The 111,192-nt window shown below is 52.2% G+C and overlaps 4 protein-coding genes and 1 long non-coding RNA gene across 13 annotated transcripts; 4 read left to right on the forward strand and 1 right to left on the reverse strand.

Moving 5' to 3' along the window:
* The first annotated feature begins 11,160 nt into the window (after positions 1-11,160).
* Positions 11,161-40,718, forward strand: MMD2 (monocyte to macrophage differentiation associated 2). 8 transcript variants are annotated; one of them, XM_033096007.1, is made up of 8 exons: positions 11,172-12,027; positions 23,587-23,659; positions 27,666-27,747; positions 28,439-28,599; positions 29,283-29,357; positions 32,684-32,785; positions 33,518-33,587; positions 35,756-36,117. In XM_033096007.1, exons 1-8 carry the CDS (start codon positions 11,574-11,576, stop codon positions 35,801-35,803), a joined length of 1,065 nt encoding a protein of 354 aa, XP_032951898.1. In that variant the 5' UTR covers positions 11,172-11,573; the 3' UTR covers positions 35,804-36,117. The 8 variants fall into 8 exon arrangements, with proteins under 8 accessions (XP_032951903.1, XP_032951901.1, XP_032951900.1 ...); XM_033096008.1 differs by lacking the exon at positions 35,756-36,117 and adding an exon at positions 36,575-40,718 and having other exon boundaries at positions 11,173-12,027; XM_033096004.1 differs by lacking the exon at positions 35,756-36,117 and adding an exon at positions 36,129-40,718 and having other exon boundaries at positions 11,177-12,027.
* A 5,740-nt stretch (positions 40,719-46,458) lies between these two features.
* On the forward strand, positions 46,459-97,424 carry RADIL (Rap associating with DIL domain). Its single transcript, XM_033096014.1, has 15 exons — positions 46,459-46,580; positions 50,618-51,215; positions 75,684-75,916; positions 76,547-77,182; positions 78,203-78,240; positions 80,522-80,682; positions 84,154-84,266; positions 85,306-85,543; positions 86,298-86,470; positions 92,152-92,302; positions 93,340-93,530; positions 93,692-94,049; positions 95,113-95,252; positions 95,653-95,792; positions 96,237-97,424. Exons 2-15 carry the CDS (start codon positions 50,681-50,683, stop codon positions 96,340-96,342), a joined length of 3,213 nt encoding a protein of 1,070 aa, XP_032951905.1. The 5' UTR covers positions 46,459-46,580; positions 50,618-50,680; the 3' UTR covers positions 96,343-97,424.
* PAPOLB (poly(A) polymerase beta) lies at positions 58,578-60,673 on the forward strand. Its single transcript, XM_033096013.1, has one exon. The coding sequence runs from the start codon at positions 58,760-58,762 to the stop codon at positions 60,671-60,673; it is 1,914 nt and encodes a 637-aa protein (XP_032951904.1). The 5' UTR covers positions 58,578-58,759.
* Positions 86,504-87,733, forward strand: LOC117016592 (uncharacterized). Its single transcript, XR_004421933.1, has 3 exons — positions 86,504-87,082; positions 87,179-87,255; positions 87,348-87,733. It is a non-coding gene; the product is annotated as an uncharacterized LOC117016592 (long non-coding RNA).
* Positions 97,425-97,586: 162 nt separating the features above from the next.
* Positions 97,587-109,571, reverse strand: AP5Z1 (adaptor related protein complex 5 subunit zeta 1). 2 transcript variants are annotated; one of them, XM_033096839.1, is made up of 17 exons: positions 108,362-108,696; positions 106,414-106,551; positions 105,981-106,167; positions 105,373-105,517; positions 105,031-105,143; positions 104,467-104,635; positions 103,950-104,090; positions 103,608-103,645; positions 103,369-103,531; positions 102,651-102,829; positions 101,776-101,918; positions 101,173-101,313; positions 100,428-100,539; positions 100,059-100,156; positions 99,431-99,563; positions 99,141-99,355; positions 97,587-98,878 (listed from the first exon to the last, which is right to left on the reverse strand). In XM_033096839.1, exons 1-17 carry the CDS (start codon positions 108,484-108,486, stop codon positions 98,608-98,610), a joined length of 2,511 nt encoding a protein of 836 aa, XP_032952730.1. In that variant the 5' UTR covers positions 108,487-108,696; the 3' UTR covers positions 97,587-98,607. The 2 variants fall into 2 exon arrangements, with proteins under 2 accessions (XP_032952730.1, XP_032952731.1); XM_033096840.1 differs by lacking the exon at positions 108,362-108,696 and adding an exon at positions 109,465-109,571 and having other exon boundaries at positions 97,588-98,878.
* Between the last annotated feature and the right edge of the window lie 1,621 nt (positions 109,572-111,192).

Here is a 111,192-nt window from a genome sequence, read left to right on the forward strand (position 1 = left end):
TACCAGACCATGACTCTTCTCTGGAGTAACGGGACCCTTTGGGTACTAGAATCTCAAAATCCCGTGAACCTAAGGTTGTGTGGATAGAAACAAAAATTTCTTAAGTGGATTATTAGATGTAATATGAAAGGAAAACACTACCACTTCCACTCCTAGTTTGTAGGCATGTACTGTCTATCGTATAATAACACCCCAACCTCACAGGGTGTCATCTCTTAGCTGGTACCACAACTGAGTCTTCAGTAGGCCATTCTACCATCTATCTGGGTAATAGAGCATATGATAAGGATGGTGAATTCCAAGGGCATGAGCCCATTGGCAAACTTCCTTCACCTTAATGTAAATGTTTTGGTCAGAAGAGAATTGGTATGGACACCTGGATAACCCTATTAAAAATAGTAACCTCCACACTTCCTCTGTCCCTTTCCTTGCTTTATATTTCTATCTATCACCTTCCAATAGACCATATAATGTCCCCTCCCAACTAGAACACAAGCTCCATGAAGGGAGGATTTTTGTCTGTTTTCCCATTAACTTGAACGATGGGAACTTGGTGCCTGAAGAACAGAACTCTGGGCCTCCATTCTTGGTGGCCAAATGGGCTGGGGCTGAGGCCTGCTGCTGCCCACTCATCCAGTTTTTGTTTCACTGCTTTATTATTTGGGTTTTATTAGAAACCATAGACAAGTGTTGTTGGAGAGTAGGCTGGATTTGTGCCAGAGAACGTGATCTGTGTGTGACTCAGTAATGCATCCTTGTGTCGCAGGCCACCTTGAGGACAATATGAGCTCATACTCCTGACGGTGTGCGGTGCAGGAAGAATGCATTCTTTTATCATCACTTCAGAATTCCTCCACGTGACCGGCCTGATGCTAATCCCAGAGAGAAGAGCTTCCCTTCCTCCTTATAACGTTTGAGCAGAGCCATCATTTGCAAGTACTTAGAACATTCCTCAAGCATTCTTCTTATGTACAACATTCAGAGATGAGCAATCCTCCCACGGGCAAATTCCTAAATAAACTCGTGGGATAAATGGCATGGAGGAAGGAACTCAGGACTGGAGCGAAAGGGTGGTGGAGTGTACTTTGCCTGAGGTGAGGCAGTAGGAGAGAGGTCAGAATACAGGGAACACTGAAATCAGATGGGCTTATTAAGGTTCAAATCCTGGCTCAAATTCTCACAAGGTATGTGTTCTTAGATAAATCACCTAACCTCTCTGAGCATCAGTTTCCTCAATAATAACAAGGGCTAAAATAATTCACCTCCTGAGAATGCTATGAAGATTGAATGGATGGGAGGAAGTTCTTCTAGGATAGTGGAGCAAGAAGTTCTGAAAACCATTTTTCCATGAAAGCAGAGAACAAGGACAAGAATTATCAAAATCAACTGTTTCAGAACTACGGAAATTAACTAAAGGCTTGCAGCAATCTGAGAAGCATTTTCCAAGTAAAACAGCTAAATCTCAATAAAAACTGAGCTCTGTGGCATTTTCATTTGCCCTACTCGCATCACTCTCTTCGAGATCTGTGGTAACCTTGAAAACCAGCAGCCTTGCATCTGAGATAGATGTGAAAACAAGCAGCCTAGCAGCCACTGGAAGGGGCATAATGCCCTTGGAGTTTCCCAAAAGCCCCATCCCCAGAGAATGGTCACTATTTGACCTGTCTGGCAGTTTGCTGAAAAACTCCAGTCAGAAAAGGTGTCTTTATTTGATCTAAGAGTTTGCCAATATCTTTGTGGGTAACCCTATCCCCAAGACATTTGTCCAAAACAATCAGTAGCAATTGTTTAATATTGCAACTGCCTGAGGCAGGCTTACCAAGTGGGGCTAACAAGAAACTGATCAAAACAAAACAAAACAAAACAAAATCTTAAAAGGACTAACTAGAGAATGAGATAAAAGGACTAGCTATGGAATGAGATAGCCATAAGAGGCTTTGAAAAGTTCCTAGCATATTCCTGAGAATCTAGAGGGCTATGAGTATGTGCAAGACTGTGCACCTGCCCAAGAAATACCTGAGAAGACCCTAAAATCTCACCTCTGGCAGACCTTGAGGCCCTGCATACGTAGGAAGTGAAGACCAAAGCAGAGTTGTAAAATCCTGCTGGAATGTTGAAGCATCCCCCAAAGCATTCCTCCGTCCCGTTATTAGCTGACCACTAAGATGACTGAACAAACACTTCAGTGGTTGCCCGCAATAAAGAGTACAGACTTTACAGAATTAGTCCACAAAACTCAACAAAAACTCAACTAAACAAACAAAAAATAGGAACATCAAACCCCAGGGTGGGAAGGGGGATCTGATTTCCAAAGTTGCTGTATTATATTATTTTAAATGTCAAGTTTTCAGCACAAACACATGAGACACACCAATAAACAGAAAAGCATGGTTCCAAAACAGAAAGGAAAGGAACTACTTTTGAAGGGGCCCAGATAGTGGATTAGTGGACAAAGATTTGAAAGCATCTACTATAAATATGTTCAAAGAACTAAAAAACCATATTTACAGAATTAAAGGAAGGCTATGATAAGAATGTCTCACCAAAGAGAGAACCTCCATAAAGAAATAGAAATCACAAAGTACCTAACAGATAGCTGGAGGTGAAAAATACAATAACCAAAATGAAAAATTCACTAGATGGGCTCAACAGCACATTTGTTGTTTTTTTTTGGAGACAGGGTCTGCTGAGTTTCCTCCTCCATCAAGAGGAATCCTAAAAGGTAGTGGGATCATGGACTCTCCCCACCCCACTTCCCAATCAAATCCAATTCCTCACCATGGTGTACCAAGGACCTGTTCTGTGCAACCCCTACCACCTGTTCCATCTCACCTGGGACCACCTGCCCTCTACTACCTCTCTACAGCCCCTTTATTCTTCCAGTCACTCTCTCTCTTTCCCGCCTTGAAGACTTTCCCTTTGCTTAGCATCTGCGCCTACCCTCACCTCCCATCTTTCAGGTCTTGGTTTGAATGGAACCCCTTGGGACCAAGGCCAACCAACCTCCCTGACTATCAGTCAGCCAAGTCTCCATCCAGCTGTCTTCTTGGTTTCCTTTTTAGCACTTAATTTTTAAAATTATATATATTTTCACATACACCAAAAGCAGAGACAAAAGCACAAATGTCTATGCACCGTCACCCAGCTTCAGTGGTGGTCAACATTTTGCTATTCTTCTTCCAGTCATACTCCCTGACATCTGGTGGGAATATTTGAGAAGTTGATTCCAGATACCATTTAATATGGCCGTAATGCCATTATTTCACCTCCTAAAATGAACGATTATTCCTCAATATCATCTAATATACTCTCGGGGATTCATTTCCCCTGAGGGTCTCAGGAAAATCTTTTCACAGTCGATCCTTTTGAACAACAGCTCCGCATTGTATGGGTTGACAATCTCTTTTTAATCGAAAGAGTCTCCCTACTGCCTGCTTTTATGCCAGGTATTTGTCGAAGAGGCTAGGTCGGTTGTCCTGCAGATGGCCCCACATTCTGGGTTAGGCTAATTACTTTCCTGTGGTTTCATTTAACACGAAGATAAGAATGTTCCTCTTACAGGTAAGAAAGTCAATAATATCGTAATAACTATGTACGGTGACAGATGGTTACTAGATTTATTGTGGTGATGACTCTGTAAGGTATACGGATGTTAAATCACTATGTCGTACGCTTGAGACTAATACACTATTGTATGTTGTATGTCAACTATAATTAAAAATAAAATTTAAAACAACAACAGAAAAAGAATGTCCCTCTTACCTCTTTTACTTAGAACTAGAGGAAATAGGTTTTGGCAGGACTTCATCTGTGATTCCCAGAGGTGAAGTCGATGGGTCAAAGGGCATATGCATTTAAAATTTTGACAAGTAGGTTATTCTAAACTACATTAATCGCCCCCCCTGCCCCCCATGGATGAGCATGCCGGTTCTCCACCTTCAGCCCCATCAGAACGGACTCCAAGATTATGGTATTTTTAACTTGTGATAATTCTACTTCTGGCCACAAGAGGCCAGCAAGACCGAGCACATTGGACCCACGGGGACCTGTCAAGGCTGGATCCTGGGCTTTGGTTCCTCTCTTGAGGGTGCCGGGATCAGGGGTGTTCAGTAATCAGGAGGTGGGTACGTGGGACACATGGGCAAGGGAGGACGAGGGGCTGGGCCTGTGAGAGAAGGGCTGAATGTCAGAGCTCGTGGAGTATGATTACTCCAACTTTGTTCCTCTTTTGGTATTGTTGTATTTTAATTTTACAATTTTAGAGCTGGCTACCTTCATTTTAGAAATGAAAAACCTGAGGCTCAGTGAGAGAGTGTGAGTTGTCTGAGATAACACAACTGTCAGGCTGGACCAGGCCCAGGCCCTCGTCTCCTGCTTTTCCATCCAAGTGCTCCCTGGGTTGGGGAAAATTAAGGATCAGTTGTTCCACAGTCGTAAATGTTGAGAAAAGCACACTCTAGAAAAGCATAATCCAGCAGTACCCATCTAGATAAACTTCACATTTTGTGTTTCTTAAACGTATGAAACAAAACCAAAAGTTTTGAAACCTACTTACCACATCACACCAGTTTTTATAAATATTTTGAGCATGATATTTTTGTCTTTGCCTCACGTGAAATTTTAAATAAAAATCTGGAGGATTTTCCCAATGTGAAGAAGTCACCTTATCCTCTGGCAAGATGTTTGGTAGTCTTCTTATGACAAGTCAGGTTCCTATTGATACCACCTGCCTGTTTTTTTGTTTTTGTTTTTTAAATCTAAGCTCCCAAGTGGAGAACCTGGATTTGAACTTGGCTTCATCCTCTAAGAAAGTCTCTCCAGCCCCAATGTCCCCTTTGAGAACGAGACTGTTTTGATTAGAATGTTGTCTCTGGGCACTTGGTGAATGCAGACGTGATACCAGTCTCTCCAGGTCCAGGGTTTGGACAGCAATTCCTGAGCACGCAATTCTGAAATAAGCGGTGTCTAGAAGACAAAAACCAAAGGACCCACGACCTGACCTTATACACCTTCTCACCCAGTTTACTTCCTGCTCTCTGCTGCTCTGGAAGTTCAGGGTTTGGATTCCCTGCTAAGTGAGGAGAGGAGCAGAGGTGAGAAGGGCCTTTGGTTTGGAGGAGGAGGTGGGAGGCTGGAAAGAGAATCAAGGGGACCCAGGTAGAGCCGGCCAGGCAGTTCAGAGCACTGGCCGCATCAGAGGGAGCTCTGATCAGGAATGATGGGTGTCCCTCTAGACTGTCAGCCCTCCAGTGGATTCCTCGCCTACCTGGGATCCCATTCCTGCAGCTGAACCACTGACGGATGGAAGGGGATGTAAAGGCCCAATTCACTCACCCCTGGGGAAACCTTTGAAGGGTCTCCCCAGCTTCAGAACTCCCCTTCAAGACTCATTGAGACCACTGTCAAGAGAGCCCTGCAGCCCAGCCTCTCCCTCTGTCTCTTCCTGCCTTCCCCCTCTCCCCTGCCCCTGCTGTGACCCCAAGAATAGCCCCTTAATAAATCTTCTCATGCTAATCTCATCTCATAGCCTGCTTCCTGGGAACCCAGCCAGTGACAAGCTCCTTCCTGGGAGCTGCTTCTCTCCTTTCTGGGAAGACCTGAAACTGGCTGGGAAGGGGGGTGTGGGTCAAGTCTGGAAGAAGGAAGGAGGCTCCCATGGCTTCCCTGGCTGGGCAACGACTGGACAAGGCCTGGTCCATCAGGCCCAGGACCCAGCACACTGCAGGCTGAACAAAGCATGAAGCTTTGGAGTCCAGCTCTTGGTGAGGACAGAGGGCAGAGGAGCCTGGTTGGACCACCTCCCCAGCAGTTATATATACACATATATAAAATAAAATCTGGAATACATAGGTCACAAAACCTGGAATATATATGTTATAAAATCTGAGATATATATGCAAACATATAAACTATTTTTAACATGCACGTGTATATATACATACACACATATGTAGATAAGATATAGGTATAGATATAGATACTATTTGAAGGTGCTGGAGAGTGACAGGAGCAGACAGAAACGGGAGTGACTCTTGAAAGACATTGACATTTGCGAGTTTGTGGCTCTGTGCATGAGGACATTCCCCAAATCCTATAGCATTTCTGGTTCGGAGTGTCAGAGGTTGAAGTGCTCAGCCACTTCAAAAGCTGACAAAAGACTCAGAAAGTTTTTTTGGTGGGGGGCTGATTTTGGAGGGGAAGGAGCCACAGAAGGGTTGAGCTGTAGAATCTGCATATGAAACCCACCTAAACCTTGGCTGACCACTAAACTGAGTGGAGATTTCAACTACTGAGGAGGCAGTTTTGAGTGAGTTAACTTCCTGCTAAAACAAAAAGTCAACGTTCTTCAGAGGAACATAACAAAATTCAGAATCTCTACAATGTACCATTTATAATGTCCAGGATCCAATAAAAAAAAAAAGTCACTAGGTTTGCAAAGAAATAGGAAAATGTGACCCATTGCAAGAAAAAAAAAGTCAATAGAAATCAAACCAAAGTGACCCAGATGTTGCAATCAGCAGACAAGGACTTGAAAGCAGTGATTGTAAATGTTCAAGAACTGAAAAAAGTGATTACTGAACAGAAAAGGGACTCAGCAGAGAAATGGAAACACAACAAAGAACCACACAGAAATTTTAGAACTGAAAAGTATAACTGGAATCAAGAAGAAATGGATTCGTTCATGTTTTAAGCCCCTATGGTTGGTTGTTCTGAGGGTGGTGGGCCAAGAACCTTTATTTATGCTTATGAAGCTGGAAGTGGTTGTGAGCTTGGGTTCTGAAGGCAGATGATGTGGGTTCAAAGCCCAGCTCCATATTTATTAGCCATGTGCCTTGAGTAAGTCAACCAGCCTCTCCAAGCCCTGGTTTCCTTACCTATAACATTGGGTTTATAATATACTTCAGTGCCTCATTGGGAGCCTAGAAGGCCAATGTAACATGTGGCTAAGATTATCCCTAAAAATCCTTTCAATCACCCACAGAGTACAGCAACACACTCACCCTGTATTGTAATTCTCATCCCAACTAAGTATTGAGACCCACTTGGTTAAACTCAAGGTTGAAAGCAAAAGGCAGTCTCAGTGTAGATATCTGAGTTTTCAAATATGTTTGCATTCAAGATACCTGTCGCGCCCCTACTGGTGAGAAAGGGTGATGGAGGATTTACACATTGCTCACTCAGGCACCCTGGGCAGCCCCACCCTCACCTCCAGGGTGGGTGGCTCAGTGACTGAGCACTGGCCTCCAGACCCAGACTCCCTGGGTTTGACTCCTGACTTCTCTGTTTGCTGGTTGACTTGAGGTAAGCAATTTTAACCTCTTTACTACCCTCAGTTTCCTCCTTTTGAACACGACAAACCACGGGCAACAACTTGGATGGACCTCACAGGCATTCTCCTGGATATCAGAGGATATCAAAGATACCAAAGGCATTGTCTTGATTACAGACCGTCTGATTCCATCTATAGGAAGTTCTAGAACAGGCAAAACTAATCAGCGGTTGCCTCGGGCAGGGGTGGGGACTGACTGGCACAGGGCACGAAGGAACTTTCTGGGGTTCTATATCTTAAAAGGGGTTCGGCTTACACACGTGTAGGCGTTTACCAAACATTAGCAAGTGTTTGCTTGAGATTTATACGACGCACTCTTTGTAAATTTCCCCTCAAAAAAGGTCCATAGACATATATTCAACCCTAGTTAATGGTAAGCATGCTGAAGTGTCTATCAGGATGTCTGCAAGCTCCTTTGTAATGCATCAGGAAACAAAGATGGATGGAGGAATAGACACATGACGGGACAAGAAGTTAGCGGTAAGTTCTGGGTGGTGGGTATAAATGTTCACTGCACAATTCTCTGAACTTTTCTGCATCCTTGAAAAAGTTCAAAAATATGTTGGCAAAATTAATTGCCAGTGATTTGTGTTTCTTAGTAGTATGTAAAAGTGCACCTTATAGTGGATGCTAGCTTCACTTTGATGAATATGGCATTGTTGTGAAGAAGCTGGGGCTCAGCCAGAAACTGGGGCACCGCCCCTAGTGACTACCCTCCCTCCATTTCTTCTTGAAGACATGTGGGTTCTGCCTCCCAGAATTTCTATTCTCTGTTCCCTCAGCTCGGCTGGGTCTCCCTGTTCCTGCCCTAAATGCTAGCCCCTCTTCTATGAGTGCCAATGTCACATCCTCCTGAGCTGTGGAGTGTACTCATTCACTCCCTTGATTACAACTATTTGCTTTTTCTATCAATGCCTAGACGATGGAGTCCAGACCCCCCCACTCAGGTCTCAGGAACCAGTGGCCCTCAGTCACACCCTGCTGCTCCATGCCACTGAGCCTTTCCAGATGCTGTTCCCTCTGCCTGGAAGGCACTTCCTCACTGGGCTGCCTCTTGTCCTCTGGCTAACTTCTAGCCATCTTACAAGCTTCAGCTGAGAAGGCCTCCCTGTCTTCCTCCCATCCCGGTCCCCCAGGCAAAGTGGCTTCCCCTGCCTGCTCCCACGCCCCCAAGACCTGGCCTGCCCCTTGGTTGTTGCTTCACCAGGTATGGCCTCCCCCATCCACCTGTGTGCCCAAGCAGGGACGCTGAGACACTTAAAGAGAAATTCTGGAAAAGAGCAGGGGCTTAGGAGTGAGGTCAGCCTGGGTTCGAGACTCTGCTCCAGCCCTTTCTACCTGTCACCAGCTGCCTCTCCAAGTCTCTGCTTGCTTGTCAGGCGGTGGAACGGGAATCATTTTTCTGGTTGTTGGAAGGATTCATGAGATGACGAAGAGTGAAGAGTCAGGCATGTGGCATTTACTCAAATTCGCTGAGTGAACGAAAAAACGATCGGCAATTGTCTCGTATCCCTTCTGTCACACAGACCCTAAGCTCTAGGTGGCCAGTACTGTGCCTTCTAGGTCCCTTCCAGCTCCGAGACACTGTGAGACACATAGTAGGTGCCCAGTTCATAGCAACTGATAGAAGGTTAAAGTTACCGAGAGAGAGAGGAGGAGGAGAATCAGGTCAGAGGGTGCAGTGGGGTCCCAGGGATAGACAGGCAGCAGAGGCTGGCCTCGTGGGGCGGAGGCTGGTGACGTGGTCAGGGTTCTAGGGAGGGGGAGAGAAGCCTGGGTGGTGGGGAGGACTTGATCTCACCTACCTGCTTCCCACTCGGCCCCTCTGCAGAGCGGGAATTCGGTAAGGCTTACTCAGTGTCTGTTCAATAGTGCAGGGGCTTCAGGGTTAGACAGACACAGGTGTGATTTCCAGTCCAGCAGTGTGGCTTTCCGGTCATGTTTCCTGGTCTGTAAGTTAAAAACAGCAACATCTACCATGTTATGGAGTGGTAAACATGTTTCAGTAACAATGTCGGGCCTGAGACCACAGAGCTAGCAGGAGGCCGGCTTACACTGAAGGGAGAAATCTTCCAGGACCACTCACAGGGCAAGGGGTTCTGTGGTGAGCAGTGGTGGACTTCTAACCCGGAGGCAGACCTGCGCCCTGTGAAAGCCCCATAGGCGGGGGCCCCTGGCGCCCACTTCATCTCCTCCCACGCACACACAATCCAACCCTGACTCTAGCCTCAGGAGTCAGGCCCTCGGTTGCCATAACAACTGGATCCCGGCAGTAAAAATAGTAAGTTATTTCTTATTCAACTTCTTTCGCTCTCGGAGAAAAAGAAAACCAATTTCTAGGCTTGTGTTTCCTTTCAGGGTCTCCTCTGGAGCCCTGCTGAGCCCACTGCCAGGGCCTGCTTGGAGGTAAATCACAGGCAGGGCCAGGAGCCTGGGGAGGCCCAGTCCCAAACCTGTGCCTCCCTCAGCCTGTGGGAAGCTGTGGTTACCCATGGACGCCCCGGGAAGAGGGGGCCACTGTAGGTCAGGCCTCTGGGGGCTTTCACCTTTGCAAAGCCAGTAGGGACCTTTTCCGGAATTGAGGTTGAGGGCTGAGGAGGAGGCGTGGCTGGCACCTGGGCACAGGTATGTCCTGCTGCAGCGGCTGACACTGAGGCCTGAGGTGGGGGTGGGAGATCAGAGCAATGGCTACAGAGGTCAAGGTCAGGGAAGAAGCCATGAAACACAGGCCTTACCTGCTTCAGTTTCACTGTGACCCCTGGAGGTCTGAGACACCATTAGAACGGGAGTTGTGTGTGGGCCATGGACTCAGAGCCCTGACAGCTGGGCTCCAGGGCAGGTGCTACCCCTCACTTTCCCTTCTCCGTACTAGGTGACATGACTCCCAGTAAGAAATACATTTTCCATCCTAACCAAGCACAAAACGTATATAAACAACTGAAACAAAAGTTCCTGAATGTGACTGCATGACCTGCTAGTGCAGTGCCGTCCCACAGAACCTTCTGCGATGTTGGAAACGGTCCCATGCGATAGCCACTGGCCGTATGTAGTCACTGAGCACTTGAAATGTGGCGCATGGGACCGAGAAACTGCACCGCAAACTTAATGCCATTTTACTTAACGTAGAAGTCGCATGAAGCTGGTGGCTGTTGAATTGCAAGTTGCAGCTCTACTAGGTCCAGATGGGCAATTTGAAACCCCTGGCTCTGAGCGACCCTTTCAGCTCAGCCCTTCAGCCCCTGCTCACCGACGGGCTTCTCGTCCTGCCAACCCTCTGGCCCACAACACTCTATCCCTTGGCCTTCCACTTATGCCAACCTCAACCTCAAGTTCACCTGGCCAAAACCCAACTCACATCTTCCCTCGCTTCCCAGCTGCTCCTCTGGTCTCATCGCACTCTCCCAAGTGGCACCAGTACCCATCTGGCAGGGCCAGGGGTCACCTAGAGTCTTCTGTGCTCTTCATCCTCCATTTCTAATCCATCAACAGGGTCTGGTGGATTTTACCTGTAAACATCCCTGGATCCTTTCTCTGGTCCCCAGCTCCCTCCCTCCCTCCCCCACCACACCCCTAGCCCTGCAGTGGTCTCTGATTGCATCCATCTGCAACCCCTCTGGTCCTCACCAATAACAGGTGTGTGTGCCCACAGGTGCCCAGCATTTGGAGTGCACAGATGAGTTAAATGGAGTCTCTTTGTCTTTCTCCATCTTGTTCCAGCATTTAGGGCAGAGGGTGTGAGTGGGATGATTTTCTGAATGTGCAGTAGGATCTCAAATAAAGCGTTGTTATAAAAAGTAGCAGGGGGCTGGGGCTTGGGAACCCACCAGAGGGGAGGGGAGAAGGGTGCGGTGCGTTCCTGGAAAGGAGGGGCCTACCCTTCCTTCCACGTTGAAGGCTTCTCCATCTCCAGCAGCCCCCAACGGTGTCACCCTTTCCCGTAGGTGGCCTCCCACAGCCCAGAATCCCGGCCAAGGTCTCCTAAAGGAGAAAGCTGGATTTTGTAGAGGACACAGAGGGCGTGGGTAGGTCCTGGGTACCCTGGAATCAATGCGACCAAATGCTTGTGCCTCTGTCTCGGGGTCCTGATGGTCTCTGGGAGTGAGAGGGGGCGTTTCCCAAAAGCTGCGGCCAGTCGGGGCGGATCTTTTGGGGCCGTCGCGACTCAAAGGGACCAGGCAGGCGGCGCTGGAGGTGGGGAAGCGCGAGCTACAAGTCCACTCGGGGGCCAGCCACGCCGGGGCCGATGGCGGGTATGCAGACAGTGCCCGTTCTCTTCCAGCTCAGGGCCAGCCGCCTTCTCGCTCTAAAACCTACGGGCGGAGGAGACACGGGAGAGAAAGAAGAGGGTGGATACAGGAGACCACCCCACCCCGACCAGGGCGAGAGCTGGAGGGGTCCGCCCCGCACAGGGAGGGCGCTGGGGCCTCGGGGACCAAGGCGATTGGCCCGGAGCCCCCAGCCCCGCCCCGCCACCATCTGCTCGGGATTTACGTCGGCGGCTCCCGGCGCCCGGGCTCCGGCTCCGGTTCGGGCCCCGCGCCCCCCGCCTACCTGCTGCGTTGGAGCCGGGTGCTGGTCTCCCCGAAGCCCCCGCCGCCGGCCAAGTTCCCGTTGTCTGAACGCCCGCTGGACGCCGATGGAACCGCCGCAATGTTCGCCCCCCGGCTACTCGATTTCCAGAAGACCAAGTACGCGAGGTGAGCGGGAGCGCGGGGGGCGTGGGGGGGGGGGCGTGGGGCGCGCGGCCGCGGCTCTGTTTCTGCCCCCGCCTCCTGGAGCGTTCCAGTGGATAAAGGGACCCTAACCCGCCGGCAGCAACCAGACACCAGACACCACGGTCTTTGTCAGCGTCTCCGCTCTGGGCTTGCGTCCTGGACCCGAAGAGAGTGGGTTCCGGGCGCCCCTCTCTTAGCGGGGTGCCCTGAGTCGCCTCATCTGTCTGAACCACAATTTCCAGGTCTGCGAGTCGGGGATGAGAATTGCCACCCGTGTGGTCCCCGCGCTGATGATCCCTGGAAAGCACTTTGCACGGCGCCTGGGGCAGAGCAGTCGCTCCGTGTCTGGTCTGGGGCTTTCGTTAGTGATAATAGGCGTTGGCCCGTCCCCACTCACCCCCCACCCCCGCCAGCGCGCACTGCCCCTGTCCCCCCACCACTCTTATACCCTTTACCATCCCTGATCTCCTTCATAGCAAGCGGAGGAATGGGTAGGTGCTCTTTTCAGGTGGAGAAACTGAGGCTCAGGATCCCGGAAGAACTGCCTGTACATGGTGGCCTTTTCACAGTGTGAGGTCTGCGATCCCCTGAGTCTCACTTTCTTCTCCTAAAATGGTGATGACAGATACTCCCATGCAGTTGCTGAGCAGGAAGCCAAACTCCTGTCACTTTGTTTCCTAATTAAAGGGAGAGAGGGGTAAGGGGGGTACAATTATTAAGTTCCTCTAAGAATTTGAGGGGTGGGCTTGCTTGAAAGCTGGCATGAAAACCCTTTCCTGACGTTGCCCCTCAGCCCTCAGGGGCCTCAGGGAGGACAGGCTGTCCTGGAGTGCAGCCTGGGCCTCTCCTCCTGCCTGGCAGGGAGGGGCCACCAGGCCTGCCGTGCCCCCTCACCTCTTACCCTCCCCTCAAGGCTCCTCTCCTGGAGCAGTGGCAGGTGCTGAGTTTGAGCCTGTCCGTGTCACCTTTGATATCCACATCCATGTGGCTCATTGTTGAGGGTCCTTGGTGCCCCGAAGTTTCTACAAGTCCTGGTCACAGTGGACACAGCTGACCCCAGAGGCCCTGACTGAGTGTGGCCTGGCATGAGGGCACTGAGGCCGGAGGCAGGACTGGCCCTTCCTTCTCAGGCCCCCTCTCCATTCCGGCGGCGGGGGTTGGGGCATTCTGAGTGTCTTTTTCATAAAGTTGGGGAGTCCCATGAGGTAAGGGGACACTGGGGGAAGAATGTGAGGATGAGTTTTTGCGGATTTTCTGTTGGTCTGAAGGGGGTGGGGGCTGGCTGCACAAATCCGTGGGGTCTTCTGAAGTGTGGTCACTTGGGCTTTCCGAGTTCTCAAGGGTCCTGTATGCTGTTTTGAAATGCGAGTTTCTGGAGTGTTCACCCAAAGGGAAGAGAGAAGCCCAGGGCTTATTGCTACAGATAAGACAGGCAGGGAAGGAGCTAAAGAGACTCTACCGGGAGCCTTTGGCTGCCCACACCAGCTGTGTGATCTTGGGTAGGTGTCTCAATGTCTCTGAACCTCAGCTAGTTGATCTGGAAAGACAGGAGGATTGATCTAAATGACCTTTAGATTTGGACACTGGTGCTGCCCCCTCTGTAACTGGAATAGAGCTCTCTCCAGCTGGGCTGGGGGCTGTACCATGAGCTTCTTCCTTCAAGCTCCTTCTGTGAGTGGTGAGACCAGTGAGAAAATGGAATGCATTGATGGGAACTACACTCATCCCCATCTCTTTATTGTGGGGCCCATAAAACTACGCAGATCACAAATTAGGTCCTTAATCAAGGCTTTGTGATTTAGTGAATTTAATAGTTTAAACCAGTTCTGTATTTTAACTAGATGGATTAAAAATTTTAAAGTGAAATTAAAAAAAACTTGAAAACTTTTAGAACATATAAAAGAGTATATTTTGGACTTTATGGTAGCTCAAGATTACTGAAGGCACACAAAATATAAACCATAAGAGAAATGATGGATAAACTAGACTAAATTAAAAATTAAGAATTTCCATCCATCAAAAAAAGCCATGAAGAAAGTAGAAGAAAAGTCACAGACTTAAAGGACGTATTTGCAACACATTTAGCCAATGAGTAATTAATATTCAGAATATATAAAGAAAAAGACAAATAACTCAATAGAAAATGCAAAAAGACAGTTATTTTGCAGAAGAACACAAATGAGCAGTAAACATGCTTTCATTGGTATCAAGGAGATGCAAAATAAGGGCACAGTGAGATACCATTCTCATATTCACTATATGAGAAGTATAGCAATATTATTATAAGCATTTTGGAAAAATAGAAATTATGTAAACTTGGACATGTGCACATCCTAAGATATGGCCATTCTCTTCTGGGCGGCTACCCTAGAGAAACTGCACAAGTGTGCAAGGGGAAACAAACAAGGATATTCTTGAGCTTTGCTCAAGGCAGGCAAGAGCTAGAGACACCCCAGATGTCCGTTATTGCTAGAATGGTGTGTATTCACACGATGGAGTAGTATCCCACAATGAAAATGGACTCCAGTTGCAGACAACCATATGGATACATCTCATAGATGTGTTGAGTGATAGCAAAACATAAAAGAAAGTATGACTCCAATAATGTAACACTCAAAAACGGACAAACCAACTGTATTGTTTAGGAATGCAGAGGAAGGTACATAAAAAGCCCGACTTTTGCAATGGTTATTGCAAAATCAGGTAACTGGTTACCTCTGAGGGAGGGAGTGAAGAAGTTAAGATTGGGAAGGATACATAGGGTGCTTCTGGGACCTGGCAGTGTTCTACTTCTTGACTTGGGAGGAAAAACAAGCTGAATTCTATGTGCCCTAGAAGATAGCACAGTCTCACCTTTCCTGGGGTGAGCCCTACTTGCATGGCCACACCTCCCTGAAAGGGAGGTTGGGAAGTGTAGTCCAGCCATCCATGTCCACTAGCTATTGGCATCTGAGTAAGGTACCAGTCCAAATTTGTTGAATGGGTACTGGCTGTGTGACTTTGGACAAGTGAGTTAACTTCTAGAAACATTGGTCCCCCTCTCTTACTTAATACAATGTTACTTTAGACAAGGATCATTATAAAACATTATGGTTATAAATGCAGCCCGTGCTCCTTGGAGAACATTTTTTAAATCATGGGAAGTAGGTATAAAACTGCGAGAAACAGTCACCACCCTCTTGATTTCACCACTGTTAAGTGTGCGGGTCTGTTTTCTTCTAGTCTTTTTCCTATACTCTGTAGGTAGCTCTTTATCCTAATTTAAAAAAACCTGACCTGCTGTAATCCTGTTTCCCTTGTCTTTCATAATTATTTGCAACGTCAGTTTAAGGTGCACCTAATATTCCATCTCATCATTGTACCCTGCTTTATTTTACTATTTCCCACTTTTGGACACTTACTGAGGCTATTTCCCAGATTCCACTTCTGTAACTAACACTGCAGGGACATCACGACACCAGCATTCAGGGAATTCTCTGTGTGGACACATACCTGATTTTTTGTTGGTTCTGGCCATTGGCAAAGTCCAATGGGTCAAAGTTCCGTGTGCCTCTCACTGACTGTCCAGTTTACAAAGACCAGGTCAAAGGGCTCCCACTGGGAACGGCCCCCATAGTGCCGTCTTGCCATGGGGCTTAGAGTTACTCTTCAGGCCACACAAAGGTTGGGTCCCAGCTCATTCCACGTGGGCGGCAGGCATCCTCGGGAAGTGTCAGTAGCTTGGAGCTTGGGCTTTGATTCTGCCCTCCTCCTTGTTGTGTTCTCTTGGGCGAGTGATGTATTCACCACGCCATGTTTTCCTCACTGTAAACGAGGCTAATATGGGGGTAGAAATGCACAGATGGCCCTGGTAGTCCTTTCAGTTTACGTCCCATCCTGCTACCTGCTGTTCCTGCAACACCACTCAGAACCAGCCCTACTCTAGCCAGGACTCTGAAATTCTGAAGGTTATACGTTCCGTAAACATTTTTTTGTTCTTAAAATGGTTAAGATATTGTGTGTGAGGCGTCTAAGACAGGTATACAGTTGGCGCTGCAAAGTGGGGGCTGCTTATGTCACAGTGATTGTGATTTACAGTCTGTGTCTTTCCAGAGAGGACTCGAGCAGTTTGGAAAAAGTTAGTTTCTTAAGATGCATGGGGCTGTCGGGGAAACCCTTCCATCTTGCCAAGGCTTTCTCTGACTTCAGTAGGTCTGCGTGGATGAAGAAGGGATGGTGGGGAGGTGGGGTTCACGGGTGCTTCTGCCTCGCTGGCCTCCGGTGGGCCAGGCCGGCACAGGGCGTCACGGAGTTGGGGGAGATGACCCCAAAGCACGCCTCAGGCTTTGTGCGAAGCACTTTCCATACGTCATGTCATCTAATCCTTGGGAGGCCAGTGAGTAGGGACAGTTATCCCTGCTGGGTTTGCTCGAGCCGTAGACCGAGTGCTGGGATTCACACCTGGGGTTGTCTGGACTCTGCTTTTCTGCCTCCCGTACAACCATGGCAATAATGATAATCACAGTTACCTACAGGTGCAACGTGAGTGTCTCCCAAACCAGATCTCATGCCTTTCTCTGCTCCCCACCGGTCGTGGTGATTAGAATTCTGAGCCGTCCCTGCTGCCCACACCTTGCAGGGACTGGCAGGGCTCTCAGAACGTGCCATCTGTGCCTCAGCGTCCTTCATCCACTCACTGGTAGAAACATTTGTGGGGCCAGAGCAAGTGTCCCAGCCGAAGCCCACATACCATATGTCTGAATATTTAAAGTTAAAAGTCAGGCTAATAAGCTTTCAACAAAATGGGCTCTGTCCTCCTTCTCGACAAATATACTCCTACAGTGAGTGACATAACTGAACACCGTAAAATGGCGGCATCATAGGATTCAAGACTGGCCAGTATCAAAGACGGCTGAGTTTAGTTATTTTTTTACGTATGTCTTGGCACTTGTTGCTGTGACAGCAATGCTTGGATGAGTGATAAAATGCGGACATAATTTATTAATTATTATGTATATCATACAGTTTATTTTTTTGACTTCATTGCAGTGACATCATTAATTATGTTACTTATACTCAAGATTTTTCACCTAAATTTGGGTTCTGTTAACACTAATAATCTAAAGCTGTATTGTCCAGGACTGCAGCACTAGCCGCCTGTGGCTATTTACATTTAAATTCATTAAAATAAAATAAAATGAAGAAAATTGTCCCCCGGTCACACTAGCCACATATCCAGTGCTCAGTAGCCACATATGGCTGGTGGCGACCGTATTGGACAACATAGATATATAACATTTCCATAATTGCAGAAAATTCTCTTAAAGAGCTGTCGTCTAAAGGATGAAAATGAACAATGTAATTGAAAAACCCCTACAAATGCAAATTAAAGCAAATGTAAAAAAATTGGAAAAAATAAAATTATTATTATTTTTTTTAATTATTTGTATTTTAAAATGCCAAAAATTTTCTATTAAATTTAAAAGGCAAAATACGAATTAAGATGAGTAAGTATAAAATTTAAAGTCAAGAAGTATTTAAGTACAACCAAATTGTTTTATTTTTATTTGATTTTTTTTGCAAATGTGATTGAATCTTATTTTATGAAAACGAAAGTGCTGACTTCTAGCGTTTAAAGTCCACCTAGGTGCCAATGGAAAGAATCATGTCTTATGCAAGGTTGGTCTAGCCCTGCACAAACGCAAGTTCAGGAGCGGTATGAAGTTGTTGACCTTGCAGCGTCCCTCAGCTGCACCGCAGAGTGTGTGATGGTTTAGCTCACAGGACGTATGAGTGTGGACAGGCCTCACCCTGGTTAAGGGAAGTCACTCCTTAAACGGCAGAGCACCTCCACCCTTTAGAGAATTTAGAATTTAGTGCGTTCAGAGCTCTGTGGGGCCTGGGGCTGGAGGCTCTGCCCGTACGGGATTGCCATTGGCATGCCTCAGTGACTCTGGGTGTTTATCCCATTCTCGCTTTTGCCATCTAAGTTCTTCTCCTTTGTCTCTGTTGCTTTTCTCTGCCTCCTTCCTAAGTTCTTCTCCTTTGTCTCTGTTGCTTTTCTCTGCCTCCTTCCTAAGTTCTTCTCCTTTGTCTCTGTTGCTTTTCTCTGCCTCCTTCCTAAGTTCTTCTCCTTTGTCTCTGTTGCTTTTCTCTGCCTCCTTCCTGCAGCTGCCTCATAGTTTCTGCTTCCTCAGAACCTCAGTTCCTTCATCTCTGTGGTTTGCCATCTCCATCCTGTTCCACTGTATTTTAATGGCCCCAGTGGCTTGTCTCTCCACAAACCTGGGGGCAGTGGGGAGAACAGGTGTGTCTTCTCTGCATCACCTGGAAGTGGATGGCACATAACAGATACTTTAGGACTGGGAAGTAGAGTTGCATCGAGTGTGGCTTCTGCTGTCAGACCACCTGGGTTGGCCTCAGCCCCCACGCATTGGCTGTGTGATCTCGGGCATGTTACATGGCCTCTCTGTGCCTTGGTTTCCTCTCCTGGAAAATGGGAAATAATAGTAGTACTAACCTCCCTGGGTTGATTGAATCTCTGAGCCTCCATTTCCTACTCTGTAAAATGGACGGAATAAAATGGACAGAATAAGAATTGTGTAGAGGATCCAAGTGCTTGGCCCAGATCCTGGCACGGTGAGTGCTCCAACAGTGCACTGTCTATCCCGGCCCCTGTGGGGGCACCTTGAGCTAGTTACCTAGCTTCCCTGGGCACTGGGTCCTTCCCTTCATTGCTGCATGAGGGATGGACCAGGTGCATGCACTTACCAGAGTGTGGGATGTGTCCCTTTGGCCCACAGGGGGCCTGGTGGTCACAGAATGGATAGTGAAGAACTCCGAATGAAGCAGTATCATTGCAGACCCAGTGTCCTTAGGATTATAGCAAGAGAAGGACTTATCTTGGGGCTAAGTACTTGTGCCCTCAGGTCCCGCTTATCAGGAAACCTCCTGCAGCTCTGTCACGTGGGCAGATCTCACCAATCAATTGGCAGGAGCACTGGAAGTCAAGAGGGGCTTGGAGGATTCTGTGGCTCTGATTTTAATAATTACTGCTTTGGTTGAAGTCATTAGTTGGGACTCAGGCAGGAGACGGAGAGGAGAGAGGTGGGGGCTGGGGCAAGTGTGCTGTCTGATCACCATGAGGATAACCTAGCAAACATCCATTCCCTCACCATGGACCCTTGACTGCGCCAGATTGAAATCCATATTCCATTTGTTCATTAATTCAGTCAATAATGGCCCAGTGCCTGTGATGTGTCCTAGATGCTGGGAGTACAGGGCTGACCAAGACAAATTTCCTGCCCTCAGGGAGCTCGCATTCTAGTGTGAGAAACAGTCAACAAATGGATAATTATACAATAGGACTTCCGCTGCTGCTATGGCCAGGTGAGCGCGTGAGGTGTGGGATTAGGCGAAACGGGGGAAATGATGCTTTCCTTCTAGGATCGTTTGCAGGATGATGTGAGGGAGTGCGTGTACACTGGCATCCAGTGGGTGCCAATTAAGTGATGGGCTGATCCAGTGCAGGATGGGACACTTGTCGCTGGGCACCCGGGATGCCCTGGGGAGCTGTCCTTTCAGCACCAGGCAGGTCTCAACTTGTTGCTCTCCTTGACTGCAAACCTGAGCTGACATATGTAGGAGAAACAGGACGTGAGATTTATCCAGAAGCCCCACTTCAGCAGCAGAGCAGAAACGCACCTTGAGATTCATCCAGACACAGTCCACCCTTCCAGGTTTGTCCCAAGTCCCCGTAGTTGAGCAGGGGAGAGCACGGCAGTTTCTGTATCTTTGCTCACCATTCCCCAGCCAGACCAAAAGCTGCTTGGAGCAGTGGTGGGCTGGGTGCTGTTCAAAGCCTCTGTGTCCCCCGAGGGGCCAACAAGACCGGCATGTAGTAGGCACGCCAGACTTGTCTACTGGGTGGGCAACCACAGTTGGTTAGTTGGCTCATTGATTCATTCAGAACCTTTGCTGAGAGCCAGGAGCTGCGGTGCCAAAAAGAATCATAGGCCGAGCCTGCTCATTCCCCTCCAGAAGCTCAAAGTTTAGGGGAGAACTCAGTTTGTTAATAGCTGAGCCATGTGAACCAATGCATAACTGAGATATCAATAAATATGCTGGAAACGTGGGTACGGTTTGTGTGCCTGGGTGAGGAGGGGTTGAGTGAGGGTGAATTGGGGACTCTCAGTTACAAGCCTCAACTTGACCTAGCTGAAAGCAAAAAGAAAGAAAGGGAGAGGGAAAGGAGAAGGAGAGGGAGAGGGAGAGGCAAGAAAGAAGGGGTGAGAGGAGGAGAGAGAGAGGAGGAGGAGAGGAAGGAAAAGAAGCAGGACAAGGACAAGGAAAGGAAAAAACAACATTGCTGGTATTCAGACATGAACAACCTGTGGGTTCAGGGACAGCTGGGTCCAGGGTCTCAAAGAGGACCAGGGCTCTCTCCCCATCTGGACTGTGCACAGCCCTTGTGGATGGGGATTCCCAGGCAGGATCGCCACAGTCCTGGAATTAAATGCCCATCCTTGGACCTGTCAGCAGTGTCACAGGAAAGACTGCCAGGTCCATCACAACCCCTCCTTTGGAGCGTGGGTTTTGGGAATCAGGCAGCTTGGGCTGGGGGTGAGGTGCAGCTTCGCCTGTACCTAATGGAGTGAGAGGAGGAAAGGGGTGGCCAAAAGTGAAAGTGGGTGCTGTTATAAGATTGAGTGGGGAATAGATGCAGGGCAGGCCGAAACCACTGGTACCCACCAAGGACAGGAGAAGCCACGGAGAGGTTAGGCGTTTGGATGGGTCCTTCAGGATGAACAGGGGTTCTTCAGGGAGGCTGGTGAGTGGGGGAGAGGGAAGGGCATGCCAGGAAGAGGGCAGAGTGTGGGGGAGGGCTTGGAGGGGGAAGAGCAGGGATGCCTAGGAAAGAGTTGGTTAGGCTGGGGCTCAGGCTGGGGGTAAGGAGGATGCTGGCTCTGGCCCCTTTGTAATCTCTGGGTACAAAGATTGTGGAGGTGGGGCCCCACCCCAGTGTTTCTGGTTCAGAAGGTCTGGGTTCCTGTGAACCTTCTTACCTGTTAGCTTCCGGTGAGGCTGGGAGAATGGGGGTGGCGCCTGCTTTAGAGATGTGGACCCTCATTATCACAGTGAGAAGAGGTGCCCCAGGGAGCCCCAGGGAGGGTGCAGGGCTGAGTTAGTACTACCAGGTGCACACCTCCAGGGGGTGCCTTTCACATGGAGCGCCACGTGCAACACGGCTGGGGGCTGTGTTCTCTCCTGCAGACCATGCCCGCGTTCCTCAGACCTGGCACCCCGCCCAGCCTCCGCTCTTCCCACCCCTTGCTCAGTTTCCCCTTCCTGTTCCTGGCTCTGTCTCCCCTGGGATTTTGATCACACAGCCATTCCAAGGTGGCACCAGCCCAAGGACTGTTTTTCCTCCCACACTGTTTCCCAAAGACTGAGCCAAGACGCTGTCTGCCTTCCAGGAGCCGTGAATTCATGAATGGACACAAAGAGTACCCGCGGGCCAAGATGGAGATGGGGGAGGCTCTGAGCGCTGGGGCCAGCTCTGTCCGGGCTGTCCTTGCCTCTGTGACACAGACAGTGGACCCTCTTTGTCTCTGCACAACTCTCTTTAGTCCTCTGTCCTGGGGATACAGGGCTCTGCCGCTGCCAGGCACCAGCGACTGCAGCAGCCTTCCTGGGCCCGGGCTCATCTAGGATAGGCAGCCTGCTTCTCTCTGGGGGCTCCAGGTCCTGGCCAGGCCCAGGCCAGAAGGAGAGGGAGAAATTGCAGAAGCTCTGAGGTTGGGCCTGGCTGAAGGAGAGGGAGTGAGGGGAGAGCAGCTGGGGTGCACTGAGCCCAGGCCCAGAGGGAGGCACAGGTGCTGAGGACAGGGATAGACAGGTGGGGTCAGCAAGCCTGGGCCCTGCCTGGGGCAGAAGTGCTGCAGCGGCTGTCTGTAGGGACCCCAGGGCAGTGCTTTAGAAAACACACCTTTACAGACCCCACCCAGACCTAGCCTGGTAGGAGCCTGGGCCTGCTCCATCTTTAATCTTTTGCTCATGTGTAACATCCAGGACAGTGTGCCTTTCCGTTATAGCTCTCAAACTCAACACATTTGTGGAACCAGAACCCTGATCAAGACGCTCGGTGTTGCCAGTTCCTAGAAACCCCTTCATGTTTCCTCCAGTCTCTGCCTCTGCTCCCAGGATAGCCACTCTCCTGGCTGGATAACCCATTTCTCAGGAGTCTGTTGACTCCAGAAATTTGGAAGTGTTTAAAAGGCTGGACTGTTCCTAACTTGTTATGTGGAGTCTGAACGACTTAATAAATGCTCCAAGATGATGGATTGTTTGGTTATTTACCAGGCATTACCTGTTGCACACCTGGCTCTGCATTTGTATCAGGAAGGTGAAGACGAATGAGGGCCAGTCGCCTGGTTTGCAGTCTAGGGGTGGAGGTGGACCCAGAACACCCAAGGACATATCGTGTGTTGTGTGACGGGGGTTACGTAGGCTGTGGTGGGAGTCCAAGAGAGGGGATGCTCTCTGCCGAGGAGCACTCCAGGGGGAGAAAAGAGAGATGAGATTCCAGCCAGGCCAGAGCTGTGCAGTGGCCTAAAGGTGAGAGAAGGCACTTTATGATCCAGTCTGCATGGGGGTGTGAGGGGAGGGAGCAAGGAAGCCTTTCAGAGGAGGGACCTTTCGACCTGGGCTCTGAAGGCTGAATAGGAGTTCTTCAGCTGGAGAAGAGGGAAAAGGGACTTTTAAGCAGGAGAAGAGATGTGTGGAAGGGCCAAAGGCATGATGTCTGTGGGCCATGGGGAGAGTTTTCCTGGGGTGAGGACAAGTTGCAGGGTCTGAATCAGGGATTGCAAGCCAAAGAGGCAGATCCCCTGGAACACAGGATTGTGGAGCCCGTGCAGAAGCTGCCAGGTATTTTTGTTCTTGGCCTCGGCACAGGCACTTGTGCTCCGGGTCTCTCAGGGCTTTGCCTTGGCCTGCGAGACGTGGGAGTCTGGTGTGGACTTTCCAAGGTGGGAGGACTGACAGAGTCAGGGTTCAGGGGGACTGGGATTATGAGCAACTTGTGGTCAGGTCTGTGCTGACCGTTGGCCAATGAGGTGGTGATTTCAGGAGCTGGGATAGAGCTCTGTCTTTTCCTTTGCCACCAGATCCACAACTAGTTCTCCATCCTGGAGAGGATGCCCCGATACATTGGTTATGCTATGGTGTAAAAGACTGATGGCAGGACCTTTGCTGTCAGAACCACGGACAGGGCTGAAGGGGAAGTGGGTACCGTGGGAAGTCTCAACCAGGAGTCAGATGGGCTGGGTTCCGATCTTCGCTGCATCCCTTCCTGGTTTGTGGCTTCACTTCTCTGAACCCCTGTATACGATGACATTCATCGTCTCGGCCCTGCTCACGTTGTAGCGTCATCGTGAGATTCTGAGAGGAGGCGGGCAGCGAAAGCTTCTGGGTCACTCTTAAACTGGGGAAGCTTCCTCTTGCCGGCCCTGTGCCCATGGCAGACATTGCAAATTCATCACCGTATTCATTCCCCGACAGGCCTAGATTCACTCACAGGATCCTTTGCAACACAGCACTCCAGGGAGCCTCTGCCACCTGATCGAACTGGCATGTGAGTTGAATCCTGTTTGCTGCCCCTGCTGAGCCCGGTGTCCGTTTTGGGGTCCTGGGGTCCTGTGGCAAATAATATCCTATTGTATGGATGGACTATGTTTAGTCAATTCATCCATCTGCTTCCCACGTGATTCTTAATGTGCGACCAAGGTTGAGAACCTAACCTCCTGTAGCCTCATCTTCACATTGGAATAACAATATCTACTTTGCAAGGATGTTTGGGCTTAAAATGGGATGCTGTATGTGAAGTACCTGGATGAGGTTAAGCACCAGTAAGAACATGGTACCCAGGTTCTTTGGGGGAGCTCTCCGGGGATCGGTGAAAGGAATGCCCATCCTTTGAGTGCTGCTGTGTGTTGTGCACCCCACTGTGGGCTTGCATAGAAGGAAGCTGCAGCTCAGAGATGTTAAGTAATTTCTTGTAGGTCACACAGCAAGTAACTGACCATGTAGGGATTTTTCCACCCAGCTGTGCCTTGCTCCAAAGCCCCTGCTTTGGGTGTTCACCCTACTGTCCTTGTCTCCATGCCACCATCTGGCTCCGGATCCCAGCTAAGTTTGGGAGCCCTCTGCACAGAGTTGCCCTCCTGCCCCCATCAAATGCTGTGGCCACATGGTCATCTAATAAGAATCCCATAGAATTGGGATTCTCTTCTCCAGAGACGAGGCAGAGAGGCCTGTTGGCCCGCTATTAACCAGCAACAGCCTGCTAGAAATGGCAACACTTCTAGGAGAAATTTCCCACAGTCTTGAAGACTGCCTATCTGACTGACAGCTCTGTTTTAGAACATTTTAAATTTTATCTATGCATTTCAGCTGTTAAAAATGACTCCATTGTCCCTCTGCTGGGGAATGGATAAACAGGTCGTTCTATGTCCACACAATGGGATATTCTGACAATAAAAAGGAAGGGACCATTGATACAGCACAGATGAATCTCACATGCAGTGTGCTGAGTGAAAGAAGCCAGAGGGCTGCACAGAAAAAAAGAAAAAAGAAAGAAAAAAAATAGAGGATGGAAGGCTTGAGAATAATTGCCAAGATTGGTAATGTCACATTTAGGAAGGTCTATTTTCTTCTTGTATAAAACAAGTTTGTCTTCGATACGTTTTGAATAGAAAATAAGAAAATCCCTGTGTGGCATTGAAAGCAGTTTCTTTTCACCTAAGAATGCACTTGGACTTCATACAATAAATTCTCTTCAGACTTAAAAAAAGGCTTAGGAGTACTGTGTGACTCCATTTACTATGTGACATTCTGGAAAAGGCAGAACCATAGGGAAGGAGAACAGCGTGGCAGTGAAGGGCTGTGGTGATGGTTACGCAAATCTCTACATTTGCAAAACTCATAAAACTGTAGCAAAAAAGGAATTTTACTATATGTAAATTAAAAGGAAAATGAAAACATAATTAATTCACTGTCCTCTTAAAATGCCTGCATAGAGGTTTGTGAAGAAAGAAATTAGGCCACAAGGAGTTAATGAGAAGTTCTTGGTTTTTGCGGGCTGTGGGAACTTGATTTCTTGGGCGTTTGCCTCTGGCGCCAGGGCCCTGTCTCCCAGTCTTGCTTTCTCTCGCTGGCCTTTGTCTCTCCCGGACGTTCAGTAGCTGCCACCGCATGGGTAAGAGACAAGGAAAGTTTTGTAGAGCCCAGAAATAAATGAATAATTGCCCATCCTGAGTTGCCATGGCAACCGTGACATCACCCTGGAACCCATGTGTCTGGCACTGAGGGTGGCTTATGGTGTTTGTTAAAGGAGCAGAAGGAGAGAGGGCAGTCAGACTGAGTCTGGTAACAGTGGAGGATTCCTGGTCAGAGACTGGGTTCCCACCGTGGAGGAAGGCATTAATTGCATCCCAGCCCAGCTGGAGGGAGCATAGATTGGCAGAGCCCTGCTCCAGGGCTTTGGGGCAGAATCTATCAAAATGAACACTGTGTGTGTACCTGTGTTAGTGTCTCTAGGGCTGTGGTAACAAATGACCACACATACTCAGTGGCCTAACACAACAGAAGTTGAATCTCTCCCAGTCCGGAGGCCAGAGGCCAAGATCAAGGTGTGGGCAGGGCGGCTCCTGCTGGAGGCTCAGGGACAGGGAGCGCCAGGCCTGTCCCAGCTTCTGGTGGCCGCCAGCAGCCCTGGCGTTCCTTGGCTTGTGGCCGCACCAGTCCAAGATCTGCCTTGTCATCACACAGCCTTCTTCTCTGTGTCTTCCTTTTTCTACAAGGGCCCCAGTCATATTAGATTAGGGCCCACCCCCTCCAGGATGACCTCATCTTCATGAATTACACCTGCAACAACTCTGGTTCCACATAAGGTCACATTGTCTGGTTCTGGGGATTCGGACTCTGACATAAGAATTTTTGGAGGACACAGCCCAACTCGCAACACTATTTTTGTAGTCATTACATATTCTTTAATAAGCCCCCAACAACTTCCTCCTGGACCACCTGGGCTGCAGGGAGGCTGTGCTTCTGTGAGGTTGCCACCTCCAGAGGTGGGTCCTCCATCTTCTCTGGGATCATCTGCCCCTGTATGGATGCTCAGACCCTGTGGGAGATGGAGACCTGATGTCTGAACTCCAAGAGCACTGCCACTACGCAGCACGTGGTAGGTGCTCATAAACGTTCCCTGAAAGGATACTGAAAATACTGAACAAATTTTCGGTCAACTGTACTGGCATGACACCAGCATACAGAAGGTACTCAATAAATGCTCTTGCACGGTACTAACATGGGGCCTGCATACAGAAGGCGCTTAATGAGTGCTCTGTGCCCTGTATGGCATCGAGCCCTTTGCTCAGGCCCATGCACTCACTCATTTTTGTGGGACTTCATGGGATCTTGGAGGGGAAATAATTGGGATCTTGGAGGGGAAAGCTTTTGGTGTTTCAGTGGAGTTTAACCGCATCTGGTGGATGATTCTTGGCAAAGTCCTAGGTGAACTGTCCATGTACCTGATTCTGAGCCAGTGTGATCCTGCCGGTCCAAGAGCCCGGTGTGTGCTGATCTCTCCTGCTCTCTGCCCAGCCAGGCTTACCCTCCCAGCCTGATTTAAATTCCCCTGCACAGAGTCCTTTCCACCAGGTGTGGCCGCGTCCGGAACCATGTGGGGGGTGTGGGGTCCTCACCTCTGCACTGGAGCTTCCCCACCCGTAAAACCAGCGTGGTGATAGCTCCATGTGCCTGTGGAGCTCCAGTCCACAGGATTAAACGAGAGAAGGAGAGAACAGAGGGGATGGGGCTTGGGAGAGTCCCCAAAGACACCAAAGCATCAGGAATGTTTATCGTTAAGACAAAGTCACTGGCGATTCCAGGTGTGCCTGCACGTTGAGCAAAAATGAGTGTGGGTGCGCGTACGCAGAGCTGTCCACGGGAGCCCTGAGCTGGACCGTCCTCCTCCCGTAGCTTGGATGAATGCATGGTGAGGTGCTCGCCTGCTGGGATACTATACTCTGATGGAAACAACCAGTCGCTGCCTCCAACATGAAGGAATCTCACAACAGTCACACCGAGCCAAAGAAGCCAGATGTGGAAGGGTGTGTGCTGTGTGATCCCACTGACATGAAGTTCAGGAACTTCTATGATGACAATGTCAGAGGGTGGTTTCCCTGGGGGAAGGTGCCCACTGGGGAGGGTCATAAGGGCACTTCCTGGGTGCTGGGAAATGAACTCTGGCTCCTTCTGGGTGCTGGTCACATGGATGTGTACATGTATAAAAAGTCATCAAGCTGTACCCTTGGGGCGCTGTACTGTATGTCAGTGATGTGTAAAGAAAATTAAGAAACAGGAAGTGAAGAGCATGCCACATCCCAATATTTAGCAAAGTTCTGTAACCACACTGGGGATTAGGCACAAAATATTGGATAGTCCAAAAAAACGTATCGGAGAGAGGGAGGGAAGAAAGGAGGGGAGTCTCCTTCTCTTCCCACCTGTCGGGGCTGAGGTCTTCAGGACTTCTGGGAATTCTGTGACTGAGTTTTTAGGAATTGTGCCTCTTGTTTCAGGTTCATGAACCACCGAGTGCCCTCTCACAAGAGGTACCAGCCCACAGAGTACGAACATGCTGCCAACTGTGCCACTCACGCTGTGAGTTGACTCCTGGGAGCCTGAGAGCTGAGAGGGGGACACTCCAGGTTGGGGCTGGGGGAGGCAGCCTCTTCGCCCTTGGAGAGAGTCGTCCCACCATGATGTCCCCACCGCCTGTTCTTCAAGTCTTTTGTGGCCCTCAGAAGAGCGAGTGGAAGCCTGAGGGAGGGCCACTGGGGCAAACGACTGTGCCTCCCTGCTGTGGGGAGTTCTCGGATTCTCAGGGGAAGCAATGGATAAACCAAGGGGTGGGAGGGACGATTTCTTCAGAGGGAACCACACGTGCAACAAATCAGAGACACGACGCAGCACAGTGTGCCTGGGGACCCCCAGGCCAGGGGTATCGGTGGACACGAAGGGTGGGGGGAGTGGCCAGAGCTGCTCCTTAAGGGAAGGGGGTCTTGGCTCCCTGTTTTACCCCTACGTTCTCGAGGATGGCATCCTCCAATATGGTAGCCCCTGGCCTCGTGTGGCTGCTGACACTGAAATTGAAATCAGTTAAAAGGAGAATTAATGAAAAGGTCAAGTGCTCAATAGCCACATGTGCCTAGCGGCTCCCAAATTGGACAGCACACTTTAGGATGTTCCCACCGTGGTGGGAAGTTCTGTTGGATCGCGGGGGTCTGGAGGAAAGGGAGGGCAATGTGCTGGGGGGCTGGTCCTGCAGCACCTGCCCCCTCCCTGCTTCCAGCTCTGGATCATCCCCAGCATCCTCGGCAGCTCCAACCTGTACTTCCTATCGGACGATGACTGGGAGACCATTTCTGCCTGGATCTACGGCCTCGGCCTCTGTGGGCTCTTCGTGGTGTCCACCGTGTTTCACACGATCTCCTGGAAGAAGAGCCACCTTAGGTACCTGTTGCCCTGCTCGTGGGAGGGGGAGGCGTGCCGGGCGGGGGGACCAGGGCCGAGTGATGAGGCAGGATGCGGAGTTTGCTGCGGAATACTTGGCCAACCGCTAACGTTTGTTGAGCACTTGCTGTCCTGCACTGGGCTGAGTACTAACCCAGTCTGCACAGCGACCCTGTGTTACGTGCTGATATCCTCCCCGTTTTACAGATGAGGGGACTGAGGCCTAGAGAGGGGAAGGAACTTGTTCAGGGTCATTGTCCCTAAGTGTTGCGACTGGGACTCGAACCCAGGCCTCTGGTTCCAGAGCCTGGACCTGAACCACAATGCCGGGACTCAGCGGGTCTTCAGGGGCACATAGTTTAACAGTTTTTGTACCTTTTTTGGTAGCCACAGAGTTATTTCCTCATTTGAAATCTTCTGCAAAGCCCAGTGTATAAAGTAGAAATGCAGAAGAAAGGAGAGGCTGGTCCTCAGTGGGACCCCCAAGGCACCTCCATTCAACCCGTAGAGTGATAGGGGGCTTGGTTTGAAAACCACTGCTCTGGTCACTTACAGACGGGGAGACTGAAGCCCGAGGGTCATGGCTGGATAGAGGCGGGTCAGCCCAGTCCCAGGCCCTCCCCAGCTGTGGGAAAGCCGTGTCCCAGGGCCAGCAGGGCCGTAACGCGCCTTCTCTGCCCCAGGATGGTGGAGCACTGCCTGCACATGTTCGACCGCATGGTCATCTACTTCTTCATAGCGGCCTCGTACGCGCCCTGGTGAGTACCCGAGTGGTCCCCAGGCAGGGGCTGGCTTCCCTTCTTGTAATGGGCTGGGTAATACACTGACGTGGCACAAGAAGACGTCCTCCACTCTTCTCCGTCCTAGAAGCAACTAGCACTTAGTACCAGTTGCTTTTGTCCTTCCAGAGTTATTTTATGCACTAAAGAGCAAATGTGTGTGTGTAAACATATACGTATATGAATATCTATTTGTACAGGTGCTTTCTTCCTACATTTAATACAACAGGAAGGATACTATATACCAAGTGTTCTGCAATTTGCTTTTGTTCTCTTAGTAGTGTAGCTGGGACATCTTTCCATGTTAGTCCATTGAAGATTTCCCCATTCTTTTTTACAGCAGCCTAATATCCCGGGCCACCCTGCATTTACGGATATTTATGACACTGGGACATAATATTTATGATAGCAAAGGAATGGAGTATTCCTTTGCTATCATAAATAGCACCGCAGTGAATATCCATTTGTTTATCATTTGGCCCATCTGTGTGGATCTATTGATGAAATTGCTAAGAGGCAGCCTTTTTTGACAGAAACAGCAGCTTCAGAAGGTCGACCCTGACCTTTGTGGGATAAATCCCAAGATTAATTAGGCTTCTGGGTGGCAGGGAGTGGGCTTTAGTAATTTGGCTAATTGTTGCCAAGTCACTGTCCACAGATTGTATCAGTTTAACGTCCCCCAGCAAGTCACTCAGGGTTTTCAAAAGTTCTGAAATAAAGAAACACTAAGCTTCAGGTCACACGCTGAAAGCCTGGGGAGCCTGCACAGCCCTGCAGGGTGAGAAGGACCGTCCCACTCACATTTGTTGACTGTTTACTCACTCCGTGGCCGGGCGGTGCTGGGGGTCAGGATGCTGAGGTTCTGTCGGTGGATGAGGGTCTATGACAGGACAGTGATGGCTCGGCGAGACGGGCCTGTGTGCACTCAGTCACGGGAGATGAGAGGAGACACTGCCCTGGTGTGGGGCTTCAGGAGGGCTGCCTGGAGGAGAGGGGCTGCTCTGAGAATCTGCACGTTGGCCTCTGAGGAGTGGGGAGCCACAGAAGGTTTGTTTTCCTGCCTAGGGAATTTCGAGTTTTGGCTATTCTAAACGGAGCCTTCCTTTTATTATGTCAGCTAATAAATGGGTTTCATTTGTATACACGAAGGCGACTGCTTTTTAAACACGTTTTGTGGAGGTGTACCATTCCTGGAGAATATGCGCAGTCATAAGCGTGACTTTTCTCAGTGACTTTTCACACCCTGCAGCCAGCACCAGGTGGAGGAACAGAATAACCTCCTCATGTCCCACACCCCCCTCGCCAGTCGCCACCCCCCAGTGGTGACCGCAGTCCTGATGTCTGTCTTCACATCACAGTTTTGCCTGACATTGATCTTCGTAGTAACGGCATTGTGCTTTTGGGTCTTGCTTCTTTCATGAAACGTTATGTCTGGTGAGGATCGCGGAGTCGTGTTGCAGGAGTTGTCCGTCCATTCTCCTTGCTGGACGGTGTCCTGGGGGAAGGTACCTCAGGCATCCACACTCCTGTGACAGATGTTGGCATGGTTTCCAGTTGTGGGGTGATTATGGATCCACGGTCCGCTGGACGTTCTTAGACAGGTGGGAGGTTGTTGGGTCTACACTTAGGAGTGGATGGGGTTTGGAGCAAGATATTCACATTGCTTTTTGTGGACTGAAGGGTGGCTGCCTGGGAGCAGGGAGGTGTGGAGGAGGCTGATGCAAGAACCCGGGGGAGAAAGGGTGGCCTGGTCCCACTAGTAGCCATGGAGGTCAAGAGGAGAGTTTGGATGGAAAAGATATTTACAGGAAGCGGAGTGGACTGTGACTGACTGAAGAAGGGGAATGGCAGCGTCCCCGGGAGATGCTGGCTTTCCCCCGGAATCAGTGACCGCCGGGAAGTCGCCCTGCACTGTTTGCCTGGGCGTCCTCAGACAGAGCCCAGCCTGGGCTTTGAGCAAAATGGGATTTGCTGCTCTCCCGAAAACCCGCGTGCTTCATGGTGTCAGATGTCAGGTAGACAGGCATACAGAGACTTCTAGAATAAGCGTAGGTCCTGGGTGAGGGGTGCAGCTTGAGTGGTAGGTGGGCAGCCATGGGAGGGGCCCACTGCACCAGCCTCTCTTGTTGGCCCCAAGCTCTGTAGGCAGCACGTGCCGTGGTCAGCAGACCAATAATCTCAGGTTTCTTCCTGGATGTTGATGAAAAGACTCAAGCTAAGTTTTGGACTCAGTGGCAGTAGCTATCTGGACAGATTTCTAGAATAATCCTCTGACTATCTGTCTTCCCCTTTGCTGATTTGAAGCCTGGGTTTCTATTCTTTCTTCCTGGCTGTGACCGAGCAGTGGCTCTGTACCGTCCCCTGCTGGTGTCTGAGGATACGGCCGTAAACACAGGCAGAGGCTCTCCTTATGGGACAGGAAGGTGTCACAGGGACCACAGCTATTGACTGTCCCAATGCTGACACGCAGCTGTGGTTAGGGCCATGAAGAGAGGTATGAAGCCGAGACGGGGAGATATGGCCTGGTGTGTGAGCTCCTTAGGGGGAAGCGTTAGCGGAACTCGGGGCTGATTGTATGTGGGGGGATGACAGACAGACAGAGGAGCTCGGTGGTGATCAGCTTCCTGGTTGGATGCCTGGGTGCATGGTGCAAAGGGGACATAGGACAAGTGGTATAGATTGATTTTTCTTTGTACTGCTCTGGTTTTCCAGCTGTTTTCTGAAGAGCCTGGAGGGTCCCGGGGACTGTGGGGGGGTGGGTGTGTGGATGACTGCACTCCCCCACCCCTGCCTCAATCAGAAAAGCCCCATTTGTTGGTTTGTGTTTACATTTTTGACTTACATATAAGCTTCCTGCATAAAATCTTGACTTAAAGAAAGGGCGTTGTATGGTTTAAAGGTTGAAAGGCTCTGAGACAGTAGAAAAAGACTGTGTATGCACAGAAGGTATTGCTCTGGCTGGGCCCTGGGACTGGAGGCTGGGTCACCTGATGTGAGCCCTTCAAAGCTGATAAACTGCCAGACCGCCCACCTAACAGGCTTTCCTCATTAGACGCCTACTAGTTTCAGATGCCCCCCCCCCGCCCGCCTTCATGCCGGGGCTTTATCGGTTTTGCTGATTTTCCTCTGGTAATTGCTTATTGCTCTTTTTGTCTCTCCATGTGTCTTCCCATGAGAGCCCATGTCCCACCTGTACAGCCACAGGGGACAGGGCTTCTTGGGTCAATTTCCTGTGATGGAGCAGCCATGGAGGGCTCTGTCCCTGGGGGCCCCTCTCAGGCTGTGCCTTCGGCTCTCTCTCCCAGGCTGAACCTTCGGGAACTAGGCCCCTGGGCCTCCCACATGCGTTGGCTCGTCTGGATCATGGCCTCTGTCGGCACCGTCTATGTCTTCTTCTTCCATGAGCGGTGAGCCAGGGCTGGGGGGCTCAGGCGGGCGGCGTGCCTCTCAGTCCTCCAGCAGGGCGTCCTCCCTGCCCCTGGTGAGATGAGGCCCCAGGATGACCCTGAGGTGTGAGGGCACAGCTCTGCCTGGCGTCTCAGAATCGAGGCCCTTGGATGGCCACCAGGTCCACAGCCCATAGGGTCAGTCTAAAGAGATTTTTAAAAAGACCTTGTGGGTTCTTAGACCCACTGAACTGTGTCATGTGTTACCTGCCTTCTGTAAGCCTTGTTAGCAGATAAGGGGGAAGGCTTTGAGCCCACTCGCCGGCTGAGTGAGGGGATGGGAATAACTAAGTGGGGAAGGAAACAGGGCTATAGAAGCAAAAGGGAATGACAGACTCAGCAATAGATGTCAGTTCATGCATCCACTCAGATCCATGGAGAATGGCTGCTTGGGCCCTGTGGGCAAAAGTGTTGGGATCGAATAGTCATGTCTGCCCTGGGCTTGAGCCTGGGGAGTGCCCGTACACATGCTATGCCCGGCATTTGCAATCCTCGAATGTCATTTCACGGATGTGGAAACCGAGTCTCAGAGAGGGAAGGAGACCTGCCCACGGTCTCCCAACTTTGCCAGTACCCGTTGGGTGTAGTAGGGTGACCTGTGAGCCCAGGAGTGCTCTCACTCTTCCGGTCAGGGTGTCTTCTGCCCAGAACGAGGAGCTGTCCTGAGGCCAAGGTGGCTTGTCTTCCTGCCAGGTACAAGCTTGTGGAGCTGCTGTGCTACGTCTTCATGGGCTTTTTCCCCGCCCTGGTCATCCTTTCAATGGTAAGTCCCACCCACCCGGCGTGGGGCCTCATTTCTGGCTGGAGAGGACCCAGACTGACCCTCGAGATTGTCAAGTCAAACCGTCTCCTCTGAGAGAAGGGGAAACTGAGGCCCAGGGTGTCAGCGTGACTTGCCTGAAAAGGCAGTAGAATAGGCAGGTTAACCCTGAGGGCCTCTCTTCTCTGAGCCTCAGTTGCCTCATCTGTCAAATGGACACAGTAACTCAGTGTCTCCCTAGGCCAGAGAACAGTATTATTTTTAAATTATTATTATTGGGAGGCGTTACAATTTTATGTATTCAGATCTAACAGGTGTTTTTTTTTTTTTTAAATTTTATGGCTTTTAACGTAAGAGTTAAGGTTAGGAAGTCCTTCCCTTTCCCAAGTGTATGTATTTATCTCTATTTTCTCCTGTTTATTTTATGGTTTAACTTCTCATTTTTAACTCTTTATTCCCACTGCAGTTTCTCTTGTATGTGGTGATTCCTCCCCAAATGATTAGCCAGTTATTTCATTTTTCTACCATTTAAAATGCTCCTTTTATCATGTTAAATTCATTTATACATATAAGATGTGGGTCTGTTTCTGAGATTTCAATTGTGTTTCATCGACTGGTCTGTTTTTATGCTACTGGTACCAAACTGTTTTCCTTATTGTTGTGTTAATTGAATTTTAATACTTGGCAGTGAAGTCTTGTCCCATCAGTCTTTCCTGCTCAACATTTTCTCCATGATCTATCTCCATTTTTACAGGTTACCTTTTTTCCCAAGTTTATTTTTAATTAAATATGTATATTTAAGTTAAATCTATTAAATTATATAATATCCACCAAATTAAAGATTATATTTATTATATATTAATAGTAGATATGAGTATTTAAATATTATAAATGTATATTTAAGTACTACTCAGTGCAAAAACTAAGTCCCGTCTGAAAATGTATAAAAGAACAGCAGTTTCCTTCACCCTGACACAATACCTCGGCTGCAACCACCATTCATTGTTTGCTGTGTGTCTTTTCCATTCCTTTACTTATATGCAAGTCTATGTGGATGTGCAGACATATTGACTTGTTGGTTTTTCTTTTACAAAAATGAGATCACGCTACATGTCCCATTCTGCAACATGCTTGTCTCACTGTGCATGATGGGTAGGCGTGTTTCCATGACTGTCACTTAGAGTAATACCTGCCTCGTAAGGTTGTCATGAAAATGGCATCAGGTGATTCCTGTGAGGCCCTAATACAGTGCCTGGCACGTAGGAAGTGCTAAGGAGTACTAGGTAGTCTTCATTTTATTGTCATGTAATTAATATCCACGCATGATACTCCTGAGGACCGATGAAGACAATGAAATACTTTGTAGTTGTTCAAAAGACCGAGATGGAGCTCCTGGTGGGACTGCACACTGAGCTCCATCAGACCAGCTAGTGGAAGATGAAGTTGCCGGCTGTGGCATGGTGTGAGCCCACTGGTCTCCAGGGTCAGTTCCAAGGCACATATGCATGTTATATGCATATAGAGGCAACTTCTGGAAGGATACTGTAAAACACGGTTAATGGCGGTTACCTGTAGGAAGTGGGCCCCGGAGATGGGGGACAGCACAGCGGGTTCTTCTTACTCCTCAGTCCACTTGAGTCCCTTTAATAAACAGCTCACGTGGCCCTCATCTCCGGGGGCCAGGACCACTACTTTTTTCTTACTAGTTTTTGTGTTTTTTCTCTAAGACTTTTTTGTCATGGGCATGTACGACTTTTCAAAACTTGTGACAAAATGTACATAAATTTATGATTTTAAGCATTTTTAAGTGTCCAATCAGTGACATTAAGTCTCTGCACATTGTGCAACCATCACCACCATCCGTCTCCAGAACTTTCTCATCTTCCCAAATTGAAACTCCGTCCTTATTACACACTAACTCAGCATCCTTCTTCCCAGCCCCTGGTAATTTCTATTCTGCTTTCTGTCTCTATGAATTTGACTCTTCTAGGGACCTCATAGAAGTGGAATCACACAGCATTTGTCCTGTTGTGACTGGCTTATTTCACTGAGCATAATGTTCTCACAGTCTATCCACGTAATAGCATGTGTCAGAGTTTCCTTCCTTTTTAAGACTGAATAATATACCATTGTATGAAATAACAGGAGTAACATTTTGTTTATCCATTCAGTCGTCCACCGATGGATGCTTGGGTTGCCTCCGCTTTGGGCTGTTGTGAATAGTGCTGCTGCAAACCTAGGTAGAGCAGTACTTGTCTGAGTCCCTGCTTTCACTTCTTTTGGGTATAGAACCAGATGGATTGCTTTTTAGAAAAGATAAAAAGCTATAAAACATTCTTTGAGATTTTGATAGAAATGCGTTACGTGTAAGAATTATTTGGGGAGAATTGGCAGCATCAGGGTGGTGAGACGCCCCACCCGGGAGTTTGGGCTGGCTCACCATCCACGGGTCTTTCCGTTTGGGGTGGTGGGGGACTGGCCGGACGCTCGTGACTTTACTGGCCACTCCTCTGACCTGTGCCCCACCCTTGTCCTTGCTGACAGCCCAACACCGAGGGCATCTGGGAGCTGGTGGCCGGCGGGGCCTTCTACTGTTTGGGGACGGTGTTCTTCAAGAGTGACGGGAAGATCCCCTTTGCCCACGCCATCTGGCATCTGTTTGTGGCATTTGGTGCTGGTACCCACTACTATGCCATCTGGAGGTACCTGTATCTTCCCAGCACCCTGCAGGCCAAGGTGTCCAAATGAGGTGGTCCAGACTGCACGGACATTTGGGCTGTTGGAGCAGAGCATCATGGGAAGTGTTTCTGCGAACTTTAGCCCAGAGCACAGCGCCCAGGCCTGTCTGCCCTCCCACCGGGGGAGCTTTTGATGGGTCTGAGGTTACTTCTGGTGACAGCCAGACCTTCCCTTGGATCCCAGGTGAGAAAGAAAGCATTTGGTCATTGTTACAGAGGAGAAATTAACCCTGTAATGCATTTCTATTCTAGACAAGTGTTTCCTAATACAACCGACATTAACATCTTCAGAAAAGGGAGCAGACATTGTCCTGGCAGAGTGGGGAATGATGGGCCAATACGTGCTTCTTAAGGTCCTGAGAAACCCATCAAGGAGTCCAGTGAGTTGTTTCTACCATGTGGCCAGGACCTCCTTCCCTGCGACCGAAGTCCTGGCTGGGGAATGGACCCCTGTTCAGGGAAAGTCACCTGGATTGTAGATCAGGGATGGTGGATATCCGTGACCATGGCAGACATCACCTATCAACTGCAACATGGGTGGTTTCGGAATTCTGAAGCCGGTGCTCTGGGCAGCCACCACCAGTCGGCTCAGCACTCCTGATGGCACCTCTTTGCTTCACCTGCGGTGTGCCCTGGGGTGGGAATGTGAGCAGTCGGGTTAAATGTCTCTATGTGAGGGAGCATGTTTATCTCCACTGCCTCTCTCTTGTCCCTTTTGGGGGAGCTCCTGGAATGGGCAGAGAGGAGGGAGCAGTGGGGGGTGGGGAAGCTTTACTTGGCCGTTTCCTCTCATGCCAAAAACTCCAGAGAAATTCTGAGAGCCGTTCATTGCAGGGCAAGCAGATCCTGGGAGCTTGCGTGCCTGATCCAGGTTTAGGGTTTATGATGCCAACATTCCGCTCTCGCTTGGTGCCAGTCACTGGCCCTGAGAGGCTCCTCACATACCCCCCAGAGGGAAGGTGTCGCTCACTGGATAGGGACCTGGGCACAGTGTCCACGACATCCTGACCTCTGGAGCTCCTAGTAGGCCAGGGGTGAGGCTTTTGGGGCCTGTCTTCAGCCTCATCCAGGGCTGGGCCGGCCTCCCTATACCTGGCACACAGACATTTACAGGGGAAGAATCCAGGCCCAGCTCCAGGGTCCGAACTGGAATCACAGAGTCTCTGGATCAAGGATCTCTCTCAAGTTAGATGAGCCTCAGTCTGTGACTCCCAACCAGAATCAGTGGGCAAAGACAGGACGCCTTATGCTTAGTTCTGGTACATTCCAGGATATTTCAGGGCTCAGACCTCTGTTGGGAAGTGGGGGGTGTCCCCACACTGGCTTCCTGCACCACAGGTGCTAAGAGGGCAGGTAGAAGTGAAAGGGCTGGGAGATGGGTCTACGTGGTGACTTAGTCAAAAGGGCACTTGTCAAATTTGCCACAACATACTGTGCAGCCAGATGCTGCAATGCAGGCCCCGGAGACAGCATCATGGGGTCCTGAAGGAGCCCGTGAAAATCCCAGCAGCTCACCTCAGGTGAGCACACTGAGGCAGGGATACTCACAGGTGTGTAGCAGGTGGAAGGGAAAGGAGCAGGAAGCTGGGAGGCAGAGGCTCCCGTGTGGAGCTCCTCTCGGGGCTGGTCTCTATGCTCGTGGCTTGATACACTCTCACTCCATTGATTAGTTCCAGTTTCCATAGGTCCAAGCTTGATTGGCACAGAGGCCTATTTGTGACATTTCTGTCATGTAGCCTCTGGAAAACTACATGAAAGACTGAGAGGGAAAAAGACAAATAATGTAGTATTATTATGAGACCAGTTTGACATCATGAATCCCTGAGGGATCTTGGAGATCCCTGGGGGCCTAGACCAAATGTTGCTGAGAACCACTGATCTAGAGTGTTCCCTTTATTTGATAGCTGGCAACATGCCATTAGCCCATTTGGCCGACCCTGGAAACATGGGCAGCACACGGAGGTAGGAGGGTGTGAGCAGTGGTCTGGGAGACCCTTTCGATGTTGAGGGCAAGCCCTGTGTCTCCATTGGTCATTGTCGATCCCCAGTGCCCAGCACAGTGCTGGCACTTAGTAGGTGTTCATACAAGTCTATGGGTGAGCAGAGGAGGGTGGGAAGGCTTGGCCAGGGAGCCTTGGATAAAGGCTGGCCCCTTTGTATCCAGGTCAAAAGAGGCAAGTGCAGAGCCATGGTCTGCGTGGGCATGGCCCTGGCCTTTGCTCTTGGAGACTCTGAACATTGGAAGACAAATCAGAGTGCTAACGGAGGCTCCCAGGCTAGTTTTTCCCAACTCAGGTTTGTAGTGAACTTTGACTCTGCCCTGAGTGGGTCTGCCAGCCTAGAGTTACAGGATGAAGGAGACAGTGCACCTGGTGAGACCAACAAGCTCTGGGTGGCGGTGAGTGTCACGGTGACCTCTGAGGAGGGACCCTGAGACTCAGCAAGGCTCATCTGTGGGTTGAGGGGTGGGACGAGGGTGGGTGGTTGTGTTCTTAAATAGAAAGACATTTTTCATTAATATTTGCTTATTATAAAAATTTCAGAAAATACTAGGAAGGGAGAAAATACGAAACATAATTTCTCTGCCTCAAAGAACCACTCTTACTCCTTTAGTGGCTTTCTTTCTGTGTTTCCCCTACTCAGTGCATAGTTTTTTACCTTGCTGTTTTCTTCTCTTGCCATATACACTTTCACATCCTACTGTTTTTACTTTTCAAGTATTTTCCCTCATTATTTCAAACCCTTTGTAAACATTATTTTACAAGTCTACCTTAAATGGATATACCACAATCTATTTAACCATTCTTTTAATTCACAGGCGATACATACCTGTGGTGAGGATCTTGCGACATAAACTTTCCCCCTAAATCTCATGCACTTTCTTTAGGCCACATTAAGAAGTTAGGTGAAACCTGCCTCATGCTGTCTGTGCCACCCAGTCATGGCTGCCATTCTGCCTGCCGTCATTGGACTGACCCCATCCCTGGGGGAGTCTGGGCATCCAGGAACCTAATGCCTGGGCACTGCCAAAGGGCTGGTTTATCTGGAAGATGTAGGAAGGCAACCCCAGCTTGAGGCATGGGCTGTAGAGAGGAGGGGCCGCGTGCCTGTTCTGCAGGTGGTCTGGTTGGTTGACGGGTAGACACGCCAGGTGCAGTTGTCGGAGAAACGCTGCTAGAGGCATAGCTGTGAGGGTCTTCTGTGATGACAGGACCTCACCCTGTCTGAGGCTGTCCACTGCGGGTGGGAGATGAGATGTTGAGGGTATCTGTGGGCTGTGCATGCTTCTGACATCCTGGAGACCGATCATGAATATTCCAGAACTGGGCAAGTTGTTAAACCACCGGTAGTGTGAGATTGGCCATGGAAGATGTATTTGTCAGTGTTTTCCAAACCTATTTGATTAATAGCCATCATAGGAAATACACTTTACACTGTGATTCCAGTCTATACATCCATCACTGAGATAGGACCTACTGTGTGCTGCACTGTGAGGTTTCGGCCTGACCCTATCCATCCTATCCTACCTTATCCTATCCTGACCTATGTTTTCAAGTTGCTGGTTGCAACTCCTAAATTGATTTTATGACCCGCAGGTGGGTCTGAACCCTCAGTTCTGGAAACTGCTCTTGTATTCTTCTAGGAAGCCATGGTCATTGGTACTAGGTGCTTAGTGCCTATTGATTGGCGGAGGTCAGCATGGTGCCATCCCTCATGAGCCTGGGTGCCCTAAAGCCATATGGGGACAGTTTAGGAGAAAGAAGTTCAGAGCTTCTGAGGATCTGTTTACTCAGAACCCTGACCCCGCTGAGAGGAATACAAGACCAGATTTTTACGTCTCTTGTGCTGGTAATGGCCCCATGTTCCGGGGGGCCTTGGGGCTGGATGGGCATACTGGCTACCATTCGGGTGGGCTGGGAAGGCAGGAGGGAGAGAGTGGGTCACTTTGAGAAAGGAGCGGACCCAGTTTTGGGAGGGCTGCTGTGCCTCAGCGAGCTTTGTCAGATTTCAGGCTCTGACTGTGCTGCGCCAATGGCCTCCAGTCCTGTTCCCACTGCCAGGTTTCACCGGGAATCTGCCCACTCCCAAGCGCAGGCTGCTTGTGAAGGCCTTTTTTGGGGGGGAAATGGGCTCTGATTGTCTTTCGTACTCATTTTTATAGACCTGTCATGTCTACAGTGCTTGAGAATGGCATTTGTGGCATGCGTTTTAAAAAATGTCCTGCTGGTATTGGACCCTTTCTGTGTTTGTGAAATTGCTATTTTGTATTAACACAGGATTTGATAAACATTTGTATTAAGAATAGTCCTGCCAGTAAATGTTATTGTCTCCAGTGGAGTAGGAAGAACTTAAATAAATAAAAATTCAAGATGCCTCACTCTTGCCCAGTTGTCTTTTTAAAAATAACACTTGGCAATTCTTTTTATAAAAGCAATCTCTGTTCATTGTAGAAAACTTGGGATATGTAGAAAAGCACGAAGTAAATTAAAACCTTGTCTCTTGCTGTATAACAAATTATCGTAAAATACAGTGATGTAAAACAGCAGTAACCATTGTCTCTCGCAGCTTCTGTTGGTCAGGAATTCAGAGCCTGGGCCTCAGCGGGCGGATGTGAAGCCACGTCCACTCATGTGTCTGGTGGCTGATGCTGGCAGCTGGCTAGGGCCCCCCCGCGCCCCCTGGCGGGGGTTGGCCAAACACCCTGTTTTAAAAATGTCGATTTTATTGTTGTTCAGGTTTGGTGAGGCCAGCAGATGAGGAGATGATTGCCATTGAAAAGACAGTTTGTTACTCACAGTTCCCAAGAGGAGGGGGCGCGGGTGTCACACGGGGCCACACGGGGAAGCTCCTGGGTCCTTAGGAGGCAGAGGGAGGAGAACAGGGACACGAGCCTTTACTGTGGTTTCCGTGGTGGGAGCGGGCGAGGCAGGGTGAGCAGGCTTCGGACTGGCTGTTTGAATAAGTTCAGTGGACCCTGGGGCGCAGGGGCTGTTCCTAGTTGTCTGGTACCCTGCCCTGAGTGACGAGGGCAGGGTGATAGTGGCCTGGAGTATAAGAGCCCACAGAGGTGGGAGGGATGGTCTCCAGATTGGTTGGTTTGCATATGACGGGTGAGCTCACAGGTGAATTGTTTACTCTTTGTAAGAATTGGCTGACCCTGGGAGGGGCAGTCTCCCCATGCTTGGTAAGGCCCCAGATGACAAAACATCAGAAGAAAAGACGGGCTTACTACACACCCACAAGTGACTTCCCCATGTGGCCTTGGCTTCCTTACAACATGGCGGCTGGGTCCCAAGAGAAACAGAGAACCAGGCAGGAGACATAGAAGTCATGCATCATCACTTCTGCCACATTGTGATGTTCAACACAGCTAAAAAGGTCCTCCCAAGGTCAAGGAGAGGGAGTGCAGACATCCTCCCCACCTGATGGAAGGGAGAGTGTGTGACAATGGAAGAAGAGCGTGTGGGATGGAATATGTATTGATGTGGCGATTTTTGGGAATTGTAATCTGCCAAGAACTCCATCACTCAGAAATAATCACTGTTAATATTCCTTATCTATGCTGCTTGCACATCTTTCTGAATGTGGTTTTACAAAAGAGGTAATCTGTCATTAATGACATTCTGTGATCATGGGCAAGACACTGGGTTAAACTCGGGGCTCTCACACATTCCTTTCCTTTCAAACTAGAAAGAAGATCTCCAGCTGGACAAAGCTCTTTCACCCCAGATTTGAAAAATCGCCACTTGTTCCCAATTCTCAGTTTTTTTAAAAAGTTAATACATAGTATTTTCTCAATCTTTATTATTTTTCTCATATATACATCATAAACCAAATGGTACTAACAAACGCTCACAGGCAACAAATCAAGTAAACAAATAAAAAATTAATAGTAATGGCAATGTCAGACCCAACCAAGCATATTTGGTTCTTCTACTGTGTTTTCCTGAGGCCACGTGCTCCTGTTTGGGACTTTATGTTGTGACCATATCGCAGGGTCATATTTTAGGCCAATGAAGTTGATCCTCACTCCTACAAGTGTCGAAATACAACTTTTCAACATGTCCCCAGTCCCAAGAGCACTACAATTTCCAGAGGCTTCAGCACACAAATAGCTTAATGACCAGCGGGTTAGGTAATTTCTTAAGCCCCACGCAGCCTACAAATTTGACAGTTAAGTAAATATGGCTCAAATTTCTTTAGAACAGACCAAATACTCAAGAGTACGGTAATTTCACGTGATCTATTTTAATGGTATTGAAACCTTTGTTTCTTTATTTCAATTGAACACGTCCACTCCCCCAGCTTCATTTCCGGTCTACGTGCTAGTAATGACTTTGCATTATTAGTATTTTCCAGTTAAATGTCTCACCTGAACTCCAGATCCCTACAGCCCATTTCCTACTGGATATCTACAGCAGAACAGAAACTTTAGACTGAATGATGTCAAATATCGTCACTGTCGGTCGTGCTGCTGGTCTCACTCTGGTCCCCACACATTACCAGCACCAGGAAGTACTAAATTGTTGACTGAAAGTTGTTCAGCATACGGTGCAGGAAGAAAAATAACAATTGCTGTTTTTGGCTGGTAAGTCCACACGGAACAACCAAACCCAAAGCACTGCTATTTATAGGTTGTGCTGAGTTCACCCAGAATGGAATCTAAGGATTAAATCACTTGTTTTGCCAGCCCCTTCTAATGATGCAGATGTAACAATCTCTAAAAGAAAGAGGGATCTAAAGCTGTCCCTGTGCCTGCCACCACCCGCCCTTCCTCTCTTTTGGTCCCCCAAAGCCCCATCTCTCTGCCCTTGGACCAGCCATCCCTTGGGAATCTGCACTTTGACCTTATTGAGATGCTTTTCCTGTGGGCTGGGTTGGGCCTTTCCGTTATTGAGTCTCAGGACTCTGCCTCCCTCTGGTGGCCACAGAGGGTAGCTCAACACTCCACCTTTGCCCGGCGTATTTCCAAAGATACTCAACCCAGACGTTCAAAAACTTGTTTTGCTCCTGCCCATGGGCGGGGTGTTGGATATCAAGATGCATACAGTTCACTTCTTGACTTTGAGAAGCTTCCAGTTGAGGGAGAGGGTGAGAGGTGCGATGGGTGGAAATCTATTCCTTCCTTTGTTTACTCATTGAACAAATATTTACTGAGCACCTGCTTGGCGCCAAGCACAACAGTAAAGAAAGCAGATGAGGCTCCTGCTTTTATGGAACGCAAACCCTTGTTAAAAACACAAATGGTGATAAATGCCTATCATTAAATAAAACAGGTAATGAGATAGAAAATGACTGCTGGTGACCGTCCAGCTAATGGTCAGGAGACAATAGTGCGCTGAGTTTTATTGAGAGGAAGATGCCACATGCAAACACGACAGGAAGAGCGTTTTAGGAAGAGGAGATGATAAGGGGAAAGGTTTCAGAGGATGGGATGAGCTTAGCAAGTATGAAAACAGAAGTCCAGGGGCTGGAGATCCCTGGTAGAGGCAGAGAGCAGTTGGAGTGGTCAGCAGGGGCCAGTTGGGGTAGGGTTTTGCAAGCTCTACTTTATTCTGAGTGCAAAAGGGGGTTGTGAGAGGATTATAGGTGAGGGGTGACAACATCTGATTCGTATTGAGTAACATAGTTTGCTGTAATGTAGACTTGGTTCAATAAAAACATAAAAGATAAAAGGCTGTGGCAGCCCATGGGAGAGGTGTGGAGCCAAGTCTGGAGTCAGGGAGAACTTCCTGGATAAGGTGTATTAGCTATCTATTGTTGCATAACAAACCACCCCCAAACGTAGTGGCCTAAATGAATAATGAACATGGCTGGCTTGCATGGATGGCCAGTTGGTGCTGGCTGTTGGCGGGAAGCTTTGCTTTCTCTCTGGGGGCGAGTAGCTTCTCCCAGAGCTAGCCATCCAACAGAGAGCAAGGGCGAAGCCATGTCTTTTATAATTTAGCTCTAGAAGTCACACTGTCATTTTGGCAACATCTTATTGGTTGCTTAGATCAGCCCTATTTAACATGGGAGGGGACCCCACAGATGCATGAAAACCAGAAGGTGTGTATCATGGGGACCACCTTCGAGGTTGCCTACCACATAAGTAACACTTAATCTGAGTCTTACAGGATGAGTAGAAATGGGCCAGATGATGAAGTTGCTGTGGCGGGCTGAACTGTGTCTACCGAAAACTCATCTGTTGAAGTCCTAACCCCCAGGACCTCAGAATGTGACTTTTTTTTGAGATAGGGCCTTTAAAGAGAGAATTAAGTTAAACTGAGGTCACGGGGTTGCCCTAATCCAATATAACTCGTGTCCTTATAAGAAGAGGAGGTTAGGGCACAGATATGCACCGAGGGACGGCCATGCAAGGACACAGGGAGAAGATGGACATCTACAAGACAAGGAGAAAGGCCTAAGAAGAAACCAAACCTGCTGGCACCTTGATCTTGAACTTCTAGTTTCCAAGACTGTGAAACAATAAATTTCTGTTGTTTAAGCCACCCAGTCTGTGGAATTTTGTCACGGCAGCCTGAACAGACTAATACAGTTGGGAAAGGAGTTTCAAGGCAAGGCAATGGCTGGGCAAAGACGTAGAGGTGTGAAACAGTGTGGTAGTACCAAATAGTTGGCATTCCCAGATCCTGAAGAGGGGGGCCAGCAAAGTTTGTCTGTCAAGGGCCTAATAGTAAATATTTTAAGCTTTTTGGGCTGTCAGGTCTCTGTTGTATGAAAAAAAGTTATAGACAATGTGTAAACAAATAGATGTAGCTGTGCTCCAATAAAACTTTATAGAAAGAGCAGATCAGATTTGGCCGAAAGGCTGTAGTTTGCCAACCCCTGCTAAAGAGGCGTGTGGGAAGGAGTGGGAAATACCTTACAAAACAAACATAGGCCTAACCCCAGGCTCTCCTGATATTTGGCTCTTCAGGGTCAAGGTGAGGGGAGGTTGTATATAGTTATGGGGAGCCCTGTAAAGGTTCCTATGTGTATGTGGGGTGTCCTATAAAAAGAATTATTTAATCACACAGTCCCGGCCTCTAGCTCTAGCTTTCTGACCTCTCTGAGCCTCTGTATTTCCTCATTCGAAAAGTGGGAGTAACATCTACCTCGCAAGAGTTGATGTGAACTGTAAATGAGATGACCTAGGTAGAGCTCCTAGCACAGGGTCTGGCATGTAGTAAGGGATCAGTAAATGTCTGTTCCCTCTTCCCATTAGCAAATATGGGGTTCATACTGCAATAGCTGTCAACCAACATGTTCACTCCCAGGGTCAGAACTCTGCATCTTTATATCCGAGGCCATGTGACTTCCCAGGTCTAGATGTGAGCTGCGTGATACAAAGGGACCTACCTGTCTGTGAGAAGCCTTTCTCCAAGGTGAAACCCCAGCCGGGGGACTGGTGCCAAACTGAGCTCTAAGCTTCTTTTAAAACATGTTATCCAAGAAAGGCGGTTAGGCCCGAGCTCCAGAGCTGACCTGGCCCGGTTTTGCATCGTTTTAACAAGAAGAGTGCCATGATCTGATATGCCACTTAAAACTCTGGCTGCTGGGTGGGCGACAGATTGTAGGGGAATTGAAATCTGCCATCCTCATCCCCTTTCTGTGTCTCAGATGTTCATATATCTGGCCTCCCACTTCCAGTAAGTGCTTGCTTGAGCCTGCTCCCTTCTTTCCTTGGCCCTGTCCCCTGTAGAACTAATAGGTGGCGACAAAACACAGCCCACTTGTCCCCCAGAGCCAGAGGCCAGCACTTGGTACCCTAGTTTAGCACTGGACCTGCCCCTCCTGCCGAGGTCCTGCCCCTTGAGCTGTGCTGGGGGAGGCTGCATAGCTCCGCCTCTCGGCAACCAGCCCCGCCCCAGCCCTGGAGACCCCACCCCTGACTTCAAGGCCACACCCACATCTATTAATTGGCCAGCAGGGGTCGCCGGCACTCAGCCCAACCCACCACCGGCTCCGCCCTTTCCCTTGAGGCCCCGCCCACTCAAGTCTGGGCCCTGTCCATTGGGTGGCCTGCAGGAAGAGCCAGCGCCCTGCCCTCCTCTTTTCGCCGCCTGCCCTCCAAGAGGCTGTGCCCACCGAAGCCCCGCCCCCTTGAGGTCCCGCCCCATCCGTTAAGCTGCCGGCAGGAGGCGCCGCAGAGCTCGGCGCTCGCGGGTCATCTGCTGAGGCTCAGGCTAACGGCGGGGGTGGGAGGCGCGCGCGAACACTGCTGTGGCGGCGGTGGCGGCGGTGGGAGCGACGACGGCGGCGGGCTGGGCTGGAGGTGAGTTCAGGGTGCGCGAGGAGAGGCGGCGGAGGCGGGGGCTGCTCGGCGGTGGCCGGGGCTCCGGGGCGTGGAGGCCGCAGGACGCGCGCTCCGACCGCGGGGCCCTCACGGGGCATCTCCCGGGCTGCCCAGGCCAGGTTATTCTGGTTGCCATGGAAACTGGCCAGCTTTAGGGGCCCCCCCACGACGTGGCCCTGGGGGGCGGGACCCGAAGGCTAGCCACGCGGGCGAGGGCAGCCCAGCCTTCGCGTTCTAGGGTGTCGAGGGCGGCCACCGTCCCCTGCGACCCTTGGACCTTGGCCCTCCAATCCAGAGGATCCCCGGGCCTTAGTCTCGCTGGTGTTCCCCTTGGAGGGTGTCTGGCAGCGGGGGCACCGCGGGGGAAGCAGTGCGCAGGGGTCCACACCCTCCTTCCAGTGTCGGCGTGACATCCCCCCCACCCCTCCCACAGCCCGTCCGGGTTTTCCTGTTCACACAGCAGCTCCTTCCCCACTCATGCCCGCTGAAAAGCATTGTCTCCCAGCTATTTCTGTACCACTTCCAGCCCCTCGACAAATACTGCATCTAAGAAAACAGATGCTGACCTGGAGCTCCTGGGGACTCGGAGCAAGAAACTGGCTTATTTCCCATCAGGGAGCCTGTTGGTGGGGCCCTTTGGAGCTGCAGACCCGCTGGCACAGGCCCCAGCACCCTGCCAAGTGTTTGGTTAATCTGAATTGCCGAAAAGAATTTTCCAAGTCGCCCGTGATTACAGGTGTCTCCTGTTAGCACGGGCCACCTCTTGTGCATTCCAGAGAGGAGCCAGTCCTTAATCCCATTGGCAGAAAAAGTCAGTCCCCTCTCAAGAAGCTGGCATGTCAGAATTAAGTCTGATTAAATTATTTTGTATTTAAAAGCATCGCTCTGGCTGGAGCTATCAAGATAGGATGGAATAAAGCAGAGCCTGCGAGTCTACCCTCTTCCTTTCCTGGCCTGGTGGAAACTCTAATGGATTCCACACTGCGGTGCTGGGATGGCCGTGTCCTCCGCCCATTTTGTCAGCCTCACACTGACCTCACTGCCTGCACTCACTGGTGTGACTTGAGCTTGTTTTCATCAGAACTTGGACTCTTCCCTGAGAACAAGAGAAAAACATTCTCTAAGAGTAGCAACAGCCAGCATCCCACACCCTTGGGACCGTGTTCCCCCAAATATTTGTGTGAAAGAGGAGAGAACTGAGCAGAAAAGGGAAAGGCGGGTCCTGCCTCCTCCAAACCAGGTCTGGTTACCTAGGGCATGGCCCGCTCTGTGGGATACTCCTGCACTCGTGCCCATTCTAAAAACAAGTCTGTCCCATTTTGACAAACAGGCTATACTCTGCCTTGTAACGGAAGGTGACGAGTGAACAAGTGACTGTCAGCGGTTACCCTCTCAAAATGGTCACAGAGAGAATGACCATAAGGAGAAAAAAAGCTTCCTGGTGAAACAGATCAGGATCAGTGTCTACTGGGACTTCTTGGGACTTAAGAAGGCACAAATCACGTTCTCCCCCTTGTTTTCTGCCCTCCTGTTGTGAGGTTGCTAACTTTGCCTCAATCCAACACCAGGGACTGCTGGAGAGGACGGAGGGGAACTCACTGCCCAGGCCCTGGGAGGGGACTAGCAGTTGTGCATTTGTAATTTTTTTTTTTATTAGAGCCGAGTTGTATAAGCTTCAGACCTTATACAACTTCAGACCTTATACAGACCTGGACTCACCCTGGGTGCAAAATAGCACTTCACTTCCCAATGTATCTGGAGCATTTTAGGCCCCTGTGTTTACTTCATGGCTTTTCTGTGACATGGGGTTTTTCAGCTTAGATACGGATTCCACAGTTTTCCACATCATATTTAAATTTGTATTCAGACATCATCTTGAAAGGCAGAGGCTTCTGAGCCACAGCGGCCTGCTACTTTGGGTTTGGGTCGGGACCCTGGGGCTCTGCTTGAAGGAGGCAAGGTAAGAGGAGCATTTATGGGGGGGGTCCTCTGAGCGAGGGGTGTCCAGAGAGGCACCTGTTGGCAGTGTCAGAGGAAGGCTGTGTGGCTTTCAGAAGGCTCGGGTTGGAACTGGCAGTGGTTTGAAGCGGCTGGTGTGGTGTGTGAAGCCATGCACTTGTCACGGGCATACTCTCCGAAATGCTTTGCTGTACATTAAATCGAGGGCTTTCTGTCCAAGGCCCACCAGGGGAAGCCATAGCCAGCTCTGGCCTCCCTAGGATTTGACACGGAGACTTGTCACACGTGCCTCAGTGGTGGAGACATGAAGCCTGTGACATATTAACTCCTTTACAGTTTCCCTCACTTGAGGCCAAAGAGAGCCTCGTTCTGCTTAGGACACTTCAGGTCTCCAGAAAGCCGGTTCACCATAAAGGCTTTGCAGTGGTAAGGCCTGAGCAGTCGGAACAGGGGGATGTCCCCACCCCCAAAAAGGCAAAGGTCAGTGTTCAGAACCCAGTCTGGTGCGCGAAGCTATCAGAAGTGTTTGGACGAATTTAGGGTCCTCTGACAGATGGGGGCTGGTTCTAGAGGAATTGAAGGGCGGGTCTGCTTTTCAAGCTTCGGCATGACAGCCCTGGAGGGAGTGAGAGACTTGAGAGGATACGACTAGGCCTGGGTAGATTTCTAGAGGAAACGCAGGTCGGTGTCAGTGCGGGCGGCCTGGATGGTTTCACTGTTTGTGTGCCTTGGGTTCAGTGTGGGCCCTATTCTCTGGGGGCTCCCTAGTTGCCTTCTCCTGTCTCCAGCAGTCACCTTCACTCCCCAGAAAGCCTTCTTCAGTGCCCGCGGAGCCACAAGGGAGTCTCGACTGAAAGTGTTGACGTCAGCTGAGTTTAGTGCTGACATTTGTCACAGTGGCAGGTGTCCACTGCTGCCAGGTCCTCACTGGGACCTGGGCACTGTTTCCAGAGGCTTCTAGAAAATGGGCTTTTCTTCTTTGGTCTGTCTGCTTTTGTCTCTGGTGAGGACACAAGCATAGAAGTGGGGTGTCATAGGCAACGTGTGCTGTTTTTCGCCCTGAGTCAACTTGGTGTAGAGTTTTCATGTTTAAGAAGCAGAGACACCTTTCCCTGGCCATGCCCTCCTGCTCCCACAGAATCTGGGGGTGCCTGATAAACTGTCTCTTTAGAATCTGGGCGCTCGGAGCACCAAGAGCACTAGAATGATGATTGTATGACACCCTGAAGCGTCTGGGAGCTGTTCCCTAATGTCCCCACCAAGACGGCATCTGTGGCCTGGACAGGGTCCGAATACCAGGCAGGACGTGGTGGGCGGAATGCATACATTCCAGTCATGCCTCCCTGGTTCTGGAAGAGCCCTGTTGTGTCCACTATGGTTGTGTGGACACCGTAGTGCTGCCGTCCGAGGGACACGGCTCCTCCAAGCCAGGAGCGGTGACCTAGGAGCAGAGTGCTGGGGGTTGTGTTTGGAATGTCTGGCCGCTTTTCACTGTTCATGGGGCTGCAACTTGGCCCGCTTTCCTCGTTCCACTTGTTTGCGATGAATTTCCCGTGTCACAGGCTGTGGTGCAGAAGCGATTGCGGTCAGGGAGATTGGCACGTTGTACTCTCCATTGTTTATTACTTTTCTTTGGGTGCGATGTGGTGAAGGAGCCCACAAGTCCCGCCCTGCAGTGCAGCTCGTGCCCATGGGCCGCCACTGTTTGTCTCTTGGCTGCCCACCGCGGCCTGCATGTGCCCAGCGCGTCCCACACGTCGGAACCCTGCAGTCGTGTGTCTTACCTTTTGGTGACCTCATCATGCTTCCTAGTGGTGGCTTTCCTTGAAGGGCACTTCAGCGCATTCCCACCTGCTCTGTCCTCTGTGGTCCCCGCCGGCTTCAGCCATATCCTCACTCAGGTGCTCTGTGGGGACTAGCAGAGGGCGGCATGCCTGCTGCCTCCGTTGGGGCGCTGGCCCTACATGGTCTGTGAAGCCTGGTGACAGTCACGTGAGCCTCATTGGCTCTTGCTGCTCCTGATGGCTGATGCTGATCCACCTTCCATTTCCTCCCAGGAGACGGCCTTTTCCTCACTGCCGGCTGAGCCCACAGTCCTCGCCCATGAAGACTGGCCCACCATGTTTTATGGGACCCACTTCGTCATGTCTCCACCCACCAAGAGCAAGCTGAAGCGGCAGAGCCAGCTGTTGTCCAGCATGCTGTCCCGGACGCTGAGCCACAAATATCGTGACCTGGACACCACCTTCGCTAACCTGGGCGCCAGCGACGACCCCGCGGAGCTCTCCACCCAGCTCTCAGCACCTGGGGTCCTGAAGGTGTTTGGGGACAGCGTCTGCACGGGCACCCACTACAAGAGTGTCCTGGCTACCGGCACGTCCAGCGCCCACGAGCTGGTGAAAGAGGCCCTGGAGCGCTATGCCCTGAGCCCCGAGTGCGCCAGCCAGTATGTGCTGTGCGACGTGGTGGGCCAGGCCCGTGGCCACGGGCAGCAGTGGCAGGCCGAATGCTTTCGGGTGTTTGGGGACAACGAGAAACCCCTCTTGATCCAGGAATTATGGAAACCCCGAGAAGGCTTGTCCCGGAGGTTTGAGCTGAGAAAGAGGTCGGACGTGGAAGAGCTGGCAGCCAAGGACGTGGACACTATGACGGCAGGTGAGGACGGGAGGGGAGGAGGCAAAGCAGGGGGCTGGCTAGCAGGAGACGATGGAAAGGCAAGAGGCAGGCTCTTCCCGGGGGACAAATGGGAAGATGTGTTTGCTCTGGAGGAGGACAGGCATAGCCCCTGTCACATGTCTGAGGACTTCCTCTTAAATCCACCCCTTTCACTGTGGCCGTCTTGAGACTGTAGTTGGTGTGCATGGCAGGACGCCTGCCGGCTTCTCTGTGGCTCCTGGGCAGGCAGTCGCGCCGTGTTGGGACGGCAGAGTCTTCCTTTTGTGTGAGGACCGTTGTCCACGTCTCTGGCCATCGTGTCATTAGCTGCAGGGAGCAATGAGTCCAATGCAGGTGCAGGCGCATTACGGGAGCCCCGGGAGCCCGCGGCGCGATGCACTGGAGAGGTGAAGGAAGCTGCGTCTGCAGAGGTGCGGGTGCGTTTGGGTTTGCATGGGCTGGGGGCTCCGGGCGGCGGGAGGCCGTGCTGGCGACGGCCCCGCCGAGAAGGTTATTGTCCACCTGAGGAGTGCCAGGAGCAGCGGGCAGCTCCGAGCCCCTGCCCTGGGGCTGGGGACTCCGTGGCCGGCGGGACACTGCTCTGTGGTTGCCTATGATTCAATTGGTGGGAAGAAGTGATTATCTTAATAGGCAAGTGAAACAAAACATAAGTTTTTTCTAAATGTCAAAAGACTTAAATGTATCTCAGATCACATTTGACTTTGTCATAGTTTCCTGTAGAAAACCGTGGCTTTACATGACCAAGTGAATTATCTTATGTGGCCCAGGGTAGAAGGACGTTTAACAGCCTCAGGAGACCTGTCACTCGATTCCGTGATGCTCCAGGGTGGGAGCGGCCTTGGAGCCTTTGCGGATGAGTTGTGTGCATCCCCGGGGAGCCCACCTTGCACCCTTGGTGTGTGAAGTCGGTGGTTTGGGGGGAGGGGTGGAACTCCCAGGCACTGGGGTCCCTTGGGCCTGAGCCGGACCACCGTGTCTCACAGTGACAGTGGTGTCAAGGTTGGCATTGGGCGGCAGCAACCCTCTGTTACTTTAGGCAAATTGCTTCAGCTCTTTGGGCTTCAGTTTCCACATCTGGAGAATGGGGGCACGACTCTCCCAGTCATGGGGGTTCATGAAATGATGTGTATACAGCATTTAGCACAGAGCTGGCACGCTGCTCAGGAAATCCCAGCTGTGTGATATTATTATTACGCTGAATACTTCCTGTGCGTGAGCAGTCAGGGGTGTGCCCAGGACGGGGTGCGGAGCGTCCTTTGACATGGAGCTGGATTTTATCACTGACTTTGTTAGGGTTGGAACCTGGGATAACAAAAAGCAGGCCAATGTGTAGTGAAGTTGTTGCTGTTGTTGAGTCTCCTCGGACCAGCGCCCCTGAGTCCCCCACTCCCTGGCCCCACTTCAGGGCTTTGGTATCTCCTCCTGACCCTCCTGGCCATGCCCCAGAGGACTCTGGATCCTTCTCCTCCTCGTTCTAGAAGATGTCCCTGAGGCCAGGCCCACCTGTAAGGGGCCGGTGTGTGGGTGAAGCTCAAGGTCTTTGTTCTGTTTAATGTTTTCTCTGCTGAATGGGAGCAAAAAGCACGTGGGCTGGGGGCCAGCCCTGCCTGTCCTGAAGGTCCCTGAGCCCTGGAAAGCCTGCTCTGTGTCGCACAGGTGATGTCTGGAGGGGGACCGTGGGGGCCAGATGCCACCTGTGGGAAGTGAGACTGTCTTCTGTTTACCAACCCCTTTTAGACCCGTTGCTTTTACAGTAGTTGAGGCAAGAGAAGGCCCGTTGCGCACAGCCTATTCAACTTGGTGGTGGTTTTGCGAAATCTTTCCAATAAAGAGCCTATTGAACCAGCTGGTCTCACTGACACACTTCTCTGGCGGGAAGTGGGTTGTGTTACCTTCCTGGAACAGGCTTCCCGGACCCCAGGGAGGCAGCCTTCCTTGCAGGCCTCCCACTTTGGGTGAGGTCTGAGCACTCTGTGCCCCGGCCTTGCTGTCTGCCTCGCTGGCGACACTGAAGACAGTGCGGCGATGAAGACGGCGTCCCAGGCAGGCACACTTGCTTCTGTTGTTAGAAACATGAAGGGGCCAGCTGAGGACAGCCCGGGGACAGACGCACACGGCTCAGAGAGGCCTGCTCCAAAGCTGACCAGAGACCAGAACCTTTGAGTTAGCGTCTTGGCTTGGTCATTCTGATGACGCATGGGTATGTGGACACAGAAGTGTGTGCACACTCCCACACGCGCACACACTGAGCTGCTCCCCCGTGCAGACTGCTGCGTGTCTGTGGACCGGCCAGTGGCCTCCCTCACAGCCCTCTACCCGACTTCTGAGGTCGTCTCACCACCTCTCCTAAGTGTACGGCCTGAGGGAGCTGGGCCGTGACCTGTCCACGCTTCCTGAGACCTGCTTGGTGGCAGATGAAGTGGCCCAGAGTCTCCCCTGCCATCCTCACCAACAGTGGGAACCATGGAGAGACTCAAAGGCGCTGGGACTCAGAAGTGAGGAAGGAAGGGGTGTCGGTCGATGGTTGGTGACTGCACATTGTTTGACGAGAGGATCCTGGGGTCACCTGTCTGCCCTCTGCTCACGTCCCTGCCTCACGTACCCCCAGGGAGGGGAAGGAGGCTCCTTACCTCCTTCCTGTGATGAGCTCCCAGGATGCTGATGGTGCCACAGTGCCTGCCTGTCCTCTAGAAAGGGGCGCCCAGCACCGGCCTGTGTGTCTGTCACTGTGAGGCTGTGCAGTGGCTTTTGCTGTGGTGGAACCAACGGCTGCGGACGTGGGGGCTTCAGTGTTGAGAGCGCTGAGTACATAACTTGCTGCAGGCACTCAAGTCCCTTCATTCTTTCCCCAAAGAACAGGTGGGGTCGTCCTCCTCCCTCAGTCAGCACATAGTCTACGTCTTCTGGAAAGAGTAGTGAGAAAGGGAAGGGACTGCCTGTATGTGTGTGCGTGCGCATGCACAAGTGTGTGTGAATGGAATTCATGCTGGCCTTCCCGGGCGTCGGGTTCCTGAACACCATCCGGTGATGTCCACGTCCCAGTTATTCACCCCACAGTAAAAGACTCACCTGCTTGCCAGTGAGTTGGGCTCCCTGGCTGTGCTGCTTTCAGAGTGAGGCCTTACCCAGAGCCACGGCGCACAGCTGCTGGGCGTGGGCACCGGTGCTGGGAGCCCACCCCACGCCAGTCTCCTGCACATTCACTGGGATTCCCCGGGGACTCAAGTAGGGACAGTCGGTGTGCCGGACGCTTCCCTGAGGTACTGAAATAAGAGTCCACCCCTCCTCCTTCACCATGGGGCCACTGTCATGCCCCCATAGCGATGCGCTCGGGCACTCGGGCGCTTTGTTTTCCATAAATACTGCCTTTCCCAGCTGCCAGCTTCCCCCTGATTTCCAGAGTATCAAAATATTGTGGATCCGTTCTGGGAGCGAGGCGGCTGGTGTAGGTGGGGCTGCAAAGCGGCTCTCGCTGCATTTTGCCAGCAGGCTGGTATTTAGGACCAGTGCCACGTGGAGAGGGCTCTGGGTCCTGTCACTGAGATAAAGACAATAATGACTTATGCTCCCTTTGGGGAGGGCTGCTGCCGGGCCATGTGGTTTTTGTCAACGGCTTGGGAAAGGCGAGGGAAGGGTTTGTTTGTGTTTCCAGGATGGAAAAGTGGATTTAGCTGATTTCTCAACCTCAGTTCCATGGACATTTTGGGCCAATAGTGGTGTAGGGTGTTTAGCAGCGCCCTGGACCTCCACCCACTAGATGTCAGTAGCACCCCTACCAGCTGTGGTAACCAGAAATGTCTGTGGGCACTGCTAGTGCCCTGGGGGCAAACTGGCCCAGGATTGGGAACCACGGAATGGACCCAGCAGCCTGGACTCAGTTTGGTTGAGCTCAGTCTATCAGTCACACCCAGCACCTCTCTGTTGGGGCCAGTGGCTGTGCGCCCTTGTGACCATTAGATGACATGCCTCTCCTGGGGCATTCTGAGGGACTTGAGGTGCCACGAAAAGCCAGTGTCTTGAGGAGGGTCCCGAGTGGAGCTTCCTTTTGGGCCTGTGGACTTCTTTGTGGCCTTCGTGGCCCTCAGAGGCGAGGCATGGTCTGCTCCTGGGAAGCAGGGCCTGCTTTGCTTTGGGTCCCCTCTTCAGAGAAAGGGCAGTTTAGAGCATTTCTAAAGCCATTTTTAAAGCCAGTGCAACTTCTGGTTCTCTCTGCAGGCCAGGCAGAGACATCTCTGCATCAGCCATTGGGCTGTGACTCACTGCCCTTCAGGTGTCTGTGCGGTATCTGGTGTACAGTAGGTGCTCGTTAAATGCCTGGTGAGGACTGATGCAGGTTAGAGGAGTAAGCTCCTCTGTATGTCCCGGCTTTCCTGTCATGAAGGACTCCAGAGCTGCAATCCGTTTTCTTTGCAGGGGGAATGGGGACAGGGAGGTAGGAGGGTGGTATGCCGACGGCATGCTGTCTACTCGTGCAAGGTGTGGCTTCAGCGATTAGGCACCTAATCTGGTACCTGCCAGTGCGACGTGCCAGCTCTTCCTCTCCTCCAAGCCCAGCTGGAGTGGCCAGCAGTGGCAGATGCGTTATCTCTGAGCACCCCAGGCTGTGTGTCGTCTTCCCACCTTGTCACCCATGGACAGGCAGACGGGGCCTGAACACCTGGTGACAAAGGGATGATCAGGCTCCCCCTGCAAATTGTGTTACTCAAATCCTGGCCTCACATGTCCTTTAACCTCGCTGTGGTCGTTTTCTTTTGACATTGTTTTCTTCCACCATGAATCTGATTTTTAATAACTCTTATCTCAGGATGGAGGAGGAGATCTGAGTTGTTTTTATCTGGGTTGTAACTGCTTCTTGAGTCTTGAGTGAGACTTCTGTTGAGTATATTCTCAATGATAGAATCATTGTGGGATATGTTTATTTTATGTAGTTTGGTAAAGAGTAAAACAACCCCAACTATTTTTCATCAGTCTAAAACTAGAAAATTGAACTAAAAATACATTTTTGAGGATTTTTAATTCAAAGAGGACAAAGTTGAATGATTAGTTGCTCACAGCCAGTTTCATCCTTTGACTCACTGCTTAGATTGGGAAAAGAAAACAGCCTTCAGTTTCACAGAGAGACACAGTTTCACAGTGTGAAACTGTGTCTCTCTGTGAAACTGAAGGCTATTTAACAGCCTATTCTGTTGAGCTGGTGGTGCCCACCTGCGGCCTCCCCCTCCTGGGAGGCTTCTGGTCATGGTATATAAGGAGCCTCCGAAGGGAGATGCTCAGTGCTTCACACAGAAAACACAGGGAGAGAACATAACTGGGGGCATTTTCTGGTCTTTGAAACCAAGAAACTTAAGTTTAAGTTTCTGCCCAAGAAAGAGACATAGAGCCTTGGACCTGTAGAGGTAGGAAGTTGGAACTGAGACCCGCTTCCCCCAAATATAGTGGGAACTCTTGAAGTGTGATGCATTGAATGAAAAGATGGAATCTGCCACCTGGTAAAAGGAGCCGACAAAGACTTATCTTTCTTTACCTGGGCTCTGCTAGGGAAACCTAAAGACTCTTCCTTAGAATTGAAAACTACTCATCCTCTCTTATGTGTTTGGGGTTGAAAACTGCACTACTTATATGGTCTGGATAATCCCTGGATAAGAAATTACAGTGTACATAATTTGGTAGTGTACAAGGACAACTGAGAGAAACAAAACAAATCCTCTTTGGAAGGACACGTCCTTCACACATGCATCCCAAGCCTTACCAGAGATGAACTCACAATCCAAAATTATGAGACACATGAAGTGATACCACTCTAAATGAGCCAGTAGAAAACAAGCTGTACAATCAGATCCTCAAGAACATTACGAATTAAGACCATTTGTTACAGAATGTTGAGTAAGTATGTTTAAAATGTTTAAAGCAATATAAAAGGCAGAAAGAAAACAGGTAAGAACAGAATGTCATCCAAAAAGGCAGGGAAGATTTGGAAAAGAACAAGATAATGCTTCTAATATAGTACTAAAAATATAAGCATTTAAAGGGATACTTTAGTGATGGCTTAAACAGCAGACTGAATACCACTGAAGAGAGAATTAGAGAACTGAGAGGTGGATCTGTCATCACCCAGAAAGAAACATGGTTTGAGACATGGAGAACAGAATGAGAAGGTCTATCACATGTCTACATGAAGAGAATCAAGAGAATGGTGGGGAAAACATATGGCAAGAATATGCCTGAGACTCTTCTGGAAGTCATGAAATGAAAAGCTTGACATTTAGGAATCACAGTGTATCCTGTGTAAGATAAATAAAAAGGAATTTATCCCTTGCTACCTAGTGGTGGTATTGCAGGTGTGAAAATAAAGGAAAGCGCATTTAAAAGGGAGTCGGGAAGCCCTGAAGTGGGCTCTACCGCACTACCACTCACCGTATTGTACAGCCTACAACAGGAAGCAGCTTCCCTCACACATCTGGACAGCGAGAAGCTTACTTTACTACCCCAGCAGGAGGAAGGAAGGTTTTTCTCCTTGGCTAGCGACAGACCCAGCCGACGAGAAACCGCCATGACTCAGCCAGTGGGAAGCCACTGCACTTCCAGCCCCTGAACTCCTTCCTGGTTTCCTCCGGTGGACATTTTGCTTATAACATTCCCTCCCAACTCTCTCCTTTTTCTCTCCTAAAGTTCCCCTTCTTTGTTCTCCAGATTTACCTTGGTTTGCCATAGCTTGCATGTCCGGAATTGTAATTCCTCTGCCATTCCTGAATGAACTCATCGTTGCTGGTAAAATAACTGGCTATTTTATTTTTAATGTTGATACAGGACACTAGGACAGACATGATTTTTACAGCTGCCAAAAAGGAAAGACAGGCAAGTAGCAGGTTAGCCTGACTGCAGACTCCTTAACAGGAACTGTAGAAACCAGCACACAACAAGTAGGCCCTTTAAAGCATTAAGAAAACAGAACCGTCAGCCTGGAGTTGCAGTCCTGACTAAAGCATCATCCAGGCACGGGGCCACAAAGGACCCACTGGGAGCTGCTTCCCACCACAGACCCTTACTGTAAAGGGATTTTTAAAGAATGGGTCTTAGGTGGAAGGCCACCTGAAGATGCCCCTGGAGAGGAAGTAGATCTGAGATGTAAGAAGAAATGGCGAGCAAGGAAATAGATGGTAAGTCAGGGTAAACATATAAAACAGTGAAAACAAGGCCCCAAACCAAGGCCCACACCCCCCAGCCTGAAGCCCGCAGCGGACCCCTGGAAACTACAATCCCCGTGAGGCTCTGCGCAGCGCGCATGCGCCCTGACGTGTGCGGTGTGCGTGGCTGTTCCAGAACGCCAGGGCAAGGGCCCGGGCGCCATGTTGGGGCCCAGGGGACGGTGGAGAGGCGCTTGAAGCGGCGGGAGAGAAGCGGGAAAGGGTCAGACCCGGGCTGGTAGGAGCCCCGCCCCTCCCACCTCAGCGGATCATGACCTGGGCGGTGGTCCCGGAGGTCGCGGTGGCGGGGTACGTGGCTTGGCGGGGCCAACGCTAGAGATGATGCCATTTCCGGTGACAACCCCTGGAACACAACAGACCCCGTCGCCACCCAAGCACTGTGGCATCTCGTCCCCTATCAGTTTAGCAGCCCCCAAGGAGACAGACTGCATACTTACTCAGAAATTAATTGAAACCCTGAAGCCCTTTGGGGTTTTGGAAGAGGAAGAAGAACTGCAGCGCAGGATTTTAATTTTGGAAAAATTAAATAATCTGGTAAAGGAATGGATACGAGAAATCAGTGAAAGCAAAAGTCTTCCACCAGCTGTAATTGAAAATGTTGGAGGCAAAATCTTTACATTCGGCTCTTACAGATTAGGCGTGCATACGAAAGGTACGGATATAGATGCGTTGTGCGTTGCACCAAGACACGTCGACCGAAGCGACTTTTTCACCTCCTTCTATGAAAAACTGAAACTACATGAAGAAGTAAAAGATTTAAGGGCGGTTGAGGAGGCATTTGTACCAGTTATCAAACTGTGTTTTGGTGGTATAGAGATTGATATTTTGTTTGCAAGATTAGCACTGCAGACTATTCCAGAAGATTTGGACCTAAGAGATGACAGTCTGCTTAAAAATTTAGATATTAGATGCATAAGAAGCCTTAACGGTTGCCGGGTAACCGATGAAATCTTACATCTAGTACCAAACATCGATAACTTCAGGTTAACTCTCAGAGCTATCAGATTGTGGGCTAAATGCCACAATATCTATTCCAATATATTAGGCTTCCTAGGAGGTGTTTCCTGGGCTATGCTAGTAGCAAGAACTTGCCAGCTTTATCCAAATGCAGTAGCGTCAACTCTTGTACGTAAGTTTTTCTTGGTATTTTCTGAATGGGAATGGCCAAATCCAGTACTACTGAAAGAGCCTGAAGAACGAAATCTTAATTTGCCTGTTTGGGACCCAAGAGTAAATCCCAGTGATAGATTCCATCTTATGCCTATAATTACACCAGCATACCCACAGCAGAACTCCACATACAACGTGTCTGTCTCAACAAGAATGGTCATGATCGAGGAGTTTAAACAAGGGCTTGCTATCACACATGAGATTTTGCTGAGTAGGGCAGAGTGGTCCAAACTTTTTGAAGCTCCAAGCTTCTTTCAAAAATACAAGCATTATATTGTACTTCTAGCAAGTGCACCAACAGAAAAACAACATCTAGAATGGGTAGGCTTGGTGGAATCAAAAATCCGAATCCTGGTCGGAAGCTTGGAGAAGAATGAATTTATTACACTGGCACATGTGAATCCTCAGTCATTTCCAGCACCCAGAGAGAATCCTGACAAGGAAGAATTTCGTACAATGTGGGTCATTGGGTTAGTGTTAAAAAAGCCAGAAGATTCTGAAGTTCTCAGTATTGATCTCACCTATGATATCCAGTCTTTCAAAGATACAGTTTACAGGCAAGCAATAAATAGTAAGATGTTTGAGATGGACATGAAGATTGCTGCAATGCATTTAAGAAGAAAGGAACTTCATCAGCTACTACCTAATCATGTGCTTCAGACAAAGAAAACACATTCAACGGAGGATGTCAGATTGACAACTTTGAATGATGGCAGCCTCGACTTGTCTGCAGACCTTGAAAATGGCATGTCTGTGCCTTCACCTGCTAGCCCAGTGACTGGCAGCTCTCAGGGCAGAAACAGTCCTGCCCCAGCTGTAATGGCAGCATCTGTGACCAACGTGCAGATTACTGAAGTTTCCTCACAACAGGTGAATCCCGGTGAAAGCTCAGGGGGTGCATCAAGGGAAAGCATCCCTCAGAGTGTCTCACAGCCAGCCATGTCTCTGCCACCAAAGCCCACCATCACCAGAGTTGTTTCTTCAACCCTTTTGGTAAATCATCCACCCAGGCCTTCAGGGAGCACAGCAACAAACATAGCTAATCCTATAGTAGGAGTCTAGAGGACAATTGTCACCTCATACAGAAGAAAGGACCAAGGAAGCCAAAATAGAAGAGGAACAGACAACCTCAAAAGAGACAGGTACAACTCAGGAACTAGTCACACAGCAGCTTCTCTGTTGGCCTCACGGGAAACATCCAGTGCAGACCTTTCCAATATCCCTGCTCTCCGTGGAAATCCTATTCCTGTTATCAAGAATTCAATAAAACAGATTGACTTGATAAAAACAAACTTAAGGGTCCATAAATAATATCTGCCAACTCAATCTGTTGTCTTCAGATGCTAAAGGAGGAGAATAAAGGGTACCAAACTAGATACAACTCAAAATACTTAGGCCTATTTGGTAACTTCTTTTACTGGGCTAATCTTGAACAGAAGTCCAGGTTAGTACCAGAAGTTAGAAGTACTGTTTGTTATTCACATCAGATTATTAATGTCCACAACAACTATATTAAGTATTTCAAAGGATGATTTACAGAGAAAACGGGAGAAAAAACCCTCCCGTTATGTTGGTACCCATGACTCACATCTGGACTGGATTTATGTTTGATGCGTTATTGGGGAAAATTGGCAGTACAAATCGGGATCAGATCTCCTTATGTTGATGCTGCACTTTATGTGTATTATTACTTTAGAAAAGTAGAACTCATTTTAGAGTTTTCAGCTTGATGAATTTTGTTTTTTTTCCTGAAGTGTTTTCTTCATTATTAACCTTCAAATTGGATACCATTGTGCAGCGGTGCACTCTACTTCAGAAAAAGCATAAAAGTACACCTAGCTCAGTCCCCGTGAGGTAGCCATAACTCTTCAAAATGAAATGTCAACTCATTGAAACAATAATTAGTAATCCTTTGGTTTTGATGGGACATGATCAAGAAATGACATGGTTTTATTGGTAGAATTGTTTTATGGTGCATGCGATCACGATCAAACAGCAAACATTGTCTTGGAGCTAACAAAGCTCCATATTCTCATGTGCTTAATTATTTGTCCTAAAACAAAAAAGCTTTTTGTCTCCCCACCTCTTCTCTTTGCTTGTATGCACAAGGTATACTTGTGTTTCTTAAAATACGAATAATACTTTCTTAACCATGATGTAAATGAATGAAAAAAGTCTTTTTAAATCTGGACACAGCCAACCTAACAGGTTTTCCAGTTAGTGGGGTTCTGATTCCTCCCCTCCCCCAACTGTGTTTCTTTTTACATGTGCATTTTTCATGGTAAACTATAATTTCTTAAATCCCTTCTCTATCCTTCCAGATTAATTTCCCCAAAGTTGGAGTATAACCATTTTCCTTTGGGGCTATGCAGTAATTGACTTTTCCATCATTACTTTCTGATATTTAGTACACAAGTTCCCGTTTCCCACATCTTTTCCCTGTGCAGTCACCTTACCCTTTCACCACAGTCATAAATCAGGTGATGTGTACACAGTACCTGTGAATTTCCAGTAGCTGTGGTGTCAGGTTGAAATTGCCAGGCATAAATTTAGTCTTGTCATTGGGGAAAATTAGTTTATTAAATGTTTTGTGTTACTGCACTTGTTTTACTAAGCTGGAAACTTGGAACTTTTTAATTCTAGTTTTTATTACCTGAATATCAGAATTTTTTTTTCACATGATGTATGTAGTGTCTCCTGAATGGAGCTTGCTTTGTTTTGTAGTAGCTGTACTCCGTGTATTTTTCAAGCGCTATTTTGAAAACATACGTATTTCTCCATTAAAAACACAATAAAAACAAACAGTAAAGAAGTAAGCAAAGGGATTTAAATATGACATTAACAGTTCACATGTTCTTCCATTGTTCTGGAGGAGGGTAAAGACACTGATGAACTTTTTGACTTTGTTAAATTTAGAATTCATGTTATATCAGGAGAAAATGTGAAAGGTTAAAACTTCAAATCAATAAAGGTAAAACAATGGAGTTAAAAAATCTTAATCCAAAAGAAGGCAGGAAAGAAAGAAGGGAGGGTAAAGCATAGAAAATACCATGTAAAAGAAAATACAATCTAAGATGGTGGAAATGAAACCAAATATATGTGTCACTATATATAATAAATGGACCAAACTTCCTGACTAAAAGACAGAGATTGTCAGATTCCACAGAAAAACTAAGTCCAGCTGTATGCTATTTTATGTATGAGAGACACTCTCAAAATGTAAGACATAAAAGAACGGAAAAAAGATACACTAATGAAAAGAAGCTGTTATGTAACAGTATCATCCAAACAGATTTCAAAGCAAAAATAATTTCTAGGAATGAAAGGGACCACTGCAATACTGATAGAAGAAATAATGCACCAGGAAAATGAAACAATTTAAAACTGGTTTGCACCTAGTCTCAACATAAAATAACAAAGCAAAGATTAAAAGAAATTGCCCAAATTGTCATTGTCATAGAAGATTTTAAAACAGCTTTTTCATTCACGATACCAAAAAGACAAAAAATAGAAGGGAAACAGTTTGGAGCACAACAGGGGTTGGCAGACTGTTTCTATAAAGGGCCAGATAGTGAATACTTTCTGCTCTGTGAGGCTATAGCGTCTCTGTCTTTACTACTTAAGTGCCCTTGTGGAGTGAAAGCAGCCCTAGACAATACGGAAACAGATGGCCAGGGTTGGATTTGTCACCCATCCCTCCCAGCTGGTGTTTGTCAGCCCTGACGTGTTAGATATTTATTGTAGAACCCTTCACCCAGCAATTAGAAAATGTGTATTTTCTCAAATAAGCATTGGGCATGTACAAAAATTAACCCCATGGTAGGTCAGAAAGTAAGACAACATGTTTAAGGATCAGGTTCATAGAGCATGTTCTCTGACTACGGAACAGTAAGTTAGAAATCAGTAACAAATAGCATAGGGAAGAATTTCCTAAAGAAGGTACAAAAAAGCCCAAACCATAAAGAGTGATTGATGGACAAAGGTGCTTAATTGTATCAAATAATGCATAGTGAAAGGTGAAAATGGAAAACAGGTCATAAGTGGGGAGAAGATTTCATAACACGTAAAACTGACATTACTCTCCAGACTACATTAAGGATGCCAGAAAACAGTCTGTGTAGAAAGATCAAACACCCAATACAAAATGGGAAAAAGAAGAGCATTTCACAGCAGAGGAACTAGGTAGGAACGGGCAACGAACAGGAACAGACGCTCGACCTCGTTAGTAGTAAGGAGACTAGGAATTAAGGCCGCAGAGGTATTGTTTTCAAAAATAACGTGTAACAGTAATCAGATCGGGAGGATGGGAGCGCTAACACAGAGCCGTTCAGAGTGCACACTGTTCTGGTCCCTGGGGGAGACAGTTCGGTCTTTTCTAGCAGTGTGGACGTGCCCACACCGTGTGTTCATGTATTCTCCTTGCAGGTCTCTGCCACCATGCTGTGGGCCAGTGATGTGCTTGATCTAATCGGTTGCTTTATCCCTGCAGGAGGCCCGAGTCTGTGGGTCACCCAGATAGCCATGTGCAGAACGCCGCACAACTTCTAGTTTATGTCCAGTGCCATGTCATTACCATAATTCTCTATATATGTCATTGTGTCAGAAAAGTCGGGAAGAGACTTTGTTCCTTGGGTCACCAGGAGACAAGTGCATCGGTGTTTGTAGCAGTGTTCTGTAACAGCCTAAAGCTTGAAGTGAGCCACATACCGGTAAATGGGGGACGGTTGGATCGTGGTGTGTTCATGCAGCAAACAATACGAAGCTGTGAGAGTAAATGGACCGTAGCTACGTGCATCAGTGTAGATCCATCCTGTAATGTTGAGGGAACAAGAAAATGGCAGAAAACCACACAGTGTGATGTGATTTATGTAGGGTTTAAGAACAAGCAAAGTAGGACCGTATAATTTAGGATTACAAAAATGAGTGGTATAACTAAAAATGAAAAACAAGGGGATGTGAAACACAGAATCCAGAACAGCAGTTCCCTTTGGTGGGGTGGGTGGGGGGAGGGGGAGGGAGGGTGGCTGTGAGAACGCAGTGACTGGACATATCCCACTTTTTTCAGGTTGGGTGGTAGATGAAACGGTGTTCGCATTATCCTTAGTCTGAGTTCCAAATGGTTCATATGTGTGAAATATTTTATAATTAAAAAACTCAACACCAAAGTGATATCTTAAAAACCCCTTTATCAGTTAGGAATCACATTTGGCCAGGACACAACACAGGCTAATTTTCTTTCACATTACAGAGGTAGTAAGGTCAGGCTGATAGGGTGTGGCCTTCCCGGTCCCCAGGGACCCAGGCTGCTTCCGCCTGCAGCCCCCATCATTCTCATTCATGCCTTCCATTTTCAAGGTCACCTCAAGGTGCAGGATGATTGTGGGGCCACTGCCATCACATCTCCATTTAAGGCAGGAAGAAGGGAGGAAGGGGGAGGAAAGGGGAGGGGAAAGGTATCCCTGCAAACTATGTTCTCCTTCCCTGGAGCTTTCTTAGAAGTCCCAGCAGTGACATTCCCTCATCTTTCACTGACCGGAACTTAGTCATGTGGCTATGAGACTGGCAAATGCAGTTTTTAATCAGCTGGATACATTACATCATTCCTCACCGTCGTGCCGTTAGGAAGAAGGAGAGAATGGATATTGAAAGGCAACGAACGATAGCAGTGTCTTAGCACAGCACTCATATTTACATGTTCTGACATTTCCAAATAACTCAGGGGTCAAAAAAGAGACTTTAATGATGTGCATCAGAACGGAACAGTAATGAAAATGCAATGTGTGTGTGTGTGTGTGTGTGTGTGTGGTGGGGAGAGGGGTGCAGCTAATGTGGAATTAGGAGGAGGGTCCTAACTTTAAACGTGTGTACTAGAAAATAATAAAGCCTGGAAATCAATGAGCTACCTGTCTACATAATTAGGTCAAAAAAGAATATAATAAATCCAACGACAGAAGAAAGGAAATAATGTAGTTCAGGAAGTAAAGAAATGGAAAATAAATGTGGAGTAGAGAGGATCAATAAAGTGAAGAGGAGGCTCTTTGAAGAGACTAATAAAAGAGTCAAAACTGGGAAGGTTGGTGAGGGAAAATAAAGATGGTACACACAAACAATTAGGAATTTGAAAGGGGATATAGCTACAAATACAGTAGAGATATTTTTAAAGGATCTTATAGATAGCTTGATGCCAGTAAATTTGAAAACTTAGATATTGACTGGCCAAATAATTCTCCAGATAATCCACCAAAAGAAAACAGTTTATTTGGGAAAACAAAAAGAAACAGAATCACCAAGGAGTGCGTGCACACTTGCCAGCCGGTCTGCCCACTGGCCACCCACGTGGGAAAAAGGTTAAAAGCCCACATGGCTTCCCCCTTTATTCGCATCCGTTCCCTGGAAGTTCCCACAGAGTTCAATAGGAAGTCAAGACTAGAGAGTTCACAAGGGGCCCAGCTCCACCCCTAGTCCTCCCGGCTCTATGGTTCGTAAGCATTGTAAGATGCCAGTTCACTCTTATCAATGAAATGGACAATCTCCTAGAAAAAGGTAACCTCCCAAAACTCACTCAAGAATTGAAAACCTGAATAGACTTATAATCTTGAAAGAAAGTGCATGAGTAGATTGAAAATGTACCCACCAAAACCAAAGTAAAACCACAAAAACACTAAGAAGGCTGTATGGGCCAACTCTTTCTAATATTCTAGGACACGACTATTCCATTATTACACATCAGACTGTTCCAGAGAACAGAAAAAGAAGACACATCTTAGGAAACAAATATAACCTTCATACCAAAACCAGAGAGGGAAAGTATAACAAAGAATCATGAGCCGAATTCACTTATGAATGCAGGTATGAAAACCAAACCAGAAATGTATGTAGGCCACATCTCGACCAGGCTGGAGGAATCCCTGGAATGTTAGGGTGCTTTATCACCTGAGATGTTGGCTGGCAAGACCAAGTTGGGTGCTGGCAGGAGGCCGCTGCTCCCCCCCCCCCCAGGGCTGGCTGAGTGTGCTCACGACGCGGCTGCCGGCTGCACCCTGGGATAGCAAGGCGCCAGCCACAGCGTCTTTCCTGACTAACCGTGGACGTCACGCAGCACCCTTCCCATGATGTTCTCATGGTGAAACTGGCTCCATTCACTGGGGGGAGTGTGGGGAGACTATACAGGGCCTTGACAACCAGGATATGGGGTCATTAGGGGCCAACCTGGAGACTGACTTCCTCATCAATCAACAGGAGAAATGGGTCCATTTTAATATATTACGATGCAATACCATACAGCAGTGAAAAGGGATGAGCCAGAGAAACACATAGCAAATGGATGGATCCCACTAACATGATGCTGGTGAAAAAAGCAAGCCGGATAAGGATACATGTCACGTGGAACCATGTCATTAAAGTTTTAAAACAATTGCAAAATGAAAAGATATTTTTCAGAGATACTTAATGTGTGGCTATACCAGCCATCCTTACCATATGATAAAAATATAAATAGATGCATGGGAATTAGGACCCCAAAGCAGAATCACTGTTTTTTCCTGGGTAGGAGACAGTGCTCATCCATATCTGTAAAATTTTCTTACTTCCCCGGCTGGGGAGTGGGTACATTCGCGCTCATTATTTTGTCTGATTTGTACCCTTGTATGTGCCTGGAATGTCTCATAGCTATACCGAAGGGTGAGCAGGAGCCAAGAGGGTCAGAAGTATGTGGACAGACAATTTTTCAGGAAATGTAGCTGCCGAGGAGAGTTGGAGGGGGAGCCTGGACCTCATGGAGTGGGATCAAGGCAGGGCTGGGAACAGTGTCACTGGAAAGAATTCACTGTGGGAAGCCGGGGACGGCTCTGCCGCCCACACCAGAATAGCGTTGTCACTCTCTCCTGGTTATATAACAATATATGTTCATCTTAAGGAACTTGAACCACACACACATAAAAATAGAGAGAAAAGATGTCACTGAAGTTCCATCTCGCATTAGACCACAACAAACCATTTCCCCGTTTGTAGAATAGGGTATAACACGTATATGAACGTTGAACAAACCGTTGCAGAGCAAACCCCTGAGGAATGCCACAGAGGACGCACAACCAGCCGGGCACAAGCCCCTCTGCCGTCATCCCTGTCTCTCTCCCAGAGCTAAGCCGAGATCCTGACTGTAATAACGTGCCTGCCGTTCTCCATACGATGGAAGCATGCACTCTGCCCTGCCCCCACTGTGGTTGGTGCCAAGGCAGCTCTTCCCACAGCCCCTGGGGTGGGGGTGAGGCTATGTCTGCTTCACTCTCTCTTCTGCACTTTCCTCTCTGTGTGGGGAGGGTCTCCTTTAGCCTCTCCAACGTGGGGAAGCCCAGGGCTTTGACTTCTGTCAACACCACTATTTTTCCCCAGAACCAGCCAACGTTTTCAGGCCAGAAGTGCTCAACATACTCCTTTGTCTGGACCGTGGCCTAACAGTTTCGTTCTCTGTTGTTTATGCCTCCCCCCAACCAGTTTTAGTTGTTTTCAGCGAGGGATGTCCTTGTCCAAAGTTAACTGATCAGCCCTGGCTAGGCCGCCATGTCTTAGGGACGGGCCACCTCTCTTCCTGCTGACACTTAGACTTAATGGACATAAATGAGTTCACATGAGATGAACTTATCTATCACGGAGTCCTCCTGCCCTCCCCACTCAGTGCTGACTCCTCCTCCTCCGTGCCTGTGTTAGTTCTCTGTTGCTACATGACAAATTAGCACAAATTTAGCCGTATAAAAGCACATCCATTAACTCACAGTTCTGCGCGTCAGAAGTCCGGCGTGTTGTGGCTGGAATCTCAGGGTCTCACAGGGTGAAACCAAGATGCCAGCCAGGCCGAGTTCTAGTCAGGAGGCGCTGGGGAAGGATCCAGGTCCATGCTCACCCTTGCTGTTGGCAGACTTCAGTTCCTTGCGGTCATAGGACTTAGGGTCCCGTCCCCTGCTGGCTGCTGTCTTGGGGCTACTGCTCCCCTTCCTTCTCGTGGCCCCTGCATCTACAGGCCGGCAGCGCTGCGTCACTGCGGGCGCTGGTGCTTCGAATCGGACTTCCTCTTTGTTCGTCTGTTTAGCTTAGGCCCACCTGGATGATGGCGAGCCCAAAGTGCGCCGATGAGTAAAATCAATTACATCTGCAAGAGCCTCTTTTGCCACATAACAGAACACAGTCACGGCGAGGGCTCTCACACCCATTCACAGGGCCCACGTGCACTCCGGGAGGGGACTGTACGCGGGCAGGTCACCGGGGCATTTTAGAATCCCGGCCCGCACAGCACAGCCCGCTCTCTGGGCCTGTGGGTCACATCTGCATCCACATGCAAAATGCGCTCACCCGTCTGCAGGTTCCCCAGTCTCATCGCATTGGAGGATCAGTTCAAGTCCAAAGTCTCATCGTCCAAATAATGTAGGTCGGATGTGGAGCGGCCCCTGGGTTGTGCAGCTCCACAGTGGAGGGGCACAGTCCTCTCCTCCACCTGTGGGCCGCGGACCCAGGCACAGGGTGTCTGCCCAGCTCCCAACATGCAGTGGTGGGCAGCTTAGATGACAGTCACAGATGTTCTGGTCGAAAGGGGAAACGGATGGTGAGAAGGAGTCGCTGGTCCAAGGCTGCTTTCAACTCCAGCCAGACTCACCCAGCGGGGCCTCTGTGGTTAAGTTTCAGGCCCTGGGAACACACTCCCGGCGGGCGCCCTTGGGCTCTGAGCCTCCCTTCCTTTCCTGCAGGCAGCAGGTGTCTGCAGTTGAACTTCTGTCAGCTGCCTCTTGTCAGGAGCCTCTTTCATCTTGTACTCTGTCCCTTCAATCTAAGCTGACACAGTGACTGCTGATATGATTTTCTCAAGAACCATTGGCTATCCGTGGCTTTCAGGGGCACCCTCTCCATGAGACAGAGCCACGTCCGCAGAGGTGTCCGCCATAACCCTGCTCTGTCCTAGCGTCTGCTGGGGTGGTGGGAGGGCGGTGCCCTCAAACTTCTCCATGGCCTCTGGTTTGATTAAGAAAACCTACAAGAACACCCTTGATCTCTTGAAAGGGTCTTTGTGGTTGGGCACTTGACCTTTGACCTTCCAGGGCTTCAGGAAAGGATTGAACAGGGCACACTCAGCCATGTCTCCGTGCCTCACTTTCCGCAGCCATGTCTGACTTGGCATCTTATGTCACCCAGAGAGGCTGAGAATTGTCAGTCATCTGGCCCGGGTTCCTTTCTGGATAACAGTACTTCCCTCTGTTGGCCCCTCTCCTACTGTGTTTCCCCGAAAATAAGACCTGGCTGCACCATCAGCTCTAATGCATCTTTTGGAGCAAAAATTAATATAAGACCCAGTCTTATTTAATTTTTGCTCCAAAAGACGCATTAGAACTGATTGTCCGGCTAGGTCTTATTTTCGGGGAAACGTGGTACTGCATCCCACTGCAGGCAGCAAGATAGCAGGCAGCTGCTCAGCGCTCTCCCCAGCTGAGTCCAGGTTCATCCTGGAGGGGCTGCAGGGCGCCTCCAGTGAGCGGTCTGCCCCACAAGCAGCACCCTCCTCCCCCAGCCTCCAGTAGGCGTCCCCCGTTCCCCTGTATCAGAGTTGTGCATGTAAAAAGATAAATATGAGTGAAAAAAGTCAAAGTCTAATTCTTCTCATTTCGGAGCCGTCAATTTGGACAACTCACACCATTGTTTTCTGTGCCCTCAAGAACACCTGTGATGCAGCATTTCTAAAAAGAGCGTTCCACTGTCATCTCTGGGATTTTCTTCCAAGCTGCTGGCATGAAATTCTGCAAGTTTGCACACAAAACCCAGAACTTACATTCATTCTTCAAATGGTCCTTAAATGACTGAAATATTGCAGAATCTTCCCCCCACTCTCCCTGCCGCCCCAATAACAGCCAAGGTCTCACATCTCAGCTGCTGCCTGGCTGACATTCTACATGAATATAAGGTGCTTTCCAGTTTCAAATATGTTAAAATGTGAAAAATAGTGTGTCTAAGATTGATGAAATATACACCACAAATGTGTGCTTTCATTCATTAATTCAGTAGATTGAAAAGTACGTACATTTAAAAACTTACTTATTTTCACCAAAGTTATATATGTGCACAGGTAAAGCCATATTTTCTTAATGCCAATTGAAAGCAAAAACAAAGCACAAACCCTGGTTCCCCGGGTCAGCCTTCCCTCTTCCCGATTTTGTATTCCCCAGAGGAAAACACTTTCAACTGTGAACCGTTTCTTTTTTGGCATTTCATTCCACATCTTAAAATAACATTTATCCTGCTACTACTTGATTTTTAAAATTTCGGGCATTATCTAGTGATGTCCTTCCATGAAGTTGAGGATGTAGTAGCTCTTTTCACCGTCCCTCCCTCTTTTAAAACGCCCAGCCCCCATTGCCCTGTCCTCCCGGTAGAGTCATAGTTTTGGTTAGGTTACATTTTTATGACCAGGGATAGCTTTTCACAATTCAAGACTAGTATGTACAAAGATTACACTTCTTGTCCAACTTTTAGTTTCTTTGAAATTAATTATTGTCAGGATTATTGGCTCAATCTTTTTCTTGGTACTTTTCACTAATTCAGTATTCCCCAACTCTCTGCCAATTATCTTACCTCTTTTCAAGAGATATATGGTGTCCTTTATCAACTTCAGTGTTTTGGAGCCTTCTGCCTGCTTCCGTCAGCTGGCTGCTCTCAAAGCTGCTCTTAGCTGTCATTCCCTTTGAATCGCCCAGAGGAGTCCCCCGTTTCTCGCTCTTGTTCCCTCTTTTTTCTTCCAGGTTACACCCTCATTTTGGTGGAGTATCTTCTCCACTGGCTTCCTGAGAAAGTGTAGCTGAGAGCTAAAATTGCTTAAAGTACTGTGTGTCTAAAAAGATATGGATTCTGCTTGAACGCTGGATTAGTCATTTAGCTGGGTATTCGAATGAAAAGAATTTTCTTTCCTAGAATTTTGAAGGCATGGATCCATTTCTTCTAACTTCCAGCACTCCTGTGAGAACTTACAACACATTCAGTCTATCCTGTTTGTACTTAATCTCTTTCTTCTCCCTCTGGAAACACACCTGGTTGCTTTACTCTTTTTCCTCGCCGCCTCATTCTGAAAATTCACGATATGTGTCTTGGTGTGTTTTCACCCTAGTGTTAGGCTTTTACTTTTTTATTAAAAAAAATTATGGTTGTATCCATTAAAGTATTTATGTCTTCCATAATTCTATTTTATTGAGGTCATTATAATATATCCATTTGCATATTTTCACCCTTTATGCATTTTTAACCTCTATGGTGTGTTAGACTTTCAATGGACCATTTTATTCTGAAACTCTTGTTTTTCAGTTCTGAAAAATTATTATTATTCCTTTGATGATTTCTCCTGGCTCTTTTGGACTGACCACATGGTTTCTGATTTTTTTCTCTCCTGGTTTCTCTTTTTCGTCTTTCTGCTCTACTTCCAAGGCCATTTCCTCAACTCTCCCTTCTGACCTGAGATGAGCGTGGGGCACTCATCCCAGAACAGTGGGATGTGCACTGTGGTGTGAGCATCGTCGTCAGGATGTCGTCTGGATGCAGACACAGCACAGGGCGGGGGTGGGCGGGGAGCCAAGCCGCTTATGAAAAGGTGGAGAATCGGTAGGCTCTGGGACAGAGGAGCTAGTTCTCCCACTGGATCCAGGGAACGCACATCTGGTGGCGGCAGCGATGAAACCGGTCCTCGTGGCGAGAGGTGCTTAGTGTTTGTAGGAGCGCCACCAGGCCTGTTAGCTGTTACTGTATTTCCATGATCCTCGGTGAGAAAGGGTTTAGAGTCATCTCAGGGACCAGACATGGCCTTCGGTTTCAGCTACAGAGAATTCCTGGTTATGCCACACTGCTCTCTCTTTGGCACAGCTCTGGAAGGCTCCATTTCCATCTGTGGCTAACAAATGGCTTAAGCATTTTATCTACTCAGTTACCCATTATCTTAATTAGGTTATTACCGTAGTTCCTTCTAGAGAGAGGATGCTATTCCCTGATCAAGACTCTAATTAACATGAGAAGTCCCAAGTTTTACCATGGAAAAATGCTCGTTAGTATTTTTTTCTTTAAATTTTTAAAAATTAAAATATAGCTAACATACAGTATTATATTAACTTCAAATGTACACCATAGTTATTCAGCCTTTACATACGTAAAGAAGTGCTCACCATAAGTCCAGCGACCATCTGACACTGTGCCACTGTCACAATATTATTGACTGTATTCCCCATGCTGTATGTACAGCCCCATGACTTACTTGTTGTATATCTGGCAATTTGGACCTTTTATTCCCCTTCACATTTTTTTTTTGGCTCCTCGGTACTTTAAAATGTAATTTCTCCCCATCTTAAATAATAAGACATATCCATTGTTGAAAAGTGGGAAAATAAGGGAAAGTATAAGGAAGAGAATAAAAATCATCTGCAAAGGCACTGCCTAGTGCCTTTTATTCCACTCTTTCTTAGTGTTGCGTTTATTTTCTTAAGTAATTTAAATCAACCTATCTATGTACATAGCTATATATCCTCTGTTTTTTTTAACTTATATGCTTATCTCCTCATATTGTGAGGAAGGTCGTTTGTATGCCAGGGCGACTCCGTGCCTAACCGTGTCCCCGTTGGATTTTTAGACGGTTTCCCCTTTTTCTGTTTGTAAGTAATGCTTATATAAACATTCTTGTACTGAAATGTTTGATTCCTTTCTGATTATTTCTGCAGGATCGCTACTTAAAAGTGGAATTCCTTTGTGGAAGGATGGACACAGTTTTAGACATAGATCTGTTTATATCTAATTTGATGTGATTGGCAATATCTGGATATTTTTAAAATTTGGGGGGGTCAGGGCCAGTTTATATTCCCAGCAGCAGTTGCTCAGAATGTTTGTCTCTCCTTATCCTTGCTACCATACGATCTGTCATTAAAAATCTGATAATTTGGGGTGGCCGGTGAGCTCAGTCGGTTAGAGCATGGTACTAATAACACCAAGGTTGCCGGTTCGATCCCCACATGGGCCACTGTGAGCTGCACCCTCTTTAAAAAAACACACAAACGTGTGATCATTTGACAGGGGAGAAACATATCTCTTTGTTTTAGTTTGTGTTTCCTCCAGTGTTTGTGAGGTTAAACAGCTTTACATCTCTCCTTCTGTGCATGTCTCTCATTGCTTTCCTCTTCTTCATTTCAAAATGCATCAAGCACAGGAAAAGTAGAAACTGGGTTGTCTGCCTTTTCCATATGGATTCTGATGGTCCTGCAAACATCTCTTCGCACTCTGCTGTTCGCCTTTACGTTCTTTTGCAGAGAAGTTTCTAATATAATTACTGTGTCCATCAGGGCCCAGCCCCACGAGGGTCCTGTGGCCGGTTCGGAGTCTGCCTTGCACAAATGTCCATGCATGTGTGAGGGTCCACCTGGCCATGCTGCCAAGCGCGTGTGCATGGGGTCGTGTCTGCTCGACTATGTGGATTGCTCTGTACACTGGCCATGCTGACCTTGGCGGTCCAGGGCCATGGTCAGGAGCTGCTGCTGCTTCACCCCTGGCAGCCCAGGGAGCCAGAGCTCCCCAGCCCCGGCCCTTCCACACTGGCACAGGGGCCGTCTCGGGCTCTGTGGCTGCCTGGGAGCCCCAGGACTTCTGGAAGTTGGTTCTGAGGCACATCCTCTCCTGCAGCCCCGTCCTAGAGGGAGGAAAGGCTTGGGCGCTAGAACGTCATTTTGGACTGGTTTTTAAATTTTTTTTCTTTCAGGTGTGGTCCTACGTTTGTGCAATGATGTCACAAGCCCTGGGGTCTGGCATTCATAGGAGAGTGGAAGTGGGATAGGGCTGCCCCCATCTGCTCCCCCTGCCCCCACCTACTCCTCCTGCCCCCTCCTCCTGCCTGCTCAACCTGCCCCTCTTGCCCACCCCCTTCCCTGTGCCCTCCTGCCCAGGCCTGCTCCCTTCCTGCCAGCCGCTGGCCTGGCTCTGCTGCTGTAGGGAGCGCTGACAGCCTCACACTGCGGCTGGGCTTGGCTCTGCAGCCGCGCCTCCCCTCCCCTCCCCGCCCCTCCACTCCCCTCCCCTCCCCTCCTCTCCCCTCCCCTCCTGCAGCCCCGGCCCCCTGCGGGCTGCAGAGGAGCAGGCTTCCTTCTGGAAGGGCAGGTCGGTCTGTACGCTTGGCTTCAGCTCCCGGTAAGAAAGCGCCCTTGGCCCCAGCTCGCTCCCCCACCTGCCACACTTCCTCTGGCTTTGTCTGGTTTGGTTTGGAGTGGTTTTTGGAAGGGTTGCTGCAGATGGGGGCTGATGGAGGGGGCTCAGGAAGAAAGCGCTGGGATTGGCACGGGCCCTGGTGATGGGAGACTGGTGTCTGGTGTGTCCGGGTTCCGTGTGGCTTCTCAGCTTATTGACAGCATTAGTTTAAAAGGGCGCTTTCTGGATGTATAAGACTGTTTGTGTGCACATGTAGGTGTGTGTGTGTGTGTGTGTGTGTGTGTGTGTGTGTGTACACGTGCGTGCTCTGACCTGGGGTGTGGGAGCAGACTGGGGAAGGAGCAGCCATGCTGTCCTAGGAGACCAGCTGGGCCAGACGGTTGGGTGATGTGGGCAAGTTGGCCGTTTCCTGCTTGTAAATTTGGGGGGAAGATGAGCGGTTCCCATCTCTTCAGTCACAGCACACATGCACACACAGGTGGGCTGGCAGGACAGGACAGGGGGATGGCAGAGCTTTGCAGTGGTGAGGTGCCCTGCAGGACGCCCTGTGGTGACCCAGCAGGAGTTGACGTGGTGGGTTTGGCCTCCTGAGGGGCGGGCTGTGGCACTGGCTGGTCAGGCGGAGGCGGGCTGGGTGTGCCACGGGCTTCTGCTTGCGCCTCGGGACGTGGACAGCTGCGCTGCCTGGCTCTTCGGGGAGGCCCCGAGGCGCTTGGCCTGGCGAGGATGTGGTCAGTGGGCGGAGTCCTGCAGCCTCCTCCAGATGGTCCTGCAGCGCAGGGACCGCTGTTAGGAGCAGTGGTTCGTGAGAAAGGCCTGGAGGGGCCTCCACTGGGCGATGACTGGTTACCCTGTGTGGCTTCTGTTTCAGGGATAAACGCCCAAGCCCGGAGGCTGCAGCGGAACCGCGCCAAGGGGACCCCAGCCCTGGCCTCGGGGGGCTCCTGGAGCCCCCCTCCAGCCCGGCTGCGCCGCACAGTCAGCGAGACCAGCCTGAGCCCTGCTGCCACCCAGGGCCCTGAGGAGCCGGGACACAACGCCATGCGCTACTCCCTCTACGAGTCCCCACACCTGCTGCTCCTGCAGGGCTACAGCCAGCAGCACGTGAGCCACCAGCCCCGCCGGGCTGCCCGGGAGTGGGAGCAAGCAGGCCCTGCCGTTAGCTAAGTCAGCCGTCAGCTCCTGCGACTACAGTCGCTCCGACGGTGACAGGGCTGTAGGAATGGGGTGGGTGGGTAGGGACCACTACATCGGACCCATCCGAGACTCTGGGGGTGGGCGAGGCCCCCTGTCCTCTGCTTCCAGGGCATTCTCTGCCCGGGTTACAGTAGGAGCAGCAGGGGAGAGGGCCCTGCGAGGAGGGTCACCCAGCTCCTCACTTACTGACCCCAGTGTGGTACCAGGTGCCCAGCACGGGACTGTCTACCAGCTTTCAGACTGCGTCTCAGGCCCCTTCCTGCCCTGGCTTTGGGGAAGGACACAGGCAGGTGACCAGGCACAGGTGTGCAGTGTCCTCCAGGTGATGACAGATGCCTGGTGAACGGCTCACATGGCCTCCCTGTGCTGCAGGGCTGCGTTCTCGGGGGGCCACAGAGGAAGGCCGCGTGTCCCCCCGCCCCCAGAGCCAGCATTGCCCACCACTTCGTTGCCCAGTGTGGCATTCCCGCCCACACTCTTAGGCACCATGGACAGGGACACCGCGCTGGCCCCTGAGCTCTGGTGTTTGCCTTTCAGGACAGCCTGGTGTACGTGCTCAACAGGGAGCGGCACACGGTGGGCCAGAGGACGCCGTCCAGCCAGCCGAGCATCAGCCTGTCAGCCCCCGACATCCTGCCCCTGCACTGCACCCTCCGCCAGTGCCAGCCCTCGGGCCCAGAGCGGGCGGGCGGTCGGCTGGTTCTGGAGCCAATCCCTGGGGCGCCCGTCGCGGTCAACTTCTCAGAGGTGGGGGGCCGGACTGTGGTGCTGCGTCATGGGGACCTGCTGTCCCTGGGCCTCTACTACTTGCTGCTGTTCAAGGACCCGGCACAGGCCCAGCCCCTGCCTGCCCAGGCCCTGGCCCGCCTGCGGGCCGTGCCACACAGCTGCAGGTTGTGCGGGGCCCTGCTCCCGGTGGCCCGGGGCCCCTCCGCCTCCACACCCGCCGCCCTCCCCCGGCCGCGCCCACTCCACCTGGAGTTCGAGCCTGCCGTGGAGGACACACTGCTGCAGCGCATCATGACGCTGATCGAGCCGGGCGGCGATGACCACAAGCTCACCCCCGCCTTCCTCCTCTGCCTCTGTGTCCAGCACTCGGCCACCCGCCTGGAGCCGGGCTCATTCGGGCAGCTCCTGCTCAAGATGGCCAGGACAATTCGCGACACCGTCTGGGTCAGTCTCACTCTGCCGGCAGGAGCTTGGCTGTCTGGGCCCTGGGGCCATGGTGGAGCTTGGGGGGGCTGTGGCCACACCCACCCAGGGTGGAAGTCCTGGGTACCTCCTTAGGCTGAAGGCCAGCCTTCTCTGCCCGTGCACACCGCCCAGCCTGGCGCATCCGCTGTGGCACTTCACCCTCGTGGGGACGGCCGTGTCTCATGAGCTCTGGTCCTGTGTCCTCCCCTTGGCCCAGCCCTGCCACGGGCCTGGGAATGTGGTGCCTGTGGCTCCAAGCCTGCGTGTCCTGTGTCCCGCATTCCCCAGGGGGTTGAGCCCCTGCCAACACCCACGGCAGAGCCTTGTCAACTTGGTGTTGGGTACACAGGACTGGTCGACTCAGGTACATGGAAAACCTTCCCGCCAGGACTAGGTCCCTAGAGCACGGCACCAAGCATGTGGGCAGAATTCTGAGCCCTGAGGCTGACCTGGGCACTGCAGGATGTCAAGCGGCATCCCTGCCCCCGGACCCCCCGACACTTCATGCCGGCAGCACCCTCCCCAAAAAATGTTGGCTAAACCCAAGTCCCCGTGGGGAAGTTTAAATACATTGTAAATACTGAAGCTCAGTCATCTATTTATCATCGCTGTGGCTGACATTTAAAAGTGTACATATTAAGCTTAACAAGAAGAGTGTTAGAACTTCGTTCTGGTGTTTGTGGGACGTGTGGCCTGTCTTTACTCCTTCTGAAATGGCCAGTTGTTATGGAAGCTAGATGGTTGTGAAATATTTCCGATGGAGGAAGCGTGCAGTTCATCTTCAATAATGGAACGGGAAGCTCCCAAATCACATGGGAAAATACCCTTTCCCACTTGGAAATAGCTTGGAGTTGCTCGTCAGCAGAGTACGGCATGTCTGGATCAGCGATGGCACGTGTTTACCTAGGTGGTGTCACATGTATTTGGTGGTGGTGTCGTTGAACACATGCCTGGTATCCTGTTTTCCTCATGCTTGTTTGTTTTCCTTTATAATTGTAGGAGAAAACCAAAGAACTGGCAGAGAAGCAGACGCACCTGTAAGTATTTCTGTCATTGTACCCGCCCCCTGGGCAGCTAGTTCCCCGGAGACCTCCACTTCCCGTGGCAGCGGGACCCAAGGGGGCCCCCAACGCCTCTGGGGTCAGCTCTGTGCTTCCGTCAAACTGTCCTTACAGCTCAGAGTGGCTGTTTTTATTTCTTTAATCATCACCCTGGGAAGCTCTGTGGAAGAATTCTAGAACGCTGTCCATAGAGTGAGAGGGCAAGACCTTCGGAAGCCTTCTCCTGCCTCCCACTCTGTCGGAGCGAGCTGACTTCTCTAGGAAAACGTACCGAGGGCAGCATGTCTCCACTCTCCAGCGTCAGCCTCCACAGAAAGCGCCGTTTCCACACGTGCACTGCACCGGGGCCGGGAGATCGATCATGCAGTAATTGTCCTCCTGGCGGGCTCAGTTCAGTTACTAGCATCATGTCGTCAGGGTTTGTCCACATTGTTGAGTATTGCAGGATTTCCTTGTTGTTTTAAGACTGAATAATATTCCATTGTATCCTATACCAGATTTTCTTCATCCAGTCATCTGTGGATGGACATTTAGTTTGCTTCCTGCTCTTGGCTGTTGTGAATAATGCTGCAGTGAACATCGGGTGCCTATATCTCTTGGAGCTCCTGCTTTCAGTTCTTTTGGATAAATACCCATACATGGGATAGCTGGATCATATGGTAGTTTTATTTTTCATTTTTGAGGCCCCTCCATACTGCTTTCCACAGCAGTTGCGCCATCTCATATTCCCACCAGCAGGGCGTGAGGGCCCCCTTTTCTCCACATCTTCACCAACACTCGGTGTCCTTGTCACCAACACTCGGTGTCCTTGTCACCAACACTCGGTGTCCTTGTCACCAACACTCGGTGTCCTTGTCTTGATGATCGTCCTTCTGACAGGTGACAGGTGACATCTCATCTTGGTTTTGATTTGCATTTCCCTGGTGATTAGTGGTGCTGCGCACCTTTTCACATCCCTGTAGCCATCTGTGTGTCCTCTTTGACGGCGTCCATTCAGGTGCTCTGCCCATTTGTTTCCCTGCCGGTCTTCCATCGGGTTACTCGGGTTTTTGGCTCTCGGGTTGTAGGAGGCCCTTTATGTTGTGGAAGTGACCCCTTATCTGCTATGTGGTTTGCACATCCTTTCGCCACTCCGTAAGCGCCTTTCTACTTACTGAGCAGAAGCTTTCAGTCTGCGTAGCCCCCTTGTCTGGTTTTGCTTTTGCGGCCTGCGCCTTTGGTGTCAGACCCATGAAATCGTGTCCCCACTCTGTGCTCACCTGCACCTTGTTTGTGCCCCACAGTGTGTGGCCGGGGCTGCACTCGTGTTGACCTCGCTGGGATTGACCCCGAAACTCCAGCTGGCAATCCTGGTGGTTCAGTTTTCAGGAGAGGCCTATCTGTGCCTTTGAGTTCTGGGTGAAATTGAGAAGGGCAATAAATATTGAAAACAAAATGGAATTAGACTCTGAAGAGCCAGATTAATCCTTTGTTAATGACATGAACTCTTGATGCTGTGTGCACATACGTGTGTCATTCAAACCAGAAGGGACGAAAAGGAGCAGGACTTTGAGATATGCAAGATAAGCGGGCAGACCTGCTTCGCTGTAAGCACAGGAGACGGGTCTGAAGCCAGTTCCTTCAATCCCCAGGAAGACAGAAGGTCACACTGTGGACAAAAGTGAAGTGACAGCAGAGAGAGCAGAACTGCCAGCACAAGAGGAACGTGGGGAAGGGAGCCTGAGGTTGCCCTTCAGCCCACGTTGGCTGCTCAGCAGGGACAGACACAGAGGAAGACAGCCTCAGCTCTCCCCAGACACTTCCCCAGGGGCCCTGTCACAGATACGGCCCCAGTGGCTTTCCCGTGGGCCTGATTCTCCAGGACCGCTGGGTCACGCTGATACCCACGAGTCCCTGAGCTGCTCTGGGTACAACAGGCAGGATTGAAGATCTCTCCCCCGGCCCTGGGCACACAGACACACATACACACACACTGACATTCATAGCTACCTAATTGTCTAATTCCAAAGGAGAAGATAGGAAAGTGGTTTATTTACCAGAGTCCTTTACCAACGGCTGTGGCCACTGGCTTCCTACTGAGGTTTGTAGATGTGCATCTGGCTGTCGAGTGTCAAACAGGTTATGTATCTATACATAACCTCCCAGCCTGACCTTGGGAGGTTGACAAATCATAGTTTTTGTCAGTGTCCCATTGAAACGAACGTCTGTATGTGCAGTGATGGTCCAAGTGTCATTCTCCGTCTGTCTGTCTTGGTAGCCAGGAGCCCATCTCCTCAGCCAGCAGTACCCTGGCTGGCCTGCTTCCTGACCTGCAGCACCTTCTTTTCTGGATGTCGAACTCCATCGAGCTCCTGTACTTTATCCAGCAGAAGTGCCCACTGTACATGCAGAGCTTGGAAGAGGAGCTGGATGTCACAGGTAGGGTTCGTGCTGGCGCTCCCAGGCCAGGTGAGCATGGTCAGCGTGGTGTCACTGTGCCGTCTCCACGTAGAGCTGGCCACTAGAACAGAGATGGATCCCCTGAGATGGAAGGAATGCTAACGGTTGGCCTAACCTGGCACCTCTCGTCCACGGCACGTTGGCACACTGTCCTCGTCATCTCATGTGTTGTCCCACTGTGTTCTGCCTGGGGAAGGCCCGGGGGGACAAAGGTCACTCATCATGCACAGGTGTAAGGACTGCAGTACACGGGCCCCAAGCCATCGTCCCTTACGAGATGCTCCACTATTTCAGGAGTGAGGCATGTCGCCAGTGACAGTTGTAGAATTGTATAATGCATGTCAATTTCAGAGACTGAAATGTAGGACAGTGTGCATCTTAGCATTTGTGTAAAGTGCAGAAAACACTCACTGAGAGAGCGACTCTGACGGGGCAGTCTGGGAGGGCTTCATGGGGGAGGTGGCATTTGGCTGCGCCCTGAGGCCGGCGTGGGATTCCAACTGGTGTATGTCTGACGAGGACTATGTGGGGCCTGGAGAGGCATAGTGGGTCCTGGGGTGGAGCAGAGAAAGAGCAGCAGGACCGTACTTCGCTGGGACAGGATGTGACAGCTGGGCACCCAGGGGCTGAGGAGACAGCCTCATGTGGATGCGCTTGGTTCTGCCTGCAGAGCTGTGTCGAAAACAAAGCCGCTCAGGTCTGGTCTGTGGGACTTTGGCCTGTTCCCGGACTGTACCAGAAGCTGCAGGGGTCCGGAGCAGGCCTGGCTGGCAGCCTCTGGGGCCCAGGCTGCAGTAGTGTTGCGCTGGGAGCTGGGAGGGGGCCTGGCAGGCAGGACGTGGTCTGGCAGGGTCTGGCAGATGCTCAGCCGTGTCTCCCGGGAGGGGCCGTGGGCTCCATGGGAAAGAACCTGAATAAATAGCCTGAGGCCCTGGACCTCACCTGGTGAGGTGCCAACTGTCCCACTCTGTGCTTCGTGAGGCCCGTGTGGAGGCGGCTGCCAGGACCTGGGCTGTGGACATGGGCTGGCCTGAGAGCCGCCGCCCGGGAAGCCTGGCCAGGCCCGGGGCGTGGAGGGGCCGGGCTCCAGGTCCTCGGCGTCTGGGCTTCCATGGGTATGTGGAGGGAAGTGCTGGATCCATGTGCATCCCAGAGGGCATTCCGGGGCTGCCGGCCTGCTGCCTCCGTGCCTTAGTCCCCTTGGGTGGACACTGTTAGACCTCCCAGGATGGGCCGCTGCCCTCTCTGTCCACAGACCTGGCCCTGTCTTGCCTGCAAGGCTTGTGGTCACCTCTCCCCCCAAGCCCCACTAGTCTCCTTGGAGGCCTCCGGCCGCCCAGGACCACAGTAGGATCTGAGTGGGGGAGGCTCTTCTGGGCTTGGTGTTGGCCAGCAAGCATCTGGGTCTCTGGCCTGTCTCCAAGTGCACGTTGTACTTCTGTGCGATGCCAGGAGCTGGGGTGTGTTCACAGGGAGCCCCATTTATTCTGGCTCTAGCAGAAAGAGTCAGCTGGGACAGCCACCCGCCCCCCTGACCTTTAGGCACAGCGTCCAGTGACAAGTCCCGCTCATGCTTTCTTGTCGCCTTATTGAGAGGCTGCAGTTCTGGGGGCCCCTCTGGGCAGGCCCCACCCAGGCTGGGAGGGACCTACGTCTAGCTGGTTTTCACGGGAAAAGCTGCTTGGGGGCGACCGGAGCACCTCTGCCTTCGCTGCTGCCTCCAGTCTTAGGAGGAAGTTAGTTTTGGTTGGGGCCTGGATGTTGTGTAGTGGGTGTGAGCACAGGGGCGGCCCAAAGCCCCGCCGCTGCCGGGGAAGCCACAGCAGAACCAGAGACAGTGTCCTGGGCGGTGCAGGCGCTGGAGAGCTCAGAGGAAAAATAACATCAGCAGAGGTTACAGCCGGTGCCTCGGCCTCCTGACCTTTGGCAGGAAGGATCTGTGGGAAGAATTCTAACAACAGAGATGTCATGTCCTGAAAGCTGGAAAAATTGCCTTTTCATCCCCCAAACAGTCTTTTTTGTCCGAAGCTCTTATCCAGGCAGCCTCATCTGCACAGGCAGATGAAAGAGTAGCCCCTCGAGGGGGTAGGGTTATTTTATTCAGTTAAAACGGTCCTGTAAGTCTTGTGGCTCTGCCTCAGTGCCTATAGACTGGGGGTGGGGGGGGTGGGGAGGGTTCTCGGGGGCCCAGAGGATGGCCTCTGTCCTGGGCCTCCAGGAAGCCTTGTGTGCTTCTGTAGGCCTGGAGCCTTCTGGAAGAAAGCAGTGTTGCAGCTGGCAGCCTGTTAAGAGCCTCTTGCTCCCCTAGACCTAGGGCCCCAGTGAGGCTTCAGGGAGCATCCAGACTCTGCCAGGAGACCCCGCAGCCACGCCCTGGAGGGGCCCCGGGTGGCTGTGTGGCAGACCTCTGGTTCCTGGGAGGTGAGCCCTTGGGGGCTCTGTGGGCCGAGGGGCAGGGGAACCTGGGTACTTGAAGGAGAAGCACGATGAGCAGCAAAACATCAGTGACAGCAGCGTCCAGATGTGGCAGAGGTGGGGCCTCTGATGGCCGGCACACTACTTCCCGCAGTGTCCAGCAGCAGGATGGCCCCATCTTTGTGCTCCTGGGAGGCCAGCTTTGTGCTGGGGGTGATTTTTGGCTCCAGTAGACCGGTGCCACCTTCCAGCCCTGGCAGAGACTTCCGGCAGTGGGGCCCCGCTGTGTGGTAATTGGGTAATCAGAGGGCCGTCGTGGGTGACCAGGCAGTGAGGAGAGCTGCTGGGCTGACTGGGCTGTGGCTGGGTCCCGTTGGCACTGGACACAGCACCATAGCTGCTGGCCTGCAGCTCCTCGGAGAGAAGTGAGGATTGCAGAGAGTGCAGGACAGATGGGGGGTCCAGTGTCTGTTCTCCCCGAATGCTGGTAGGACACAGGTACTGTGACACCACATGCCTCCCCACATTCTGGAAGATTCCTGTTAGGAACCCCTGTCAGGGCCTCTGGTTTTGGGGACCCTGTTGCCAATTTGGCCTCTTGCCTTTCCAGGAACCCCTCCCCAGAGGGAAGGAATCTCCTGGCATCCGCTGACACCCTCTCTGCCCCTTCTGGGCAGGTCCCCCGACCAGCCCCCACTACTGCCCCCGCCTGGGGAGGCCCACCCAGGGGTGGTTCCAAGTGCGTGGCTCTCCCTCCCTGAGGATAAAGACACCACAGTGTCTTCCCTGCGGCCCCTCCGGCATCTGGGGACCCCTTGGGGCTGTGGGGAGGGGTGGCAGGCCCGGCTGAGGTTGGCCTGGCTGCCTCTGCCTTTGGCTTAGCACATTTTCCAAACCTAAGATGGCGGCGATGGGCGAGTGCACTCAGGAGGAGGGCGGACGTCTGAAGTCGCTGCCATTCTGGAAGGTTCCTGCACGTGCGCTGAGGCCCAGCCGTCCCTACTCAGTCACCCCTGCACTGCTATGTCACTGCAGGCTCGAAGGAGTCGCTGTTCTCCTGTGCGCTCTCGGCCAGCGAGGAGGCCATGGCAGGCCTGGAGGAGGTCATCCTGTACGTGTTCCAGCAGTGCGTGTACTACGTCTCCAAGGTGAGCCCGCAGCGCCTGCAGGGGGAGCGCTGTGTCCTCCGGCTCTCCGAGCGGGTATTCCGGGGAACCCGAAAGGAGTGTCTGCTTTTCCCACCTGTCGTGGGAAAATGCTTGGAGCCCAAGCATTCTGAACTCTAACTGGCAGCCACTCTCAACCTGAGTGCCAACTTCCAGTTCCTCTCCCTCCTCGCTCAGTGTCACTCTTGTCCCATGAACCATCCAGGCCCGACTCTGGAGGCCAGCAGTGCAGTGTGGGAGGCAGACGGGCGGCCGCTCTGGGGAAACCATTTGAAAGGTGGAATGGGTGTGCGGTGGTGCCAGGCTGCAGGGGTCCTGGCTCCTTCCCGGACACGCTGTCCCAGCAGTTTGAGGGGTGGTCAGCAGCTCGTGGCCCCAGACCTGTCTGCCCATTGTCCTGGTGTCAGGAGTCTCCAGGCTGAGCAGAGGTCAGTCCTGGATGCGAGCCAGGCACGTCCGGCGCCTCTGCAGCCTCCTGAGCTTGGCTTTGGCCTTTGAGGCCTGGTTCCCTCTGGACAACAGGGTTCCGCCGTGTCCTTGGCCGAGCGAGGGTCCGCGGGATGCTGTCCAGTGGCCCAGAGCACACGTCCACCAGTACAGCCATCACTAGGGAGTGCCTGCTTGTCCAATCTATTCAGGGGCCAAATGGGACAGTCACCCTACATTCTAAAGAGAGCCCCCCAATTGTGGGAACCCCCTTCAGGTGCCCCTACCTGCCACTCTTCCATCCAGTGAAACTTTTGATAAAACAAGAGGGCTGAGCCTTTGCCCCCTCAAGACCCTCAGGGTGGCTGCACTCCCTTTGCTGGAGCCTCTGGGTGCCTCCCAGTGCCGTCTGCACCTTTAACCGGAGCTTGTACTGACCCCCGCCCCCCTGGGCAGCCCCTGTAGGAGACTGTTGCTCTCTCACTGCCCAGCTGAAACCCCCGGGCTGTGCGTCACGAGGGCCGTCTGCCGAGGCAGGAGCTCGTTAGGCCGGGGGCCCCTGCCAACGGCTGTGGTGTCTTCCTCTCGCCCCCAGTCCCTATACGTCTGCCTGCCGGCCCTGCTAGAGTGCCCCCCTTTCCAGACGGAGTGCCGGGACAGCTGGTGCTCGGCCCCCCAGCTGCCCGAGGAGCTGCGCCGCGTGGTGTCTGTGTACCAGGCCGCCCTGGACCTGCTGCGGCAGTCCCAGGTGCACCCTGAGATTGCTGCCCAGGTGCTGGCCTACCTCTTCTTCTTCTCCAGCACTCTGCTCTTCAATCAGCTCCTGGACAAGGGTAAGGGGCCGGGCTGAGCCCTGGAGACGGCTCCTGAGGACGCTGTGCCATGGTCGGGGCATCTTGATCCATGGGGGTCCAGGCGGTGCCGTGGGGGGCGGCAGGTAGAAGCCCAGGAGAGTAGGAGATGTTACAGAGCGTGTCTGCATAGGAGCAGGAGCCTGTCAGTGTCTGCAGAGAGGCCCGCGGAAAAGGGGGGTTGTGGCCAGCACAGGGCCCCTCAGGCCTTTCCTGGTTCCCTTTATTCCCACACAGCGCCACAGCCCCTGTGACAGAGGGAACAGGCTCAGGGAAGTGATGTGACCTTTGATCCTGCCTCCCTGCTACCCAAACTCCTCACTGCAGACATTCCTCCGTCACCCTGCCCAGGGCTCAGGGGCACTGCTGGGACACAGGGACATGAGCACAGGGACGAGACCCCAGCACATGCGTGTCACCAGTGTGGATTTCCCAGGCTGGTGTGGGGTCCAAAAGGCAGGATTGGGGTTGGGAGCAAGGGTTCTCACTGTAGGCTTGGACCACGTGCCTTTGTACTTGGGATTCAGCGGCTGTCACAGCCCGTCCCTGCTCACCCTAGCCCCTCCCAGAGAGGGGCCCACAAGCAGGTTAGTTGCCTTGGAAACCAGTATAAGGTCTTACCTCTGTCCTCTGAAGCCTGGAGTGGGGCAAGGACAGGCACAGGGGGCCAGCTGGGGCCTGACTCCCCCTAGGGAGGGAGGGCCCGGGGCCTCACCTTTCCTCCCTCCCTCCCCAGGCCCCTCTCTGAGTTGCTTCCACTGGCCCAGAGGCGTCCAGGCCTGTGCCCGCCTGCAGCAGCTCCTGGAGTGGACGCGGAGCGCCGGCTTTGGGGAGGCCGGAGAGCGCTTCTTCCGGAAGCTTTCCTGCACACTCAACCTGCTGGCCACTCCCCGTGCCCAGCTCATCCAGGTAGGAGGGGTGCAGAGAGCAGTGGAGGTGGGGTGGGGACCAGGTGTTGTCACTCTTGGGTCACCGACAACAGACCAAGCCAAGGGCCACGGACCTGGCAGAGTTGCTTCAGTTCCACAACTGTTCCTACCTGTGGCCCCAAAGATGTCTGTGTCTGGTCCCTGGCAGGCAACTCTGTGACCCCAGATGGCAGAGGGGGCTCTGCAGAGGTGATTAAGGTTAAGGGTTCTAAGATGGGGAGATTGCCCTGGGTTATGCTGTGCGCCCAGTCTAATCACATGAGTCCTTCAAAGTGGAAGAGAGAGGTGGAAGAGAGGGTCAGAGAGACAGGACAGAATGGAAAAGAGGGACTCGACCCACCATTGCTGGCTCTGACGATGGAGGGAGGGGCCACGGGCCAAGCAGTGCAGAGGCCTCCAGTTGCCCAGGACAGCCCTCGCCCACGGCCAGCACGGAAACGGGGACCTCGGCCCTACACCTGCAAGGAACCGAATTCTGACAACTCAGATGAGCAAGGAGACGGACCCTGGCCTGGAGCCTCCAGAAGGAAACAGCCCTGCTGACACCTGGATCTTGGCCCAGTGTGACTGCTAGACGTCTGACCCCAGCACTGTAAGAGCGGACATTTGTGTTGCTCTGCTGTGTCTGTGGTCATCTCTTACAACAGCAACCAGAGACTAACACACCACCTCCCCCTTCCTTCCCCAGCTGCCCGACAGTCGTCACAGATAATCAGTGAAAGCAGACCCATGGTGCTCCCTTCCTGCCTGGCATAAACCCTGAAGGTGCCCCAGCAATGATGGCGAGAGTCGACAGGGCAGTCTGGAGAGGGAATGCTTGAACCAAGTGGGTAATGTGGCTACTTTGTCATCTCCAGGCAAAGCTCTGAGCTGACTCCAGCATAACTGGTGCAGCATGATGCTCGTGAGGGAACAGTGGACCTTTCAGTTTGATATTAAAAAAGGAGCAATCCACGTCGACCCAAGGATAAAAACCCAGAAAATCTCATGTGGGCATCCGTCACCACTGTATTAGCTGCTGCCTGTTGAGAGCATCTGGGAAGTGTGGGCGGCTTTGCACGTGCCCCTCATTTATGCCATTTGTGCCTGCCTCGTAGCACACCTCTGCAGGAGGCCTGGCTGTGACCTCTGCTTCATGAGGGCCAAGCTGAGGTCACACAGCCAGTACATCATCGAGCCAAGACTCCATGCCAGTTCTGGGAGCCACTGATCATTCACCAGATATGAGAACCTCCCACATTAGGAACTGTATGTCTCAAGAATCTTTTCTAAAAGTTACTTAATTCTTTTATTATAAAAGTGAAGCATAGATTCACTTGAGAAAATTCAGAAAATGGGGATATCTGGGTATGGATCGCAGATTGAACATGTGAATTTAGTTTCTTTCCTCCCAAAATATCACTGAACAAAAGCCAAGTGATGCTTTTCAATGGCCTAAGCCCATAAAGACAAAGAAAATGTAGAGGAGATAAAAACATTTTGGAAGCTGGAAAGCGGAAGGTGAGTAGCAACTACCTTAGCAGATCTGAGAAAGCTGACTCCTGAGAAGCGATCCAGTTCACCATGAAGCCATCAACAGGCTCAGAAACTGCTGGCACCAGTGCCTCTGGAAGCTGAGTAAAGATGGAGGAAGAACAGCATGGGCTGCCCAGTGGATGCAGTAGCTTGGGGTAAGCCTACCTTGTGCTGAGAAACAACACACAAAGTCATCTGTTTAAAGGCACCAGAGAGCTCCTGAAGCAATGGGGACCGAGGGAAAACCGATCCACAGAGGGGGAACCCCAGAACTGTTCCACTGCAGCTTTTCCTCTGGGGGCATTTGCCTCATCTGGGAGCAGGATCTGTGTGAAGCCAAGAGTCCAGGCTTCATCCAGGCAGGGGGCCAGAGCTGGGGAAGACTGACTCGAACAGCCTCAGCCATCTCACAGGCTAGGGAGACAAACACAAGATACTTGAGGGGCCTGACATACTTGGTGTTTTCCCCCTCATGACAGTTGACAAAATTCTGAAGCTTCAGGGTGTGGGATGGGAAGGGCTTTAAAATTAAACAAAAAGTCTGAAAAGCAGAGTGCAGTTGATGGAAGTTTTATCCCCACTGGGTCAGGATGGTCAGTGACAATGAAAATACACAAAGCAAACCCGTGGATGCAGTTAAAGCAGTGCTAAGGGGCAAAGTTATAGCTTTAAGTGTATATGTTAGAAAACAAGGGAAGCTGAGTATGATTGTGAAGCAAGGAAAAGAACAGCAAATGAAACCCAAAGAAAGTGGAAGGAAGGAAATAATAGAGATGAGCCAAAACCAATGAAACAGTAGATAAGCATGTAATAAGAAAAGCAGAAAGTCAAGAGTTGGTTCTTTGAAAAGTTATTTGAACAGTTGAATAAATGTTTAGTAAAAGCAAAAGCAATAAGGTGAGGAATTAATTATTTGAAAAGTTTAATGAAAGTGGGGAAATGCAAATTGAGAACATCAAAAGTGAATAAGATAATACCAGTCAGATAACACATTAAAATTGATAGGAATAATATCTGAGTAAAACTGGGGAGATTTTTAAAAGATGAATAGTAAGAGGCTATTATAACCAACTTTATGTTGACAAATTTGACAATTTAGTTGAAACAAAAGATTTATTAAAATTGATATGAAAGGAAATAGAAAATCTGAATAGTCCTATATCTCCTCAATTGAACCTATTATTTAAAAACTTTCCCACAAAGAAGATTTAAGGTCCAGATGGTTTCACTCACTGGTGAATTACTTCAAAAATTAAAGGAAGAATAAAACATTATCACCCAGTTCTTCCAGAAGCTAGGAAAAGAGGAAACCCAGTGTTTTCAGTTCCCAACACACGGGAATGGTGAAAATGAGAAGCGCCAGCACCTCACCTTGGAGGTGGGGGAGCGTTTGACCTTGGTGGTGCTGGGGGACAGCTCTGGGGAGCTGCTCCGTGGCTGCGGGCTGACCATGGCACATGCCCGACCTAGCAATTTCCGCATTGAAATTTTCCAGTCTGACCTTTACAACAACAGACAGGGCGGGCCACGGGCCCCTGTGCAGACCAGCCCCAACCCGCGCAGCGCACCGTCGTCCGCGGCGCAGTGGAGGGAGTGGTGCCCTCACCGCCATGAAATAAATACCGCCCAGCAGCGAGCAGGCGCCCCCTCTGCTACACGCAACTTGGCCAACGTGAAACACGACGACGACGACGACGCTGCTGCGCTGCGGGGTCAGCCCAGAGGAGCACGTGCTGGGTTCTCCCTGAGCCCGGTTCAAGTGCCAGCCGAGCTCGTGGGGTGCGGCGGTCAGGACCGTGCCCGCCCCGCCGGTGCTGCTGCGCCACGTGCACGGCCACGTCCTGAACAATCGCTGAGCTGTGTGCGGCCGCTGGGCGTGGTTACCTGTGTGCGTTGTCCGTCAGCACACAATCACAGAGCCGGAAGCAGCAGCAGCACCCGGTCCTCAGCTGCCCCTGCCCCCTTCCTGCATAACCGGGTGCTTTTCTTACTCTGGCAGAAGACTGGCGTTTATTTCTAGAGCATGTAAAACCAATGGTCTCCAGGCTGGAGAAACCAGGATCTCGTCCTGAACAAGGCCTTCCTAGCGGCAAGCACCTACTGAGTGCTGGAGCCCAGCACTTGCCCAGCGTGGCTCAGGCTTCTGCCCTCCCAGCAGGAGGCTGCTGGCTCTGCAGGCCTGGGCGGTTGCGGATACCGAGTGATCTAAGCGGGTCTGGATGGCCAAGCCCGCGCTCAGGCCAGGCATTGCCAGGTACACGTAGCACTCACTCTACAACGAGTGAACGGCTTCCAGCGTGACAGCCGGGTGGGGAATGAGGGTGCAGGAGACAGGTCCGGGGTCGGCGAACTTTTCTGTACGGGGCCCGGTTGTACATCTTTTAGGCTTTACAGACTTCATACTTCTAAGTCCAAAAATTATTATTCCTTTTTTTAAGCCCTTTTTAAAAGTGTGAAAACCATTCTTAGCTTGACTGCCATACAAAAACAAGCCTCAGGTCATAGTTTGCCACCCTGTGAAACAGACTGTTGAGACAGAGGAAACTTTTTGAAAAGCCACTTATAACCTCATAAAGATAAGCTATAGTATCCATAAAATAATAACAAGATTCTATAAATAAGAGAACAAAAAGAATTCTTGGAAATTAAAATTACTGTAGCCGAGATGAAAATTTCAGTAGCAGAGTTAGAAGATAAAGTCAGGGAAATCACCCAGGAAGCAGAGGGGTGGTGAGATGGAAATGGGAGGTTGCTCAGTCCCCACTGGATGGCTTCTCAATACCATTGTTGGTTCCCTCCTGGCACCAGCCCTGGAAAAACCACAGCCGTGAGAGGGAAGCATGGATTCTAGGAACTCAAAAGTCAAAAAGAACCACTGCTGTGCAAACGAGGGCTATCTTGAGCTGGTGTGTGTTTGGGGTAGGGTGGGTGGAGGTGTTAGCTGTAGGTGTTAGCGAGAGGAAAGCCCCAGGGTCTGCTCTTGCCCCTCCCCACGTAGCCTAAGGACATTGTTCCTTCAGTGTAGACACTTGATAACCACAGCCCAGGCCTCGATGTTGGTTGTAAAATCACGCGAGAAAGAAATACAGGAAAAAGAAATATCGAAGGACCAATGTCTAAACGGGAGTCCAGAAAGAGCAGGGAAAACAGCACGGGAGTAAAGATAAACCAAGACAACGCCCAGATCCCACGGCGGTGAGTTTCTAGACTGAAAGTGTGGCCAGCAGATAAAACAGCACAGTGCTGAAGCAGCCTCACACCCAGACCCACAGAACAGTGGGCACAGACACACCGAGAGGAATGAAAATGACACACGCGAAGACTGGTCCCAGAGTGCTTTCCAGCGTCTCAAGACCAGCACGGGCAGCTAGAGGACAGCGGAGCCACAGAGCAGCCAAACTCCTATTATTGTGTGACAGTACAGGAAAGACACTTGCCGCTGGGCCAGGCCAACCATGTTTCCCCAGTGCAGCCTTTCTGGGGAGCTACAAGAAGATCTGTCTCAGAAATGACGGGTAGCCGGGCGAGCAGAGGAAAGGGGTTCCAGGAACCAGGAAAGGAGAGGGGCTCCACAATGAAGGGCACGAAGGGCGCATGGGGGGTGCGAAGGTTGTTTCGTGAGATGAATCCAGCCCTGTCCTCAGGGCCTGTGCCGTTTGTCTTGTTTAAGGGAGCTTGCCCTACCCGAGCTCATAAAGCTGGTCTTGTGTGTCACCTAAATGATGTCGCTTGGGCTTTTATGCCTGTCTTTCTCCTGCTTGAATTCTTTTATGTCGTAGGACACAGGGACCCTGTTTCATTTTCCCATTTCCCAGTGACCTTGCGATGATGGGGGCATGTTCAGTGGGCCAGGCCCTGGCCTCTCCGGGAATGGCCACCCACTCGGCTCTCAGCCTGGATGTCCACGCGGTGGCTCGGGGTGCGCTGCCCCTGTGGGGCGGCCGTGCTGCACCGGCCTGTGACCCCGCCCCCAGCTGACCTCGCCATCCTGTGTGGACAGCAGGGGTCAGCGTGCTGGCTGGGGACATGTGGCCAGGAGGCCTGGCCCTCTGCCTCTGCCCCCAGAGCACGCAGAAGGCAGACCCTCCCTAGGGATGGGCTGTGCAATCCTGCGGCCTTGACCTTGAGCTTGTTCTTGTCACCCAGATGAGCTGGGCGAACCTGCGGGCCGCCTTCCCCGCCCTGAGCCCCGCGCAGCTGCACCGGCTGCTGACTCAGTACCAGCTGGCCTCGGCCATGGGCCCCATGAGTGCCTGGGAGCCGGTCGCCCCGGACCTGCCCGACGCCTTCAAGTCAGGTAAGCACCGTCCTTGGGCAGGCCTGCGGGGCGCTGCAGGCCGTGCTGGGGGCAGGGGAGCTCCTGGGCGGGCCTTCCCTGGAGGAGCCTGCACAGCATCTGGCAACTCTTCCTCCTCGGTACCCTGCCCTGTGCACCCCTGGGGACCTCCACAGTTGGGAGTCAAGGAGCCCACGGTCCATGGCCAAGTTCCAAGCTTCGGGCGCAAGTCAGATCCGCCCTGGCCCTCATGGAGCCCGAGGATAGGGTCTTGGCTGGTGTACAGCCCACCAGGCAGAGAGCAGGGACTCCACGCCGGGCACCACTGTGCTGCCCGTCGGGCGCATCCGTGCCATGTATGTACACGCATGTGCACACACATCATACATACGGATATGTACGCACGCATGTACGTACCTTTTATAGATCAGACTCCCATGTCTTCATTAGCAGTATGTATAACAAAAAAAATCAGAAACGAAAGGATGGTATCTGTGTCCTCACGCAGAGACAGTAGGGCTTTCAACACGATCCGCCCACGCCCTTGTCACCTAGGGGCGAGGCCTGGGCAGGGACCAGCTCTGAGCAGGACTCCAGGCTGCAAATGGACAGCATTGGCCCCTCCCACTTACTTGTTCACTGCTGAGGTCTCAGAGGGCGGGCTCTGTGTGGGGAGTGGCGCCTCCCTGCCGGCTGCAAGGTGCTCATCATGTTCTAGACCAACATGCAAACGGGCCGCCAGGGTCCCGGGTACCATGGGAGGCATCAGCTCAGGGCTGCAGGCTTGGGCTGACCAGGCTCAGCTCCCGGTGTGGGCAGGCAGTGGGCGCAGGCAGGCGCTGGGGGTGAGGACAGCTCCTGCCTTCTTCTTCATCCTGGGTGGTCACAGGGATCTAAAAGGGACGAGAGGGCAGTTTGGGCTGGTCAACCTGGCCCGGCTCCACCTGCTCCATTGTCCCTGGCAGGTCAGTCTGCTTGTCCCTGGGTCGCCCAGTGGCGGGAGGGGAGGGCAGCCTCCTCCTGGCCAGGAGGTCAGGCAGTCCTTGCCCCGCCCACAGAGGACGTCCTGGAGTCCTATGAGAACCCCCCACCCATCGTTTTGCCGAGTGAGGGCTTCCAAGTGGACTTGGAGGCGGACAGCCTCGATGACAGCATCTACCAGCACCTTCTCTACGTGCGGCACTTCCTGTGGGGCCTGCGGAGCAAGCCCAGCCCTAGTGGTGGCCCCCTCCAGCCTGAGGGCCTCGAGGTACCTGCGAGTCACTGGTCCGTGTCTCTGGCTCTGACAGCGGGTTGGATACAGCGCCTGGCTGCTGATCCTGGGGAAGAGCGGGAGTGAGAGCTGGGCCCCCCCTTGGTTCTCCCACCGTGGCAGGAGCTTGGTGCCTGAGCTCTTTCTCTCTCCTCCAGGGCCCAAACCACCCCATCCCAGAGGGACACCCTGAGGGACACCCCGAGGGCCAGAGCTGTCCCCTGGCTCCCAGGGACCCCAGCAGGGGAATTCGTGAAGCTGGCCCAGCACACGCTCTTCCTTCCGCGGGGGCTCCCCGGGCACTGGGACCTTCAGGAAGGCAGCCAGGCCGTGGGAGCCACGGGGGCCCCCAGGCCGGCTCTCTGCACACAGACTCCTCCTGCTTGCTCACGCCTCCCAGCACCCCCCTCGAGCCCACTGTTCCTGACTGGCCCGACCCTGGCGGGCCCTGTGGGAAAGCATTCCTGGAAGGGAAGAGGAATGGACCAAGTGGCCCCCGGGGGGCAACTTCAGAAGGTGAGACCTGTTCACACCTGCACCCCAGCCCCCAGGCTCTGCTGGGCAGGTCCCTTTGGGTCATTCCACCTACAGAGTCCTGGGCTTTCCGGACCTGCCCATGAACGCCTGCAGGCTCCAGGGGCAGACGAGGAGGGGCAAGGCACAGGGCAGCTGGGCCAGGCACAGCCTTCTGGGGGACTAAGAGTGTCACATAGGAAGGGGTGGCTCAGGTGATGTGTGCTCAGCAGCAGGGATGGGAGGACGGGGAGGAGAGGGGAGGGGCAGGGAGGCAAGGCGTGTGTGGGGGTGTGTGCGCACCTGAATGCACGTGACTGGCCAGCTGGAAGGGCAGTGGAGGGCAGAGCAGCCCCAGCCCGGCCCCAGGCGGGGAGCTCAGCAGTGCCAACCTGAGTCCTCAGTCTCCTGTGGAGTATGGAGTGTGCCCTGAGGGCAGGGGTCCCTTGGGCCCCCGCTGTTCCTGAGGCCAGTCACCTGTGTGTGGGGGGAACAGGTGGGCACCACAACTGACCTCGTGGAGAAAGCACGGGACCCTCAGGGTGGGGAGCGGAGGCTGCAAAGATGAGAAGAACGCTAGCTCTGGAGGGGGGCAGGCTCCCTGGGGACCTCGTGCTGGGCTGGGCCCCAGGAGCAGGGAGCCGTCCATTAGCAGGGTCAGATACTTGGGAGGGACAGAGGTAGTCACCACTTAGAGGGGCAGTGGGAAAGGAAAGGGGGCTCAGGGGGGTCCTGTGGAGTGGGGAGGGAGGGCTGAGGGAGAAGGGACTTGGGCATGAGTCTGAGCAGAGTCCCCTTCTCAGCGCCCTGGAACAGCTGGCCAGTGTCCTGGGGCAGTCACGGGGAGGCCCCAGGTGTCCCTTCCGGGCACATGGGGGTGTCGCACACAGATGGGCCCAGATCTCGGTCTTCCTGGCGGAGGTTGGGGACTTACTGTTCGTGGTCTTTCCAAACGGCATTTCTCTGGAGCTCCGGGAGCACTTGTCCTCTGGAGAAGCAGCCGAGCCAGCATCCCTGGGTCCTGGACTCTGGAGACAGGTTCCTGCACCTTTTCTTGCCCTCCCAGGAGACTGTGTGGCCCCAGAGGACCAGCCCCCTCCGGCCCCCTCCCGCCAAAGCTCCAGCACTGATGACTTCTGCTATGTCTTCCTGGTGGAACTGGAACGAGGCCCCTCTGGGCTGGGGATGGGCTTGATCGATGGGATGGTGAGTGGCCCCTGGGCAACTTTTGTTCAGGGCCAGCGTCCTGTTTACCAACCGTGGGCCCACAGTACAGTGTGTGTGGTCACCGGGGGAAGAGGTCGGGTGGCCAGCAAGGGCTTGGGCCAAGAGGCTTGGTGGGGGCATGTCTGGAATTTGAGAGAAATGAAAGGGCCTCATACAGGAGCCACCTCCCCGACCTGCTGTCATTTCTGTCCTCAGACTTGGGGCGTCTGTCCTGGGCCTGTGGGGACAGTGTTGGTATCTACTGCTGTCCTCGCAGACACAATGATGACCTGGGCCAGGCCGGGCCTCTTGGCTGAGGGTGGTGCTGAGGTGGCCTTTGCGAGGGCCACCTGAGTGCTGCAGCCCAGAGCCCTGAGGCCTCTGCGTCCTCCTCCCCCAGCACACACCCCTGGGCACCCCTGGCCTCTACATCCAGACCTTGCTCCCCGGCAGCCCTGCGGCGGCTGACGGCCGGCTGTCGCTGGGAGACCAAATCCTGGAGGTGAACGGCAGCAGTCTGCTGGGCGTCAGCTACCTGAGGTACCCCTTCCCCGAACCCCAAACACACACACCTCGGCCTGTGGGAGCCAGACCCACCTGCAGGACAAGCCTCGCTCACTCCGATCCTCTGACCGGGTCCTGTCATCACCCCACTTTAGAGATGAGGAAGGGGAGGCTCAGCCCCTCAGCCCAGCTGTCTGTGGTCACCTCCACCCTGCCCTCCCTCGTTTGACCTCTGATGACCACCAGCCCCACCAGGGGTTGAGCACCTCCAGGGTGGGGTGGGGAGTGAGCCCAGGTGCTGCCTCACAGCCAGGCCATCACACAGCCCCGTCCACGGGGGGAGCCCTGGGGGTGCAGGCTTGGGCCCCCCTCCTGGGCACCTCCTGGAGGCCCCGCCTTCCCCATGGATGGGTGGCAGTGAGTCGTCACCGCCACTGTGCAATCTGGTCATGCCGTCCTCACTCCCTGCCTGGGTTTCAGAGCCGTGGACCTAATCCGACATGGGGGAAAGAAGATGCGGTTTCTGGTTGCCAAGTCTGACGTGGAAACAGCCAAGAAGATCCGCTTCCGCTCGCCCCCTCCCTAGGGGGCTGGAAGGATGCCGGGTACCTAGCCCAGAGGTTGGCCACACTGCTCCCAGGACACTGGCCACACCTCCCCCTGTGGATAATGTACTTAGTGTATATTTTATTTATGACAGATAACACTAAGCTGTGATGTTTGTTACAGAGCTTTTATGTTTGAAGATTTGAATGGAGAAGTATAGATTCAGTAAACTATCTTTCATATTCTTGGAGAGTGGAGGTGTGTGCAGTCAGGGTAGGCGCCGTTCTGGGCTCCCCCGGGACCCAGAGGACTGCTGGGAGCTCCACAGGACCCAATGCCCCCCTCCCCACCAGCGTGAGAGACCCTGAGAGGATGGGGGCCGGGGTGAATGGTGATGGCGGAATGGTTTTAACTAACTCTTGGACTGCCCTCCACCCTGCCCAGAAACAAGGAGTGACGGGCACACAGGGCAGCCCCCACGCCCAGGGAAAGACTAGAGCCGCCAATCAGAGCAGGCTGCTCCTGGTCATCACATGCTCAGCATAACCCCCAAGAAAGGGTCTAGGACCCCCAGAAGGTGATACAGTGAGTTGACCCACCCTGGTACCCAGGCCTCCCTGATGTCCGTTCTGATCACTAAAGCCTGGGCTTGGCCCTAATACCAGGCTCTTAATCTGCACCCCGGCTGGCGGCCACCTGGTCACTGTCCCTTCACCCTGGAAGGAGGCCCGCCTCCTGCTCCACCAGCCGACTGACCACGCACAGTGCCAGGGGCAGGGCCGTGTTGGCGTCGTGGCGTAGGGGGGCTGGGACACCTCCACACGGCTGGACATCTTCAGCAGCTTGGTAGCTGTGTCCTCAGTGCAGGGAACCCAGAGCCAGGCTCTGGACCAGGGTCCTCATTTTTAACAGGAACAGAGAGACCCTGGGGACAAAGGGACCCAGCCAGTCAGCTGCAGACACAGCTCTCACGTGGACAGGGGTCCGATGGACGGGGCCGCAAGAACGCAAGAACGGTGTCCTTGGTAGGTCCCCAAGCCGTGGGCCTCGTGCGCTTTACGGCGCCCCCTGGCGAACGCAGGAGAGAAGCGCAGGTGCAGCTGGCTCGGCCTCGCGGCGGCACGACCCACCTGCCAGCCTGACCCACCTGCCAGCCTGACGACGGCAGCGCACCGCCCGTTCCCCAAATGCGGGATCAATGGGAGTGGCCGGAACCACGGGGTGGGGGTGGGGGTGGGGGGGTCGGAGGGGCCGGCCTCCAGGCTCGCGGAGCAGCAGCACCACCCGGTGGCCCCGGAGTTGGTCCATAGGCCCAGCTGCTGAGTTCAACAGAAGGGTGGGAAGTGCTGGGGCTGGGGGCCGTTTCTTGCGCCACCACGCTCAGCGTGTCTCCCCGCTTGGGATCCGGCTCCTGGCAGCAGGTGTCAGGGTCACTGGGCGCCCTGCTGCTGGGAGACCCCACCTTGGAGGGCACTGCTCTCCCTGGTAATGGAAAGAGGCTGCAGGCCTGTAAAGGTGACAGCACCTCCAGCCCACCCGGCAGAGGCCTGGGAGCCCCAGCCTCGGCATCTTTAAGTGATTCAGGAGCCTAAGAAGGTGCACTGGAAACGCACACTGAGCAAACGCGTTTCTCCAGGGGCAGCTACCACCTCTGGGAGCGTCACACCTCCTCCGTCCTTCCTTCCTGAGTGTATCTGACGTTATCCTGGAGCACCTGTGACACTGGAGCTGAGGAGCACTTGGCCCTTACACATTGGGACTAAGTGGGAAGGAACAGCCCCAGGTGCCTGGCCCGGCCAGGTGGGGCCCTTCCAGCCCCAGGGCCAGCTGTCCCAGCCCAGCAGTGCCGGAAAGTGCCCTTGGGCTCAGAAGCAGGGTTCCCTGTACCTGACCCTCTTCCCTGCGTGCAGGGAAAGGGAACAACCCTGCCTTGTTCACGCAGAAACTTTCAAAGGAAGTTTATTTTTGCTGAATCTCTTCTTGCCCCCAAACTACCCCCAAAAAGGAACAGCAGGACACTGACCAAGCAGCTCCGATCCAGCCCTCAAGGGGGCTAGAGCCACAAATCAGAGCTGCTTCACCGTGCATCTCAGGATGGTCACGAGGGAGGGGGTTTAGAGACAAGCCCCGCAGGGTGGGACTGGGACAGCCCTGACCAGCCCTGAGGGACCGAGACCCAGCGGGACCCCCCCTCCCGGGAGCCAGGCCCCCCTGATGTCCGTTCTGATCTCTAAAGCCTGAGTTTGGCCCTAATACCAGGCTCTTAATCTGCGCCCCGGCTGGCGTCCACCTGGTCACTGTCCCTTCACCCTGGCAGGAGGCCCGCCTCTTTCTCCACCAGCCGACTGACCGTGCACAGGGCCAGGGGCAGGGCCGTGTTGGTGTCACGGTGATAGCGGGGCTCGGACACATCCACGCTGGGTGTGAACACAAACTGGGCCACGCTGGGCATCTTTAGCAGGTGCAGCAGCTCGGTGGCCCGCCTGCGCACGGCTCCCACGCCCTCCTCACAGTGCTCGGAGCTCGTGGCTGGGCTCAGGGCCAGGGTCCTCATCTTTGACAGGAACAGAGAGACCCTGGGGACAAGGGGACCCGGCCAGTCAGCTGCCGACATAGGCCTCACGTGGCCAGGGGCATACGGGAGGCGACCCAGCCACAGAGTCACCCAGCTAGTGTGGCTTTCGCTCGGAGAAATGAGGTGTCAGTACTGACATATTGCACAGCACCTGCATCCGACCAAAACCCTCGTGCTGCTGTCGCTGTGTCCCGGCCTCCAAAGCCCCTTTCCTTCCTCCCCCGCTGCCCCACAGGTCCCCTCTTCCCACTCCTACCCAGTACCTGGGGATCAGGTCTTGGCTCCGGGAGGCCAGCTTGGTCAGTGTGGTCATCAGTGTGGTGATGACCTGAGGCGGGCACCTGGGAAGCGTGGCAGAGGGGCGCGACTGCGTAAGCTCGAACAGCAGGGCTTCCAGGGCTTCGAAGAACTTGTTGATCTGCTCCACGGTGCACCGCCGGTCCCAGCACACCGACAGGTACTCGCCGGTGGCCCACACCTGGGCGGGGACAGCACCTCAGCCCACGCCCAGGCTCCCCCACGTCAGGAGGGGGACGGGCACAGCCTGGCTTACCACGGAGCTGAGCATGCTTGCACCGCTGCGTAAGCCACTGGTGCCACCCAGGAATTCCAGGAGCTCTTTCGCCAGCTCGACCACCAAGGAAGGGTGCCGCGTGCACAGGGCCAGGAACTCGGAGCTCAGCACCCTGCTCGGAAAGGACGCTCGCAGGCTGCAGCACGCCCCTGGTGACCCCAGACCCACAGTCCCCATCCCGAACAAGGGCCAGGAGGCGGACAGGAGAGCGCTGAGCACCAGCTGGACCTACTGCCCCACTGGGGAGGACCCTGGGACCGGCTCCGTCCTCGGGCCTGGGCTTGGGAGTGGAGTGCGGCCAAGCCTGCAAGTATCAGGCCTTCAGACAGGGGACAAGGACAGATGGTCTGGAAGGCCCTGTGCAAGAGGGACTTGGGCCAGCGCTAAAGATAACAGGCTCGCGGAAGGGGAGACGTGGGAACATTCTGGATTTGGGATGGAGGGATCTGTGCAGCACCTGGGCTGGGCCTGAGGATGATGACGGCAGTGGCAGTGCTGGAGCAGCCGGGGGGTAAATGGGGGATGGCAGCTGTGACAATCTAAGTGTAAGGGGTCAGTGAATCCAGGAGGGGTGAAGCCTCACAGGTGACTGACAGGAAGGACCCACCTGTGCACACTGGCTTCGTACCCTGGGACCTGGTAAAGCGATTCACTTCTCTCTAGGAGCAGCAGTGCCAGCTGGTTGGTCAGCGCCTTGTCAGTAAACTGGGGGTCAAGTGCAAGAGACAGACTCAGTCCCACCTCCCAAGCTGTTTCTGTGGCCTGGGGGCCACTAGAGTGTCCTCTGTCCTGGGGAGGACGAGCTGGGCAGGAGGGACAGCACCCTGGCTGGGCCTAGAAGTGCGGGCCTTTCCTCTGTGACTCACTGATCCTCAGCTGAAGCTCTGCAAAGAGCAAGGACAGGCCACTGTCCAGGCCGGCCTGAGCCCTGGGTGTGTGAGGCCCATGGCAGCGGGGACCCGGGCAGCAGGCTCACCTGGCTCACAGCTGAGAAGAACGCCCGGAGCAGGGTGGGCACAGCCTCGGCACATTGGGCCACCCGGGCGCAGCTGGCCATGGGCTGCAGCAGCTGGTGGAGTGGCGCCAACCTGAGGGACACACGGCGTGGCCCACTGAGGGCTGCCCGCACCCCCACCCTACCTGGCACCCAAAGACACGCTCTGAACACGTGAAGCCCTATAACCCCACAGACCAACACCTGTGAGAAGAGAGGAGGGTCCGAGTGCTGTGGCCTTAACCAAGTTCTGAAACCACCTGCACTGCCCTCATCAAAGGAGGTCACTGTCACCCTGTCACCACGCACATCTCGTGCTCCCAAGTCCCACTCCTGTCAGCCACTCACGCCTCAGGATGGCCCTGCTCCCTTGGGATCCAGGGAGGGCTGGTGTGGGGCTGAGTCGAGGTGTCTGGGGTGAGGAGGTCTCGTTCTAGTCCTGGGCCTACTGCTCCTAGGGGGTGCTAAGCCTCAGTTTCTCCATCTGTAGAATGGAGCCACCACAGTGCCTACCTCGCAGGGTTACGAGGACTGACTCGCAGATCTGAAAGAGCCGAGCACTGGGTGCTGTGGCTGGTGCCTGCTGTGGTGGGGGTGACAGCAGCTACCTCTTCAGGTCAGAAGGTGCTAGGCCTGGGGGTGGGCGCCAGGGCCTAGGTGCCCTGGAAATGGGCTGCCACCACACACAGCCCTGTGCCAGGGGCTCCCCAGCCTGAGGGACCCCTACCTCTCTGTGGTTCCGCTGGCTTTGGCACGCAGCAGGTACTGGAAGAGACCCTGGAACTGCGGGTCCCGGAAGGCCTCCAGGCAGCTGGGGATCCGGAGGGAGGTGTCCCAGAGCGGTCTCTCGGATGCAGCTGGCGATGACCTGTGAGTGGTCACCCGCCCAAGGCCGGGCTCAGACATGGGCTCTGGGCACAGGCTCATCGAGACCCGACTCAGCCCCAGCCCTCACAGGCACGCACTGGTCAGGGAGACATCACAGTGTCCTGGCCGTGATGAGGCTCAGGGTGAACAGAAAGGGCCTGGCGGCCCGGCATCTGCGGGGGGACAGCGGCCCTGGCGGGAGCAGGGGCAGCTCCAGGGCTGAGTGGAAGGTAGGCTGAGGGCTCCAGGGCCCTGCGGCTGCCATCAGTGAGTGGGTGGCCGGGGCACAGAAGGGAGCGGTGCATCACAGGCAGCTCACTTTGCAGCGCACAGGGCAGTCAGGGGAGAACGGACCCCAGAGGAGGGTCCCATGCTGGAGGGACAGGGGGAGTGGAGGGGCATGGTGGGGATCGCACGGAGACAGGTTGGGCACGCGTGACCAGGTGGCGCCCCTCAGGCTTACCTGAGCTGCAGGTCCAAGGCCGCGGTCAGACACGGCAGGTCCAACAGTGCATGGAGCATCTCCACGGCCGTGCCAGCATCGACCAGCGACGGGAGGAGCGCCACAAACTCAGAGGTCAGGGGCGGGCTGTTCCAGGCCAGGAACTGCAGGGACAAGCAGGGCAGCTCAGACGGGAACCAGGAGGCTGTGAGTGGGTCTCAAAGCCCAGTATTGGGGCCAGCGGCTGGGAGCCCACAGGGCACCACAAAGCAGGTCATGACCTCGTCACTGCTGCCACCGACGTGCTGCCATCGGCCAGGGCTGTCTGCATTGGTCCCCTCTCCTTTCCATACTTCACTGTGACCCAGAGCTCTGAAAACACTCCCTCCAACTTTTTTCTCGCTATTCTTTTTGCTTCTGTATTCACTTTTGTACCAACAATTAAACCACTTTCCACTTGTCACGTTGTCTTTTTCTCTAATTAAGGGCCTAAGTCTCCAGCTGACTTTGAAAAGGCCATGCAGTGACTGCCAGTTACAGAAGACACATCCAAAGCCAATGGCACCAAAGGACTGAACACACCAGGCAAGGCTGCCAGGATGGAGGCGAAAATCTGTACAAATTATGTGAAAACCACAAAACCACACAGTCAGGCCTTCCCAAGAGGGTCAGAACAAGGCTTTGCCTGACAGTGAAGCTGTTTATCTGTGGCATGTGGAAACCCCAGGACACCCCACCTCGCCCTCTGCCCTGCACCCCAGGCCACCTGCCCCGAGCCCTGTGGTCACGGCCAGGACGCGCCCAGGGGCCCCACGGCAGAAGGGAGAGCCTGGGGACTGTGCAGCCCTGCTCAGGCCCCCAGCCCCCGACTCTGGCGCAGGCACCAGCGAGCGTGCCTTGAAGAGGTTGGGGAAGCTCAATTTGAGAACGCTAAGGTTTCTGCCAAACAGAGGGAGGTTGTCTCTGCAGAACTGGATGAACTCGAAGGCCAGTGTCGGGCTGTGGAAGAGCTCAGAAGGGGTCCTGGTGAACAGGTGCTGGCACATGGCTTCCGACTCCACTGCAACTGCCTCCCCTGAAAGGTACGAGGTCCGTGAGGGCTGACGGCCGGCAGAAGCGTCTGCACCTCCTCGTGGGAACACCTCTGTTGCTGGTTAGGGCCCTTCAGAATCTCAGACCAAGTCTCCAGGGCCACACGGGTCCCTAGGACACCAAAGGCGCTGGGCTATCCATTCTGCACAAGGAAAACCGGCTGAGCTGTATTCAGCTCTTCCCAAGTGGCTCTGGCCACAGACCAAGCCCGCTGAGTAACTGAGGCGGAACGTTCTTTGGAAGCTGCTGATCTCAGGGCACCTTCCATGAAGCTCTCCTAAACTCTCATGGCAAAGGGAGTTCTAAGAGCACCAGCAAGTTGAGAACATTTTAATTTGCTACATAAATCTATTACAAACTACCGCCATCTAGTGCTCATAGTCCGTTGGCGCAATGACATCATACAAGCAAAGAAGAAGGGCGGCAGGAAGAGCAAAGCCCTTGACCTGGAAGGGACTGCTCTCTCTCGGGGCCCCACTGAGCACCCGCAGCCCTGGAGACCATGTGTGAGATGGAGCTCACCGTGGTTCAGGAAGAACTGGGCGAGGGGCAGCAGCGCTCGCACGCTGGTGGGATCCCCGCACAGCCGTGTATGCAGGGCCTTCAGGCAGGAGAGGGTGCGGTACAGGAAGGAGGGGTCCTGCCTGCAGAGTACGTCCAGCACCAGCACGGCCTCCACCAGGCACTGTGGAGACCCAAGGCCGCGCTCAGATGGAGAACGTGAGCCCCCAGGTGCCCCGCCGGCCCCACCGGGCACTCACAGCTTTCTGTAGGTCTGCGTCCCCTTTCCTCAGGGCTCCTGGGGAAGGAAGGCAGGCAGCTGGTCTCTGTGCCAGCATCAAGACAGACAAACGAGAAGACGCACTGTGTTCTGGAAGCTCAAGGAGTGGGCGGAGGGACAGGGCAGAGCTTGGCAGAGCTGCCCCCCAGGGAAGACGTGAGGTGGGGACTGAGGCTGGCGCACGCAGCCCTGAAGAGCCTGGGGTAGGTTCTGTCAGTGCTGAGCCCCCTGGGGGTTATGCCTGAAAACCCAAAGCCCCCTGGGAAAGAGGGGCAGCCCGAGGCATGACACTGCGGGAGGGGCCAGCGCTCAGGGCACTCACGCCGGTTACTCTGCTCGATGAGGCGCTGGCAATACTCGAAAGCCTTGTCCCTCAGCCGCTCCTGAGGGGGCAGCAGGCGGCTGGTGGAGGCGGTGGCAGAGAGCACAGACAGGGTGGAGCCCTCCAGCTCTGATCTGTCATCTGGAAGAGAGGACGGATGGGCGCAATGGGGCGAGTCGATTCCGTATGTGGATGCTGCCTGTCCAGAGGGCGTGAGGAGAGCCGCCACTGCAGAGGCCCAAGGCGCTGGGCCCCGTGCGCAGCCTCAGCCCGACCACCTCCCCCTCACTGGCCGCCCGCAGTGCGCTTGGTTTCTCCCCGGGAAGCCCAGACTGAAGTGCTCGTCCGCGTGCCGCGGAGAAGGAGTTCGGTGGAGATGCCTGGACGATCCTGCAGTCGTGGGCCCCGGTGAGCACTCGGACGTCTCTGACGTGCCTGCGAAGGGCCTGCTGGTGTCGCCGAGGCTCAGCCACGGCGGCCAGCTCTCCTGGGCACACCACGCCCCACCATGTCCCACCTGTGTCCGCGGTGCCTGTGCCCTCGGGGCTGCTGTGCAGCAGCCACGCCCGAAGCATGGAGAAGGCCTGCACGTTCAGCCACTGGTCCTCCGTGAAGTGCTGGCCCGTGGACAGCACCGTGAAGAAGTCTGTGGCCACGGCCCCGTCCACCTCGGTGACAGGACCTGGCTGTGGGAGGCAAGGAAGGACAGGCAGCTCTGCAGGGTCCCCTGGGCTGTGGCGGGTGTGGGGCTGGCACTGGAAAGGCCAACGGGCTCATCCACACTTTTCTCGAACTAGGGGGACCCACCCTTTGGCAGATGAATAAACACTGGCACTGGAGGGAAGAATACGGCCCTTCACCAGATAAGTAACCCCCAGCAGGTTCTGAGGGCACAGAGCGTCACCGGCTGAGTGTTCATGACCCAAAGCTTCCCTCCCCACCACCGAGTGGAGACAGGACAGAAGGATCCTTATGGAAGCAGGGCAGGCGGGAGGACGGGAAGACACAATGGGACCCTGCAGGCGAGGCTGATCGAGGTGGCCCAGACACAGGGACGTTCTGTGAGTCTGTCCAGCCTCACCTGCCGGGCCCTGGGCGTGGAGAAGAAGCCTCCGGAAGAATGTACAAGGCCCTGCTGGACACTGGCGTAGCGGAGCCAGTCCACCAGCCTCTTATTGAGCACGTTGGTCTGGTCTGCAGAGGGGGTGGGGACAACGCTGTGGGAAATGAGTTACATCCCACACTCAGGCTGCACAGGGCACTGGTGGGTCTTTCTGGAAAATAAGCAGCTCCCGACAGCCCCAGGCTCTCAGGCCACCCGACACCCACACAGACGCAGTGACGTCCTGTCCCACCTTCTTCCCAGGGTGGGCTCATCTCTATTCTGTGCTGCCGGCACAGGCCTCTCAGGAAGGGCGGGTACCTTGGTGGAGGGTGCCCGGGGCGAGGCTGGTGACCTTGGACAGGACTGGGAGGAGGGGCCGCAGACTGGGCCCCTCGGGCTGCCGGCTCTCGAGGACTTTGAAGACACGCAGGCCCACATTTCTGACCTCCTGCTTTTTGTCACCCTGCAAATCAAACACAAGTCACAAGTGGAACATGAAGGCTGACTTGCCCAAGTGCCTAACGACAAGTCGTTCGGTCTGAAGACATCTGGAAAGGGGACTGTCAAATTCTGAAGGCTGCCACTCTTTTAGCACCATTGATGCCATGGTGCCCCCGCTTATGGGCACCTAGGAATGTCGCCAGAGCAGCCCAAGCCCTGCAGCCTAATTAGCCTGCACGGAGTCCTGGATACTTCCTTAGGAACAGGGGGCAGAAGGGAAGATGGGAGAGGCAGGGGCAGGTGTTTCTGCTCTGTCCAGATGCATCCAAGTGCTGGCACACCTGAGGCAGCCATAGAAACTGGTGCACGGAGGGAACCCAAGCTGAGCCTGCCCTCAGGGACTGCACGCCGGCCTGCTGCTTCTCTCGGGGCCCAAGGGGCACTAAGGGCAGGGTGGCCAACCTGAGTGGTAACAGTTGTGTTACCTGGGCCAAGAGCACAGAGGCCACCAGGCTCAGCTGCCGCGTGTTCTGGATGTGGTCACAGCAGAGGCTCAGGCTGTCATAGGGCGACATCTCTCTCAGGATGGCGGCACAGAGAAGCTGGAGCTGCTCAGGGCACGTGGGCAGACACAGGGTTGTCTGTAGCAGGTCCACACATGTCTTCTCCAGCCTGGGACGGCAAGACCACAGCGGGCGGGTGGCATGTCAGGCCGCCACAAGAGCGCCTGGCTCCCAGAGCTCAGTCACTCGCCTCCCACCCCAGAGAGGTGGCCCAGGTCTCTTGGGCAGGTGGACAGAACTTTTATATTTGCGGACCTTTAGCACTGGCTTAAGTGGACACAGGTCAAACGCCAAAGGTTTTGCACCTGTGGGGGCTCGGTCCCGGCCTGCCATACCCAAAGCTGGCTTCACTCACTTCCTATTATATTTTGTGGCCGAGACGATGAGGAAAAGCCGCCGGAGGGCGTCAGCCGCATCAGGCCCCAAGTCCTCCTTCTGCAGCAGCTTACTGACCCGGGAACAGAACTTCTTCAGCTCTTCGTCCTGGATCTCCCTAAACAAAGAAGACGTTGTCAGCAGCCCGGCATCGAGAGACCTTGTCGAGGGACCCAGAAATGCTGCCCTGAGCTGGGAGCTGCAACAGGATGACTCGTGCAGATGCAGGGAAAACCCCGACTGAGCAGAGAACCCTGGGAGTCAAGGGAAGAAGGTGGTTACACCACCCATGATGCGCCTCTCCTGACAAATCAGCTGGCCCTGCTTCTTCTCCTTGGGACTCAGCAATCCACAGGCTACTCCGCTCTCCTGCCGGACAGGGCTGTCGGGGAGACCATCAACCGTACCGTTTACAGCCACAACAGACCTTATTCATGCAGACTCCACATTCATATTTTTTTATTCCAGGAGAACTAAAACCAACTGAGGTTAGGAGTCAAAAGTAAGGGATATTTAATGTGAAATAAATTGCTTGTAAAAGATTTCTTCAGTGAAACTTTAACTTCTGGGAACAAGATTTGAATCTAACATATTAAAGGGCAAATATTATGACACATTGTAAGGTAAGCCTACTATATAGTTCCTTACTCTAATACTTAACTTGCATATTAATTAAAAATGTATTTATTGAGCATTGACAACAAGTAAGACATTGAACAGTCTCAAAATGGAAACCTGTTTGTAGGTTTCTATTCCAGTCCAAAAAACAAGAAAAGGTAACATGTCAATGAGTCACTGTATTCGGGACTTCTGGGGGGCTCTCAGAGAAGGGCCCCCTAATCAGCTGTACCCTCCCTGTGCTTACCCCCCCCTCCCCGAGCCATGGCTGAAGTCCATGAAATCCATTCTGGACCAATCAGATATTTGAGCTCAGGAATCTGGAATTTTGAACTGAGAGAGGCAGGGTGTCCCCAGCCTCTGGCTTTGAAGAAAGTTCCATGAACATCTGAAGGTGGGGTCCTGGGGTGGCTTCTTGTGTTCCCTGTTCTTACTCGAAGGCTGGCAGACACATGTCAATGGGTTCTCCACCACTCCGCACCTCCCTCCCACCCCCTGCCCCCAGAGGCCTGGTCCAGGTCTGTTTCTAACTGGGGTAATGAGACTGTCTTGCAACTATAATGGAGACTCTTTCCCAGCACGGCGGTACTCCTCATCCCAGATGAATCCCTTCCCGTATATTCTCCATATCGCAGGATTCCTTCCAAAAGGCCAATCTGCTCAGACCTCTCCAGAGCTCCCCAGCGCTTTCACACCCAAACTCCTACAGACGTGAACAGCGCACACGAGGCCCTAACCCCGGCCTGCTACTCCAGGGCCTCAAGTCGTTTTCTCTTGCTCCTGGCCCTCCGCACAGGCCCTCTGCCCGAAAGACTCTTGACTCCTTCCCTTGCCGGTTAACTCCTCACTCATTCCGAGCTGCTGGTCAGTGCTCTTGTTCCTCTGGTTCCCTGACCTTGCTGCATCCACCCACCCACCCCCCGTCCGAATCCCACTTTCTTCACCTCTTCTTCAGCTTACAAGAGATGTCTTGGATAACTTTTTTTACTCTTGCTTTCCATTTCTGAAAAATGTGAAAAGTAAAATTCACTCCAAATCCTGACTCCCAAATCTTAGTAATATAAAGTGCCACCAGAAATCACAGTGTTAAAGTAAAACATATAGCGAAAGTTAGTACGACCTCACTGATAGTTACTAACTTTCCTCAAATCCTAGCCGAGAGGAATTGTATAACTCATACATTTTACTTACGGATATTTCAGCACACACTGCCCTCAAGCCTCCCACCCACCCAAGACAGAGAGATGGAGAAATAAGAATTTAAATAGTGAGGGCTATTCCTTCTGCTGTTCATTCCACAAATTAGTGACCTTAAGTATAAAGTGAGTTGGAGAGGTAAACCAATGGCATTCTGAGTGGGTCTCACTTCCGACACGTCTCTCAGCGAGACCTTTGGGGTGAACATGTTGAGTGAAATGCTACTATTTAAAGACATCTATTATCATTTAGTACAGCCTCTAAATTCAAGTGAACTTGAATTAGAATATTAGAACTTGAATGAGAATATTGGAAAATCTGTCCAATATTGAAGGAAATACAGGCTCTTCTGGACTTACTGGGAGACGGTGCTGCAAACGCACGAAGGACTTCCTTGTCGACTTTCAAGGGTTATTTTGACCATCTATTTTTGTCCTGTTCACAGGCTTTAGAACCGAACCTGCACTCAACACCATGCTTCACCGGCATCACAGCAGCCTCAATCATCTGAATCTTTCCCAAGTGGCCCAACTCAGATTCCAGGTTTTCGTTTATTTAACTTTACCATGAGCTTGTGGTTCGGATTGCATTTTCTTCTTTTAAACACAGTAGCATCGAGTCTTAGACTATCTGAGGGACCGTGGGGTTTCAGTCCCGGCCTACATTCTGCTTTCTCCCATGACTGGTTAGTTGGTGAGGAAGGGGCTACCGACTAGTTAGTGGGAGTCCAGAGCCCGTTTGAGGCCAGAAGACGGTGGGTAATTTCTCAACCCAACCAATCACGTAGGAGGGGCCATCTTTCTAAATCACAACATCCAGGCTGCCCCAAGTCCTCAGACGGCATCCACGCCCGAGTTCGCCACGGCTCACCCAATACCAACAGGCTCTCTGGCCTCGTTGTGGCTTTGCGCTGTCGACCCTGGAGCCACTGACAGCTTCTGGCCACCCCACCTCCGGCCGGCCGTGGGGTTCTCACCGCCAAGCCTTTGGCCACAGTCAGCGGGGGCCCATCCCACTTCATTTCCACCCATCCTTCAGAACGCGGCTCAGGCGCCAGCTCCTCCGTGGACCAGCTCCACTCTCCCCGGGCCTGGCCGGCGTGGCCTCCCCGTCCCCCGCGCCTCTAAAGCGGGTCAGGACCGGCTCCTCCACGTCGCCGCGCCCGGCCCCGCCCTGAGACCCACCACCAGGCCCTCCGAGGCAAAGGCGCGGGCACCTGGCCTGGTGGAGCAGACTCTCCGCCCCCGCCGTGAACATCCCGCCGCCGCCGGCGCGCTCCGGGCGCTCGCACCTCGGGGAAGCCCAGGCTCGCGGCACCGCCGGCTTCCGGGTCGCGTCACGTGCCGCGTCACGTAGGGAGGCGGACGGGCCGCCGACCAATGAGCTTTGGCGGAGCTTCTCGGGGCGGAGCCGTCTGCGTTGCAGCCGCGGGTCCGGATCCGCTCCCGGGCGCCTGCGGGGGCTGCGGAGCCCGGGATTTGGCACCTCGGCATCCGGGACCCGGGACGCTGGGCGCCGGGGCGCCGTTGCTCTAGTTCAGGGTTGTTTCATAAACACAACGCCGTTGGATGCGTGTCCAGCGGTTGGCAAGAAACAGCTGCAGCTCTTAGCAGTTTTTTTTTTTTTAAAGCTTCCATTTATTTAGCACCTATCATAGGCTGTAGGTGCAGATGTTAACAATCTTAGTCAATCCTCACCATAACCACAGGCCATCGGTATCTCTATTTTACAGATGAGACAACAGGCTCAGAGAGAAAGTCACTTTCTAGTGATTCTAAAGGATGTTTTGGCCAGTATTTCCACCCTGCAGACTGCGTGTCATAGTCCCGGCAGTGACGATCTAGGGTGATAAATGCCGTTACAGCCTAAACTAGGCAGGGCCTATAGAAGAAAGGCTTCTGGAGGTACTGGAGCCTAAGATGAGCCCAGAGGGTGTCAGACCAAGGGGAGGGAGCGGAAGGACCAGCTGAAGGTGCTGACGGCGTCCTGTGGCTGGAACCTGATGTCTGGCAGCAGAATAGAGAATGGATGGTGAAGAGGGAGGGGTCGGGGGAGGGCAGGGAAGGAACTGGCTTGTGCAGTCAGTGGTCCAGGAGAGACGGAAGTTGTCTGAGCTAGGGAAAGGCCACGAGGATGGAGAAGTGGGCAATTCAGTAACCACTCGGGTAGGATTTGTAGGACCTGGTGATTGATGGATTTGGGGGCGGGAGGAGGGACAGGGAAAAAACAAAGGCAACGGCAGGGTTCTGGTTTACCAGGTGTTGCCCTTCACTTGGAATTGGGGCAGGAGGACTCATTCATGCAACGAACAAACAATGATTGAGTCCCGAGGCTGTGTCAGGCAGCGTTTTTGGTTCTGGGGAATAGTGAACGGGAGAGGCCAAGTCCCTGCCCTCATGGAATTTACAGCCAACAAAGACAATCATCAAATACACAAACACACATAGGCCTGGTCGTGCGGAATGGGGAGATGAAGCAGATGGATAATCGTGCGGTGGGAAAGTTGGATGTCCTTCGCACAGGGTGGGTCAGGGAGGCCTGGGAGGGGTAAGCAGTGACAAGACACCTCAATGCAGGGACAGGGGTGCAGGGACTAGGCTTTCGTGTGTGGGAATTCTGAACTGGGTGGTTCTGAGATGCCATTATGGTGTCCATGTGGAGATGCTGAGGACGACTGGTGCTGAGGATGAGGTGGGAGCCAGTGAGGAGGGCGGAGTGCTACCCAGGGAGCATAGTGAGTGGGCACCCCCAGACCCCTGAGCGGCCACTGGAAGGAAACGAGCAAAGGAAGCCCAGTTCCAGGCAGTCTTTACAGAAAGCCTGCTGCATGCTGAGCTCTGTACATCAGTGGTCTCATCTAACCTGAGGGACAGCTCTGAGGAGTTTTAGTACCACTATTTGAAGGATGCGTGTCTGAAGCTGAAAAACTGGTTAGGGTGCCCAA

Source organism: Rhinolophus ferrumequinum, chromosome 24 (assembly GCF_004115265.2).
Source record: "Rhinolophus ferrumequinum isolate MPI-CBG mRhiFer1 chromosome 24, mRhiFer1_v1.p, whole genome shotgun sequence".
NCBI classification, from domain to species: domain Eukaryota; kingdom Metazoa; phylum Chordata; class Mammalia; order Chiroptera; family Rhinolophidae; genus Rhinolophus; species Rhinolophus ferrumequinum.

What these genes read in the sequence shown, in the direction of transcription:
- AP5Z1 (XM_033096839.1), bottom strand. Translation starts at nt 108,486, where the DNA reads ATGTCTTTAAATAGTAGCATTTCACTCAACATGTTCACCCCAAAGGTC. An exon ending in CCTCTGTGCTCTTGGCCCAG is followed by an intron (nt 105,518 to 105,980) that starts GTAACACAACTG and finishes TTTGATTTGCAG; the next exon opens with GGTGACAAAAAGCAGGAGGT. An exon ending in GCCTTGGACCTGCAGCTCAG is followed by an intron (nt 101,314 to 101,775) that starts GTAAGCCTGAGG and finishes GACCACTCACAG; the next exon opens with GTCATCGCCAGCTGCATCCG.
- MMD2 (XM_033096004.1), top strand. Translation starts at nt 11,574, where the DNA reads ATGGCGGGTATGCAGACAGTGCCCGTTCTCTTCCAGCTCAGGGCCAGC. An exon ending in CCAACTGTGCCACTCACGCT is followed by an intron (nt 27,748 to 28,438) that starts GTGAGTTGACTC and finishes CCCTGCTTCCAG; the next exon opens with CTCTGGATCATCCCCAGCAT. An exon ending in GCGGCCTCGTACGCGCCCTG is followed by an intron (nt 29,358 to 32,683) that starts GTGAGTACCCGA and finishes TCTCTCTCCCAG; the next exon opens with GCTGAACCTTCGGGAACTAG.
- PAPOLB (XM_033096013.1), top strand. Translation starts at nt 58,760, where the DNA reads ATGATGCCATTTCCGGTGACAACCCCTGGAACACAACAGACCCCGTCG.
- RADIL (XM_033096014.1), top strand. Translation starts at nt 50,681, where the DNA reads ATGTTTTATGGGACCCACTTCGTCATGTCTCCACCCACCAAGAGCAAG. An exon ending in AGGGCTACAGCCAGCAGCAC is followed by an intron (nt 75,917 to 76,546) that starts GTGAGCCACCAG and finishes TTTGCCTTTCAG; the next exon opens with GACAGCCTGGTGTACGTGCT. An exon ending in CCGGGGGGCAACTTCAGAAG is followed by an intron (nt 94,050 to 95,112) that starts GTGAGACCTGTT and finishes TTGCCCTCCCAG; the next exon opens with GAGACTGTGTGGCCCCAGAG.